The sequence below is a fragment of the Cervus elaphus genome, chromosome 1 (assembly GCF_910594005.1).
Source record: "Cervus elaphus chromosome 1, mCerEla1.1, whole genome shotgun sequence".
Taxonomy (NCBI): Eukaryota; Metazoa; Chordata; class Mammalia; order Artiodactyla; family Cervidae; genus Cervus; species Cervus elaphus.
The window spans coordinates 36,060,386-36,177,216 of NC_057815.1; the positions used below are offsets into that span (position 1 = coordinate 36,060,386).

General features: G+C 40.9%; 1 protein-coding gene and 1 pseudogene across 2 annotated transcripts; both read right to left on the bottom strand.

Annotated features, from left to right (window-relative positions):
* Positions 1 to 3,362: 3,362 nt before the first annotated feature.
* ALG9 (ALG9 alpha-1,2-mannosyltransferase) lies at positions 3,363 to 114,200 on the bottom strand. Of its 2 annotated transcripts, XM_043898992.1 has the most exons (16): positions 113,998 to 114,200; positions 112,787 to 112,925; positions 111,826 to 111,960; positions 103,568 to 103,638; positions 97,635 to 97,723; positions 94,197 to 94,332; positions 87,384 to 87,471; positions 87,103 to 87,208; positions 72,984 to 73,106; positions 70,067 to 70,221; positions 67,695 to 67,824; positions 66,944 to 67,091; positions 65,673 to 65,802; positions 33,420 to 33,550; positions 7,227 to 7,345; positions 3,363 to 6,941 (listed from the first exon to the last, which is right to left on the bottom strand). In XM_043898992.1, the coding sequence occupies exons 1-16, from the start codon at positions 114,126 to 114,128 to the stop codon at positions 6,904 to 6,906; spliced, it is 1,869 nt and encodes a 622-aa protein (XP_043754927.1). In that variant the 5' UTR covers positions 114,129 to 114,200; the 3' UTR covers positions 3,363 to 6,903. The 2 variants fall into 2 exon arrangements, with proteins under 2 accessions (XP_043754927.1, XP_043754937.1); XM_043899002.1 differs by lacking the exon at positions 3,363 to 6,941 and having other exon boundaries at positions 7,109 to 7,345; positions 113,994 to 114,110.
* Positions 11,700 to 11,806, bottom strand: LOC122703752 (annotated as a pseudogene).
* Positions 114,201 to 116,831: the final 2,631 nt, after the last annotated feature.

Sequence of the window (116,831 nt, forward strand, 5' to 3'; positions counted from 1 at the left end):
GTCAAACAAACAGCCAAGTATATAAAATCAGCAAAGCAGGTTCCCCAGTGTGTCCTGAGCAGGGGGGCTCAATACCCACATATTCCTATTCAAGACAACCACAGGTCCTTATCTGAGGAGGCAATAGGGTTTGAAAACCACCGGGCAGTCTTCCTGAAGGTTGGGTCTGCTGGCTCAAACTCTCCCCCCATATAACAAGTAAATTAATCACATGGCATCTGAATGGGTCTAAAATTGCCAAAACTAGTCATTTCTTTTTTCCCCCCCCCCGATTGTTATCATTCAAATGTACTGAGATGAGAGGATGAATGAGAAGGGAAGCACAGTAAATTATTAACATCCATTAATGTACTTCAGTATCACATTAGTTAACTGTTTCCCAGAAAGCAGGGCCAAGAGAGAAGGAGAGATGGGACAGGTAAAGTTTGATAGAAAAAGTATAATAAAGGGTCTGGGGAGGCAAAGAGGCCGGGATGGAGGCCTGGTTAGCAGGGGTTGTCATTGGAAAAGGACACCAAACATTTTGCTGACAATTATCTTTGAGGGCTTCCCCATGGCTCAGTGGTAAAAGACTCTGCCTGCAATGCTGGAGATGCAGAAGGCGCGGGTTCAATCCCTAGGTTGGGAAGATTCCCCAGGAGGAGGAAATAGCAACCCTCTCCAGTATTCTTGCCTGGAGAATCCCATGGACAGAGGAGCCTGGCGGACTACGGTCCAGGGGGTCATAAAGAGTCGGGCGTGACTGAGCACATACTTAATAATCTTTGATCTTTGGTGTAATTGCTTTCCAGTCTCTAGTGTCATCAGCAGTGGGTAATTAGAGGGTCCCCAGGTAATTCTCTTGTGGAGCTTCATTTGAGAATCACTTTTCTATGAATCACATCTCCAGCATTGAGTTTAATGCTACTGAAGCAAACAGACCAGAACCTGTAACTTCCTCACTTGGCAACTTGGAACTCAAGGGTTAAAATGGCAAATTGCAGGCTAGTGGTACCAATTGCCAAATACTGATTCTGCAGGCAAACAAAGGTCACAGAGAACCATCCTAAGGAAGGAAATGGCTGAAATGCAGATCTGCAAAAAAATCCTTGTCAGAAGAAGTTAGTTTTATCTCACACAATCTTTTGGCTGTTAGAACCATCAAGAATCACCTGGTTTATACTTTTATCTCTAGGCATGTCAAGACAGAACAAGCAGCCTAGGAACTAGAAGCAAAAACAAACAAAAAACCCCTACTATTTTAAAGTATTTTATGAAGATATCTTAAGATTTCCTCAAACATTTTAAAGAAATGCTCATACTCAGGTAAAATGCTATTTAACCCAATTAATTCAATCGTGAGCGGTTTATTCTAAGAAGCCACAATAGAAGTTCCCAGTCTGCTCATATCACTACAATTCTGCATTCTTATATCCCTTATCTGAATGGCCCTCACTTCATTTATCAAATCTGTTGGTTGTCATTTGTTTCCGTGCCAGGTCTGTGCTGAACTCAGGGCTGAGGAGAGCCAAAATATCTTTCAGCTGTAAAAAACCACTTACCATTTGATATATTGAATTTGAATATGTCACCACGAAGTCGTCTTACAGTTAGACTTCCTTTTCCTAGCAGGGCTTGTAGCTGGCAGGAACTCCACACTTCCTCACACCTGGAGGAGAGGGCTCTCTGCCCCAATTCATTCAGAAGATCTGGGCTGTCTGACCCTCCAAAATCAAGTCATAATAAAATATTCATTAAGGGTACACAATTTAGGGGCTGTGAGGAAGCTGCCTTTGTGTGAAAGGATGTGTCCTTCAGAATTCCTAAAATATGCATAGCACTGAGCCCCATTCACACCTTTCCAATTGCTCTTTGAGCACAACAGGGCTTCTGACTTGCTCCATTTCCTATGGTCAAAAATTGACCAAACTGAAAGCAACAGCTGTATATCAGTTGCAGGTTTCTTTGTACTTTTTCTTTATTGGCAATAAACACAGTACCCAAATTTGTACCATTTTGGTACAGCACCAAAATATTCAGGGAACTGTGTTGAACGCTGGGAATACACAGAAGTGCGATGCGGTCTTTGCTTCCAAGTGCCAACAATGTTCTTGAGAGACAGGTTTACAAGGGTTACAGGTAAAGGTTCCATGTCATTAGTAAAGCCACTAGATACTCAGGAGGGTGAACGGCATAATCACAGTAGTCTGAAGTCTAGAAAGGCTTCAATTAAAGAGAGGGAGACTCAAGCCAGCCCTACAAGTAATTAAACAAGAAGGATGACCTTCTAGGTAGGGAAAAGAAATTCATTAAGGCTGTGCATTTTCTCCCTCCTGGAATTATATTAATAAAACATCCTTCTCAAAACTTGTGAGAAATAAACCAAGTTTCATGGACATTTTGGGTCCTACAGAAAGAAAACTAGTTAACCAATGGTACTGGTATAAAAGGGCTTCTGTGGTGGCTCAGTGGTAAAAGAATCTGCCTGCAATGCAGGAGATGTGGGTGGAACCCTGGGTTGGGAAGATCCCCTGGAGGAAATGGCAACCCATTCTAGTGCTTTTGCTTGGAGAATTCCATGGACAGAGGAGCCTGGTGGGCATACAGTCCATGGGGTCACGATGTTGGACACGACTGAGTGACAAGGCGCAGCACAGATCGGCCAGAGGCTTCTAGAAGTTACTGGCTCTAAGGTGCAAGATATAGGAATGATATTAGAAATTCACTCACACACACACACACAAAACTGTATTGCGCCTGACAAAGTGGCAAATTACCTGAATGTTAGATATGACTAGATCCCATTTCTATGAAGACTCTCATACTTTAGCCACCTGATGTGAATAGCCGACTCATTGGAAAAGACCCTGATGCAGAGAAAGACTGAAGGCAGAAGGAGAAGAGGGTGACAGAGGATGAGATGGTTGGAAGATATCACTAATTCAGTGGACATGAACTTGGGCAAACTCTGGGAGATGGTGAGGGACAGAGGAGCCTGGAGTGCTGCAGTCCATGGGGTCACAAAGAGTCGGACACCATTTGGCCAGCTGAACAACAAACAATGGCAGATTCTCAAAGTCCAGAGATTCTTAATTCAAAAACGTAACGTGGACTCAGAAACTCTCTTGTAGGCACAATGTTGACACACTGGGTAGTTAGTTCCCACTGTGCTTGGTTTTAAAACTAATCCTCACTGGGTTTCCCAATGGCTTCTCCCCAGTTTTCAGAATAAACACACTAGGTTGGCTGGTCTGCAGAGGGCAAGTCTGTATACTGCAGGGTGAAAGTCGGGGTGATGGAAGGAGCTGAGCTCCTTCAGTTTCCAATCTCCACCAAAGATTTAAAAGCTAAAAGCAAAAGAGAAAATACCACCTTAAGAAAAGGAAAATCAAACTGCCAAGGTTTATTTAACTTTCTTTCACAGAAAATACAAGTACGTAATGTAAACACTGACATGTGAAATAAAGTCCAAGCATCAGGAAGACAAATGACCTGAACAACACACTTGCTTTAACACTGCAGTGCTTCCTGATTTCACTTGCAGCAGGAATCACATGATTATACAGATTACATATTGGAAAAATTAAAGGCAACATCCATCGAGATTTACCAAAACACGAGAGAGCCTCTGAAACTCAACAATGCCATATGGAAGTCAGAGCTCTCTGATGCAAAAAAAAAAAAAAAGAAAGAAAGCTGAGCACATGTCCATTTATCTGTTTACCCAAGGCGTTTAATGTAGGAGCCTAAGAAATTAACACATGAGTTTTATTTGCCGGTGGAGGCAAAGATTAAATGACCCCTCTTTTCCCTCTTCAGAGAAAATGAAATTAACCAAATTTAAAGCAGAGCTGCTCAACACTGGCCAGAAGACGGCACCATCACAGTGAATTATTTCAATAAATCCCACAAAATGCAAAACACAATAAAAGATTTCCATTTGTGCTCTGCCCAAATGGTCAATCCAGATCTAAGGCTGTAGGATCACATGGGGTGTTCCTTCCCCAAAATCCAAACTAGAAAAAGATGACCCAAATAAGTGGTTGGGATCAAGAACCACCTTGATTTAAAACAGATAATCTGTTTCTGAACTTGAATTCAGTAATAAAGGGTGCAGTCTTTACTCTTCTGTTATTATCTCAAGAGATTAAAATGAGTGGTCTTTCTTATCATATGACACCCACCAGTTGACAGGTCCACTTTGATAACAGATGCTACTACACAGGTTGGTTCAGTAAAGGAACTCAGCATTGTAAGATCTGGAGATCAGGGAGCCAGCCCTGGAACTGCCAATATATCTACTTCCTATTCTTGCCCGGAACATCCCATGGAGAGAGGAGCCTGGCAGGCTACAGTCCATGGGGTTGCAAGAGTTGGACACGACTTAGCAACTAAATCAACACCACCTACTTCCTCACTCACCTCCATAATCAAAGATTACCACCAATAATCTGTAGCCCATTATTCCTTGACAGTCAACAAACAACGGAGAAAAAAGGACTTCAGATACTTTATCTTCATGCTGATCACTCAGTCTCTGGAGGAGAAATGCTACTTGCTCCAGCTGTTTTGAGACACTTTCCCAGGCAAAGCTAACCTCCCTGTATTGCTGAGGTGGAGATGTTTTAGTGTGATTATAAGCCATGTGAAAAACACCTTCACAACAAATACCACTCATTTTTATGTAACTTATCCATAGAATTTGGCACAGTGTTCTGCAATTTCTTGTGCTCTCACTAAAGATGTTTGTAGAACAGAGAAAACCAAATAAGGTTTTAAAGAGATAGGAACTGACATTCCCTAGGAATATCAATCATGACATTTTTTTGTGCTATGTTAAGTTCTTGCTCAGCAGGCTTTTTCTTTTTTTCAAACCTGCAAGATGATATAACAGATCAGCATTGTACTACTCTGATTAGAAAAAAGCCGCTCATCGTTGACCTCCATTACTGCACTTTCTCATTTACTTCTGCAGAAAAAGAGAGCTCTAGCCACTGTGAGGGGGCTTCCCTATAGCTCAGATGGTAAAGAATCTGTCTGCAATGCAGAAGACCAGGTTTGATCCCTGGGTCAGGAAGATCCCCTGGAGAAGGGAATGGCAACCCACTCCAGTCCTCTTGCCTGGAAAATCCCATGGACAAAGGAGCCTGGCGGGCTACAGTCCACCGGGTCGCAAAGAGTCGGACACGACTGAGCGACTAACGCTAACAGCCACTGTGAAGGACAGTTTACCATTACTGCCAGTATGGCAAGACATTTCACTAAAAATTCTCTATCCTGTAGTCAGACTATATGTGCCAATATTTACCTCGGAAAACAGGAATCGAGTGTTGAAAATTAAATGCCAGGAATCCTTAAAGCAGTCAGTGGGACCCGAGTTTATGTTCCCTCCCCAAGGAGGGAACTGTTCTACAAGATCTAGACCCATTGCCTCACTAGTGCTCCACCCCACCCCAGATATTCCTTCAGAGTGGACCCCAATGAGGACACTCTTTAAACGTAACTGGCTGTCTCTTTTCTTGTCACTTCTTTTCTCCTTAGGATCAGTTCCTACTGAAAATCTCTTCTCTTTGAAAAATGAAAGATGGAAACTCTGAAAAATTAATGCATCTTATCTGCAGATTCTAAACATAATTACCCTTAGGGAAATAAGGCACTATAATGTGACCCCAGCCTGACCACAGGAATGGAAATGGAACTGATTTTGGACCCTGTGTGGCTGCACAGAAGCTTGACTTCCAAACGTGAGCACTGCTCTCCTGCCACAGGCCAAGCTGCATGCTGGAGCGCTGCTGCGATGGTCAGACCCACAGGCAGGCCGGAGGCTCCAAAGAACTGAGAAACCCAGATAACATTCTTCCTTAAACATAGAAAGTGATGTTATCAATCAGGTCTCTGGCCAACCTCATCATTCTTTCAAGTAATGTTTTCATAGTCAAGTGAAGAGTACGGACAAGCACTAGATGAGAAGTTAGGCAACCCAGGCTGTGGTACGAATGCTACTATTATTGGCTGGGTGGCCTTGGGCAAGTCACCGTACCTTCCTCTGCTCCCTGCCCTCCACTCTTAAATTTCTTCATCTGTAAAATGGAGATAAAACCACTTGCCTTGTCTACCTCACGTCATGACTGTGTGGATTGAATAAGATAATGTGAAAGTGCTTTGTAAACTATGAAATACTGTGTGTGAAGGCAAAGTGAAATATATACTTATATTCTAATTAAGTCCTTATCATTGCCTATTTGACTAGAGGTTTCCCATGCAGGATGTGCTTTGCAATAGAGAGACTCAAAAATAGATGCCATAAATATACACTGGTCTTTTTCACTAGGGTTGTTTGAAAAAAAAAAGGGAGAGTCTTAATTTCCTCAGAAATGGTCTCAGAATAAATTAGTTTAAAATGTGATGTCATTCAAATCCACCAACTGATAGAATTCATCTTCTCCACGTATGTCCTATACAGTTATAGTCTGGTCTGTTGATATCTTTACAGAGGGAAGTCTTGAATTCAAGAAAGCATGCTAAAACTGGAAAAAAAAAAAAAAAAAAAAAACCCACCAAACTCTCATAGTTATAGCTTGTTGTAAAGGATTTAAATGAAAACAAGAGGCATCCTATATTCCTATATAAAGAAATTAAGCCACAGTTCCTCAAATGGTTGCCTTTTTCCTGAGATATCTCCAGGACAAGGATCTATCCTGTGAAGTGCTTTAGAAAAGCTTAGTCTTGCTGGAGGTGAAAGGACATGTAGGTTGGCAACTAGGCGGTGCTCATTTTCGGCACTAGGGTTTGAATGAGAAGGTCTACTAGGAGCTGCCGGGGAGCTTGCGTGGAGCAGCTCACCCGGCCCCAGGGAGGCCAGTTCTTGGACACCAGGCCAGAGTGTGGAGAACAGCTCAACACTGCCATCCCATCCCAGGATTTTCAGTTCTTCCTCAAAGTTGGTTCTGCTCTTCTCCGGTCTAGTAAATAATCGAACAGAAGAAAAACAATGAGATGTGGAGCAGCGTATCTACCCGGACTGCAGGGCCTGTCTCCATCTAGCTGACAAGGTGTACATGCAGAGCAGACACAGGCAAGGAGCGAGCGTGACTGACTCTGACCAGCCCAAAGCACCCAGACTCCAGCATTCGTGTCACACGGCCTTTATTACACACGTTACGAGCGATGGCTTGGAGGGCGTCCTGTCAGTGGAATCCCCAGTGAACAGGATGGGTGTCCTCTGGGACCACAGGCACGGTGCTAACCTCCGCTCTTCTTTCTGGTCTGCTTTGCTTTCCGGGGTTTGAGGATGGTGTAGTTTGCATACACTGTATACTGATCTGACAGGAAGGGAACGTAGAATGCCCGCAACAACTTTGAAGATCTGAAAGACAAGAGAGAAAAAAAGACAGAATCTTATCATTTGAGAGAAGTTACTCATGGTATTGAAAATGATTAAAGGAAATGAATAAAATGCTATGGTAAGGATTATATTTTATATAAGCCGTGCTTAGCTACTAGATCTTGATAAAAGACTTAATCAAAACCAAGTACTGGGACTTCTCTGGTGGTCCAGTGGTAAAGAACACACCTTTTATTGCAGGGGACATGGGTTCGAGCCCTGCTCAGGGAACTAAGGTCCCACATGTCTAGGAGTAGCTAAGCCTATGCGCCACAACGAAGACGCAGAACAGCCTAAAGAAAAAAAGACCAAGTACCTTCTTGCCTGAACTCAAACGACAGTCTTGGTAGTCTCACTAATAAGCCACAGGATATCCTTCAGAAGAGCTCTAGGTCTGCGTTAGAATTTGCCATTGAAAAGTTCTAATTCAATCAAAGAAATGTTATTATGGAAATAAATTCTTCACACCTTAAGAGTTTGTGTACCCCAGAGACTGCAGAGATGCCAAAGGCTCAAATGATCCTGACTCCACCTCTAAGTTTTCCTAGAGAGGTGAAGAAAAAACTATGTCCTTGGCTTCCTGTGCATACTGTTTTGGCGATTCTCAAGTCAAAGACAGAGTTCAGTCTTTTCATACTCTTTATACTTTTCTCTTTATACTGAAATATAGATAGGAACAGCTAAAACCCTGAATGTCTCACTAATTTCTAAAGAATATGAAAAATATCTCACATTTATTGAATACCTAGCATTGAACAAGCCCTGGGGAAAGTGCTTACACTTTCTAAGGTACTATTTAATCCATACAATAAACCTATGAGGAAAGTGATATTACTTCGACTTTATAGATGGGAAAGTGAGACACATAGATTAAGTAGCTTGAGCAGGGTCCCACAGTAAGTGATAAAGCCCTCATTCACATTCAGATTTGATTCCAGACTCTGCACTCTTACCACTCTGGTTTATCCTGCATCCCAGGAAACAGGCTAACACGATTCATCACTTCCTAGAAAAAGTGGCACTGATAGTTTTAAATTCTATATGCAGTATTACTTCTTGACTACGATTTCTGAGTCAAAAAAACCAAAAGTTGGCCCAGAAACTGCCAACTTAAATGAGGTAGCTGAAGGGTGTTCCCCTGCCAGTCCTTTTCCAGACTCTCAGCTTGTAAATGTCATGTCAACGTGGCATTTGTACTGGCAGCCCACTTCTGAGTTTGGCAGACTCCCGCAATGCCTGCACACAATGGTACCCTGCTTGGCATGCACACCTCTTAGAGATCCTTCCCAACTGGGATGCTGGCTGCGCTCTGCGCGCAACAGACACTCACTTCACTTCAACAGCTAGCAGCTCAAGGGCTTTGATAGAGAAAAGAGGCTTAGCAGAGAGACACTCGAGATAAAGCAGGGCCTCTGCAAAGAAACGAACAGGAGGAGGAAGCACCTACCTCAGTCAAAAAGAAGCTAATTTTCCTCCTTTCTGTCCATGCTGCACAGATAAGGGGAAGGTCAGGACAGAAAGCTGTAAGCTGGAGCAAACTCCTGCAGGCTTCAGCATAGTAAAGAAAGGCTACACTGAATTAAGCATCATTTCCATTCCAGGTGACTCCATGCTAAAAGCTTCACTAATACAGTCAGCACCTATTTCCAGTCAACTCATTCCTTGGTATAACATTAGGTCCACTGGGCCCAATTTTACTTTTTTTACTTTCTTTTTGGAATGGTTCCTTACTACTTGGGAGGATCATTATTTTGTAATTTTATTCCTCTTGGAGTCTTTCAAAGAAGAAAGGAAAATTATATTTATTTTCAAAAATAGAATAAAACTCATTCTATCATGTAACTACCATATAGGTCCATTACAATCTTTTATAAAATTTAAACTATATTAAAGAATCTTAGTGGTCTTTTTTCCCTCTACATCTTGCATTATTTACAACGATGCTTAAAAAAAAATGATAAGAAAAAGAATGATGATATTCCCAAAAAGGATTATGCAAAAATGATATAATTACATTATCCTTCCATATTTTCACTGCATTGTTCAAAGTATGCATCATCTTTCAATAAGGTACAAAAGATTTGTGACACTATCTCTGCAGCCTGCATTTAGCTTTAATTGAGCACAGCTGAGAGTTCAGAATTTAAAAATTTCCTGTCCATAATGCCAATGAGAAGAAAATCAACAGAGGAAGACACTTCACAATTAGACAAATCAGAAGATGAATGCAGAGACAGCAGCACTCAAGACTCTAATGACGATAGCATATGTGTGTGTGTGTGTGCACGTGTGTGCGTGCACATGTGTGTGTGTGCTCAGTCATGTCCAACTCTTTGCAACCCCACGGACTGTAGCCTGCCAGTCTCCTCTGTCCATGAAATTTTCCAGGCAAGAATACTGGAGTGGGTTGCCATTCCCTTCTCCAGGGGATCTCCCTGATTCAAGGATTGACCCCAGGTCTCCTGCATTGCAGGCAGATTCTTTACCCTTTTTTCTGAGCCACCAGAGAAGTCTACTTCAGGTATACATATTCAAAAGCAGAAACATATGGAATAAAGATTGGGGTTGCTACATTCAAATTCTTGTAAAGATTTCAAATGATGTTTTTTAAAACTATCCTTTCATTATTACTTTTATGTCATTTATAAAATAATTAAAAAATATGAAAACAAAAGGGGTTATAGGCCCTTTTACAGGCCAAGACAGCACATGGTGAAGACAAGACAGTACGTGGTGAGGACAGGACAGTCCGTGGTGATGACTTTCTATGCTGACTATTTCTATGCCAACTCCTTGGTCATGCCAAGGAGTTCTAAAAGAGAGCATTTCAGAAAACCATACAGGGCGATACATGGGATATGTTATCATAAAAAATACTGACCTCCCTAAAACAGAAGAAGGGTCACTATGTATTACTGCTGAATGCAAAAGGCAAGCTGAAACAAAGGTAAAAGAATAATAGAGACTGGGACAAAATAGTTACCACATACATAACAGAGGAAGGGCATCTAAAATATATAAATTATCTATCTATCTATCTCTCTATCTATATGGGCTGGGCTTCCCTGGTGGCTCAGATGGTGAAGAATCTGCCTGCAATGCAGGAGACCCAGGTTTGATCCCTGGGTCAAGAAGATCCCCTGGAGAAGGGAATGGTAACCCATTCCAGGATTCCTGCCTGGAGAATTCCATGGACAGGGGAGCCGGGTGGGCTACAGTCCATGGGGTCACAGAGTTGGACATGACTGAGCAAGTAACATGTCCTGGGGCTTCCTGGGTGGCGCAATGTTAAAGAATCCACCTGCCAATGCAGGAGACACAAGACACAGGTTCGATCCCTGGGTCAGGAAGATCCCCTGGAGGAGGAAATAGCAACCCACTCCAGTATTCTTGCTTACTGGACTGCAATAGCCATGTGAAATGATGTTCAATTTTACTAGTAATCAGGGAAATGTAAATCTAGATATAATTTTTCAATAATCAGGTTTGCAAAAGCTGAGAAGTCTGACAGTATCAAACACTGGGGAGGAATGAGGAAACTGATACTGCCAGTAAAAGTGGAAACCTGCAAGAACCACTTGGAGAGGCAGTTTTAACAATACCAATAAAACAAAAATTATGCTGTCTCTATGATATAGCACATGATTTTCATTTTGTACTTTGCACCATAATGCTTTTTTTTTTAAACAACCTACTTTGTTTACCATTTGTTACAATAGAAAAATTCAAACATAAGCAAAAGTAGGTGAGATATTTCACTTGTAATAATTTTTAAAGCTATGACAAACCTAGACAGCGTTATTTTTTTTGACACACAAAGGTTTCTTTTTATTCATAACATAGGCAAAGTTATTTAAGTCAATAAATTTTTAAGGATTTTCACACGTCCTGATTCCTTTCCACTGCCAGTCACCATAGTTCCTCCAAAGTTGTCGTCTTCAAGGCAGCCCATACAAAAAGTTCTGCTCAATCCACAGCTGTGATGCCTGTAATCTTTAAGATCCAATTTCCTCAAGCAGTTCACTATAGGATCCTGTTTAGGGTCAGGAGATGGGATGTCCGGTTCTCTAAAAGCTTATAAAGTTCAAATCATATTAATTCCTAAATTATCACACCCTAAAACTTGACAGAGATCACTGGGATATGCCAATACCTTTGGAAAATCCAGACACTGTATTCTGAAGATAAAAGCCTAAAAAAAGGAGCCCATCTTTGTTTTATGTCAACATTAAAACTGAGTACTAGGATCAATACAGCTGGTAATTTAAAAGCGTATTTAACTTTATAGCCCTGGAAGCAATCTTTATGCTCATCAATACACACCCATTTTATGGATCACGTTCCTTCTTATCTGTATCAAAACTCATACTGAACAATGAGTTGTGGGTTGCAAAAGAGGACTTACTTTCGCACTTGTCTTAGACAGCGTATTAAAAAAGAGACATTACTTTGCTGACAAAGGTCCATATAGTCAAAGCTATGGCTTTTCCAGTAGTTATGTATGGATGTGAGAGTTGGACCATAAAGAAGGCTGAGCACCAAAGAATTGATGCTTTCGAACTGTGGTGTTGGAGAAGACTCTTGAGAGTCCCCTGGACTGCAAGGAGATCCAACCAGTCAATCCTAAAGGAAATCAACCCTGAATATTCATTGGAAGCACGGATGCTCAAGCTAAGCTCCAACAATTTGGCCATCTGATACAAAGAGCTGACTCATTAGAAAAGACCATGATGCTGGGGAAGATTGAAGGCAGGAGGAGAAGGGGATGACAGAGGATGACACGGTTGGATGGCATCACCGACTCAACAGACATGATCTTGAGCAACTTCAGGGAGATGGTGAAGCACAGGGAAGCCTGGCATGCTACAGTCCATGGGGGTTACAAAGAGTGGGACATGACTGAGTGACTGAACTGAACTGAACTGAGACAATGTTTTAAATAGAGGAAACCTCAAATCCTTAAAATGAACAAACACAAAAACCGTATGTACTTGCTACGTGTAGAGCTTCGTGTGCTGGCCCTGAAGACACAAAAGCCCCTGTTCTCAAAGAAGCTAATAATCTACAGTTGGAAGAAACAGATTATGAGTGATATATAACTATAACATGTCTCTGTGTTAGTCGATCAGTTGTCCGACTCTTTGCGACCCCGCCAGGCTCCTCTGTCAATGGAATCCTCCAGGCAAGAATACTGGAGTGGGTAGCTATTCTCTTCTCCAGGGATCTTCCTAACCCACGGATTGAACCTGAGTCTCCTGCACTGCAGGCAGATTCTTTAACATCTGAGCCACCAGGGCAGCCCAACTATAATATAGCACACACTAAATGCTAAATAGCTAATACAGAAGTTCAAAGTGATAATACACATATTCAGAAGAGAGGATAAACACTGAGGGTTGCGTAAGTGTGGAAGAGCATTTATTATACATTATTTTATTTGACCCATTCAACATTCAAGGTATACTAAGCAAAAAAAAAAAAAAAAAAACCAAAAAACTTGCCCATCCATAACCAAACCTATAGGCATCTCAGATTAAATTCTCTGTCTACTCAGCAACAATTGGGAAGTGGCTTGAATAAAAATCCAGACTCTGCAGTGATCGACAAAGCTGCAGATCTAGCCCTCACTAACCTGTCTCTCTTCACCTTGTGCCATGTCCTTCCCTGCCCACTACGCTCTCCCCACACCAGCCTCCTTTCAAGTTTCTCAAAGTTACAAGTTCTTTCCTACTCTCAGTGATGATTTCAAAGTCCCATTGAATGTGTGGCTTGGAATAACCATCTTGCTAAGGACAAGCATGTATCTGACTCAGATACATCAAGAGACCCAAGAAGAACTGGGATTCTCCAATGCTTCCTCTGTGTGCAAGCATAAAAAATTTGGCATCATGGAGGCATTTCTAGTTAGGTCTGAAGACAAAGCTATATTAAAAGTGAGAACTAAATATAAGGAAAAGTTAAGAAAAATTTATCATCCCAATTTGGTACTGGAAAAATCCTTGTTAGAAGATGAATCTTCCTTTCTCCTGCAGATTTTGCTTATGATTTTTAATTATGTGTCTTTAACATCTAAAGCCACAAATTTCTTCTAGTGGATGAATGAGTAAACAATCAACACAAACACTTCTGTGCTGGGATGGGAAGAGTCTGTGTTTTTGTTTTTTCTTTTTAACCAAAAGAGTAAGTTGGCTTGAATCCTTCACTTCTAATACTATGGCTGCTCTTCTAGATTGATTTCTTTCTCATCTGTAGCTTTACTAAATCAAGCACAACTGGGGCTGTTCAAATTATTATACGGTTGCTGGAAGAACAAATTGGTTATTTGCCTCTGTGAAAGAAGAAAGCAGTTGAGCATCGGAATAACATGCATACGCACACATTCATACACATGGAAACAAACATCAGACTGAATCACAAGCTAGAACCACACTAACGCGATCAAAACTTATGTAACAATGTCTGTAATAACGTGAAATGCCAAAGTACTGCCCTACAAAGCACAGGCAGCATAATTTAGAGAGGCGCAAAATGGACACTGAAGCACTTTCCCTCCCAGTGAGAAAATCACTCAGGCAATTCAAGGATGAAACAGACGTGGACAAAACAACTGCCTGAATAGCATAATTAGCCAACAGCTCAGAATGTTTTCTAATTCAATTATCAGCCCTATTTATCAGGGCTGAGGGGCACTCTGCTGTGGCGATTTCAATCTGCTCTTGCTGACGTCCGTGGAAGACCGCCTGCCAGTCCCTGACGTCACCAGTTCAACAGGCATGACGCAAATGCTGGGTCAATTTTTAATTTTAAAGAGAAACACCTTGTACTCAGGCTGTCTCATTATTTTTGTCTTGTCTCTCCATCCATTCATCCACCCATCCATCCAAACATCGCTTATTCCTATGACCTGTAGTCTGGGCTCCCTGCCAGTTCTCTTTCTTTTTCAAAGCTAGTTCCTTCTCTTTTCATTTTTGTCTCTGTCTCTTGTTCTCCTGCACTTAGTTCAGTGACAGACTTCCACAACCCTCAGAACAGAGCTGGCCTTTTAGAGAAATCTTCAGTTCTGAAGAGACTCTCACGGTTCCCTCAAGACTTACCCTTAGCCATGGTCAGTCCTGAGTCTCATATCAAGCAGTTTAAGAACTGCTCAGAAGGCTGATAATGCAGCAAAATTGTGGCTGATCTTTAATATTCTTTAATAGAAAATGGGGTGAGAGACATTACCCTCATGAAAAGACAGCAGTAACACTTAAAAAATCCTCTTTTCCAAAGTAGAGAAAAGGAGACAGGAGTTACAGGCTATGTGTTACTGTTCCCTGGGAATGCCGGGCCCTTGAAGACAGAACTTGATCTGACCAACCGCTGTACTGCAGCTTTTCGAACAGGCTCAGGAGGCTTCAGTTCAAGACGGCCGAGGAGAAGGACATGTGCTCATCTCCTGCGGGAGCACCAAAATCACAACTAGCTGTTGAACCACCATTGACAGGAGGATGCTGGAACCCAACAAAAAAAGATATCCCACTTTGAAAGACAAAGAAGAAGCTGCAGAGAGAGACGGTAGGAGGGCCACAGTCACAATAAAACCAAATCCCATACCTGCTGGGTGGGTGACCCACAAACTGAAGAACAAGAAATACCAAAGAAGTTCTCCCAAGCTGTGAAGGTTCTGAATCCCATGTCGGTCTTCCCAGCCTGGGGACCTGACAAGGGGACTGTGAATCCCCAGGGAATCTGAATTTGAAGGCCAGCAGGACTTGATTATAGGACTTCCACAGGGCTGGGGAAAACAGACTCCAGTCTTGCAGAGCACAAACAAAATCTTTCGCGCACCAAGTCCCAGAGGAAAGGAGCACTGACCCCACAGGAGACTGAACAAAACTACCTGCTAGTGTTGGAGGGCATCCTGTGGAGGCATAGATGGGCAGGGTCTCACCACGGGGACAGGGGCACCGGCAGCAGCAGACCTAGAAGGTCCCCCTTGGCGTTAGCCCTCTTGGAGGTTGCCATTAACCCGGCCATAGAGCCTGTAGACCCCAGGGCTGGATCGCCTCAGGCCAAACAACTACCAGGGAGGGAGTGTAACCCCAGCCATCAGCAGATAAATAGATTAGAGCTTTACTGAGCAAGGCCCTGCCCACCAGAGCAAGACCCAGTTTTTCTCATTGCCAGTCCCTCCCATCAGGAAGATAACACAAGCCTCTCAGCCTCAGCCATCAGAGGGTGGACAGAAGAAGCAAGAAGCACAGTCTCACAGCAGCTAAACCAAAAATCCTATTACAGAAAGCTAATCACAATGAAGCTCCAATACTTTGGCCACCTGATGGGAAGAACTGACTCATTAGAAAAGGCTCTGATGCTGGGAAAGATTGAAGGCAGGAGGAGAAGGGGATAATAGAGGATGAGATGGTTGGATGGCATCACTGACTCAATGGACATGAGTTTGAGCAAGCTACGAGAGATGGTGAAGGACAGGGAAGCCTGGCGTGCTGCAGTCCACGGGGTTGCAAAGAGTCAGACATGACTGAGTGCTTGAAGAACAACAATAACCACAGTGAAAAAGCAGAAAGTTATGTCCCAGATGAAGGGACAGGATAAAATCCCAGAAAAACAACTAAATGAAGTGGAGATAGGCAACTTTCCAGAAAAAGAATTCAGAATAATGATACTGAAGATGATCCAGGATCTCGGGAAAAGAACGGAGGCAAAGATTGAGAAGATGCAAGAAATATTTACCAAAGACCTGGAAGAGCTAAAGAACAAACAAACGGAGATGAATAGTACACTAGAAGGAATTGATAGCAGAATAACTGAGGCAGGACGGATAAATGACCTGGAGGACGGAATGGTGGAAATCATTGCCATAGAACAGAATATAGAAAAAAGAATGAAAAGAAATGAAGACAGCCCAAGAGACCTCTGGGACATTAAACACACCCAACATTTGCATTATAGAGGTCCCAGAAGGAGAAGAGAGGGAGAAAGGACCTGAGAAAATATTTGCAGAGATAATAGCTGAACAATTTCCTGAAGATGGGAAAGGAAATAGTCAAGTCCAAGAAGCACAGAGAGTCCCAGGAAGGATAAAGCCAAGGAGGAACACACAGAGACACATAGTAATCAAACCGACAAAAATTAAAGACAGAGATAAAATATTAAAAGCAACAAGGGAAAAATGACAAATAACATACAAGGGAACTCCCATCAGGCTATCAGCTGATTTCTCAATCGAAACTCTACAAGCCATAAGGGAATGACATGATCTATTTAAAGTGATGAAAGGGAAGAAACTACAGCCAAGAATACTCTACCTAGCAGGACTGTCCTTCAGATTTGATGGAGAAATCAAAAGCTTTCCAGCAATTAAAAGTTAACTGAATTCAGCACCACCAAACCAGCTTTACCACAAATGCTAAAGGAACTTCTTTAGGCAGGAAACGAGAAGGAAAAGACCTACAGAAAATAAACCCCAAACAAATAAGAAAGTGATAAAAGGATCATATATATCGATAATTACCTTAAATGTAAATGGATTAAATGCCCCAACCAAAAGACATAGACTGGCTGGGCATTTGAAAACATGTGCATGTATGCACTTCCACTTACCACATCACTCTGCTTGACCCCTTTCCCAAATTGTATGTAATTATTCTATATTGTTAGGTTAATTATGTTCCCATTATGGCTTGCAAATGTAATTCTTTTTTGTCTGGCTATTGATTGTGAAAAAACTGATAAACATCCTTTACTATTATGATTATGTAACTATTTCTCACTTAATACTATTGCATCATGATGGGTCAACAGAAAAATAATAGAATTCTATACTACCAAAACTACCATTTAATAGAAAACTTGTAATCACTTTTCAAAATCTACACATGTATCAGAACTATCTTGGAGTTTTTTGAAAAATACAAATGCCCAGGTATTGCTTTTTTTCTCCAAAGCTCCAGATATGTTTCTAATGAGCAGCCATGCTTAAAAGCAACTGGACTATCTGATGATCTTTTACTTTTATCTAGCTTGTTTCACTTTTTCCATTTCAGTGCTCTCATTTCATTTAGTTTATATTTTCCAATTTCTCCATCTCTTCTTTTCTTTTTCGATGTTCTTTCTCAAGCCTATACCAAGTGTTGTAGAAAAGCTTTTGTATACATGTATATATGTAAATAGAATGTATAATATATATATTTTAGAAAACTTATGAATTTTTGCCTAATTAAAATTATGACATTTTGATTCCACTGGCTTGACTTAGTATGAATAGAATGCAAGATTTCTAATTAAAAAAAAAATAGATATGCAACAAGCAACAAAGGTTAACTACAGCACAGGGAACTACAGTCAATATCTTGTAATAACCTATAATGGAAAATAATTTCAAAAATAATATATGTGTATCTGTATAACTGAATCACCTTGCTACGCACCTGAAACACTGAGTCAGCTATACTTCAATAAAATATATATATCTATTAAGAAAAAAGTAATGTGAAGCTCTTCTTCCTCTTCTCTTCCCAAACAATTCAGTCCTAAAGCCACTGGAGGGGCAGAGCAAAGTGGGAGTCTCTGGAGTGCACGTGGGGAATGCGATGCCGTGGTGGGATGTCAGCACACAAGTGAGATGCGGAGGGCGTCCATATCAACAAAGAGGGCATTCTGTTTTTCCCTAAAAAGTTTTAATCTCTTTTTGGGTGGGAAGGAGGCTTCACATATCCAGGGTTTATAAAACAAAATATGGTATGAACTAGATGAGAAATACCTGTAGGACACAAACTGTACAACACAAGTGGCCTAAATGTCAGTAAAACAGTAGCTGGGGGAGCCGACAGTGACTGGAGGAAGAGGAGAGACAGGACACAAGGCCATGGAGCATGTGGGAGACTCTGACAACGAGGAGCAAAGCGCTCACATCCATTACGATAGGACACTTCATATCATCTTCTGGTTCCTACTTCCCTTATGGCCTCGTTTGTTACCCCCTCCAGCCTCTCATCGTGTACCCCAGAAACACAGAACTACTTGCACCCTGCCATTTCTTACCTAGCAAAGAGAATATTCATGCAAAAGGTCAAGAAACCAATCCAGGTTTCAGTTTACACAAAATTTGCTAAATCGTCATTACCCATGTGACCAGAATGACCCTGTTTTCAGAGGGCATGTCCACAGATCCTGAACATTCAATGAACACATTCACGGTTTTGACTCTTCGGCAGCGACCTCCAAATCCACACCTTGTAACGACTTGGAAGCTTGCTGAGGCACAAACAGGAATCACGTCACTGCGAGACACGTGTACGGGGTGGATCATTTCACTGATGTGTGGCCTTGGCCAACCAGTATAACCTCTGGACAGTATAACCTCTTGACCAGTCACCTTCACCAATATTCAGAATGAAGAGATTGAGAAAGAATTGGTATTAAGCAAGCGGTTATTTTCTGACCTTCAGTCCCGCTACGTTTGCTGGAGAAAAGCTCATGAGTGGCCTTTTCCCATCTGATAGCTCCTGAGATGTTAAGGTACCACGTGCTCCATCACATTCCCGTGGAGAAGACACCGAACGGGGTTCAGGAAGGGGGCCATCCCTACTCTCTGGACCCTCATCTGAGCTACTTCTCTGCGACAAACAGTAAGTGCGCTGGGGGCCACAGCAGGCTGACGGTCCTGGCAAGTTTTACAAAGGGGGAATAATGAGTATGCTCTGAAATAACTCAACAATCTTTTTTTTTTCCCAGCTTGAAAAAAAAAAAAGCCATCTATTATTTCTCTCAAAGCTGTGGCTGACTGATGGGCTTTCTGTTTCACCGGGCTTTGGCTGGCACGCTCATGGCCAGCCGTGGGCTGTGGGCCTCAGGACTCCTGTGGGCTCCTCTCTGCACACAGTCCGTGGATTTTCTTAAGGGGTGGGGCCTGGGTCCTAAGAAGGAGCACTCCAGCACACAAGAAATAGAAGCTACTCAGTGATCTTCATTTTACCAAATAAGGGCATGAGATAGAGAAGGAAATTGGCAACCCACTCCAGTATTGTTGCCTGGAGAATCCCATGGACAGAGGAGCCTGGCAGACTACAGTCCATGGGGTTGCAAGAGTCGGATATGACTGAGCGCCTAAGCAGACAAGCACACACAAGGGCCTGAGAAGCTTCTGAAGAAACTCTTATTTCACCTTTTTCCTTTATGCAACATCAAATAAATTGATAAATATTTTCTAAGACCCTAATATGTGCTAGGAGTTGTGAGAGTCAACAAGAGATGTTCTAACTCTCAAGAAATTGAGAATACATGCCTCTGATGATGCCAGTTGCTTGGTCTAAGCTAGCGGAAAGCAGTGGCGGTTCTAAGACACTGTATATATGCATGCTTCAAGCCTGAGAGGCTCTTATATCATGGGCTTGAAGCTCAGTCTGTTTCCAGAGAACTAACTTCACAACAAGGCAAAGCAGACCCTCTGAGCTTCGGAAAAAAAAAAAAAGAAGGGTTTATATTCCTGCAAACGTCAGCAGACAGTGATTAAGCAATTGAAGAATACAATGGGCAAAACAGTGTGTTCTGAAGCCAAATCTAGCCTGAGGTAGTAGTGCTGCCAGGTGAAGGGTCGAAGGAAACCATCTGGGGAGAAGGAAACGGGGACAGCCCAGACTGGGAAAGAAAGAGAAAGTGTAGGACAACAAGGAGGAGTTAAGGAATTACAAAAGTATAAAAACTCTGACGGCTTTTCCCTTACAGTTTCTCAGTATTCTTGGCCAAGACAAAAGAGCGGAAGGCACCACTGTGACTGACGTTAGGCGAACAGACAAGAGCACTTGAGTCACGGGTTAGGAGGGAGATCCAATTCCACTGAGAGGATCTGAAAGCCATGTGAAGCATGTCCAACCGTTGGCCCGGAGCCAAACTCTGCCAGGGGGTGCAGTTTCCCTTTCCACCTGGGGAACAAGAAGCTGCAGATGGGAACAGCCTGCTGGACTATTTTGGGAGCCATATGTCTCTTCTGCAAGACATCGCCTTCAAAAAAGTTTTTTTTTCCCCCCCAGAATTGTCTAATTTGGATGAAGAACAGCATCAAAAGAGCAGTGATGTTTTAAAAACATGTCCATAAATTCTTTGACACTCTTCCCATCAACAGGGGAAGTCTAATTCCTCTCCCCTTGACCATGGGCTATTAGACTGGCTTGCTTTCAATGAAAAGAATGAGGTGGGAGTGATACTGTGTGAATTCCAAGGCTAGGTCATAAAAGCTACACCGCTCGTGAGATTCTAGCTCCTGGAAGCCAGCCACCATGCTATGAGGAAGCACAGGCCACATGGAGAAGCCACGTTAGGTGTTTTGGCCAAGAGTCCCAGCTGAGAGCTAACCAGTAGCCAGCATCCACTGTTAGAAGTGTGGGAAAGCCCTTGAGGGGCTTCCCAGGTGGTGCTAGTGGTAAAGAACCTGCCTGCCAATGAAGGAGACTTAAGAGACGCAAATTTGATCCCTGGGTTGGGAAGATCCCCTGGAGGAGGGCATGGCAACCCACTCCAGTACTCTTGCCTGGAGAATCCCATGGACAGAGAAGCTTGGCGGGCTGCTGCCCTCAGGGTCACACAGAGTTGGACACGACTGAAGCAGGTGAACAAGCACGCACACATGCAAAGCCTTGAAATGCCCCAGTGCCAACCACCATCTGATGGCCAGAGCATAAGACCCTGAGAAGCTGAGAATGGCCCACTGGGCCCAGTGAGTCCCCAGAACCACGAGATAAAAAATAACAGATTACTGCTGCCCTTGTGGTGTTGCAGTCCCTTGGACTGCAAGGAGATCCAACCAGTCCATCCTGAAGGAGATCAGTCCTGGGTGTTCATTGGAAGGACTGATGCTGAAGCTGAAACTCCAATACTTTGGCCACCTGATGCGAAGAGCTGACTCATTTGAAAAGACCCTGATGCTGGGAGGGATTGGGGGCAGGAGAAGGGGACGACAGAGGATGAGATGGCTGGATGGCATCACCGACTCAATGGGCATGAATTTGAGTAAACTCCGGGAGTTTGTGATGGACAGGGAGGCCTGGCGTGCTGCGATTCACGGGGTCGCAAAGAGTCGGACATAACTGAGCGACTGAACTTAATACCATTAAGTTTGGGACGCAGCAATAACTGGGACAAGAGTTTACAGTTAGTTTTCACTTCACAATGATATTCCAATGGTCTTCTTATCTTTCAGAAACAGCTCTGCTTATGTTGGGGTTAGGGTTGGGACATGATGGCTGCTAATGACGAGACAATGACACAGAACCAAACTGGATTCGGGTACCATGGCCTCATAGCTGCTGGATTCACTTCCTGGATGCTAAAAGGAAAGTAACAGTCTCAGCTGAAAACCTCCATGAGGATCCTGTGCTGGACACCGGAAGAACACAAGCGTCAGGTGCTATCACCGCAACCCCCACCTGGCTCTACAGAAATCCACTGACGAGTAAAGGCCCCTCTCCTGCCACGCCAGCTGAAGACGCTATGTTCTGACTCTTCGCTTGCATCTACCTGTAATTATACGTTGGGCAGGGCTTTGAAATCCTGCCCTAATAAGTGTCCCCAAATAATCTCACATCCCTCGTCAGGCAAGCCTAAAATTCAGTTGGATGAGGCCAACAGGTTCCCAAATGGAGAAAAATAAAATATTACAATCCAAAAATCAGAGGTGAAGGCAAACACAGTGAAACAGAAGGGACCTACAATGAAGGAGGAAGAAGTGGGTGGAAAGGGGCTGCAAAGCAGTGGCCGGGCCTCCCGACTTGTTTCTAAAGCTCCAAACAGGCTCTGCTGCTCAGGAGGCCAACTCCAACACCCTGGAGAGGCATTTCCCACCAGACTCCCTCACCCAAACACTCTCACCACCCTTAGAAAGGAACCCACCATCCAGCTGAATTATTGCAACAGTCTCCCTTCACTCCTCTCTGGGGAATCTCAGAGTAACCATTACATCCACCCACTTGTCCAGCTATTTTATACAAGTAGCTATTAAATCATGCTTCAAAGAAAGAAAGAAAACAAAAAAATCTGCTCATTTTAGAAAGTATGTAATATGAGATGTCCATAGAGTGACAAATGTGTCTGGTTTAAAATTGATACGTCAACGAGTTTCGCCCCTGTATCTTGGAAGTTTGATAAACGCTAATAACATTAGCCAGACACAGACACAGCAAACTCAGGGAGAGGCAGTTGCAGCTCTGGTACCAGTTACGTGCGGGAGGAGACTAGAAAATGGTTATCAAGATCTTGTGCCTGATGGAGGGGACACATGTAGACCTATGACTAATTCATACTGCTATATGGCAAAAACCATCACAATACTGTAAAGTAATTATGCTACAAGTAAAATTAAAAAATTAAATAAAAATCTTATGTCTAGATCTTCTCTCCAACTAATGTGGTCTGGCCTCTCCAGTCCTCTGATAAAGCAAAGAAGGCTAACAGGAAGAGCATGGGTGGGCATCTGGGCGGCCATTCTCCCAGATAGGTTTATGACGTTCAGCCCTCTTTGTGAGTCCTTCTCCAACAGTCCAACAGGAAACTCTGCTTATCTTCCAACAATTTCAACAGCAAATATGCCTCTTTACATATTCATAGATATTTAGAATTCCTAAATTTGCGCCAGTCACAGTACTGTCCTAATAATTTTAGGTTGCTTCCCCTGGGGTTGAGTCTCCCCTGGCACACACTCAAGAGTATGATTTTTCTACGTGCTGGTACCGTCTTCAAACTAGCCTCACCGCTTCCCTTTCAGACAGCTAAGGCCCAACCCAGGCTATGGCACCAAGGAACGTCTGAAAATTAAATCAAATAAGTAACCTACAGGCAAATCCGATAGTAAACACGGACTGACCATAACCACGTGCTCCGCTCTCCAATCCTGCTTTCTGGGATAAGCTCTTGTATTCCAGTCACATTACAACAGGATGACTACCTATCTCAACTCGCCCAGGGCAGGCCCCCTTTTACTTTCAAAAGTGTTCTCATTTGGATAATATATTACAGATCACTCTAACTAAAAGCAAATTTAAATCAAAGAGGTAAATGAAGCTTTCCTCTATGGACCCTCCAGTCCCCTCATTTAACAGGCTTCTTTTACTTTTTCCACTTGCGCTCATGATTTCTTCTCCTTGAATTATAGATATGATTCTGCCCTCTTTACCACGAATACAAATCCTTTTCCTTGTACTCTTCAGCTAAGCACTGCCTCCTCCAGGAGGACTTCCTAGTACACTATAACCTCCACAGAGCTCTCCTTTCTCTGAAGTTTTAGCACACCACCCAGCACCTTCTATGGTCTTAATGTCTTCTCTGGCAGCTCAGATGGTAGAGAATCTGCCTGCAGTGCAGGAGACCCAGGTTTGTCGTGTCCGACTCTTTGCAACCCCATGGACTATAGCCCCCCAGGCTCCTCTGTCCATGGGATTTTCCAGGCAAGAATACTGGAGTGGGTTGCCATTTCCTTCTCCAGGGGAATCTTCCTGATCCAGGGATCGAACTCCAGTCTCCCATATTGCAGGTAGACTCATTTTTTCCACCATCTGAGCCACCAGGGAATCCCTACAAAATATTACAAAAGGAACTACAAAAGTTGTAAATTATTCAAAGGTAAAAATCTATGTCTAATTGCTTCTTTCATAACTCCTAAATAATCTAGTGCTGTGACAAGAACATTATAGCTTTTCAATAAATATTTTCTGATTTCCAAACCTGCTTAACCAGCTGGCTTCATGACATAAAAACAGACTCCAGGGGTGTCTTCCTGCCGACTCCTTCTCTCTGAGCACCCTGTACTTTTCTCTTAAAGTACCTAACAGGGCTGTAATTCTAGACTGATCTAGATGGTTATTTATTTAATGCCAGCCTCCCCATTATACTGTACGGCTCAAGAGGACAGGGAATTTGTGTTCACTGTCATATACACTTAAGATCCATCACAGTTTCTGGCAGTGTTCAAAAATACCTGCTGATTAAATGGATGTCAGATGTCAAAAAGACAGAGATGGATAAAGGAAGGGAAAAAATGATCTCAAAGTGAACTCTAAAGAAAGCAGATTTATATTTCAGGGGCTTGGGCTTCCCTGGTGGCTCAGTGGTAAAGAATCTGCTTGCCAGTGCAGGAGACACGGGTTTGATCCCCGGCCTGGGAAGATCCCACGTGCCACAGAACAGCTAAGTTCCCTGTGTCACCACCACTGAGCCTGTGCTCTAGGGCCCGGGAGCTGCAACTCCTGAGCCCACATGCTGCAACTACCAGAGCCTGTGCTCCGCGAGAGAAGCCACTGCACTGAAAGCCTGCACACGGCAACTGGAGAGCGGCCCCCACTCGCCGCAACTAGAGAAAAGCCCTCACAGCAACAAAGACCCAGCACAGCCAAAAATAAACAAAAATTTTTTTAAATTAAAAACTAAAAAAAAATAAATTCCAGGGACTTAAACATTTGAGAAACTAACCTACTTACATTTCTAAAAAGACCATGTGGTGGTATGTCACAGGCTTATGAAAACCCTTCCTCAGGAAGAGCTAGATAACAGCTAGGCCTGCGGCCCACCTGATCTAGGGTCTAAGACACGGGTGACTATTACACGTGGATGGTGACATTCTCCTCCTTGTTACGTAAATTGCTCAAGTACAAAAACCATTGTTTCATGAAGACAGAGGAAACGTAATAGCCGCATTCGAGAGGCTCAAAGACATGCCTGGGTCGAGTTCTCAAGGGCTTTTCGTGCACCACCTCAGAGAGGTATCTCTGAGGCACACCCCCTCCCACAGTACAGCCCGACTTAACTGGCCCAAAGTCAGCAACATGAGATGTCACAGTGCGGACAGTTACACACTGCTGTGGCAAAGGGCGCGGGAAGATCCTGCTGCTTTTGCAGTTGGGTCAGTACTTACTAGGAATGGCTGAGGAAGAGAAATGTAAAGAAAATCAGCATAACTTTGGAGCTTCAGGCAGCCTGCTAATTAATAAGAAGGCCTGACATTTATATAATGCTTTAGAATTTAAAAACACTTTCCTATTTCAGCTCTCATTTAATCCTTCCAACATTCCCATAAAGTATATAAAAATATTATCTCTGTTTTACTGATACGGAAATGTGGGAACAGAGAGGAACAGCAGCAAGTAACCAGGACTGAATGCACGTCTTCTGACCTCATGTTCTTTTCACTATACTTCGCATACTTTCAAGTAAACTTCCATTATGCTCTGCATATCTTCAAGGAATCTGTAACCAACATATTTCTTTTTTTTTCTCAGCACATGGTCATGAAAAGAATGCCAGTTTAGGGAAATGAGTACAACTTATGGGAAATTAAAAACCTCTGAAGGCATTCTCCAGGGGTCTTCTCCTTTCCTCCACCTCCACTGGAGGTGTTAAATGAAGCGGCACCAGCGACCCACAGGAGAGACAGGACGTACCGTGGGATAAGCTTAGAGGCCCGTCTCTCTGGCAAGCGCTGCTCAATGTGTGAAAGCTTCTGGTCAGGGAGCAGCCCACTTAGAGAAAGCAAGCCATAACAGTGACCAGCACTGCATTTCTAATGGAGCAAAGGAAAACATTAAAGCTTGATAAAGGCCACTGGAGAAAATTGTGAGCTTCTGGGATCCAAACTTTGACCTGATCCTTTTCTGCAAAAATGTGTCTCCTGAGTCCATTCATCCTTCACAGCTGTGTTCACTTCCTCGTCACCTGTCATCTAGTCAAGCAGAACAGCCTCCCAGCTTGTTTGTATGCCTTGCACCTTGCCGCCTTCCAGTCCACCTCCCACAGTAGAGCCAGTGTAATCTTCCGATGTCATGACCTCTTGGGATCTTCCTTGGTTTCTCCCATTCTAGCCTTTAGGAGCTAACCCCACCCTCTCCTGCCCCAAGAGAGGCATTCACCCTCTCTGAGCTACAGTGCATCTCCCCGGGTAAACTATAAACTCCCAAGGCAGTGGTCTTGTCTGCACACAGTCTATAAAGTCTTATATGCAGAAGACGGCCAACAAATGTCTATCAAACTGAGCCTATCAAACAAATGTCTATCAAACTATGCCTTATTTCTGCCCTTAAAATCTAGCTTCTTAGGGAAGCAGATGTTCAGTGGGGAGCAGCAGTAGTTATCTCTGGGAAAGGCTCTCATATTTCATGGACTCCCAGTGTGTCCCCTGCTCCCACTAACTGAGGACAGTGTTAAACAGAGGGCCCTGGAGGAGTGATGCTCGGCCACATCACTGAGTGACAGTGTGGTCACCTCTGTCACTCTGCTTGCCACAAGGCAGGTGAGAAGGTGGCCAACACCTTCTGCTCTTCCCTCAAAAGATTTCCAGTTCTCCGGTGAGCGGTGTACAAGCATCAGGTTTCTTTGCCTTGAACAGACTCTCAGTTTATGTCTACCAGCTGCTGGGCCCATGTGCTACCAAAAGGGGAAATGGGAAGATGAGGAACTTTTCCCACTCCAATCCTTTAAGACCAAAAGGGAAAAAAAAAGTTGCTTCAAAAATACTCCCTTGACCCATTTGCTGTAAACAGAATTGATTCTGTGACCAAGGTACTGCTGGTCAGTATTTGTCACCCACTGTTTCCCTTTGCTAACAGGAAGGCTGTCAGGGATCTACTGACCCTCCTGGGCTGGAGATCTTTTCAGGCCCAGATCTCATGTCGTCATAGTTTTCTCAACTCAAAAATGAAGCCACAATAGTGACCTGCTCTCCAAATACTGTATCAAATAACAAGTCAGGCACCAAAAGAATATGTATGATGCAGAGAAATTCATACCTTCGCTGCTGCTTGAAAGAGAATTTCAAGTTCCCTCCTACTACTGTTCTGATTTTGACAATTTTTTTGAGTATAAGGTCATGATCCTTCCACCTGTCATGGTCTCCCACTCCTTCAATGCCTACCCCCACTCCCTCCTTACTCACTTAAGGACACAATGATTTATCTTTTCTATTGTTTTCTTCATCTCTATTTCATTTATTTTTGCTCTGATCTTTATGATTTCTTTCCTTCTAGTAACTTGGGGTTTTGTTCTTTCTCTAGTTGCTTTAGATGTAAGGTTAGGTTGTTTGAGATTCTTGTTTCCCATGGCAAGACAGTATCGCTATAAACTTCCCTCTGAGAACTGCTTTTGCTGCGTCCCAGAGGTTTTAGGTCATTATGTTTTTGTGGTCATTTGTCTCTAGGTATTTTCTGATTTCCTCTTTGATTTCTCCAGTGATTCATCAGTTGTTTACTAGCATATTGTTTAGCCTTCATGTGCTTATGTTTTTAACAGTTTTTTTCTTGTAATTGATTTCTAATTTCACAGCATTGTGGTTGGAAAAGATGACTGACATGATTTCAATTTTCCTGAATTTACTGAGGCTCGTTTTGTGGCCCAGAATGTGATCAACCCTGGAGAATACTCTGTGTGCACTTGAGAAGAATGTGTATTCAGCTGCTTTGGATGGAATGCTCTATAAATATCAAGTAAGTCCATCTGGTCCATTAATGAAAGTGGAGTGTTAAAAGTCCCCCACTATTATTGTGTTACTGTTGATCTCTCCTTTTATGGTTGCTATTAGGTTGGTACAAACGTAATCATGGTTTTGGATCGTCAATTTTAAATAACTAGGCTCAAACACACACTTATTAATCAAAATAGGAGCCATTACAATCAACACATTTCTGCCAATGAGAAATAAGTTTGCTTATTCCTGTAGCAGAAAAATCTGTTCTTCAGGATTTAACGAACTCTTAGAAAACAGTTGCTGCATCCTGTTGGTTGTAGAAGCATTTTCCCTGCAAAAAGTTGTCAAGATGCTCGAACAAGTGGTAGCCAGTTGGTGAGAGGTCAGGTGAATATGGAGGATGAAGCTAAACTTTGAAGCCCAATTCATTCAATTTTTGAAGCGTTGGTTGTGTGACCTGTGGTCAGGCATTGTCAGGGAGAAGAACTGGCCCTTTCTATTGACAAACGGTGGCAGGAGATGTTGCAGTTTTTGGTGTATCTCATTGATCTGCTGAGCATACTTCTCAGATGTAATGGCTTCGCTGGGATTCAGAAAGCTATAGTGGATCAGACAGAAAGCAGAGCCCCAAACAGTGACCATGACCTTTTTTGGTGCACGTTTGTCTTGGGGATGTGCTCTGGGGCTTCTTCTCAGTCTAGACACTGAGCTGGTCGTCACCAGCTGTCATACAGAATCCACTTTTGTCACACGTCACAATTCGATCGAGAAATGGTTTGCAGTTGTTGCAGAGAATAAAAGAAGATGACACTTCACAAGAACGATTTTGGATTTCCAGTCAGTTCACAAGGCACTCACTTATCAAGCTTTTTCACCCTTTTCAATTTGCTTCAAATGCTGAACGACCATAGAATGGTTGACACTGAGTTCTTCGGCAACTTATCGTGTAGTTGTAAGAGCATTAGCTTCAATAATGGCTCTCAACTGTCATTATCAACTTCTGATTGGTAAAGGCCAGCCACTAAGCTCCTCATCTTCGAGGCTCTCATCTCCTTTGCAAAAGTTCTTGAACCACCACAGCACTGTATGTTCATTAGCAGTTCCTGGGCTAAATGTGTTGCTGACATTGCAAGTTGTCTCTGCTTCTTTACAACCCATTTTGAACACAAGAAAATCACCTGAATTTGCTTTTTGTCTAACGGTATACCCACAGTCTAAAATAAATATAAAATAAACAGCAAGTAATAAGTCATTAGCAAAAAAAAAAAGCAAGAAATGTGCATTAAAATGATGTATAACATAACCATATTTATTTATAATGTATTCCAATATCAAATGGCAGATTTCAACAATGCAAAAATCGCAGTTACTTTTGTACCAACCTAAACAGTATTAATTTTTGCCTTTAAATTGAGGTGTTCCTATGTTGTGCATATATAGTTAAAACTGTTATAGCTGCTGCTTCTTGGATTGATTCTTTGATCACTATGTAGGGTCCTTCTTTGTCTTTTGTACTAGACCTTTATTTTAAAGTCTCTTTTGTCTGATATGATATTGCTACTCCAGCTTTCTTTTTTTTTTTTTTTTTCCAGCTTTCTTTTGATTTCCATGAATTGAACACATTTTTCCATCCCCTCACTTTCAGTTCTGTATGTGTCCCTTGATCTGAAGTGGGTCTCTTGTAGACAGCACATATGTGGTCTTGTTTTTGTCATCCATTCAACCAGTCTATGTCTTTTGGTTGGAGCCTTTAATCTGTTTCAGTTCAGTTCAGTTGCTCAGTCGTGTCTGACTCTTTGCGACTCCATGAACCGCAGCATGCCAGGCCTCCCTGTCCATCACCAACTCCCGGAGTTACCCAAACTCATGTCCATTGAGTCGGTGATGCCATCTAACCATCTCATTCTCTGTCGTTCCCTTCTCCTCACGCCTTCAATCTTTCCCAACATCAGGGTCTTTTCAAATGAGTCAGCTCTTCACATCAGGTGGCCAAAATATTGGAGTTTCAGCATCTCCAGTAGCATACTGGGCACCTACCGACCTGGGGAGTTCACCTTTCAGTGTCCTATCCTTTTGCCTTTTCATACTGTTCATGGGGTTCTCAAGGCAAGAATACTGAGGTGGTTTGCCATTCCCTTCTCCAGTGGACCACATTCTGTCAGACCTCTCCACCATGACCCCTCCATCTTGGGTGGCCCCACAGGGCATGGCTTAGTTTCATTGAGTTAGACAAGCTGTGGTCCGTGTGATCAGATTGGCTAGTTGTCTGTGATTGTGGTTTCAGTCTGCCTTCCCTCTGATGCCCTCTCGCAGCGCCTACCGTCTTGCTTGGGTTTCTCTTACCTTGGACGTGGGGTATCTCTTCACGGCTGCTCCAGCAAAGCGCAGCCGCTGCTCCTTACCTTGGACGTGGGGTAGCTCCTCTTGGCCGCTGCCCCTGACCTTGGGCGTGGGGTAGCTCTTAAGGTAATTATCAATATGTATGTTCTTCCTGCCACTTTGTTAGCTGTTTTGGATTTGGTTTTGTAGGTCTTTTTTCTTCCTTTCTTTTGTTCCCCTCCCTTTGATTTGATGATTGACTTTCAGTGCTGTGTTTTGATTCCTTTGTGTGTGTGTGTGTGTGTGTGTGTGTGTGTGTGTGTGTATCTACTATAGCTTTCCAGTTTGCAGTTACCAGAAGGCTTTGATAGAGCAGTCTATATATAAACACACTGATTTAACTTGCTGGTCTTTGAATACCAAATGCATTTCCAGTATCCTGCATTTGCCTTCTCCTGTGTCACAGTTTGATATCATATTTGTGTGCAGGTGATTTCTTACCTTTACTGTATGTTTGCCTTGACTGGTGAGCTTTTCCATTTGTAATTTTCTTGTTTCTAGTTGCGGCCTTTTTTTATTCCTAGAGAAGTTCCTTTAGAATTTGTTGCAAAGCTGTTTTGGTGGTGCTGAATTCTCTGAGCTTTTGCTTGTCTGTAAAGTCTTTGATTTCACCATCAACTCTGACAGCCTTTCTGGGTAGAGTGTTCTCGGTTGCAGGTTCTTCCTTTTCATCACTTTAAATATACCCTGTCACTCCCTTCTGGTCTGCAGAGTTTCTGCTGAGAAATCAGCTGATAACCTTATGGGAGTTCCCCTGTGCATTATCTGTTACTCTTCCTTTGTTGCTTTTAATACTTTTTGTCTATGATGTTTATTAATTTGATCTCTACGTGTCTTACTGTGTTCTTCCTTGGGTTTATCCTGCCTAGGCCTCTCTGCACTTTCTAGACTTGGATGATTGTTTCCTTTCCCATGTTAGGAAAGTTTTCAGTTATTATATTATCTCTTCAAATATTTTCTCAGATATGTTCTCTTTCTCTTCTTCTGTGATCTCTATAATGCAAATGTTGGTGTATTTAATGTCATCCCAGAGGTCTCTTCAATTGTCATTTCTTTTCATTCTTTTTTCTTTACTCTATTCCACAGCAGTGATTTCCACCATTCTGTCTTCTAGGTCACTGATCTGTTCTTCTGCCTCAATTATTCTGCTACTGGTTCCTTCTAGTGTGTTGTTTATTTAAATTAGTATACTGTTCATCTCTGCTTGTTTTTTAGTTCTTCTAGGTCTTAGTTAAACATTTTTTGTATCTTCTCAATCCTTGGCTCCATTCTTTTCCCAAGATCTTTGATCATCTTTACTATCATTACTCTTAAATTCTTTTTCAGGTAGATTGCCTATCTCCACTTTACTTAGTTGTTTGGGATTTTATCTTGTTCCTTCATCTGGCACATGCTCCTCTACTATCTCACTTTGTCTGACTTTCTGTGATTGTGGTTTCCGTTCCACAGGCTGCAGGGTTGTAGTTCTAGTTTCTGCTGTCTGTCCTCTGGTGGATGAGACTGTCTTAAGAGGCTTGAGCAGGTTTCCTAGTTAGGGAGACTGGTACCCACCTACTGGGGGGTGGAGCTGGGGCTTGTCCCTCTGGTGGGCAGGGCCATATCTGAGGGTGTGTTTATTATCGGGCATCTGTTTATTCAGGATGACTTTAAGCAGACTGTCTGTTGATGGATGGGGCCGTGTTCCCGCCCTGTTGGTTGTTTGGCCTGAGGAGTCCCAGCCCTGGAGCCTACAGGCTGTTGGGTGGGGCCAGGTCTTAGTTAGAGAATGGCAGCCTCCTAGAGAGCTCATGCCAATAAGCACTTGTCAGACCCATGCCACCAGTGTCCCTGTCCCTCCAGTGAGCCACAGCTGTCCCCCGCCTCCACAGGAGACCCTCCAACACCAGCAGGTAAGTCTGGCCCAGTCTCTTATAGGCCCCTGCTCTCTTCCCTGGATCCTGATGTCCGTAACACCCTGTGTATGCCGCTCGAGAGGGGAATTCCCAGTCCCATGGACTTCCTGTGCTCAAATACCACTGGTCTTCAGATTCTCTGGGGGCTCCTCCTCCTGCTGCTAAACCCCTAGACTGAGCAGTCCAGCGTGGGGCTCAGAAGGCTCACGTCTGTGGGAGAACTTCTATGGTATGATTATTTTCCAGCTTGTAGGTCGCCCACGTGGTGTCTATGGGATTTTAGTTTATCGTGACTATGCCCCTCCTGCCATCTCGTTGTGGCTTCTTCTGTTGTCTTTGGTTGGAGGGCATCTTTTTTGGTAGGTTTCAGCGGGTTTTTCGGTCAGTGACTGTTGAGCAGTTAGTTATGACTTTGGTGTTTTCCTAAGAAGGGGTGAGCATACGTCCCCCTACTCCACCATCTTGCCGTGTTTTTCACTGCCATTTCTGCTTCAATCCCTCTAATCTCTCAAATTCTGTGCCCCCACCACTCCAACAAAATTGCTTCTATCAACTGTCAAATCCAATGGACAGTTGTTATTCTTCACCTTACTTATCAGTAGGTTCTGATCATTCTCTCTTCCTGAAAATATTTTCTTCCCCGTTTCTGAGTCCCAAATCTGCCTCTCAAGACCTGGTCCTTCACCCTTTGGTTTTTACTTGACCTCTTGGATCCTGGGCTCTGCCTACAAGATCTGCTTGGACCTCCTTCAGCTTTAATCTCCTTGAACTTCAACTGTCTGTCTACCTGGACCTGGGCCCACAGACAACCTATACCTTCTAATTCTCTCCCATTCATTACTGCTTAACCTGGACGTCCTGACTTCCCTCTTATCTTGAATTCTGAGGCCTTTCTCAAGAGCTAGTCAAGGTCTGGTCTATTTGCTTTCCCTACTTAAGATGTAGTAAGGCCTGGCCTCATCTCTGACTGAGCTTTGAGCCCAAAAATAATTGATATGAATTTCTAGCTCCACAAAGAACATAGTCAATCTTCCAAACAGTATTAGAAAACTCTGGTTAAGAAAGCTGAAGCTGATTGTCAAAAATACTCAATGTCAAACATTTTCTTTGTATTTTCTTCAGTGGATGTATCTGTTTATAGATTCTTTTATTTGGATGATACCAGAATACACTTTGCATTCTGATGCCTAGAAAAGGAGAGCACTCTTTCAGATTTCTCAGGGAACTGGACAACAGACAAAATAAAATGGGTACTAGAGTTAGCCCAGGACTGGAAGTTATTCAATCCCAGATTCCAATTTTCATCCTTATTAATCCTAGTACATTTCTTAGGATTAAAGCCACATACCTAGAAGCATCAAGGAATGGTCTATAGGCCAAGTTGATCCATTCTTCTCTATTGGATGAATATTTTGGCTCCCGGGGTGTTTCTCTCATGGTGTCCAAATCCACTAAATAATGGCATTTACTGATGTCAATCTGCAATGGAGAAAGATGAACTCTTCATCAGGAATTGCAAAGGTCCTTTCAGGGTAAGAAATATAACTTGTAATCCTAAGAATTCACGCAGGGTTTTAGAAGCACAAACATCAAAGTCCTCAGGTGCTATCAGTGCTCTCTTCACGCAGATAAGAGTGCTGCATGTTAGGGTATTATTTAGGCTCCTGGGGGAGGGATGAGACATGAACTCACCCAGCCAAATATACATGTAAGCTTCGGGAGTTTTGACTCTAGTTTGGGCATGAAATCTCTCTAGCCTCACAAACACTTCTGAAGCTAGCAAGAGTCCACAACCTACTCAAAAAAACTTTCTTCTGTGGTTCACTATTGCTCCCTTCCAAACTATCACCTTTTGTTTCAGAGATTGAGAGGCCTGATCAAACAAAAATGTTAATGTGTGAGAAGCCCTGTCTCTGCTGACAGGGAGCCAGTGGGGTCGCCGTATACCTCACAAGTAGTTCAAAGACATCATGCACACTGTTTCCTTCAAACTTCAACAGAACTGACAGAGACACAGGAACTGTCCCTGCAGCAAAAGATCAGTAAAACAGATACAAGAACTGCAAGAGAAGAGATTATGAAATGTATATAGTAACTATTGACAAAACTAGAGTCATCCAGCTACTTACAATATGGATACATCAGAGGATGACTGGTACTCATAAGAAATTATTAATGCATTTAATTTAAAACCATGTTGGTACTGTGCTTCTCACAAAATTGATTAATTCAACCAAACATGCTACAAAATCTCTAGGATACTTTTGCAGTTAAATGGTTCATCTCAAACTATTCTTCCTCTCATCTCAAAGCCATGGGAGAAATTTTTAAGCCTTTTTAATAATAATAATAAAATAAACTGTAGACTTAAAAAAATTCAATACACATGCACCAATGTTCATAGCAACACTATTTAAAATAGCCCAAACATGGAAGCACCTAAGTGTCCATCAACAGATGGAGGGATAAAGAAGATGTGGTATATCACTCAGCCATAAATAAGAATGAAATAGTGCCATTTGCAGCAATATGGATGGACCCAGAAATTATCATAAGTGAAGTAAGTCAGAGAAAGACAAACATTATATGATGTCATTTACACGTGGAATCTAAAAAATACTAATGAACTTATTTACAAAACAGAAATAGGCTCACAGACATAGAAAACAAACTATGGTTTCTAAAGGAAGATGGGTGGAGGAGGGATAAATTAGGAGTATGTGATTAACAGGTACACATTAATATATATAAAATAAACAAGAAGGATTTACTGCATAGCATAGGGAACTATATGCAGTATCTTATAATAACCTATAATGTGAAAGAATCTGAGAAGAATGTGTGTACATGTCTGTGTGTGAATCACTTGCTGTATACCCAAAGTGAAAGTCGTTCATTCATGTCCAGCTCTTTGCGACCCCATGGACTATACAGTCCATAGAATTCTCCAGGCCAGAATACTGGAGTGGGTAGCCAGTCTCTTTTCCAGGGAATCTTCCCAACCCAGGGATCAAACCCAGGTCTCCCTCATTGCAGGCAGATTCTTTACCAGCTGAGTCACCAGGGAAGCCAGTATACCCCAAATTAGCACAATATTGTAATAAACCATAGTTCAAAAAAATATAATACACAAGTTTCTATGATGTTAAATAAAAGCCCCAAAATGGAGAACATCACTGTGATATGATTTATAATAAATATTCTCGGGGGGGTCTTTTTCCAAGGTTTCTGACTGACAGCATCCAAAACCCTTGTAATTTCCCAGGCAATAAGAGCAATGGGAGCATTTTTTGTTAAAATGTTTGCCCTCTTATCCTCAGTTCCTGATATCTCTTCAAAGCAATAATGGTGAGTGGAGTGTCCTGTTATTCATAGCTAGCCCCTATGTACCACAATTGAGCTTAGGTTAATGGGGTGACTTTTGGAAATCCCCTAAAGGTGGCAGGGGATGCTGGTCACCAGATGAACTAACCATGTGAATAGAACACGTTGGTCTTTCCAGTCACCAGGGGAGGGGTGAAGGGCTGGAGACTGCCAGTGATTTAATTAATCATTTCTGTGTCAGGAAGTCTCCATAAAACCCTAAAAGCCCAGGTTTAGAAAACTTCCAGGTTGGTGAACGCCTGGAGATTCGGGAAGGGTGCTGCACGTGGAAAGAGCATGAAGACTGAACTCTTCCTTCATATGTTGCCCTATTCATCTCGTCCATCTGGCTGTTCCTGAATTATATCCTTTTATAATAAACCAGTTCCCTAGTAAAATGTTTCTCTGTATGTGATACTCTAGCAAATAATCAAACCCAAGGAGAGGGTTGTGAGAGACTCTGCTTTACACCCAGTCAATCAGAACTACAAGGAAGAACCTGGACTTAAAACCAGCACCTGAAGTCCAAAAAGGAGGTCACGGCTCCAGTCTGCCACCAGCCAGTCAGTAACAGGTACCAACCTGGGCTTGAGATTGGCATCTGATGTAGACAGGAGAAGGAGGCAGTCTTGTAGGACTGAGCCCTCAATCTCTGGAGTCTGATGCTATCTCTGGGTAGACAGCACAAGATAGTGCCTGAGAATTGTTGTTAATTGGGGAACCTCCCACCCCCAACATTAGAAATCAGTCCCAGAATCCTCTTAATTACTAATGTAGTCAGTTAAAGCAAAGTAAATCTCAAGGGAAGGAAACTACTAATTTTCAGTGTTTTTTTTACATGCAAGTATGCTACACATATCATTTTTTAAATCATTATATAAAGGCCTATTGAGGAATGATTAATTCCTATTTTATAAAAGGGAATCCAAGACTCAGAGACAAATTATACAACTTCATTTTTTTCCAGATCTATATTAAGCCCCTACAATATACTAGGCATTAGTAAGTTAGAGCTAACGATATAGAAATCAATAACAAATAAACAAATAATAAGTTCTATCCCTAAAAAGATGTACAATCCTCACCAAAATCACATGAGCTTATAGTAGAGCCATGTGTGTGTGTTTAGTCATTTCAATTGTGTCTGACTCTTTGTGACCCCATGGGACTGTAGCCCACCAGGCTCCTCTGTCCACAGGATTCTCCAGGCAAGAGTACTAGAGTGGATTGCCATGCTCTCGCCCAGGAGATCTTCCCGACCTAGGGTCAAACCCAGGTCTCCGGCATCGCAGGTGGATTCTTTACTGTCTGAGCCACCAGGAAAGCCCAGAAGAGCCGTATTGGACTCAGGTCAGTGTGACTGCCAGTGTCACACACCAACGGCCAAAACGACCAAATAAGAGGCAGAGCATCCTCAGGAGCTCATCTAAATGTTGCTTAAAAACTAAAACCAAAAAAGAAAGAATGCCAGGTTTCAGCTAAGACAAAGACCATCTGAAAGACAAATAGATCTATAGCAAATCTCATATTTCAACCCTGATGAAGGGTTGAAAGCTTTTCCTTTGGAATCAGGAATAAATCGAGGCTGTTTGTTATCATTACTCTGTTCAACACTGTACTAGAGAGTCTGCTGCTGCTGCTAAGTCGCTTCAGTCTGTTCGACTCTGTGCGACCCCATAGACGGCAGCCCACCAGGCTCCGCCGTCCCTGGGATTCTCCAGGCAAGAACACTGGAGTGGGCTGCCATTTCCTTCTCCGATGCATGAAAGTGAAAAGTGAAAGTGAAGTCACTCAGTCGTGTCCGACTCTTCACAACCCCATGGACTGCAGCCCACCAGGCTCCTCCGTCCATGGGATTTTCCAAGCAAGAGTACTGGAGTGGGTTGCCATTGCCTTCTCCGACTAGAGAGTCTAGTCAGCAGCAAAAGATAAAAGGAAGAAACAAATGGTAGAAGAAATGAAAAGAAACAAAACTCATTTATTCATCACAATGATATGATTGGTATACATAAAATCCAAAAGAGTCAACAGAAAAAATTTTGGAATTAAGAGAGTTTATCAAACTTTAAACTATTTATAGAATGTAAAATCAACATCATATATTCCTATATAATAGCAGTAAACAACATACTAAATTACATTTTAAAAATTACATATTTTCAAATTATATTATGAAAATACCATTTACAAGGATTTGAAAACATGTGCCTTGGAATAAATCTAACAAAATATGGGCAAGGCCTCCATAAAAAATTATAGAATTTTATTGACAAGTGTCTATCAACTGATGAATTTATAATGTGGTATATTCATATAATTAAAATGTGGTCTACACCGGCCCAGGTGGGATGCATGAGACAGGTGCTCAGGCCAGGTGCACTGGGAGGACCCAGGGGAATCGGGTGGGGGGATCGGAATGGGGAATACATGTAACTCCATGGCTGATTCATGTCAATGTATGACAAGACCCACTGCAATGCTGCGAAGTAATTAGCCTCCAACTAATAAAAATAATTGAAAAAAAAAATGTGGTCTAAAATGCAGTGGTATATAACTGTCTTAAAAAGGATACATACTACAACAAAGATGAACCTTGAAAACATTAGGTTAAGTTAAAGAGACACAAAAGACTATTCTTGTGTGACTCCATTTATAAGAAATGTCCAGAAGAGGCAAATACAGTAAGACAGAAAGCAGATTAGTGGTTGCTAAGGATTGGGGGAGTTAATGGGTATGGGTATTTTTTTGGCGGTGGGGGTGGGGGGCAATGAAATGCTGTGAAACCCTATGAACATAATGAAAGTCACTGGAAAAGTTCTGGAGATAGAGAGTGGTAATGACTGCATAACAGTATGGATGTTCTTAATGCAACTGAATTATATACCTAAAAATGATTAAAATGGTAAATTGGATAATAAAAAATAATTGAAATGAATTTTATCTCCAAAAATTTTAATAAATAAAGTAGACCTTTAAGATAAACTTTATTTCTAGGTTAAAGACTATTATAAAGATGTAAATTCTAAATAAATTGATTGAGAGATTAAATGCAATCAATAAAAATACCAATAGACTTTTTTGATGAAATTTGACAAACTGATTCTCAAACATATTTGGGAATGCAAAAGGACAAGGACAGTCCAGGCACTCTTAGGAAAGGAACAAGGTGGGTACTTGTTGTGGTAATTAAGACAACGAGGTATTAGTGCCGGATTAGAACAGACCACTGAGAAAAACAGAGCCTGGAACAGCTACAGACACATATAGACCCTGATCTATGATAAAGGGGACACCTCAGAGCAGTGGGAAGAGTATGGTTTCTTCACTAACACATGCTGGACAACTGAATGTCCCTGGGGGGGAAATGAAACTGGACTTCTGCACACAATGAATAAACAACGAAGACCTACTGTATAGCTTAGACAACTGTATTCAATATTCCATGATAAACCAGCATGGAAAAGAGTATTTTTTAAAAAGAATGTATATGTGTATATATATAACTGAATCACTTTACTGTAGAAATTAACACATTGTAAAATAAACTATACTTCAATGAAAAAATACTGATAAAGTAAAAAAATCTACTTCATATGGATTACAGAACTAAACGTGAAAAGCAAAACTCTTGGAAGATAATATGGGAGACTACTGTCAAGATCTAACACATGGCAAAAGTTCTTTTAGACAAGCACAAAAAGTATTAACTACAAAATGATGGATAAATTTGATTATATTAAAATTCGGACTATCCATTCATCAAAGATACCATTAAGAGCGTGAAGAGATGAACCAAAGAATGGGAGAAGATACATGCAATATATTAACAAGCATTCATGTCTAGAATATATAAAGAACACCTACCAATCAATATGACAAAAATGGACCATCCAATAGAAAAATGGGCAAATGATTTGAATGGGTGCTTCAGAAGAAGAAATCAAAGTGGCCAAAACCAAAAAGTATTCAACTGTACTAGTAACCAAGGAAATGCAAATCAAAATTACATGAAAAATTACAATACCAAGTACTGACCAGAATGTGGAGCAATTCTTATATGTTGCTGGCAGGAGATTAAGATGGTACAAGATTTTCAGAAAAGAATTTGGCAGAATCTGCTAAAATTTAACATATGCATTTCTGATGATCCAAAAATTCTACTCCTAGGTATTAGAATGAACCATATGGAATCATTAATATGTGACTGATCCACAAAAAAATGGTAATTTCACATGGTTCAAGCTAATGTATATCCAACAGGAATGCGTGCACGAAAAGATAAGTTCAAGAATGTTTGAAGCGGCATTATTTATAGCTGACCCAGACGGGAAACAACCAAAAAACTATCAACAGTAAAATAACAGTGATATAGCCATATAATGAAATCTATACTGTAATAAAATAGAACAAACTGCACTACACTCACCAACATGTGATTACAAACAAAATGTTAAGCAAAAGGATCAAGACATATAAAAATGCAGTATGATTCCATGAATATGAAGTTCAAAAACAGGCAAAACTAATTCAAGTTGTTTAGGAATGCTTACAAAAGCAGTAAATCTAAAGAGAAAAGCAAAAACACTTTTATCGTAAGCAAAAGAAGAGGGAATGGGGTAGTGATCAAAGGAATTACTCGGGGAACTTCCGGGTGCTGATAATGTTCTAGTGTTTGATCTGGGTGATGATTACACAGGCATCTGTTCTATTATTGTTGTATTATTACTAATTTAATGCACATTTAAGTTTTGTGCATTTAGGCTTATGGGTTATACACAACTTAAGGGTTGAAAACGTGCACGTAAAAACAACGTGGTCATCTCTGTTCTGCAGCAAACTCTGTTCTTCCCCAGCCTCTAACTCACAGGACTGTTCTCATTCTCTCTCAGCATATTTATATGTAAAAAAGCCTTCAAGTCTCACATCTGTCTCTGCATATGGCTGTTCCTCCAGGGGAGAGAAAGCACACAGAATTGACGTCAGACCCAATTCCATTCCACATAACTCTCTAAAAATGATCCTTTGCATAAACACTCCAGGAAGCAGCCTTTTTGGTCTGAACACCCACTCTGTAGCTCCCAAGGATTTTAAAAACATGAAACAAGTTTTTAAAAGCTTTGCTAGTGCCATGCCTCTGTAATCAAATAGAACCGGCAAGGGGTAAAGATTTCACAGTCTCAAGTCTAGACCTCCTTTGGTGAGGGAGCTCTGAGTTTGACATTTCAGTACTTGAGCTCAGCCTGGCCTTTTCTGGCCAGGCATGCTACAGGTCTGATTATTTAGTTTTGGTGCTGGACACATGGTCTATCAGAGATGTGGATAGTAAGTAGTTAATACCCAACTATACCAGTTAGCTTTAGACTTTACTCATCACACCATCCATAAGCAAATTTCATTTAAAGTAAAGTTTTCAGAAAGACACCAAGGCAAAAATCATATTAATTGAAATACTAATCCATTAAAAAGAGAAATGTAACCTCTTTTCATCTATTCTGGAAAGCAGCTGATGAATATTCTTTTTTTCTAGGAATCAGTTACCAAACAACTGCAATACACAAGGACAAAGGTCTCTGGCAAAAAATGACTAGGTATGATCAAGGGTAGTTTCTCTAGCAGAAAAGAAATAAGGCAGTTAAAAAAGGAGCCCAAAATAAACAGGCAACCTATGGAAAGAGAAAAAACATTTGCAAACCATATATCAGGTATAGGATTAATATCCTCAATGTATGAGGAAGTCGTAGAACTCAACAGCAAAAAGCCAAGTAAATATGATTTAAAATGGACAAAGGACCTGAACAGACACTTTTCCAAAGAAGACACACAAATGGCCAACAGGTGGATGAAAAGGTGCTCAGTATCACCAATCACCAGGGAACTGCAAATCAAAACCACAATGGGATGGCAAACTCATACCTGACAGAATGGCCATCATCAAAAGGACAAGAGACAAAAGGCAAAAATGTGGAGAAAAGAGAAACCCTGCACTGTTAGTAGGAACGGAAACTGGCACAGCCATTATGGAAAACAGTATGGAGTTTCCTCAAAAAAGCAAAAATAAAACTGCCATATGATTCAGCAATCCGACTTTCGGTATGGACCTGAAAGAAATGCAATCACCAAGGTGAAGCGATATCTGCACCCCTGATGCTCACTGCAGCATTAATCACGACTACCAACACATGAAACAAGCGAAGCATCTGTCACAAGATGAAACGTGGTATGGATAGCTAGCCTGCTCTCTCTCACTCTACCTCACACACACGCGTGCATACACACAAAAAGAGGAATATCACTCAGCCATAAAAGAAGGAAATCCTGCTATTTGTGACAACATGGATGAGCCCTGAGGGCATATGCTAAGTGAAATAAGTCAGACACAGAAAGACAAGTACATCCTGTATAGACAAGTATACGACTTCACTCAGCTACAGAATCCAAAAGTCAGACTCCAGAAACAAAGTAGAACGGTGGTTACGAAGGGGCTGGGGGAAATGGAGAGATGTTGGTCAAAGGCACAAATGTCAGTTACAGATGACTAAGTTTTACAGATCTAATGTAGAGCATGGGAACCACAGTTCCCAAATATACAGTGTTGTATACTTGAAATCACCTAAGAGAAGATCTTAAATAGTCTCACCACAAAAAAGTGGTACTACATGAGGTGATGGATGTATTAACTAACTTACTGTTGTAATCATTTCACAATATTTACATACATGAAATCATCACATTTTATACCTTAAACTTGGGCTTCCCATGTGGCTCTAGTGGTAAGAACCCGCCTACCTGCAGGAGACATGAGAGACATGGGTTTGATCCCTGGGTGGGGAAGATCCCCTGGAGGAGGGCATGGAAACCCACTATAGTATTCTTGCCTGGAGCATCCCATGGACAGAGGAGCCTGGTGGGCTACAGTCCATAGGGCTGCAAAGAGTCAGACATGACTGAAGTGACTTAGCACACATACCTTAAACTTACATAATGTCATTTGTCAATTATGTCTCAATAAAGCTGGAAAAAATTATATTTAAAAAATTAGAAGAGGAACTCTATAAGTCAAAAGCCTAGATTCTGGTCTGGGCTCCATAAAAAGTAGCTGGGTGACTCACACTCGTTTAAGTTTTTTACACTTTAATTTCTTCTGTAAAAAATAACGATAATACCATTTGCCTCAAAAGTTGTAATGAGGATTAAACGAGATGATTCATTTAAGTAAAACTTGCTAACTATAAAGCACTACTATGCAAATAGCTATAATACTAGAAGTCTAATTCTGTGAAAAGTGAGAACTTGACTAATATAAAAGAACCTTGGAGCATTAGAGCCCATTAAGATGAATTTTTCCTTTTTCAACCTAGATTGGTATTTATTGTCAAGTCATGTCCAACATGTAGGACACAACAGTTATAATATTAACTATTCACAATCCTTGACTAGCAATGAATTGGCAGCATCCGCTAAATGATATCAAAATGAATCTTCTGAGCTCACAGAAACAGGAAGCAAATTTATGGTTAGCAGAGGGAAGAGGGAGAGGGGAGACACAAATCAGGAGTTTTGGATTAACAGCTATAAACTACTACATATAAAATAGATAAGCAACAAGGATTTACTGTATAGCACAGGGAATTATATCTACTATCTTGTAATAACCTACAATGGACTATAATCTGCCAAGTCCTGAATAACTATGCTGTACAACGGAAACTAATGCAATATTATAAATCAACTATATTTCAATGTTTAAAAAAAACTGGAAAAATCAATCCTCTGGGCATCATCAAAGCCTTTATTAAGTACCTATAGTTAGGTGAATACTAAACTAGGTATATAAAATTCCTCTAAGACAGGTCTCTGTTATTAAACTTGTAATTTAGGTCAGGAAATAATATTGGCACATATGAAATATAGAAAATATTATAAGTAGAGTTCAGAGACAAAGAAATCACAGGGGGCTTCAGTAGTTGAAAAGCTTTTTGGGAGATGGTGGCCAAAGTTAGAACAGAGAATAAAAGGCAGAAAAAAGCAAGGTCTTCAGGGGAAAGAGGTGGAATATCTGCTTGTCCCAGAATGTGTGGAATGAGAAACAGAACTAGAGAGAGGAGGTCCAAGGACTGATAATAGAGGACCCAGGGCAGGGTACTCTGGATTTTGTGCACCAGAAATCTACTCTAGGTCTTTTCAGTGAGTGGCAGTCATTCAGTCGTGTCCAACTCTTTGTGACCCCGTGGACTGTAGCCCGCCAAGCTCCTCTGTGCATAGAATTCTTCAGGCAAGAATACTGGCGTGGGTATCCATTTCATTCTCCAGTCTTTTAACCAAGGAGTAATACAACTGAAAAATGGGTCTCAGAACGAGAGGTCCACATTGGCTATGCCGGGGAGGGCGGGGGAAGGAAGCACTTGCAGAGAAGGCTGGAAGCAAAGACTGCAGTCACCATCACAGTATCTAGTTGGGACGGGACCACACCCTGAAGCTCCATGGCAGGCAGAGGGGTGAAGGGAGCAGAAAGGGTAGATCTTGGGTCTATCTGAAAGGAAATCAGTGACTCCAGGATTTCTAATGCAGTGAGCTGGGGAAAAGGAGGAAATGCAGTGAAGAATCAGCTTAGGCTAAGATTGAGAGAAGAAGATAACTTGTGTTTCAATACCTACTGAGGTGGGAAGAAGCATGGTGTATTCAAGTACTGAAAGCAGCTCCATGTGATTAGAACACTGAGTTAGAGTCTACAGTTCCTACTGCCTAGAATACTCCCTGCTTTTATCTCAGAAATCCCTCCTCATCCTTCAGATTTTAGCTAAAAATGATTTTGGAGGAAGACTTCACTGTCCACTTAAACTAGGACAGGCCCCTAAATTACATGCTCTCATATCAACCAGTACTTCTCCATTAACACACCATATAATTACAATTTATGAATCAATTGGGGAAACAGCAAATTCTGTGGAAGTTGGGACTGTGTCGATCTCATTTCATGCATTCCAAAAATCTAGTATAGTGCAAAGTACACAGCAGGTGCCAAATAAATATGTATTTAATACATGTACACAAGAGTGCATGAACTTAAAAAAAGTGAAAGTAAATTGAGGGAGGAAAAGGTGAAAGGGTAGGAAAAGGAAGAGAAGAAAGGAACAGAGAGAAGCAGAAGACCCCAGATAAAGCTTGGGAGGATGCCTAAAAGTACTGGCAGAAGAAAGTGGAAGAAGTAGGGGCTGAAAAGATCCCTTAGAGAGGTCATTGGAGAAGGATCAAAGAAGCACACAGTTGGGAAACTCGGGGAGAGTGGATTTCAAAAGCCACAGAAAGGCTGCGGAGGAGGTTGAAGATTGAGAAAAAAATAACAATAGGACTGGGTTCAACAGTTGTACCAAACAATAAATTTATCACAGCTTAGAATGTCATGGCGGGACAAGGAAAGAACTAACCTCCTTGCTCAGTGACCTTCCCTGCTGTCTACCCAGTGCCGGAGCCAAGCCCCCACAAGTCCTAAGGCAGGAAGGATGTGAACTTGCATTCACGCATTTATCAGCTGGAAATGACAATGACGCACATAGCTATAAAAATAGAGATCTCTGGCGAGGGCCGACATGAAATTCAGGGAGCATCACAGAGAAACCATCTCCATGTAGAGAACAGATCTTATTTCTCAAATGTCACTGAAAGTTCTCCAGTAAACAAAGGCAGGAAAGAATCCTCTAAGAGTTTAAGGGGAGGGAATTCCCTAGTTCAGTGTTAGGATTCTGCACTTTCACTGCTGAGGGTCCAGGTTCAATCCCCAGTCAGGGACATAAGGATTCCCACACACCATGTGGTACAGTCAAAAAAAAAAAAAATTGTAAGAGTTTAAGGAAATAATGTGAAAGATCAATCAACATCGGCTGTCCTGTAACCTCCAAGAAAAGTGGGACAACTGAAGCTGAAAAAACTGTTTAGACGCTTTGCTCAGCTGTTTATTAACTGTGATAAATCTACTAAAATGTCTCCAGCTATCAAAATGAATTCAAATTCCAGTAAACTGGCTATTAATTTTGAGTAAGGCTAGACAATTCATAACAAGATTTGACTTACTTGTATATTTTATAGAATAAAATAATTAAAGTATGGGAGTTGCCTAGAAAAATTAATTTGAACAATTATTCCGGGATCCCACTGCTATGAACGGAATATGTAACTCCCTTCAGATCTACGAGAGTGCTCCTGCTCTTAGGAAGAGGGTTAGAGAATAAGAAGAACACAGAAAATGAATACAAGAATCACACTTAAGAACAAACCAAAACTCCACACGGATTTTCCTTGCTTATTCTCAATTCATAGAGAAGATGTTAGAGACAATTAAGTCCAGATCTGCAAGCTTGCAGAACCTTCCGCTTGTGAAGAACTTCTCTGAGAAGATATCCTTTGACTCCATTTTAGCCACGACATTTCATTATTAAAAAATACAAATATATAAAGAAATCCTATTGTATGTAATCCTACTATTTTAGACGTGGATTATGTCAGCAAGGAATCATAAAACAGACAAGTGTTTGAGACAGCTAACTCTCTAAAATGATACCAGCAGAAAAGCAGAATACTGCCTTGAACCCCTTGCCCCCAACTACGCGCTATTCTTATTTACATCTATCTAATATTACCAATCTCGTCAAGAGGTGGGACCTCTAAAGACTCTGCTTCTAGCTCCAGCTCTGCGATTTAGGGAAGTTCTTAACCTAGCCTAACCTTTACTATCTCTTCAAAGAGTTTAGACTGCAAACTATTAAAATTCCTCTCAATTCTAACAACTACTGTAGAGAAAAAATTCCATTGCAATTGTAGATATACTCCATATTGCTGACTCTACTCTTCTTCTCAAACTGCTGGTGCTCATCATTAGATGTATTTTCATATTGAAAGACATCCCTGAACTAGAGTAACAAATACACAGGGTCTGCTTTTCGTACTGCCAAGACATGAGCAATCTCACTATTGTCTCACTACTAGCACTGAACATAGCTGAAGATACATATTTGTCAGGAATGGCAAAGGCAAAATAAGATCATTCAGTTCTCTGAATGTGCTGAGGTCAAGGATCTATTTAGGACTTCCCTGGTGCTCCAGTGGTTAAGACTCTACACTTTCACTGCAGGAGATTTGGCCTGGATCCTTGGTCGGGGAACTAAGATCCAGGGATTCAAAGCCAGGATATCACCATTGTTGTTCTGACACTGTTAAAAATGTCAAGGGTTAGGGAAATTTTGTGGGCCTGTGTACTAGAAGAAATTTTAAATTTTTACAGAGCTTCTTTAATTCCAACGGCTTTATCAATAAATATGCAAGTGAATACCCAGAACAGTGCTAATGCCACTCAATGAAGCCCAATCTACATATACCTTAGCTCTCAACAACACATCTCAATATAAACAAACTTACTATTTTATACGAAATGCATCTTTAGAAAATTGAGAAATCATGGGAAATTGTTTAATTCCTTTTGTTTTAAAACAGCAAATTCATGGTTTCTTTTGTAAATCTGGTACATATATATATATATATTTGGCTCTGTCTCATGGCTTTTGGGATCTCAGTTCTCAGATCAGGGAGCAAACCCAGGCCCTCGGCAATGAAATCACTGAGTCCTAACCTCTGGACTGCCAGAGAATTCCTCATAAATTTGATTTCTTAAAATACCAGTTTATATACAACATTTTAAGATTACATCTATAATACAGGATGAAATTAATTAGTTTTTATAACTAAAGTTACTATCATTACCACCTTTAAGAAAAAAATCTATTGATTACGAAATTAGGAAACAAAAGAAAAATCACTCAACTTCCAAAAAACCTCTACTTAAGTTGAGTCATATACACAAAAAGCCATACACACCATTTTTGTCAAGTTTTAATTTTTCCTTTAAAGTTTGTACACTGTCACTATAATTTAAAAGGAGAAGGCAATGGCAACCCACTCCAGTCTCTTGCCAGGAGAATCCCATGGACAGAGGAGCCTGGTAGGCTGCAGTCCATGTGGTCACAAAGAGTCAGACACGACTGAGCGACTTCACTTTAACTTTTCACTTTCATGCACTGGAGAAGGAAATGGCAACCCACTCTAGTGTTCTTGCCTGGAGAATCCCAGGGATGGCGGAGCCTGGTGGGCTGCCGTCTATGGGGTCACACAGAGTCGGACACAACTGAAGTGACTTAGCAGCAGCAGCAGCATAATTTAAAAGACGACCAAAGGAAGACAAATATATAGATAGATACCTGCCCTTTAGGAGTTCACTACCTGAGATGGACAATACCAGGTAAATAAACTTTAAATGGCATTCAGCCAATGGAATAAAACAATTATGCCAAAGTAAAAATAAAAAATAACTGAAAATTAATTTTTAATCATTTGGAACTGGCAAAACATGTTTACATAATTTTCTATTATAATTTTCTCTGCTTTATTAGTTGATTGATATTATTATCAGTTCCTGGTATATATTTTGCATTCCAAGAAGAGGAAATGGCTTTTTAAACTCAAACTTTTCACAGTTGTTTTCATCACCCATTCAAGAGAGTGTAAATTCAATAAATAAAGCTCTGCCTAGGTTAACATTAGCATCAACCTATGAAATTATATAACTTGTTCTGTACATGAATATTGGGAAAAACAAGGTAAGGGGAAACGGACTGGGGAAGGTGATAATTTTCTAATGATTCTTATGCTGGGTTTCAATGGGTAGTTTTTTTTAGTTTATTAGAAATTCTGTGAATTCCCAAAATATTAATAGCAAAATATATTTAAGAGTAGGAGTTATTAATATACTGCTTTTTTCTACTAATGTAGATAATTGAGCAGTGATTATAAGTGGATTTTTTAAAAAAGATTTTTAGATTTTTGTTTTTTAAAGGGAAATAGATGGTGCATAATATGGGATTAGAGTGGGTAAACAGCCATGGGAAAATTGTGTTGCAATAACAAAATAAAAAGAAATATAAGAAGGTCTCCTTTGCTCAGTCTGCAAGAACTCCTGTAGAAAAACAAGATCTGTAGTCGGAAAAGTGGTTTGGCAGACTAGCTGGAGGAAAGGCAGCTGAAAAGAATGGCAGGACAGGAATAGCAAACTACCTTTGTAAGACCAGGTGTAAGTAAGCCAGACAGACAGGCCAGGTGGAAGAGGCCACGTTATGTGAAGCAGCTGTGGTTCCCAGGCTTTGAATCAGAGTCTCTGCAAATGCCACTGACTGTGAAAACAGACCTAACATGGGTAAAAGAAAAGTAGAAAAGTATTCCGTCTTCCTGCAATACATCAAACTTGATAGCGAACCAGCTAAGAAATAAATCGGCCAAACGCTAAGCTCTGCCAACTCACATCAGAAACAAATGACGGAAGAAAGCAAGACTGTCTTAAGAGACTCTGAGGTCACAGATAGGATGCTAAAGGTCTCTGAAGCCAAGAGATGATACTTTCAATTTCTTTCCAAGTTAAAGGTTGGAAGTTTGGAAGAGAAAGATAAGGGAGGTGAACAGAAGAATACAAACAATGGAATCAAATCACAGGACTGTATTTCTGAATTATGACTTATAGACTAGTGCATCTGTGGAGAGGATCAGAATATTAATACATCTCACTAAGAGTGAATGCGCTTAGAAAAACCTCCAACTAGATGAAGAAAATTTAAACAAAAATCTGAAGGAAAAGAACACCCACGGAAAATCATAGACCAGACACTCTAGTCCAAAAAAGGTGGTATTTTTTAAAAAAACACACAGGTGATCTAGGGGTTAAGAATCCACCTGCCAATGCAGGGGAAATGGGTTCAATCCCTGGTCTGGGAACCATCCACATGATGCAGGGCAAGTAAGCCCGAGTGCCACAACTACTGAGCTCATGGGCTACAGCTATTGAAAGCCGCACACCCTAGAGTCTGTGCTCTGCAACAAGAGGAGCCACTGCAGGGGAAAGCCTGTGCACTGCAACTAGACAGCAGTCCGTGCTCACCACCACCAGAGCAAGCAGCAACGCAGACCCAGCACAGCCAAAAATAAAATTAAATTAAAAAACACACATGCACAGAAGGAAGAATTCAAATTTCAGGAGAAAGTAGAGGAGAATTAGAAATAAAAACCTATGGCCTCAAATATCAATGAAGCATTTAATCTAACATGTTAAAAGAAGGTGACAAATAAAAAAAACCAGAGAAGGTACTTTTCCATATTCCTTCTGCTGAGTCCAGCTGAAAACCCTGGACACTACACATGAAACAAATATAAGACAATTCCAAAGAGTAGATGAAAGAAGGCAGACTGGCTAGGAACCTCAGGACTCCAGGAACAATGATCACTTTATTCCAATAGTGATAATTAATTTTATGCACCAACCTATTTGGCCACAATATCTAAATATCAGGCCAGATATGTTGTTACAAAGATATTTTAAGATTAGATTAACATTTAAATCAGTAGACTCTGAGTAAAGCAGATTACCCTTCATAATGTGGGTGGGCCTCACACAATCAGTCGATGACCTTAATAGAAAAACAAGTATTCTCTCACCCCCTCCTCCCCACCAGGAAGAGAGAATTCTGTCTTCAGACCGCCTTTGGACTGGAGCTGCGACATCAATTCTTCCCTAGGTCTTCAGTCTGCCAATCAACCCTGCAGACTTCAGAGCAGCCCCCAGCAATTGTGAGTCAATTTCCTAAATCAATCTCTCTCTGATACATACAAACACTCACACACACATAAACATGTATACACCATATGCACATATTCTATTGATCTGTTTCTTTTGAGAACCCTAATATACCAGCCAACATTCCCTCAAATTCCACCCATACCTCTGACAGTAAATGCCCAGTGGAGAGAACCGAGCTTTCCACCTTCATCAGGCTGTAAGAGCGACGCCTCCGGCCAGCCTGGGTGGTGTCATAGAAGACCAAGTAGGGACCTGGGCAGTAAGAGGCTTCCCTTCTCCCTCACCACATCATGGCAACAGTTGGAAACCATGCAGGGAGCCTGGACTCCCAGCCAACCTGGCAGTGATGAGGCAACCATCCTCTTAAATGCTAGGGTGGTGGTGGAGAGGGCCCAGTGGAGAGTCAGAACTTTCACCACTGTCCAAAAGTAATGAGGCCACCCGCCCCACAAACACACACACTCATGGCATCAGTCGAGGCTACACCGAGAGCAGGGAAAAGGCATGGCTGCCCTCCAACAGCCAAGGTGCTATCAGTAGAGACTAGTAGACAGCCTGAACCCCTGCCGCCATCCAGCAGTAACAGACACCCCTGTCTAGCCCCAGGTATCCGTGGAGGCCAAGTGGGGAATGTGCACTTCTACCCCCAACTGTCAGTAACAAGGCAACACTCCCTTTCTCCCATCACAGTAGGGTCAGAGGAGGCTGGCTAAAACAAAAGCTTTAAATATAAGAATCAGAGTCTCATAATACTCAAAATACCCAGGTTCCAAAGTAAGGAAGATCTCATGACACAACAAATGACAACAAACAAACTCCAACACAGAAATGACAGAGATGTTAATAGTACCTAACAAAGATCTTAAAGCCACTGTGATAAACATGCTTCAGTGAGCAATCACAAAGATGCTTGAAACAAGAACAGAAAGTCGTGGCAAAGAAAAGGTTTCACCAAAGAAACAAAGGAAGAAAAGCCAAACGGAGATTTTAGAAATAAAAAGGACAAGAACTGAAACTAAAAGCTCAGTGCACATGCAGAGGAGTCAGAGGAAAGAATCAGTGAACTGGAAAACCACAAAATAATACAACATTGGAATAACAGAAATAAAAAGAACTGGGGGTTGGAGGAGGAGAAGAGAGCTTCAGGAGCCTGTGAAACTGTAACAGAAGATCTAACACTCATGTCACTGAGCCCCAGAAGGACAGAAGAAAGAGGGCAGGACTGGAAAGGTACTAAAATAATGGCCAAAAGCTCCCCAAATTTGGCAAGAGACTTAAACTTATGGCATCAAGAAGCTGAGTAAACCCCAAACAGACTAAACTCAAAGATATACACTCTAAGACACATCATAATTCAACTTCTGAAAACTGTAAACAAAGAAAAACTCTTGAAAGCAGCCAGAGAAAAATGACCCTCACCTATAGCGGAGAAAGAATTAGGGTGACAGCAGATTTCTCATCAGAAAACATGGATGCCAGAGAATGGGATATATTTTTCAAGGGTTAAATGAAAAAAATTGTCAACCCAGAATTCCATATTAAGGGGAGATCAAAACATTTCCAGATGCACACTGATCAGAATGGCCTCATCAAAAAGTCTACAAATAATAAATGCTGGAGAGGGTGTGGAGAAAAGGGCACCTTCTTACACTGTTGGTGGGGATGTAAATTGATGTATCAACTGTGGAGAACAGTATGGAGGTTCCTTAAAAACCTAAAAATAGAACTGCCATAGGATCCAGCAATCTCACTCCTGAGCATATTATCTGGAAAATATGAAAACTCTAAAATTGAAAAGATATATGCACTCCAATGTTCACTGCAGCACTATTTACAATAGCAAAGACATGAAAGCAACCTAAATGTCCACTGACATATGAATGCATAGAGAGGATGTGTTGTAATTATATATATTCAATAGAACATTACTCAGCTACAAAAAGAATGAAGTAATGCCATCTGTAGCAACATGGATGGACCCAGGGGCTTCCCTCGTGGCTTGGCGGTAAAGAATCCACCTGCCAACGCAGGAGATGTGGGTTCGATCCCGGCCTTGGAAGACCCCTGAGAGAAAGAAATGGCAATCAACTCCACTATTCTTGCCTGGGAAACCCCATGGACAGAGGAGCCTGGTGGGCCACAGTCCATGGGGTCGCATGGAGTTGGACACGACTTAGCGACTTATCACAAGTACCAGCACGAACTGACTTTGAGATTATCATACTACGTGAAGCACATCAGACAAAGACAAATATAATATAATATCACCTATGTGTGGAATCTAAAAAAAAAATGATACAAATGAACTGATTTACAAAGCAGGAACAGACTCACAGACATTAAAAACAAACATAGTTATCAAAGGGGAAAGAGGTGGGGAGGGATAAACTAGATACACACTACTATATATAAAATAAAGAGCCAGGGCCTATTGTACCACACAGGAAGCTATGTTTGATATCTTGTAATAATTTATAATGGAAAAGAATCTGAAATACATATATATATATATAACTGGATCACTCTGTTGTATACCTGAAACTAACACAACATTGTAAATCAACTACACCATAAATTTTTTTAAAAAGTTCCTAGATGAAGGAAAACCAAGAAAATATGTTGCTGGCAGACCTACCCTGAAAGAATGGCTATAGAAATTCATGAAACAGAATGATGATAAGAGAAGAAATCATGTAAGATTAGGAAGAAAGAAAGAACAGAAAGCGTAAGCATACGGATAAAAATAATAGATTTTCCTTCTCTTGCATTTTCTAAATTATGTTTAGAGGTGGAAGCAAAATTACAATTATAACATATTCTAGTGTTGTTCTCAATATATGTAGAGAAAATATTTAAGACAATTATATTATAAACAGGTGAAGGTAAAGAAATGCAAAGGGAGGTAAGATTTCTACACATCACTTGAACTGGTACAGCCAATCTGGAAAACAGCTTGGCAGTTTCTGAAAAGCTAAACATATATTATACCTACCATATGAGCCAGCAATCACATTCCTGGGCATCTATCCCAGAGAAATTAAAATGTATATTCACACAAAAACCTGTACACAAAGATGTATAACAGCTTTATTTGTAAGAGTCAAAAATTGGAAACAATCAAAATGTCTTTCAATAGGTAAATGGTTAAACAAACTATAGTATATTGACAGTACCAAATACTACTCAGATATAAAGACCAAAGTATTGATACAATTTGGATGGATCTTAAGAGCATTATGCTGAGGGGGGAAAGGTAATTTCAAAGGTAACGCACAATGTAATTCCATTTATATAAAATTCTCAAAATAACACAATCATAGAGATAGAGACGAACTAGCAGTTGCCAGGGGTTAGTGATGGTAGAGATGGGCTGTAACTATTAAGAAGCAGTGCAAAGATGATCTTTGTGGTGATGCAACAGCTTGTCTGCAGTGGTGCTACATGAATTTACACAGGTGATAAAATGGTACAGAACTGTAAAAATGTCAATTTCCTGGTTTTGGAATTATGCTATAGGTACACCAGGGGAAACTGCATGAAGGGTACATGTACCTTCTCTGTACTATTAACATTTTTGTGACTTCCTGTGAATCTGTGATGATTTCAAAATAAAAAGCTTTTTAAAAAGAAAATAAATCGGCAAGGAGCCTCAAGATCTGGGGGGATGGTATATGTGACTCAACTGGTAAACTTGTATCTATAAGAGAAGGGTGTACTTTCTCAAAAACAAACCCCAATAATATAAACTGAATGCCAGAAACTCATGAAATCCTCATGAAAATCCTTCAACTTGAGAGTAGAAATGGAGAGGACTAAACATGTTGATGAGACTTGAAAGAGAAATAATAGAAACAATACTAATCACAAGGAAATATCAAAGTTGTTTTCTAAAAAATAAACTGCTAACCAGTCTTACGGTTAATGCTATGATGTTCAGGCAATAAATAATATGAATCTTTTTAGTGGGTTGGAATCTTGGTAGATAATATAAACCTACTTAGCTCTCTTCCTCACTAAAGGCAGGCAGAGACCATTACAGAAATCAGGGTTTTTAGTCATGTTAGGATCTCATTAAAACAAGAGGAAGCAGGAGCATTTCTCTCTTTCAGTCTTGCATCTGTTTAAAAAAGTGAAAAGGTTCATCCAGTCGCTATCTGCCCATGCTGGGCCATTGCGGTGATGCCTTGGTGGAAAGGATGTGATCGCTGCCCTCCAGGGGCTTGCAACCTCGCACGCTAACTGGAGTACACCCAGACCTTGAAGAAGGACACTGCTCAAATCCTAGGTCGTCTAAATTTCTACAATTACCAGGGCCTGGGGAGGCCTCTCTTGAGTTCAAGAAGATTAAATGAAGGGCTATCTTAGCTAATATTTAAACTCTCTGCTATGTATAAGCCCTAAGAGAGGTACTGTGGAGGTGCATGAACTCCTGTCCTTAGATAAGTGTATAATCTACTAGAGAACAGTCACAGACACAATGACAATAAATGAAACAAGAAATAAAACATGCTCTGCCAAATTACTTAAAATATAGAAACTTCAGACCATGTATTTCCCCCTACACACTCAATGCTTTTTCATACTTCAAGGCTTTGCACATGCTGTTCCCTTGGATGGAAAACGTTCCTTTTCCTTCCTCCTCCAGGGAACTAGTAATTCTCCTCTAAGACCCAGCTCCTCTGCCACCTCTCATGTGAAGCTGCCCCCAAACAGAGAAGTTGGAAGAGCCCTTCCCACTTTCTCTGTGCTTCCACAGCCGACTGGGGCACTTATTACACTGCTGAAAAATATTTTAGAACACTCTCTCCTACTGAACTGTGAGGAGATGATTTATGGGTTTCTCTAAATTCATCTTTAGGTCTGTCTGTTAAAATAACGTATGTTCATAGTTCAAAATTTACATGGTACAAGAAGCTTATTAGGAAAAACAGCAGTATATTCTCATTGCCTGGTCCCACTTTCCAGAGGCAACTTACAGCTCTTCCAATTCTTTCTTCTGGTAGCTCTTGATTTTTCAATTATTAAATAATAATATACATTAACTTCTTTTGGTACTTAGTAATTTAGGTATGAATCATTTCTTATTCATTATTTTAGATGCATTTTAGGTACATTTGTGGGCTCTTTCAAACCGAAAAGCAGTATCTTTTAGTTCTTGGGCAATTTCCTCACATTTTTTCTTTGGCAATTTTCTTTTCCCCATTTCACTTGTTCTCCCTCTCTGGACTTCCTATTAGCAAGATGCTGGATTCTCTGATCTTTTTTCCTTTTCCTATTTTCTCTCTCTTCGTTTTTCTGTTCTGTTTTTGTATTGTTACTATACTGAAGATTTCAACTTTGTCCTCTAATCAAGCTATTGTTGATTTTTAAAATCTCTATTATCTTATTTTTAATTTCCAGAAGCTCTTATTTTCTGACTGTCCCCTTTTCAAAATACATGTTTTTGTTTTATGGTCCCTAAACTTTTCCTTTAACCTATCAGGGAATGCTGATTATAGAAGTTAAAAAACTTTTTTTTCTGCTTCTTACATAGTTTTCCAAATTCCTTTTTATCCCCATAAACTTTTCCCTTCCTTTTCTACCTGTTCAGGACTTTTCTTCAATGACAGGAGACTACGTTTTTTGCCACCTTTGAATCTTCAGCACAAAATTTAGAACAAGAAAGAGTTAGATAATGAGTAGATGAATAAAGAAGGAACAAAACGAAAAACATTTAAAAACAGTTAAGAATAAAAAGAAGACAAAAGATCGGAGAGAACTCTTACTGTGCTGCTGAGACTTACACACCCCTGTCTCTTTGAGCCAGTGATCCAGGATGGCCGGGGAGACACCTGTCCACAGACGGTCTCCCAACTGGAGGGACACGGCCTTCTGTGCAAACCTCAGCAATAACCAAATTATCTAATTTTATTTTTGTACAAAAATAAATTATTTAATGCTCCTCCTGTCTGGAAGAACTGAACGTATTACTTCGTAATTTCTTTGCCACGCTGTGTGGGGCCACCCAAGACGGCCGGGTCATGGTGGAGAGGTCTGACAGAAAGTGGTCCACTGGAGAAGGGAATGGCAAAGCACTTCAGTATTCTTTTAGTTTCAGGTTTTTAAAAAAATTTTTTCCTCATAGCTTGCAATAGATAAACCAAATCTATTTCTTTCAAGCAATCTACATCTAGTTTTCAGAAAGAGCAGCAAAAGTAATCTTAGATACAGTGACTGAAATGACTTAAAAGGCCAAAAGCCTACAAGGTAAAAAAAATACTTAACAGAAAATCTATTTTCCAACTCTGAGTGGATGGTTCTTGCACTTAAAGACAAAAACCTAACGTCAGTTGACTACATACTGATTTTTGTTTGTAAAGCCTACCAGAGATCTTGGTAGTTTCAAAGATTTGATATCTATAGCCCTTATTATGGTAATTTTTTAAAATTATGAAAGTAAAATATGATTTATCAAAATATCTTTAAAATGCATTTTAAAAATCACTTATAACACTACCACCCAAAGAAAATCAACATTAACCTATTAGTTTATGTTTCAGAATTTTATCTTTGGAGATAAGGATTTTCTTCATAAAATCTGGATCATACATTTTACTGTGACTATTTACAGTCTGAGATTTCTCAATCTGAACCACTGGTAACACCAAGTGACTTACTGCCCCTTAGGGCTAAGAGAATCAGAAAGAATAGTTTCTTCTCTAGATTTTATCAATATCTCAGCGCACAATCTGAGACCATACTCCATACCACATCATCTACAATTCAAAAATCAAAAGGCTGGAAAAAAAAAAATCAAAAGGCTGGATTTGTAACCAAAGAGCTCATTTTTTTTTTTTTTTTGTTTCTTCAGATTTAATCATTCTTTCTTGCATCAAAAATAACAAAATTGTAGGGTGACATTAACACATGATGGTGAAACAAAAATGTGTTTCATTTCATTAGTCACAGGCTACATATCAACCAGCTGTCGAAGCTAAAAATATGCCTTAGTTTAAAATTTTGTAAAATACAAGCACTTAAGACTCATTTTGAAAGAAATGTGACTTCTTTCCATTTCTAACAACCCACTGGAAGCTTTGAAGAAGAAAAAATCAGCACCTCTAAAGCAAAAGAAAAAGAAAGGTGGTGGGAGGGGAATTCAAACGACTTACTGATAATCAGTATCTCATTGTTTACATCTTACCAGGAAGATGTAAGGATATTACACATTAAGGATGACAATTTAAGGCCACCTCAGAAGTAAACAAAAATACAGACTCTAAAAAGAAAAGGCCTGAGCCAGAGGTCAAGACATCAATAATAAAAGGTGTGCGTTTTGGGGGGAGTAGTGGCAAGGGGACCGGGCAATGATACTCCCACAGCTTTTTCTCACAGGGGTTTTGCCAGAGGTGGAGTGTACAGCCATGTCTTCTCAACTCTCAAACATCACACTCAGCTGCCGTGACACAGAGGCTCATCTCCTTTGGGGCAGAAACAGCAGAAAGACTTCCATGTCTGGTCATTAGGTCACATGGCCCAGAAATCATGTTTCAAGATAACATTTGCTACCATGAAATATCTTGATTAGAAAACAGGTCATGGGAGAAGCTGAAATCTGAACGCTGCAATTGGAAGTCAGGTGTAGCTACAGCAAATTAAGAGATGCAAAGCTAATTCAAGGGTCTCAGAAACCCAAGAAACATATAAGAATAAAACACACTTCACTGAACTCTAGAGAAGAATCCCAGGTTCTCCTGACTCCCAGCCCAGCCAGTGCTCTTGCCACTACATCATTTTGCCAGACATCAGTACGATCCTGTGATTGTCTCTCTCTCTCTTTTTGAAATAGGAACTCTGGGGCCTAGCATGAAACATCTGATAGGGAAAGATTTCAAGTATTTTTCTGGATTTTCATTTCTTTTATATATACTAAAATTAAATTTTAAAAAGTAGTTGTCACCCAGAGTCACAGATTTATAGTTTTATTGCCTCCCGTAAAGCCTTGATAAATGTATGTTTGTTGAATGAATCTTTAAACTCACAAGTAAAAATTTACTTCACTATAAAAAGGTAAACTCACAGGTAAAATGCTGGGATCATTCAATCACTTAAGATCATGAAAACATCACTTCATTTCTAAATGACAACACAATGAATATGAGTGAATTAATTTTAAAGAAGCATTTTGAACATACTTAAATTCAGAGTGGATTCCAATTTTACTCTACTGCGCATAGTACAGCAATTTTAATCTGCTTGCTCTGCTACTCAAGGCTAATAACAATTAGCAAGGATATCTATCAGGTAATTACTTTTCTCCTCAAATAAGGACTTTGAATAAGAGTAGGAAAAATGATTAAAAGAGAGACAAAAAGAAGGAAGAGATTTTAAAAAGGGAGTGGACACCAATCATTTCTTTTGATAAACACAATAATTACATAAAGTATCTGGCATATATGTAACAGAGCTCTAGAAATGAAAAATAACTTCTTAAAAATGTAATGCTCAACCACTTAAGGGTCTATTCAGTCCTTCTACATGAAAAGGACAATTAACCACTGCATGAAAACATATACTCAAGTGATACATTACACATGACTTTGGAAGTAACAGGAGGCATGAAAAGAATAAAAATAATACTGGGGAATCCCGAAACCAAGCTTTTATCCTAGGACTAACCTTTGTCAGGTTACAACCTAAGCCTCAGTTTTTTCACCCATAAAGTGAAAAAGATCTTTAAACTTTATGATACCTATACCTTCCAAAACCATAATTCTTTCCACTGGTTAAATGGTAAAAGGGGGGATAAAGATGAAAAAAAATATACAATCAGTTCTGTTCTAACACTTGTTTTAAAATATGCACACTTGTTCCAATGCAACTGAACAAGGGGAGCATAATTCACTTTCCACGTTTGCTATGTGTCATTTAATACACAAGAAAAACTAGATGAATCCAGAAAACTGCACCCAATTGAACCAACCAGTCCAGATATACACAAAGTGCCCACACTCAAGTATCTCCCAGCTTCTTCAGTTCACTGCATGTAATGAGCCACACCCATCCGTATCATCCATATTTGGTATTACAACTTTCTGTCATATTTCAGATAACCCTTACTTCACAAGCTACAGCCCTCCTAATGCCACTTCAAGAAGCATACCCGAGGTCTCCTTCAAGGTAAACCGCCGTATTATTGTAGCATTTACGTAGTTTTAGTCATTTAACACATATAAAACTATCCTTGTTTTTATTAGGCTGCTATACGAAAAAAGCTAGTGGAGGTGATGGAATTCCAGCTGAGCTATTTCAAATCCTAAAAGATGATTCTGTTAAAGTGCTGCACTCAGTATGTCAGCAAATTTGGAAAACTCAGCAGTGACCATGAGACTGGAAGAGGTCAGTTTTCATTCCAATCCCAAAGAACCACAATGCCAAAGAATGTCCAAACTATCATACAATTGCATTCATTTCACATGCTAGCAAGGTTATGCTCAAAAATACTTCAAGCTGGGCTTCAGCAGTACATAAACTGAGAACTTTCAGATATACAAGCTGGGTTTACAAAAGGCAGAGGAACCAGAGGTCAAATTGGCAACATTTGTTGGCCCATGAAGAAAGCAAGGGAATTCCAGAAAAGCATTGACTTCTGTTTCACTGACTATGCTACACTTTGAGTGGATCACAACAAACTGCAGAAAATCTTAAAGAGATGAGAGTACCAGACCACCTTACCTGTCTCCTGAGAAACCTGTATGTGGGTCAAGAAGGAACAGTTAGAATTGGACACAGAAAAACTGACTGGTTCAAAATTGGGAAAAGAGTATGTTGAGGCTATATATTTTCACCCTACTTATTTAACTTCTATGCAGAGTACATCATGTGAAATGTTGGGCTGGTTAGTCACAAGCTAGAATCAAGATTGCTGGGAGAGATATCAATAACCTCAGATATGCGCATGATACCACTCCAATGGCAGAAAGGGGCTTCCCTGTGTGACTCTGGTAAAGAATCCGCCTGCCAATGTAGGACAGGTGGGTTCGATCCCTGGGTCAGGAAGATCCCCTGGAAAAGGACATGGCAACCCACTCCAGTATTCTTGCATGGGAAACCCATGGACAAAGGAGCCGGCAGGCTATAGTACATGGGGTCCCAAAAGAGTAGGACATGACTTAGCGACTAAACAACAATGGCAGAAAGGGAAGAGGAACTAAAGGGCCTCTTGACAAGGGTGAAAGAGCAGAGTGAGAAAGCTGGCTTGAAACTTAACATTAAAAAAACTAAGATCATGGCAACCAGTCTCATCACTTCATGGCAAATAGAATGGGAAAAAGTGACAGATTTTATTTTCTTGGGCTCCAAAGTCATTGTGGATGGTGACCGCAGCCATGAAATTAGAAGACACTTGTTCCTTGGAAGGAAAGCTATGACAAACCTAGACAGCATATTAAAAAACAGAGACATCACTTTGCCAACAAAGGTCCATACAGTCAAAGCTATGGTTTTCCAGTAGACATGTACAGTTATGAGAGCTGGACCATAAAGAAGGCTGAGTGCCAAAGAATAGATGCTTTCTAATTGTGGTGCTAGAGAAGACTCTTGACAGTCCCCTGGACTGCAAGGGGATCAAATCAATTAATTCTAAAGGAAATCAATCCTGAATATTCACTGGAAGGACTGATGCTAAAACTGAAGCTCCAATACTTTGGCCACCTGATGCGAAGAACTGACTGATTAGAAAAGACCCTGATGCTGGGAAAGACTGAAGGCAAAAGGAGAAAGGGGCACCAGAGGATTAGATGGTTAGATAGCATCACTAACTCAATGCACATGAATTTGAGCAAACTCTGGGAGATAGTGGAGAACAGAGGAGCCTGGAGTGCTACAGTCCATGGGGTCGCAAAGAGTAGGACACCACTTAATGACTGAACAACAATAAATCTCTCCCATATGTCACTGACAAAGTTTGTGAGTATTGTGTCCTTAACTCCATGTTTCCCACAAGACTTGTGGCTTTCCACACCATTATCTTTAGCAACCACACATCATGTTATAGCAGAACAGACTATATTCTTTTTTTTTTTATTTTTTTTTTTTCAGACTATATTCTTATTTGGGGAAAAAATTAATCAATGACCAGTTTTATTTTTTTCAATGGTAACAGATGGACAAGCTTCTTGAAAATCTGCTTAAGCATTAAGCCAAAGTCAGAGAAAAGTCTTTAAGCTCCCTCCTGAAGACATAATTTTTATTCCAAACTCTATCCATTGACTTAGTAGTTCCCAAATCAGATACCAGATTTGGAACCAGAATGTTATCATTCACCTTGAAATAGTGAACAAAAATTTGGATTTGTCAAGAAATAGAGGAGACACTGAATGTATCTTCTAAATTCAGACCTTGATTCTGAAAGAGAATCTTGGTAGCTACCACTGAATAATGCCACCTGTTGAATAATGGGATGTTCAACAGCTACTCAATAACTATCATGAAAGAATACGCAGCAAAAAAAATAACTGCTGCAGTATAATTATAACAATACAGTAGAAGCCACAGAACCTTTGCAAACACTCCTAATTCTTGCTAAACTCAGAGGTGACAGAGCGTAGGGAAAGCAGGAGGTCAGGTACATTTCTTAGTTTCCATTCAGACAAGATACAGGAGGCAGACTGCATCACATAGCATTGAAGCCAAAGGCTGCCTGAAGCCTGTTACTCAGAACCAAAGGGCAAATAAAAATAATGCTGCTATTCTGCAGGCACAGGAAAGATAGAGAACATGATTGTTTTGCCTGTTTGAATGAACCTGTACGTAAAACCAGGACTGATACCAGAAGTAACAAACGCAAATATAGTACAACGTGAACTCTTACAAGTCAGGCAAAGCTGTTTGGTCACTACAGTCTTGATCCTGGCACCAGTTCTTAAAGAACTATATTATTTTTCAAAAAAACTGAGATTTTTGTTTACATACAAATGCACATATGAATGCAAGAGAAAAAAGTGAAGAAAAAGAAACCATCAAAATGGTAACGGTGGTTTAATATTTGGGTAATTAGATTATGAGCTTCCCTAGTGGCTCATGATAAAGAATCCGCCTGCCAATGCAGGTGATGCAGGTTCAATCCCTGGGTCGGGAAGATCCCCTGAAGAAGGAAATGGCAACCCACTCCAGTATTCTTCCCTGGGAAATCCCATGGACAGAGGAGCCTGGAGGGTTACTGTCCATGGGGTTGCAAAGAGTTGGACATGACTTAGTGACTAAACAACAGCAATAACAAATTAGATTACAGCTGATTTCTTTTCTTATTGGTAGCGTTCATTATTTTATGCAATAAGTGTTTACTATTTTTATCATCAAAGGAAAACAAATATCTTTTTAAACTGCTAACTGAAAGAAAGTAATCCCTGATCATAGTTCGTGTAGAATCCACAGTAAACCACCAAGTGTGTCTTCCGCTTTCCAAAGGCTCAAAGGTGAGTGACTGGATTTGAAGGGCACTTCCCCCACCACACAGGAAAATCCAGGGAACTCTGCTAGAAACTCGGTCACAGAAAGGTACACGAGCACAGAGACAGACACTACACATTCAGAGTACATATAGGACCTGTTTGTTCCCGGTTTTACCACTTAGCATTTTGCTGACTCCCATAGCTATTCTGGAAAAGCTTTACCTTTGGGGTAAAGCTAATACAGTCACCGAATAGTATCCTGAAGCAGAGAATATGGAAATACGGTCTAACCAGAGACAACGGATGACCAGAGCATACCAAATGTACAATACGCCACTGTAGTTTTTTTTTAATTGAAGTACAGTAGATTTACAATATTTTATTAGTCTCAGGCGTACAGCATAGTGACTCAGGGGAGTTTTTCTGTTTTTGTAGATTATATTCCATTACAGATTATTATAAGATATTGGATACAATTATAATTCCCTGTGCTATGCAGTAAATCCTTGTTACTTATTCATGTGCAGTAGTTTGTACCTGTTAATTCTATACTCCTAATTTGTCCCCCTCACCCCCACTTTCCTCTCTGGTAATCATAAATTTGCTTTCTATGTCTGTGAGTCTATTTCTGTTTTGTATATAAATTCATTTGTATTAGTTTTTAGTCTCACATATAAATGGTGTCACATAGTATTTGCCTTTGTCTGTCTGACTCACTGCACTAAGCATGACATTCTCCAGGCTCATCCCTGTTGCTGCAAACAGCAATATTTCATTCCTTTTAGTGGCTGAGTATCATCCCAGTGTGTGTGCGTATGTGTGTCTGTTGATACTGCAAATAATGCTGCTATGAACCTCAAGGTACACGTATCTCTCCAAACTAGCATTTTTGTTTTTTCCAGATGTGTACCCAGAAATGGGATTGCTGGATCATATGGTAAGTCTATTTTTAATTTTTTAAGGACCCTCCATACTGTTTCCCACACTAGCTGCATCAATTTACATTCTCACTAACAGGGTAAGAGGGTTCCCTTTTCTCCACACCCTCTCCAGCATTTATTATTTGTAGACTTTTTGATGATGGCCATTCTGACTGGTGTGAGATGATATCTCGCTGTGGTTTTGATATGCATTTCTCTAATAATTAGCAATGTTGAGCATCATTGCATGTGCTTGTAAGGACCTGCAGGTTTTATAGCCAGCTTTCTCTCAACATCATTATCCCAACCATGATGAATATTCATTCCTCAAGCCAGAAAGCATGTATAGATTAATTACTAGATACACAGCACTATTTTAGCCACTATGGTGAATACAAAAGAAACAGGAGCAGTCATTCTCTCCATAGCATTCACCGTATGATAGCCAAAAATATGACATACATCAGAAATATTTAAAAGACATAAGACAAAAGAATTAAATAGCTAAATGAGCTACACAGATCAATTTAAAGGAGTACACTGCTCACTATGGACTTAAATAGCTAGAAAGGCTTCAGGGAGGAAGTTTTGGTAGCATAAGAAGGTAGACAAGGGAAGTCCAGGTACCGTTACCAAGATAAGCAAAGTCACTGGGATAGAAAAACCAACACTGAGTCTGAACAGACTATAATAAAAACCAAGTTGGGGAACAATAAATTTAAGGAAGGAGAGAGAGCTTTGGGCAGATTATAAATCCTCTTAAGGGTTCATTTACCTCTAATCCATCAAATACACCATTATCAGATTAAGAACATTTGTGGGAAAATCTGTGTACAGACACTATGCTATATATGACAGAGAGATATGATATCCACTCTCACATTAATCTTCCAAAAGCAGGTGTCATTATTCCCACTTCACAGACAGAAACTGAAATTAGTTAAACAGAGATGTTAATTAATTTGCTCAAGGTCACCAGGTAGGCAACAGAGTTTAGAACCCAGGCCTACTTGACTCCAAAGTCCATGCTCTTTTTTTTTTTTAGCTATCCTATACTATCTCTTCCCAAAACACAGCTGTGACGATATCACTCTGAATTTACTATCTCTCTCCTCATCACAGCATATTCTCCTATCTTTTTGACTATCAAGTGTCCCCATGATGATCCCATGTGCATCAAAGCCTGCTCTCACGAGAGTATCTGCAGCTAAAATAAAAGTGGCTAATAGCAGTTTATCCCACCCAGGAGTATTTTCACTGTTACAGGAATCAGAGGCTTCAGTTGGAAAGAAACTCCAAGTCACTTAGTGGAATACACTTCTTACCTTCTCAGAGAGCCAAGCCAAGAATGTATTTTATGATGTCCATTTTCATAGCTTATAAAGCTAAAGCTCACACAGTAAGAATCTCACCCATAAACTGAGGATCTCCACGGAAATGTAACCTGCCCCAATCCAGGAGACAAAAGGCCAGCCGTGGCTACAGGTTTGCTCTGAATGGGAATTGAAAGTCCTGATATTTCACACTTTAGGTATATGACATAAGGGAAATGTATTTGACATTTAAATTCTTAAATGTTTTCTAAACAGGTTGCCAAAAAAAAAAATGTGCTTTGTAATATTTCTACAAATGGTCTTTTACCATCTCTGGGAACCAGGAACATTATCTTGAGCACTCTCATCTTTTCCACAGTCAAAGATCCTACAGGTACCAAATGGTAAAAGTGTCATTTCTCAAAGGAACCTACATGGGCTCTCAGGGTGGGTAGAGATGAGCGTGTAGAAGAGCCTGGCCCTGAAACACACTGCTTCACGGACTCAGTGTGAGAACCCTCATTGACTATCCACTTGCTAAAACCGGAATATACTGACTGTTAGCTCAAAGGTCTATGGGTAACTTGGAAGTTCCCCAGGAAGTATTTTAATGAACCAAGGATGATATGAGTTGCAGAATGTTTCAAGATGGCTTGAATTCAACATAAGAAATTTTCCGATCCAGCTTAGAAAATATGTTGAATACTTTACAAAGAAAATAAAGGAGGTCATTTGAAAATAAAAATGACACTGTTCACTCTTTCTCAACAGAAGTTGTTATATCCTTCACCGTAAAGAAATCACTTCCTAAAAAATTCTCATTTCTTCAAAGCTCTATTACGTATGCTAACAGATTTTTAGGGTGGAACTCTTGTCATAGTAGTAAAAGCAGAGTTATGCCCTTACGTATCTGGACGGCTCCTCCAGGTTCTGGTCATTCATGTCAGTAGGAACACTCCGGGTGGCCAGTGGTCCCTCTGCAAAAGGTTTTGGTAATTGGCCTCTGAACTCTGATGGAATGAACTGAAGCTGCCAACTGTCAGAAAACAAATAAGAAGAATGAGAAAAACACAGAGGGCTCAGATTGCTAAATGTACTTGAAATACATAAGCAAAAGAAGGAAATTTCATGTGAAAAATATTTCATTTGGAGACAAAATGTTTCTGAGAAACCTTAGCCAGAGAGCATAGAGGCAGAGGTCACAACTCAATCCAAGATCGTTGAGAAATTTTCAACTTGAGATCTCTCATCCCATTTCACCAACTCTCAGCAGTGAAATCTGCAACAGTGGTTATACCATCAAACAACTAGAGAAACATCAAAGTTCACTGCCAATTATCATGTGATCAGGGGACCTCTCAAAATTTAAGCAAGTTCATCAGGCATAGAGAGGAAAGAGTAAAATGTAGGAACTCACTGTGGGAAAACTACTTTGTTCCTGAGTAATCCTCAAAACTATCTCTAGTTATGAAACTGTTTCAGATGGAAAAGGCAAAGGCTAAAGCAAACACTTTAAAATACAAGCTTTAATTAATCATTAATGACTGATACAGGATCTTTATCAAGGAAAAAGATATTAGCACCAGCTGAGCTGCCGCAGCCAGTCCCCAAATGAAACAACATGACTCATCTTAACCTGACTTCTCTTTTCCCTAAATAGGACTCTTCTCCATCTGAATAAAGCAGATCCAAAGGCACTCGGAGCCCACGCTATCACATCCAACCATAGACAGCACGGAGGAAAGCGGTGCACAGGTCTTAGCCACAGCTTTCCCAGGGTCCACAGGGTGAGAGAGAACGCTCACTGTCGCTGGACAACAACTGTGTCTTCTCTAAAAACACCCTAGACACTGAGAGTCTCTAAACTACTTTCAAAAGTGGGTTAACATGAGTTAGTCATAAAAATTTCAGCACGGATCCTCAGGAAGAGCCACCAGCAGGAGCCCAGGACCCACAGTGTCCTCAGAGGCCCCCAGCCTTCTGAGGCCAGGGCAGCGCTGGGCGCATCACCAAACAGGCCCTGGGCACTCGGCACACTGCCCACGGCTGCCTGAGACGGCCAATCACTCAAACACTCCCGAAAAATCCAAAGCGGAGGAAAAACTAAGACGACACTGCCACAGATCTGCTGTTTCTACCCCTTGATTTAAAACTCTGAGAATTAAAGGGCAACTTACTTCTCAGGCAGAAGGAAGCTGCTGGGAAAACGATGCCACTCTTTTCCGACACAGACGTTGACGGGTCGGCCTTCAGGAACGGTGTGGATGGTGGGGTCTGTGGCAATTCGATAAAATTCTGGATACAAGTCAAGGGGTCCGTGATACCCTGGAATGAGAGAGGTGTGTGAAAGCCGAAGATGAGAGAGGTGAGATTCTGATATTTAATTACAACGTGTATTAGTATCCCACTGTGATCCGTGTGAGAGGCACATAGCAACTCCAGCAGGAAGCCCGCTCAACTGCTATCAAACACCTCTATAGTCAGGAAGATGACTACAGCCAAGGCCCAATCTTTGCCAGAAATCATTTGCTTTCTTGCCCTGCTCTACACCCTCCACCTTTTTAATTTCATATTCTTTGAGCCCATTTCAATATTCTTGATCCAAATGAAGATTATAAGAAAGAATATAATCATGGGACTTGAGCCACAACTCTGCATCCTATGTTGAAGGCATCCTTAATTCATTCTTTAAAAGAAAAAAAAATTAATAAGAATAGAGAAGAAGTGTATAGTTAGTCACACTAAAAGGAATTCTCAATCTTCTCTTCAGTTCTAAGGTACAGATGTCACATCCCATTCTTAATATGAAGTCCACAAGTTCTCCACATAGAAAAGTCCTCCCCCTCGGCTTAAGCTGAATTGTATTAAACACTCACACGTCAACCAAGGTAAAGTGAGTATGGATTAAGTTACTGTCTGTACATCTACCTTTGAACAGTGCCACAGAGCGGGAAAAAGACAGGAGCCCGAACAGGAAGAGGGTTCCTAACGCCAGCCAATTCGACGTCACGGTGTAATGCTCCAGGCGGTATCGCTGAAACACGAAGTGGTAACATTTCTAGAAGGAAACAAAACTGTTCTGAAAAAAAAGATACACCTTGCAGAATACATCATCACAGGACATCACTGTAACTAAGAGGAAGGAAGCAGCAAAAGAGGTTCTACCAAGAGTCTGAGCATTTGCACACAGTGAGGTACCCACTCTACATTCTGAGATTAAAGCAAACTCTGCTAAATTGTCTGTAGATCACACTCCCCAGAGGGCTTGCTAAGAATGACATCTCACTGGCTTCACAGGAAACTTATTTGGATATTTTCCTAGTGACTAAAGTCCAAATAATTTTTTTTTTAAATACTTAAATGAAAATGCTTTTGGTAGTTTTTTTTTTTTTAACATACGAAGTATCTCAATCTATTTTGATGTAACTGGTGATTAACCTTCACTTTCCTTACTGACAAGTTTTCATCAAAGTTTTTAGTAACAACAAAATGTATCACAACCAAACAAGAAGGAAACAGAATTCCCCTCATGGAACATTAGGAAAATGCTGTTAATCATATGCTAAACTACTTCACAAACTAGATGAATATTATTAAGAATATATACACACCTGCATGAGTTCTGCAGCCTTTCGGCACCTTCCCATGAGATTTCCTTCCTTCCTTCTTTCCCTCTCAGACTAGAACTACTTTTGGAAGGCAATTTTGCAATACTTAACAAGGGCCATAAATATGTTTGAACTCCTTTCATACTTTTTGGAATCTTTCCTAAGGAAACAATCCAAATACCTAAACAAAGATATTTATCCTAGCATTATTTATAATACTGAAATAAGTGAGCAACCTAAACTCTAACATAAATTATGTCTAACCATTATATACTACCAATTCAATATATTATGTATTACATAATAATGTTATATTTTATATCCAACTCAGAACACTATATTGCTATTAAAATGATGCATATAGACATGGCAACATAATGATAATATTAAGAGGGATACAGTTACATGAACCTTAAAGTACAATCATAATAGATTCTGTTATATGATAGGCAAAAATGCTAGAAGGAGATTTTGTTAGGGGAGTAGGACTGATTTTAGAAAGAGGTAAAAGAAAAATTATCTGTGATGAAATTAAATTACTTTTATAATTAAAATTATTTTTTAAAACTATTGTCCTAACAAGGATGAGATTTTAAAACATTATGCTAAATGAAAGAAGTCAATCACAAAAGCCCACATATTCTATGATTTCATTTACATGAAATGCCTAGAATAGGCAAAGCTATAGAGATACAAAGTAGATTAGCTGTTGCTTGTGGCTGAGGAGATATTGGGAGGGGGAGCTACAACAGCTAAAGGATACAGGTTTTTGAGATGATGAAAATACTGTAAATTGACTGGAGTAATGCTTACACAGAGCTGTGAATAGCCTAGAAAACACTGTATCATATACTGTAAATGAGTAAATTCTGTGGTTTGTGAATTGTGTGTGCGTGTGTGCTAAGTCGTTTCAGTCCAGTCAGACTCTCTGAGACCCTATGGACTGTAGCCCACCAGACTCTTCTGTCCACGGGATTCTCCAGGCAAGAATACTGGAGAAGGTAGCTGTGCCCGCCTCTAGGGGATCTTCCCCACCCAGGGACTGAACCCTTGTCTCTTTCATCTAAACCTGCATTGGTAGGCAGGTTCTTTACCACTAGCACCACCTGAGAGGCCCTTGTGAATTATATCTTATCATAAACCTGTTAAGGAAAAAAACCTATTACCCAAATTAATCCTTTTTTAATAATTGCAAATGGAGCAGAGGGTTAAAAAAAAAAAAAAAAAAAAAAGAGTCTGACACTTCATTCATGATTAGTTCTGACCTGGACAGGTTTTAAGCCAGGATTACAATGTCCCATACTGCAAACTGCCTGAAGTAACTAACCCCAAACACCTAAGCCAGTTTCATTCAGGTTTCATAACTGAAGAACAGATGTTCCATCAGCTCTGCTGTGCTGTTACCAGTCTGTACTGGGCCCATATAATGACTTAAAAAACTCCTTTCATAGCAATTGGGTTCTTGTTGGCAAGAAAGACAAATTATTACCAACACAAATTAACACTGCAAATATGTGATCAGCAAACAATAGTACAAACAACACCTAAGCAATCAAAGTTTTATGATCTGTATCAGCTTTAATGTACGGATACCATATCTTAGGGGGAAGCATTCTGTAATTTGCCTTTAAGCTTGTTGAATGATTTAATGTGAAACAGAATGAAGCAGACACACATTTCCCTGAAACTCACCTGAAGTGCAGAAAGGGCCACAGCACCACAGAGACATATAAGTGGATACACAGGGAAAAGAAATCTCTCCTCTTTGTGAGGCTGGATGAAGAAAATTATAAACCAAATATACATTGGAGCCAAGGTAAGCCAATATGGGTGGCCTAAATTCTGAACTGTAAAACACAGAAAAAAAATCCACCTTTCACCATATTAGACCAAAACAGCACATTTACTTTCAAAGTTCTCTTGATCTTAAACTTAGGCATATACCCTAGGGCACCCCATAAAACATTTCAACTCTTTTATTCACACTTTCTCTGATATAATTAAGGAATCAAATAGAAAGAGGTATATACTTCTTAGCTCTCCCAAGAGATCCAACATTTAAAGGTAGGTACAATACTGGATTTAGCTGGAACACAAATGAATGTCAGGTGAATGGGTAATACAGCTTAATAATTTCTATACTGGATGAAGAAAAAAAAAAAAGACTTCTCTCTCTAGAGAGAGAGGAGTCCTGCCACTAAGACTGAAGATTCTTGAGATTAACCAAAAGCATGACATAAATTCATTTCTTAGATTTTAATTCTTCTGTTTACTACATTAATTTTCTTACGTATATACCAAATAGCTATAGATGAAAGGAAAGAAACAAAGTTGGATTCTCAAACTTATCACTGGTTTCTGTCAAGCTACATATGACAAAGAACTTGTTTCAAAGAATATATAAAAACATTCTTAAAGGAAGTTTGCTGATTGAGTTTTCTCTGCTGTTTGGTAATACCCATCCACTCTGTACCTCAAAATTAAAGCCAAGAATGTACTTTAAACCATATGAAAGAACTGCAGGAATTTAATGAACACTATGACCCTGAAGAAGGAAATGGCAACCCACTCCAGTATTCTTGCCTGGAAAATCCCATGGACCTAGGAGCCTGGTAGGCTACAGTCCATGGGGTCACAAAGAGTCGGACATGACTGAGGGACTTCACCTTCACCATGACCCAAGCACCTGCTGGAAAGTTCCTGTGGTCATGGTCAGGAACATGGACACGGAGCGATAAGCCTACAACCCAAAGTGAAGGCATCTCAAACTGTGCTCCTGTTAGTGGTAAGTAGTACATGGGAATCACTGACCAAGGGTGGATCGACAGCGCCCCCTGGTGTCCATTATGTCTACAATGAGCAAGTTGAGATGAAAGATCAGGGTTGTCCTCAGAGCCCACCTTAGCATTGCTGAACCTAGTGCTCCTTAGTTACACATGCTTTTGAAAAACCAGGGTTTTTTTTTTTCAGCCTTGAGACATGCAGGATCTTAGTTTCCCAGCCAGGGACCAGGGATCAACCCCGCACCACCTGCAGTGGAAGTGCACAGACTTCTTAACCATCAGGGAAGTTCCTGCAGAAATTCTTTAGGAATAAACACTCTTGAACTGCAGTAACAAATTTATCTTTTTTTCACTTATGAAATTTTAGGCTATAATTTAGGATATTTACCTTTCCAAGAAGTATTTTAGGTTGGAATTTTATTATAAGAAAAAAAGTTTATCTTCTACAAGTAAACAATCTTTTCCTCTTTTACATCTTAGAAGCTAACAAACATATTTTAAAAATATGGCCTAAAATTTTGGAACATCCTCTATAAAACATTTATAGTTTCTGTTAAACTATATTTCTGCTAAACTATGTTAAATGTATTGTTTCTGTTATAAAACAAAATTTTTTAAAAAAATATAAAAAATAATGTTTCTGTATATAAAATATGCAAAATGCATAAAGAAAAAACAGAGTCCTCAATTTCTTACTAGGTGGACATGTGGGTACATGACACAATTTTAAAGCAAAATTGGATTCCTACTTTACAGAACAGCTTAATATACTGTTTTTGTTTTTACTGTTTTTATACTTATATCACAAGCATCTACAAATATTCCACAAGTATAAATTACTTTTATAGTCAGAAAAAGCTACTTTTCAAAAAAAAAAGAAAAGTGATCCTTAATAAACACAAGGAATGGAGGAATGCGTTAATACCTCAAGGGAACAAACAGCTGAATCCAAACGTGGGACACTATGTACGCAAGATGAGTGACATGGTTTCTTTAGAAATCTTCAGAAGGACAAAGGTGAGGGGGGTACCTCTAGAAAAGCTTATGAAACATAACACCAAATTCAGTATATGACTCATTTAGATCCTGCTTTAAAAAAACTATAAGTTTTTTTTCAGACAGTGTAGGAATCAAAATACTACCTGGGCATTAGATGATATTAAGAAAAAACTTAATTTTGTTAGATAATGGCATCATCGTTATGTTACAACAAAAGTTCTAAAATAAAGCAAAAGTGACTCTGAAGGCTGCTCTCATATTCTATGAACACAGCAAACTCTTTATAAACTATTAACTGTAGAAAAGCAGAATGGGGAATGGTATGGAAGGATCACATAGCATCCAAACCAGACCAAAAAGTTGGAAATTAAATCTTCTTCCAAACTCAAATGAATTTCTGCTCAGCTCTGTCTCCCAATCAGAGCAAGCATCAAATGTGGGGGAATCTCTACAAGGCTTAGTTTCCAGATTTTTGGTTGAATTTCCCAGAGATTGTTTGCCTCTATTTTTGATTATCTTAAGCAATTTACCATGCTAACATACACTCCTTTGAATACGCTTATCTCCCAAGGTTTTTTAAATGCTTTTGCCTCCCCAGATGATTCTGTAAATCATACAGACTTCCTCACTTGAAATTATTATCCAGATTATCACATAGGTTAACACAGGTAGAATAAACTATAAACAGAAATGGAAAAATGCAATAAGCCAACCATTTCCATAGGAAGAAAATGGAAAATAAAATAAGTAGATTGTTTTTTACTTCTTGGTATACATTGTTACTTCTCTTCCCTCCCCGCAAATCTATCATTCCTTATTCCACTTACCATGAAATCTCTGCAGTAGGTATTCCATGAGAGAGGTCAGTGGTAAGACCAGGAGGGCTAAAGCAAAGACTACATTAAAATTCAGAAATCCATTAATTAAATAGAAATACCAAGGTTCTGTGCCTGAGGGAAATAAAGAGACAAGAAATCATTAATGGATGCCTCCAATACCTATGACAATGCTTGACTCACAGTGTTGCTTGTCAAGTAAATTCGATGATCCAGCAGCTCATGTAAGTGACGGCCCACAAGCCACTCCCCCCCCCAACCTTAGAAATCAGGTTTCAGATATTTAGCTATCATGACCACTATTGGTTGTTGTTCAGTCGCCAAGCTGTGTCCAACTATTCGAGACACCATGGACTGCAGCATACCAGGCTGCCCTGTCCCTCACCATCTCCCAGAGTTTGTCCAAATTCATGTCCATTTAATGGATGATGCCATCCAACCATCTCATCCTCTGTCGCCCTCTTCTCCTTCTGCCATCAATCTTTCCCAGCATCGGGGTCTTTTCCAGTGAGTCAGCTATTCACATCAGGTGGTCAAAGTACTGGAGCTTCAGCTTCAGCATCAGTCCTTCCAAAGAGTATTCAGAGTTGATACACTTTAAGATTAAGTGGTTTGATCTCCTTGCTTTCCAAGGGACTCTCAAGAGGCTTCTCCAGCACTGTAGTTTGAAAACATCAATTCTTCGGTGTTCTGCCTTCTTTATTGTTCATCTCTCACATCTGTACATGAGTACTGGACCACTATATCCAGCCCAAATGGGACTAATACTTTTCAGAAAACCAAACAATATAAACAGCTTAGCAGCCATCTTGTGATTTATAATAAGTATTTATTTGGTCTTCACTCCCATTCCTAGGAAAGAGCACCTAAAACGACCTACCTAATTCCTAAAGTGGTGAAAAGTGTCTTCTGTTATGCTAATTTGGGGACTTTTGGCAAAGTCCTAGGTAACCTCAGGATGGGGACTAGTTATGAGAGGAACCACCCAGTGATTGGAGGGTTAGAACTTTCAGTCCTGTCTTTCCCTCCTCTGGGAAGGGGAGAGGGTATAGCAATGGGGTTTAAACACCAATGGCCAGTGATTCAAGCAATGGTGCTCAAGTAATGAGACCTCCATAAAAACCCAAAAGGACAGTGTTCAGAGGGCTTCCAGGCAGGTAAACAGTAGGGAAGCACCACGGATCTTCCCGCCCACCCTGCCCTATGCGTCTCTTCCATCTGCCTTGTCTCCCTTCTAATAAACTGGTCAACAGAAGTAAGTGTTTCTGGAGTCCTGGGAGCCGCGCCAGCAAATTAACCGAACCTGAGAAGGGGGCTGCCGGAACTTCTAACGTGGTCAGTCAGAAGCCCAGGTGACAACCTGAACTTTCAAAGGGCACGAAGCAGAGGCCTCCCCACCGAGGGCTGGAGGGTGGCGGGGTGGGTGCAGTCTTACAGGGCTGAGCTGTATATAAGCCCATCCATATATGGGCCTTGCCTATCCGTGTATCCTATCACATTCTAGTATCCTTCCCCCTGATGTGCTCAACCACTTTTCAATAGTGTCTGTTGAAGGGGGACCTTCCACAAAAAGCAACGACTTGTCTTCCTGAGGAAAAGCATGTTCAGAGACCCAGACCCTGCTCAGCTTTTCGGAATCAGAATGAAACGTGACTGAAAACACAAGCCTTGCTCGCACAAGTTCTGATTCTTTAACTCCAAACCCTGAAACTCAGACGCTGAGAGACAGCCCCTGTTGGCACATTCCACCGGTTTTCATCTGCTCTTCCCTCGTGTGATTACTTCAATCAGGCCGTGAATGACACATGCGGGTTTTAATCACTGTGTGTTGTGACACCCGCCTTGCACCACACCAATTTCCTGCAATCAGCATTGCTTAAAAGGGTAATCAGAAGGCAGAGGAATACTCAGAAAAGCCTGACATTCCTGCAGCTTGCACAGCAAAATAAGATTAGAAACCAAACCCAAGAGGCGAGAAACATCTAAGGGAGGAGGAAGATGCAGAGGGGACCCTGGGGAAGGACTCAGGTCCGGCAGCGTGTCACCTTTAGGGAAAGCTCGCTCCTTCCTGTCGAAACACAGGGATAGGGGCTGTCCAGGAAGAGAGACTCTGCCCCAGGCCAAGCTCATTAGAGACATCTGTATCTTGTATTCTTTACAAATAACCTTTCAGGTTACAGAAAACTGCCTGCCTGCAGAGTCGCTCCAGTTGCATCTGACTCTTTGCGACCCCATGGATGGTAGGTAGCCCGCCAGGCTCTTCTTTCTGTCCATAGGATTCTCCAGGCAAGAATACTGGAGTGGGTTGCCATTTCCTTCTCCTACAGAAAACTATTGGATGGTTTTATTTTCAAAATGGAAAATACACGTCTTCTCTGGGTTTTAATTACTATTTAACAGCACGTTTCCTAAACTGAGTCCTTTAGAAGTCCAGTTTCCAGAGAAGTCAGTTTTGGCACAATCATCTCCTGATGGCCAGTGTGGAGGCAATGCTATCAACCCTGACCCCCCTTTTTCTTTACAAAATTCTGGAAATTTGACCCTGAGATGATAAAGCAGAGTGACTAGAAAAAAGGGGGTCACCCTTCATATCATCTATTACAGATAGCTTAAACATCAACAGATAAAAGCCTCTTTCTCTTGATCCTTGCTAATATATGCTTTTTCAAGGAAAGTGCTCTAGTGTTTTTCTCTTTATCACAATTTACTATGCCCTCCTGTTATGGCTGTCTATCTTTTTACCAAGGTATACTGTATGCTGAGATGTGGAGCCAAAAGCATTAAGTTGGTAACCTCAATTATTTTTATGTGTTAGGACCTCATAGATCAAGTTCATAGCTAGGCTGTGAACATTTCGTAATAGACTTACTTCCCTGAAGGACCGGGTAGAAACTGGAGAATAAGTCAAAATTTGGGAAGGTTCAAGTAACAACAGTCTTAAAAACAAGGGCAAAAGGGGACCAAAAAATAGTGAATTCTGTTAACCAGTGTCCTCCCCTACTTGATGAGGCATCTACCTTAAAAGAGTAAAAACTTATGTCTTTTTCCAGAGAGATACTCAACACTGCTCTCAGAAATTATCAAAAAGTGAACTATGTATTATAGAAAAAAATATGTCAGAATGACAAGCTAAGCATTTAACTCGTGCAAAATGTAAGGTGAAAGGAAGCTGAAAGCAGGGTCTTTGCAGAGGGGGACTCACCTATCTCCCTTTTACGGAAAGTGCCTCAATCCCTTTCATTCAAATGAGCTCAAGGGAGCTTTGTCAGAGACTAAAAGAAGGGATGATGTTTACGGTTCCACTGACTGAATGAAGGGGAACTACTTTATAGGCCTACAGTTTTACAGAACTCTAGGAACTAAATTACAATAAATCATCCTCATAAATGTCAAATTTGTGCCACCAAGAGGAAAATCCACCAAGGTTCAACACAAATGATTAACAAAAGAAAGAAGGCTCTAGAACAGGTCATGCTAGCGGGTGACCCTAAGCATGCCTCCAAAGCCTCCTCTGGAGGAATGGAAAGCTGTGGGCCTTCTGACCAAGGGCTCTAGCCTTTACCTTCTGAAATCTCCCATCCTGTGGTCTGACAGATTTGATAAGACAGACAGGCACGGATCATATCCTAAGCTCCAAGTGGCATTCCTGAGCAGACCAGCTGTCGTTTTTGGGGGAAGAGCACTTCTTACACCCATCCACCCACACCTGTCCTCCCACGCTTCTCCTCCCGGGCCTGTGTTCTCATCAGAGAGCACAGCTCTTCACACAAAAATACTCAACCTCAACATCTGAGAACTTGAAATGTTACAAGGGGAAGAGGCCAAATCAGTGCCAAGCCCAGTCACTTTCGTTTTTGCAACACAAAATTTCACCTCTTGATCTTTGACCCCATAGAGACGTTTCACCTACAACTTTGCAACTTCCATGTCTACACTACTCTAAATTTCCCAAGCATCAAGTATTCTTGACCTCATCCAAGTAATAGTTGTGAAAAATTGCCTCTGTTCCCTGGCTTCAAAAGACAAGAGTCAGTCCAGGCCTGGAATGTGTCGTTAATAAATGTTATTTGGCCAAGAAAGTATAGAAAGGTCCCTTTGAAAACCAGGAACAATAGAATAAATATTTACAGATTTTCCTCAATTTATGATGGGGTTAAGTCCTGATAAACCCATCATCAACTAAAAACATCATAAGTCAAAATCACATTTAATACACCTAGCATACCAAACATTATAACTCAGCCTAGCCTACCTCTAACGTGGTCAGAACACTTACATTAGCCTACAGTCGGGCAAAACTCACCTAATACCAAGCCTGCTTTATAAGACAGTGTTGATGGTCTCATGTAATTTACTGGCTACTGTACTGAAAATGAAAAACGGAACGGTTGTCCAGATAGAGAATGGCTGTAAGAGCTTCCACGGTTTACCCTCAGGACGAGTGGCTGACTGGGAAGTGTAGCTCACTGCCACTGCCCAGCATCACGAGACATATCTTATCACTGGAAAAAGATCAAAATTCAAGGTATAGTTTCTATTGAATATGTATTGCTCTCACACCATCATAAAGTCAAAGAAAATCATAAGTTGAAGCACCATAAGTTGGGGTGGGTTCTAAGTAGCTTTAGTCGCGTCCAACTCTTTACGACCCCATGGACTGTAGCCCGCCAGGCTCCTGTGTCCATGGGATTCTCCAGGCAAGAATACTGGAGTGGGTAGCCATGCCCTCCTCCAGGGGATCTTCCCGACCCAGGGATCGAACCCGCGTCTCTTACGTCTCCTGCACTGGCAGGTGGGATCTGTACCACTAGCACCACCTGGGAAGCCCCATAAGTTGGGGACTATCTGCATATTATTACAATCACAATGGAGAGATTGACATTATCTTGCTTACGCCTGTGTAGTTCTTACCTAAAACTGGCTCATGCTGTAAAACTACCTTAAATTTTTAAAAACGAACTCAATATTCAATCTTTTTGTCTCAGCAGTCCGACATTTGACATTCTATTTTTCTGCAATGTACCCACCTAGTGTCTTCCTGGCAAACTCCTACTCTTCCTTCCAGCTCAGCTCAAAGACCACCCCCTCTAAGAAGTCTTTCCTGACACCAACAGATGAACTTGCTCCTTCAAATCCCTGACTATCATTCCACTGCTACACATAACACATTGGACTATAATTACCTATTCATGTGTGTGCAGCCTTATCAGACAGCAAATTCTACGAGGAGCATAATCAATGCTCAAAAGCAACTGATTGAATGTTTCTTTAACTGAAGTCATTTATCCATTCATTCAAGAAGTATTTATAGGCTTATTAGGTTCTTATATGTAAGAAAACACTAAGAGATGTATGCAAGAACTATCAGCATAAAGCACTTAATCTAAAATTTTCAGATTAAAAAACTAGGTGCCATAGCTAACAAAGCACTTGAGGTGGGAGACTCTTTTTTTTTTTTTTTTTTTTTAATTTTTTTATTAGTTGGAGGCTAATTACTTCACAACATTTCAGTGGGTTTTGTCATACATTGATATGAATCAGCCATAGATTTACACTTATTCCCCATCCCGATCCCCCCTCCCACCTCCCTCTCCACCCGATTCCTCTGGGTCTTCCCAGTGCACCAGGCCGGAGCACTTGTCTCATGCATCCCACCTGGGCTGGTGATCTGTGAGGTGGGAGACTCTTAAAAAATAGTTGAAATAATGCCAAACAAGTGAGTTTCCGTGACAAAGACATGCTGTCTGTCTGACAACTGTACAGCAGCAAGGCATCTCTTAAAACATAAGCCTCAGGACTTCCCTGGTGGTCCAGTAGTTACGAATTCCCCTCGCAGTGCAGGGGACGAGGGTTTAATCCGTGGTGGGGGAATCAGGATCTCACACGCCAAGACTGTACTTTCAGGGATCGTTTCTATGCAATCTACAGCTTCAATGTAATCCCTATCAAATTACCAATGGCACTGTTCACAGAACTAGACAAAAAATTGCACAATTCATATGGAAACACAAAGACCCCAAATAGCCAAAGCAGTCTTGGGAAAGAATGGAGCTGGAGGAATCAACCTGCCTGATTTCAGATTAAACTACAAAGCTACAGTCATCAAGACAGTAAGGTACTGGCCCCAAAACAGAAATACAGACCAATGGAACAAGACAGAAAGCCCAGAAATGAACCCTTGTACCTGTGGGTACCTTATTTTTGACAAAGGAGGCAAGAATATACAATGGGGCAAAGACAGCCTCTTCAATAAATGGTGCTGGGAAAACTAGACAGCTACATGTAAAAGAATGAAATTAGAACACTTTCTAACCCCATACACAAAGATAAATTCAAAATGGATAAAAGACCTAAACGTAAGACCAGAAACTATAAAACTCCTAGAAGTAAACACAGGCAGAACACTCGACATAAATCAAAGCAAGATCCTCTATGACCCAACTCCTAGAGTAATGGAAATAAAAACAAAACTAAACAAGTGGGACCTGATTAAACGTAAAAGCTTTTGCACAGCAAAGGAAACTATAAGCACAGTGAAAAGACAAGCTTCAGAATGGGAGAAAATAATAGCAAATGAAACAACTGACAAATGATTAATTTCCAAAATATACAAGCAGTTCATACAACTCAATGCCAGAAAAACAAACAACCCAATCAAAAAGTGGGGAAAAAAAAATCTATACAGACACTTCTCCAAAGAAGACATACAGATGGCTAACAAACACATGAAAAGATGCTCAACATTGCTCATTATTAGAGAAATGCAAATCAAAACTACAAAGAGATATCACCTCACACCGGTCAGAATGGCCATCATCAAAAGTCTACAAACGATAAATGCTGGAAGGGAATGGAGAAATGGAGAAAAGGGAATGCTCTTGCACTGTTTGTAGGAATATGAATTGATACAGTCACTATGCAAAATGGTATGGAGATTCCTTAAAACACTAGGAATAAAACCACCATGTGACCCAGCAATCCCACTCCTAGGCATATACCCTGAGGAAACCAAAACTGAAAAAGACACATGTATCTCACTGTTCATTGCAGCACTATTTACAGCTAGAACATGGAAGCAACCTAGATGTCCATGACAGATGGATGGATAAAGAAGTTGTGGTACATATACACAATGGAATATTACTCAGCCATAAAAAGGAATGCATTTGAGTCAGTTCTGATGAGGTGAATGAACCCAGAACCTATTACACAGACTGTAGTGAGTCAGAAAGAGAAAGATAAATATCATATTCTAACGCAAATATATGGAATCTAAAAAAATGGTACTGAAGAATTTATTTACAGGGCAGCAGAGGAGAAACAGATATAGAGAATAGACTTATGAACATGGGGAGAGGGAAGGAGAGGGTGAGATGTATGGATAGAGTAACACGGAAACTTTCATTACCATATGTAAAATATATAGCCAATGGGAATTTGCTCTATGTCTCAGGAAACTCAAACAGGGGCTCTGTATCAATCCAGAAAGGGGCAGGAGATGGGAGGGAGGTTCAAAAGGGAAGGGATATATGTGTACCTATGTTGAGGTTTGACAGAACACAAAATTCTGTAAAGCAATCATCCCTCAACAAAAAAAATAAAATAAATAAATAAAATTTTTAAAAAAGATCTCACATGCCACAGAACAACTAGGCCTGCATGCCACAAATACTGAGTCTACATGCTCCAGAGCCCACAGGCCACAACTAGAAAGTTCACGTTCTTCACAACTAGAGAGTCTGTGTGCCACAACGAAAAATCCCACATGACACAACTAAGACCCAACACAGCCAAGTAAACAAATACATATTTTTAAAAAGGTTAGTCTCTCATATTTACTGAATGGACTCAACAATTACCATAAAATTAGCTGACAATGGTAAAGTACTACTTTGTCTGGTCAAAGCTATGGTTTTTCCAGTCGTTATGTATGGATATGAGAGTTGGACTGTAAAGAAAGCTGAGCACCGAAGAATTGATGCTGTTGAACTGTGGTGTTGGAGAAGACTCTTGAGAGTCCCTTGGACTGCAGGGAGATCCAACCAGTCCATCTTAAGGGAAATCATTTCTGAATATTCACTGGAAGGATGGATGCTGAAGCTGAGACTTTGGCCTCCTGATGCAAAGAACTAACTCATTGGAAAAGACCCTGATGCTGGGAAAGATTGAAGGCGGGAGGAGAAGGGGACGACAGAGGATGAGATGGTTGGATGGCATCATTGACTCGAAGGACATGAGTTTGAGTAAGCTCAGGCAGGTGGTGATGGACAGGGAAGCCTGATGTGCTGAAGTCCATGGGGTTGCAAAGAATCGGACATAGCTGAGCGACTGAACTGATTCTTTTTTTAAATTAATTATTTTGGTTGCACTGGGTCTTTATTGCTGCACACGGGCTTTCCCTAGTTGCAGAGTGTGGGGGTTACTCTCTAGTAGCTATTCTCTAGGTGCATGGGCTTCTCATTGTGGTGTGCAGAGCACAGGCTCCAGGGCGCGTGCACTCAAGCAGCGGGGGCACACAGGCTCAGCAGTTGCGGCCGGCAGGCTCCAGAGTTCGGGTTCGGGCTCAGTAGTTGCTGCACCTGGTTTTAGTTGCTTCACGGCCTGTGATCAGGACACTTATGTAGATAAGGAGGAGTACTCCAGAATGTGTTCATTCTTTCACTCATGAATGAGAAATCTTTACTAAAGACCGAGAATACAGAAAGACTACCGACTCCTAGATGGAAGAAATATTCTCTGCAAGCCTGCTAAAGCAAAATGGTGTTAACATGGAAATCAGACACTCCTGAAGATTTGTCAAATCCAAAGATGAGAAAAAAGCAAAAAAACTTCTACCAGCAAAGAACACCCCCTAAAGTCTGGTTGACTACACATCAGTCCTGTGGATGCCCAGTAGGACAGTTCTCTAGGGAAGCCCATGGTCAGTGGTAAAGAATCCGCCTGCAGTATAGGAAACGTGGGTCCAATCCCTAGGTCAGGAAGAAGATCCCCTGGAGAAGGAAATGGCAACCTACTTCAGTATTGTTGCCTGGGAAATCCCATGGACAGAGGAAGCTGATGGACTACAGTCTGTTGTTCTTAAGCCATTCATCCAAGTCGGACTCTTTGCAACACCATGAACTGCAGCACGCCAGGTTTCCCAGTCCTTCACTGTCTCCCGGAGCTTGCTCACTCAAGTCCACTGAGTTGGTGATGCCATCCAACCATCTCGTCCTCTGTCCCTTCTCCTGTCCTCAACCTTTCCCAGCATCAAGGTCTTTTCCAATGAGCGAGCTCTCGCATCATGTGGCCAAAGTAATGGAGCTTTAGCCTCAGCATCAGTCCCTCCAATGAATATTCAGGATTAATTTCGTTTAGGATTGACTGCTTAGATAACCTTGCAGTTCAAGGGACTCTCAAAAGTCTTCTCCAACACCACAGTTCAAAAGCATTAATTCCTTGGCTGCTGCTGCTGCTAAGTCACTTCAGTTGTGTCCGACTCTGTGTGACCCCATAGATAGCAGCCCACCAGGCTCCCCCGTCCCTGGGATTCTCCAAGCAAGAACACTGGAGTGGGTTGCCACTTCCTTCTCCAATGCATGAAGGTGAAAAGAGAAAGTGAAGTCGCTCAGTTGTGTCTGACTCTTAGCAACCCCATGGACTGCAGCCTACCAGGCTCCTCCATCCATGGGATTTTCCAGGCAAGAGTACTAGAGTGGGTTGCCATTGCCTTCTCTGAATTCCTTGGCATCCAGCCTTATTTATGGCCCAACTATCACAGCCATACATGACTACTGGAAAAATCATAGCATGATTATATGAAGCTTTGGCAGCAAAGTAATGTCTCTGTTTTTTAATCTGCTGTCTACGTTGGTCATAGTTTTTCTTCCAAGGAGCAAGCATCTTTGAATTTCATGGCTGCAGTCACCATCTGCAGTCATTTTGGAGCCCAAGAAAATAAAGTCTGTCACTGTTTCCCCATCTATTTGCCATGAAGTGATGGGACCGGATGCCATGATCTTAGCTTTCTGAATGTTAAGTTTTAAGCCAGTTTTTTCACTGTCCTCTTTCACTTTTATCAAGAGGCTCTTTAGTTCCTCTTTGCTTTCTGCTGTAAGGGTGGTGTCATCTGCATATCTGAGGTTATTGATATTTCTCCTGGCAATCTTGATTCCAGCTTGAGCTTCCTCCAGCCCAGCGTTTCTCACGATGTACTCTGCATATAAGTTAAATAAGCAGGATGACAGTATACAGCTTTGACGTACACCTTTCCCTATTTGGAACCAGTCTGTTGTTCCATGCCCGGTTCTCACTGTTGCTTCTTGACCGGCATACAGATTTCTCAAGAGGCAGGTCAGGTGGTCTGGTATTCCCATCTCTTTCAGAATTTTCCACAGTTTGTTGTAATCCACACAGTCAAAGGCATTAGCATACTCAACAAAGCAGAAGCAGATGTTTTTCCCTTGCTTTTTCTAGGATCCAACAGATGTTGGCAATTTGATCTCTGGTTCCTCTACCTTTTCGAAATCCAGCTTGAACATATGCAAGTTCTCGGTTCATGTACTGTTGAAGTCTAACTTGGAGGATTTTGAACATGACCTTGCTGCCATGTGAAATGAGTGAGATTATGGAGCAGTTTGAACATTCTTTGGTATTGCCCATTGTTGGTACTGGAATGAAAACTGATCTTTTCCAATCCTGTGGCTACTGCTGAGATTTCCAAATTTGCTGTCATTTTGAGTTCAGCACTGTCACAACATCATCTTTTAGGATTTGAAATAGTTCAGCTGGAATTCCATCACCTCCACTAGCTTTGCTCCTAGTGAGGCTTCCTAAGGCCCACTTGATCTCGCACTTCAGGATGTCTGGCTCTAGGTGAGTGATCACACCATCATGGTAATCAGGGTCATTAGACATTTTTTGTACAGTTCCTCAGTGTATTCTCGCCACCTCTTCTTAGCATCTTCTGCTTCTGTTAGGTCCCTACCACTTCTGTCCCTTATTGTGCCCATCTTTGCATGAAATGTTCCCTTGGTATCTCTCATTTTCTTGAAGAGATCTCTAGTCTTTCCCATTCTATTATTTTCCTCTATTTCTTTGCATTGATCACTTAGCAAGGCCTTCTTATTGTTGCTAATATTTGGAACTCTGCATTCAGATGAGTATATCCTTCCTTTTCTCCTTTGCCTTTCACTTCTCTTCTCAGCTATTTGTAAAGCCTCCTCAGACGACCATTTTGCTTTTCTGCATTTTTTTCTTCTTGGGGAAGATTTTCATAGCTGCCTCCTATACAATGCATGAACCTTGGTCCACAGTTCTACAGACACTCTGTCTATCAGATGTAATCCCTTGAATCTATTTGTCACTTTCACTGTATAATCGTAAGGGATTTGACTTAGGTCATACCTGAATGGCCTAGTGGTTTTCCCTACTTTCTTCAATTTCAGTCTGAATTTGGCAATAAGGAGTTCATGATCTGAGCCACAGTCAGCTCCCAGTCTTATTTTTGCTGACTATATAGAGCTTCTCCATCCTCGGCTGCAAAGAATATAATCAATCTGATTTCAGTGTTGACCATTTGGTGACGTCCATGTGTAGAGTCATCTTTTGTGTTGTTGGAAGACAGTGTCTGCTATGACCAGTGCGTTGTCTTGTAAAACTCTGTTAGCCTTTGCCCTGTTACATTTTGTACTTCAAGGCCAAACTTGCCTGTTACTCCAGGTATCCCGTGACTTCCTACTTTTGCATTCCAGTCCTCTATGATGAAAAGGACATCTTTTTTTGGTATAACTGGCAAGTAACTTCTGCCATCTTGGAGGTAACTCGCTGGCTACAGTCCATGGGGTCACAAAAGAGTCAGACACAACTTAGTGAGTGAACAACAACAATAATGTGAGAATAATTCCCTCTGTCCCAGTAAAGCTTCTCCTATCACTAGGACAGTGATCACTTCCTGGACATTCAAAGTGGCAAAATCTGAACTGAAGCTAACTCAGGTTCACTAAAGCAGGTGAAACAGAACCCCAAGGACTCTTCCCCATAAAACACTGGCTGAAACAAACAGCAGATGCCAACATCCAGGCAGGCTGGCCACTGCTCTCCTGATCCCAAAACCTACCCACTGTTAAACTAGAAATATAAACTTAGGTCAGAATTTATTCTTTTTTTACTACTCTGTCTACCAATGTACTTATTTTTAGATGTAAAAACTTCACCAGTCTAGAGGAATATACAAACTACAAAACGTTCATAGACTCTCACACAAAGTTTTACAAATAAGCAGTCAGAAAACCAATATGTAATAACCCATTTAAAAGGTAGAGAAGTCAATTTTTCAAAATTAAACTCAAATTCACACAATTTATTCACCCATATATAATGCACATTATGCTTCTAATAGGCTCCCCATAAATCAAGTTCTAATATGCAATCCAGATCCAGAAGTAGAGTCCCCCTTCTACTGTCTTGTGGAATCAAATAAAATTTTACAAGTAAACTAAAACAATGGGCAAATGAAAACATGCAGCTCTCCTGAGATAAAGGGAGACCTCTAGAGGCAAAAGCTGAAAATTGGGACTTTTTCCCATATCCTTAGGGATCTTAGAGCCACATAAAGAAGTCTTAAAATTCCTTCACTTAGCAATAATTCTCTACGCAGTTTGTAAATTCATTTTATTTTTAACCTACTACTTGTCATCTAAAATGACAATGTTCCCCAAATCCCAGGTGGTGGTTGTTCCATCGCTAAGTTGCATCTGACTCTTTGTGACCCCATGGACTCTTGCCCAACTAAATTTCATTCACACACTTACTTTAAATCTTATTCAATCTGTTGGTTCTGTTGCAAAGTGGTAAAGAAAAAAGGGCATGGGTTAAACTGATTAGAGAGACAGAGATAACATTAATGTGCTTCACACCAGAGTCTAAGATAATCACATACACAAAAAGATCTAAGATCTTCAAAAGGTTAAGGCAGAACAAACTATACTTATTTAATGAGAAGTTGTCTTATAAAATGTTTACTGACTTGACTGATCAGATCAAAAAGATCTCCAGCTTATCCCTCTCTAGTGGTCACTAACTCAAATGCCCTCAGGCGCGCCCCCCCCCCCCAAAAAAAACCCCAAAAAACAGGCTCCAGGGCTGGTTGGAAAAGGGAAAAAAATAAAAGACTATCTGAGAGAAAACCATCAGGCAAGGGGTAGAGATGGTGAGAGACTGGAGAACCAACCCCAGATTGTCCCACCACAGGTGGCTTAGACGGTAAAGAACTCACCTACAATGCAGGAGACCTGGGCTCAATCCCTGGGTTGGGAAGATCCCCTGGAGCAGGAAATGGCAACCCACTCCAGTATCCTTGCCTGGAGAATTCCATGGACAGAGGAGCCTGGTAGGCTATAGTCCATGGGGTCACAAAGAGTCAGACACAACTTAGCAACTAAACCACCACCAGACTAAAGGCATTCTGTTTTTTCCCCTCTTAGTGCTAAACTGGCCAAACTATCCACCCTCTCAAGCTGACCTCACTGTCATTTGCTACACTTTGTCTACAGATTTTGTGAACTTTCTCCCTTAATGCAAAATACTAAAGTAACACAAATTATTAGGTTGGCCAAAAGGTTCATTCAGGTTTTGGCCAACCCAATAAAAAAAATGAAAAAGGAAAACCAAATGTGTACTTGTATAGAGAATGCCTGGAGGAATATTTTCCAAGGTGTTAACAATAGCTATCTGGCCATGATGGGATTATGAATGTCTTAATTTTCTTATTTTTGTTACTATATTGATTTTCTAATGAGAAGAGAAGAAAGTAACTTAATTTTGAATGAGTAGCCTCAAAAGCCAATGCATGCCCGACAGAGTCCTTACCACTCTGTAACTGAGAATAAGAGGCTGAGAGACTAACAGGAAGCCAGAACTGAGTATCACATTAATCAAGGAAAAATATTTAGTTGCCACATACCATCACTGTGCTGTGTTCAAGCATCATTTATTTTTAAATAAGAAAAGATTACCTTTTGTTTAAATAACAAAAGGCTATCTTTGATAAATGAGGCAACTGAATTGAAATGTCAAAGTTGAGGCCAATTAAACTATCCTCCAACTCTCCCCTAACTTCATACAGCCTTACCATAAAGATCAGGTCCATGAGGAGTAAAGACATTATACAAAACGATGTTGAGTGGTGCAACCACCAGCTTCCCATAATAGTAGCTGTCAATGACCACCACAGGCACCTAAAACAGAGCAGAAAACAAAGCAATTGTAGAGTTTTGCTCTGGAAGTATCCTCACAATGCTATAGATTTCAGAATGAAAAACAGAATCAACTCCTAATGTTCTCTTTTCCATCCACACCACAGGTTGCTTTCATTACAACGTTAGAACAAAATAAGATGAAAAGACAACTCACCAGAAACAGCATTAGAGCAACCAATGACCAATGAAAGAAACTCTTCCACCTGTGTTTCATGATCAGCAGATCAAAGGCAATAGGTAAACTATTTAACAGAAAAACAGAAAGTGGGGAGTTAAATACTCAGAGAACACAGACTCAAACAGGACAGATTCACATATAACTCATGCTGAATTGAGAATCAAATGTCGCCAGCAATTATTGTGAGGGAAGAAAACTGGTACATGAAAGGATGTCTTCTCAAAAATAAAAATGTGATCTCTTCACAGGACTCATCAGAGGATGATGCATTCCACAGTGCACAAGAAATACAAATACTCAGCTTCGGAGTGAGCTCCATTTTATATGTATTTATGTGCAGTGGGGATTTACAATATATTAATCATAACTAAACTACCCTATTGTCCTACTCCCACCCTGCCAAATACTTATTTCTCCTTTCCATGATTTATTAACACTTTAGTAATAAAATAATATCACACACTTTCACTTCAATTCTGATATATCCCTTTCCAATATGTAATATTGTTCCAATATGCAATATTTGCCCTTCTTCCTTTCACTTGACTTTCTCAAGCAAGTAGCATGTGTGTGTTGCCTTCACTATTTCTTCCTTAAGGCCTAACATCAAGTTATTAAGACTGATCTGAGGTCACCAGGAATTTCCTCTCTGCCAGACCCAGTGTCTTTCCACAACCGCATCTCCCTTTGTCTTTCTGTTGCACTTGACACAAAGCATCTGTTCCTTCCTCTTCAGACTCCCTGGCTCTGATGTTCTTTTCTGGGCTCTTCCTAGTCCTCCTTGCAGGCTTTTTTCCCTGTCCCATGGTGTGCTTTACCATGGTCCTGGCTCCCAAAGGCAAGGTTCTACTTTTCTCTCTCTACACTCATCTTCTCAGCAGATGCTTCAACTCCTGTTCCATGAACAATCACCTTCATATTCATGACTTCGTAATCTAGGACACTAGTCAGAGCCTTTACCATGCTCCAATCACAATGAATTCCCTCCCACACCAATCTATTTACTTACACCGAATCTACCCAGTGTTAACTACAGGCTTTGCTCCTGCCTCCTCCACGAGATCTCTGCATTTACATGGCACTGTCATAGCTATCATCTATTTGGCCACGTCATGTGGACATCTCTCTATGATTTGAAATTCCACCTTCTATTAACTAAATATTGCATTAACATTCCATTTTTTTAGATTTTTTTTTCCTCCCCAACTAGTTACATTTCCATGAAAATGTTAGCTGCTCAGTTGTGTCTGACTCTGCAACACCATGAACTGTTGTCCCCCAGGCTCCTTCTGGCCACGGAATTCTCCAGGCGAGAATACTAAAGTAGGTTGCCATTCCCTTCTCCAGGGGATCCTCCCAATCCACGAATCGAACCCAGTCTCCTGCATTGCAGGTACATTCTCTACCATCTGAACCACCAGCTACATTTCCATAGCAGCTGCATTTCTCCTTTGATAAGTCAATAAATGAGAGCACAGTGCTGAGTGATTAACTGTGATCCCGAAATCACTTATCAAAAGACAGACTATGGAGAAGGAAATGGCAACCCACTCCAATATTTTTGCCTGGAGAATCCCATGGATAGAGGAGCTAGCAAGCTACAGTCCATGGGGTCACAAAAAAAAAAACAAACAAAACAAACAAAAAAAAAAAAACAAAAGACAGACTAATCAAAACACCCAAACTCAGAGGTATTTGAGGAACTCACGAAGTTGAATGTAGATCCAGTAAAGAGGAAAAGGAATGGAGAAACTGAGAAGAGGAGGATGGAGATGTAAAAATGAGGAAACCATGAGGCCTTGTGAGTCACATTAAAGTCTGGACACCATCACTAGAAAGGAATGAAGTACTGATACATGTCATAGCGTGGATGACTCTTGGAAACATGTTAAGTAAAAGAAGCCAGACACAGAAGACCATACAGTATGATTCTATTTATATAAAATCTCCAGAACAGGCACATGAAGTAGATTTTTGTGTTCAGAGACACAAAGTAGATTAACGGATGTCAACCTAGACAGCATATTAAAAGGCAGAGACATTACTTTGCCAACAAAGGTCCGTCTAGTCAAAGCTATGGTTTTTCCAGCAGTCATGTATGGATGTGAGAGTTGGACTATAAAGAAAGCTGAGCACTGAAGAATTGATGCTTTTGAACTGTGGTGTTGGAGAAGACTCTTGAGAGTCCCTCAGACAGCAAGGAGATCCAACCAGTCCATCCTAAAGGAAATCAGTCCTGAATATTCATTGAAAGGACTGATACTGAAGCTGAAACTCCAATACTTTGGCTACCTGATGCAAAGAACTGACTCATTTGAAAAGTCCCTGATGCTGGGAAAAATTGAAGGCAAGAGGAGAGGGGGATGACAGAGGATGAGATGGTTGGATAGCATCACTGATTCCATGGACAAGAGTTTGAATAAACTCCCAAGAGTTGGTGATGGACAGGGAGGCCTGGCGTGCTGCAGTCCACGGGGTTGCAAAGAGTTGGACATGACTGAGAAACTGAACTGAAGACTGGTGGGTTTGGGGACAAGAGGAAGTTACTGCTGAAGGGTACAGGTTTCTTTTAGGGATGATCAATGTTCTAAAACTGACTCTGAAAATAAATAAATAAATAAAACTGACTCTGGTGATGGCTGTAAAACTGTATAAAAACCATTGAACTACATATGTTAAGTGAGTGAATTATATGGTATATTACATATAAGGTATATTACTGAATTACATCTCAGTAAAGCCGTTTAAAAAAATGTTTGGATACCACAGAGCAGGGGTTGGCCAACTTTTTATTTAAGGGACCTGATAGAGTTAAATAAGCAGGGTGACGATATACAGGCTTAATGTACTCCTTTTCCTATTTGGAACCAGTCTGTTGTTCCATGTCCAGTTCTAATTGTTGCTTCTTGACCTGCATAGAGATTTCTCAAGAGGCAGGTCAGGTGGTCTGCTATTGTGATCTCTTTCAGAATTTTGCACAGTTTATTGTATCCACACAGTCAAAGGCTTTGGCATAGTCAGTAAAGCAGAAATAGATGTTTTTCTGGAACTCTCTTGCTTTTTTGATGATCCAGAGAATGTTGGCAATTTGATCTCTGGTTCCTCTGTCTTTTCTAAATCTAGCTTGAACATCTGGAAGTTCACGGTTCATGTATGTTGAAGCCCGGCTTGGAGAATGTTGAGCATTACTTTATTAGCGTGTGAGATGAGTGCAATTGTGTGATAGTTTGAGCATTCTTTGGGATTAGAATGAAAACTGACCTTTTCCAGTCCTGTGGCCACTGCTGAGTTTTCCCAATTTGCTGGCATATTGAGTGCAGCACTTTCACAGCATCATCTTTTAGGATTTGAAATAGCTCACCTGGAATTCCATCACCTCCACTAGCCTTGTTCATAGTGATACTTGTCACCCTGCTTATTTAATTTATATGCAGAGTACATCATGAGAAACGCTGGGCTGGATGAAGCACAAGCTGGAATCAAGACAGCTGGGAGAAATATCAATAACCTCAGATATGCAGATGACACCACCCTCATGGCAGAAAGTGAAGAGGAACTAAAGAGCCTTTTGATGAAAGTGAAAGAGGAGAGTGAAAAAGTTGGCTTAAAGCTCAACATTCAGAAAACTAACATCATGGCATCTGGTCCCATCACTTCATGGCAAATAGATGGGGAAACAGCGAAAACAGTGGCTGACTTTATTTTGGGGGGCTCCAAAATCACTGCAGATGGTGATTGCAGCCATGAAATTAAAAGATGCTTACTCCGTGGAAGGAAAGTTATGACCAACCTAGACAGCAGAGACATTAAAAAGCAGAGACATTACTTTGTCAACAAAGGTCTGTCTAGTCAAGGCTATGGTTTTTCCAGTAGTCATGTATGGATGTGAGAGTTGGACTATAAAGAAAGCTGAGCACCGAAGAATTGATGCTTTTGAACTGTGGTGTTGGAGAAGACTCTTGAGAGTCCCTCAGACAGCAAGGAGATCCAACCAGTCCATCCAAAAGGAAATCAGTCCTGGGTGTTCATTGGTAGGACTGATGTTGAAGCTGAAACTCCAATATTTTGGCCACCTGATGTGAAGAGCTGACTCACTTGAAAAGACCCTGATGTTGGGAAAGATTGAAGGAAGGAGGAGAAGGGGACAACAGAGGATGAGACGGTTGGATGGCATCACTGACTCAATGGACGTGAGTTTGGGTAAACTCTGGGAGTTGGTGATGGATAGGGAGGCCTGGCGTGCTGTGGTTCATGGGGTCGCAAACAGTTGGACATGACTGAGTGACTGAACTCAACTGAACTGATTCTCTGACTTCATAACTCCCTTTAAAAAATTTATTCTATAGATAAATTTCCGTAAGACATGTACAAGAATGTTCACTAAATTATTGTGTATAACAGCAATAAAGAAACTGAAAACCAAATCCCTACCAACAAAGCAATGGTTAAATAAATTATGGACAGCCATACAATAATGGAATGCTATTGCCAAATTCAGACTTAAATTGAAGAAAGTAGGGAAAACCACTAGACCATTCAGGTATGACCTAAATCAAATCCCTTACAATTATAAGTGGAAGTGACAAATAGATTCAAGGGATTAGATCTGATAGAGTGCCTGAAGAACTATGGACAGAGGTTTGTGACACTGTACAGGAGGCAGGGATCAAGACCATCCCCAAGGAAAAGAAATGCAAAAAGGCAAAATCATTGTCTGAGGAGGCTTTACAAATAGCTGTGAATAGAAGAGAAGTGAAAGGCAAAGGAGAAAAGGAAAGATATACCATTTGAATGTAGAATTCCAAAGAATAGGAAGGAGAGATAAGAAAGCCTTCCTCAGTGATCAATGCAAAGAAATAGAAGAAAAGAATAGAATGGGAAAGTTTAGAGGTCTCTTCAAGAAAATTAGAGATACCAAGGGAACATTTCATGCAAAGATAGGCTCAATAAAAGACAGAAATGGCAGGGACCTAACAGAAGCAGAAGATATTAAGAAGAGGTGGCAAGAATACACAGAAGAACTGTACAAAAAAGTACTTCATGACCCAGATAATCATGATGGTGTGATCACCAATCTAGAGCCAGACATCCTGGAATGTGAAGTCAAGTGGGCCTTATGAAGTATCACTATGAACAAAGCTAGCGGAGGTGATGGAATTCCAGGTGAGTTATTTCAAATCCTAAAAGATGATGCCGTCAAAGTGCTGCACTCATTATGCCAGCAAATTTGGAAAACTCAGCAGTGGCCACAGGACTGGAAAAGGTCAGTTTTCATTCCAATCCCAAAGAAAGGCAATCCCAAAGAATGCTCAAACTACCGCACAACTGCACTCTCTTCACACACTAGTAAAGTAATGCTCAAAATTCTCCAAGCCAGGCTTCAACAGTGTGTGAATGGTTAACTTCCAGATGTTCAAGCTAGATTTAGCAAAGGCAGAGGAGTCAGAGATCAAATTGCCAACATCCGCTGGATCATCGAAAAAGCAAGAGAATTCCAGAAAATATCTACTTCTGCTTTATTGACTATGCCAAAGCCTTTGACTGTGTGGATCACAACAAACTGAAAAATTCTGAAAGAGATGGGAATACCAGACCACCTGACTTGCCTCTTGAGAAAGCTGTATGCAGGTCAGGAAGCAACAGAACTGAACATGGAAAAAGACTGGTTCCAAATAGGGAAAAGAGTACGTCAAGGCTGTGTACTGTCACCCTGCTTATTTAACTTATATGCAGAGTGCATCATGAGAAATGCTAGGCTGGATGAAGCAGAAACTGGAGTCAAGATTTCTGAGAGGAATATCAATAACCTCAGATATGCAGATGACATCACCCTTATGGCAGAAAGTGGAGAAGATCTAAAGACCCTCTTGATGAAAGTGAAAGAGGAGAGTGAAAAAGTTGGCTTAGAACTCAACGTCCAGAAAACGAAGATCATGGCATCTGGTCCCATCACTTCATGGCAAATAGATGGGGAAACAGTGGAAACAGTGACAGACTTTATTTTTTTGGGCTCCAAAATCACTGCAGATGGTGACTGCAGCCATAAAATTAAAAGACACCTGCTCTTTGGAAGAAAAGCTATGATGAATCTAGACAGCATATTAAAAAGTAGAGACATTACTTTGCCGACAAAGGTCCATCTAGTCAAAGCTATGGTTTTTCCAGTAGTCATGTATGGATGTGAGAGCTGGATTATAAAGAAAACTGAGCACTGAAGAATGATGCTTTTGAATTGTGATGTTGGAGAAGACTCTTGAGGGTCCCATGGACTGCAAGGAGATCCAACCAGTCCATCCTAAAGGAAATCAGTCCTGAATATTTGTTGGAAGGACTGATACTGAAGTTGAAACTCCAGTACTTTGGCTACCTGATGCAAAGAACTGACTCATTGGAAAAGACCCTGATGCTCGGAAAGACTGAAGGCAGGAGGAGAAGGGGACGACAGAGGATGAGATGGTTGGATGGCATCACTGACTCTATGGACATGAGTTTGAGTAGGCTCCAGGAGTTGGGTGATAGATAGGAAGGCCTGGCGTGCTGCAGTCCATGGGGTCGCAGAGAGCTGGACACGACTGAGCGACGGAACTGAACTGAGCAGACAGCAGATGCTTAATAGTCACTGCTCTTATTAGAATTAAACATGAGAGAAATATTCTTCCACTTCCCAGAGTCTTTATATAATTAATTCCCATAACTTCAGCCCCAGCTAGAGACTATGGAGACAACCTAACATTCAGATGGACTCTATGCCCAGCAACACATGGAAGATGAATCCCACTAGTTTCTTACCCGAGGGCAGCACTGAATGGCCAGCCTAAGATGGCCCCAGCGGCTACTCCAAGCACAGCAAAGGAGGTTTTGTCCATATACCAGCCAGTCATGGCTATCAAGGTAGTGTACATACAGAAGCTGCTAGGAAGGAATGCTGCAAGACAAAAAAAATGAAAAAAGGAGGGAAAGAGACAAGGGATTGAGATATACTAGGTATCAATTATTAAAAATGAACCTGCATTGCAAAATGTCAATAACCAAGAACATACTTTGAGCAATGCTATATTAGAAATGAGGAATAAAGTGATTCTCCTTAAAAAAAAAAAAGTTCAACAATTTTCTTATTTTCTCACTCCTGTTTTTTTTATGTACCAGCATGTCCCCCAATTATACAATGTCAACCATGCCATTTATCTCCTGGCCTGTATTCCAATTCTAAAACTTACAAGATTCCAGGTTCCCGAGGAATACCCTCAGGTTTTATTTCCAGGCAGGAAATATGCTTCGAGAAATTTAGAGCCATTGGGACTTCCTTAGTGGCTCAGTGGTAAAGAATTCGCCTGCCAATGCAGGGAACGTGGGTTCGAGCCGTAGTCAGGAAGATCCCACATGCTGCAGAGCAACTAAGCCTGTGTGCCACAATTACTGAGCCTGTGCCCTGGAGCCCGGGACCTGCAACTACTGAAGCCCTCATGCCCTAGGGCCTGTGTTCCACAAGAAGATAAGCCCGCACAATGAGAAGCCCGCGTCCCAACTAGAGAGGAGCCCCTGCTCGTCGCAAGTAGAGAAAAGCCTGTGCAGCAAGAAAGACCCAGCACAGCCGAAATAAATAAAATAAATTTAGAGCCATTGTTAACAATCTGTTTCGGAGGAAGTTAATCCTCTGATAGTCTTCTGAGACTGTCCAAGCAGCAGCCTGTTCCCCAGCGGAGCTCTCAGAAGCCTCCTGAAGAGCCACATCTGTTAGACGGCCGCACTGCTCTGCATCCTGCGTCCACTGCCATAGGCAGTTTGGCCTTTAGACATCCTCCTGGTTATTTCATCACATAGCTTTCTTGTGGCACACAGCAGAGGACTGACCACCTTCAGCGTCTCTGCGACAGTAACATTTCATCCAAGCATTTCTATTAATGCTGCATGAACATGCAGACCTGCTTCTCCCTGCTGTTAGGGCCTCACCGAGCAGGTAAGACAACTCAGCACCAGCTCCAACAAGAACCACAGTGGACAGGCGGTATGGTTTAAGAAACTCAGCAAAGGCACACCTATGGCTGATTCATACTGATGTATGGCACCACAATATTGTACAGTAATTATCCTCCAATTAAAATAAATGAATTAATTAAAAAAAAACTCAGCAAAGGGTTCAGATGGTCTATATCAAAAGATGCCTTTAAGTTATCGATACCTTAACATCCTCAACTGAAATTATAAAACTAAAGATACTCCTAGGTATCTCCCTCATATAAGAATCCATTTTAGGACTAGCAAAATAACTAAAAACATATGTGAAGTACAACCTTCCCAGACAAATGCTAAACAACACTGACATCATCCCAAGCAGCTGATTCCAGCGCCAAGGGGAGCAGAGGAACCTGAGGTCTCTGCCTGTTCAGAGGTCAGAACATAATCTCATTTAGGCTCTCAAAGCTATTCAGGTATGAGGCCTGAGGTCTCTGCAGAACATGGATTAAGATACAGTCATTGGGGAGAAGGTGAGGGTGGGATGTTTCAAAAGAACAACATGTATACTATCTATGGTGAAACAGATCACCAGCCCAGGTGGGATGCATGAGACAAGTGCTCCGGCCTGGTGCACTGGGAAGACCCAGAGGAATCGGGTGGAGAGGGAGATGGGAGGGGGGATCGGGATGGGGAATAAGTGTAAATCTATGGCTGATTCATGTCAATGTATGACAAAACCCACTGAAATGTTGTGAAGTAATTAGCCTCCAACTAATAAAAAAATTAAAAAAAAAAAAAAAAGATACAGTCATTGAAGGAAAAGTAAGTATATATCAATACTTTTACACTAGATACTATTTTTGTGTATATTTACTGTGTGTACTAGATTTTGGTACACACAAGTCAAAATTAAAGTTCAGATAATTACATCTAGTAACTAAAGTTTTCTGGGTAATTGCGAACGGGCTACCTTTTAGGAACAGGTCACTCTGGCGCAGGTCAAAAAACACAAAGGTTCAATGGCAGCACAGTTGGAAAGTCACCACTCTACATTAAGGATTTTATTCTAAATTTCCAGAAGCTTACTGTAAAAAAAATCCAACAGAAGATGTGTACTTTTATGGCATCTATGCCAAGTAACTGGTATAAAATAGAACCATCAAGACCAGGGTCTTTTAAACCATGCTAAGTCGTTTCAGTCGTGTTTGACTCTTTGTGATCCTATGGACTGTAGCCCGCCAGGCTCCTATGTCCATGGGATTCTCCAGGCAAGAACACTGGAGTGGGTTGCCATTTCCTTCTCCAGGGCATCTTCCCAACCCAAGGATCAAACCTGTGTCTCTTATGTCTCCTGCACTGGCAGGTGGGTTCTTTACCACTAGCGCCATCTGGGAAGTCCTTGAGCAAAATAAAATATTTTTTCCTTCTGCTAAACAGCAAAGAAAGGCAGTAGATGATTATGTTTCACAGCCTTGCAGTGATAAAAAATATACAATAATGTAAAAGAAAGCAACTTGATGAAAATAACAGCTCTGCTACTGCTAAGTCACTTCAGTTGTGTCCGACTCTGTGCGACCCCATCCCTGGGATTCTCCAGGCAACCACACTGGAGTGGGTTGCCATTTCCTTCTCCAATGCATAAAAGTGAAAAGTTAAAATGAAGTCGCTCAGTCATGTTTGTCTCCGAGACCCCAGGGACTGCAGCCTACCAGGCTCCTCCGTCCATGGGATTTTCCAGGCAAGAGTACTGGAGTGGGGTGCCATTGCCTTCTCCAAATAACAGCTTTACCACTTATGAATTCTTTGACTTTTGGCAAGTCATTTCACCTTTCTAAGTTTCAGTGTGCTTACTTGCAAAAATGAGAAAACATTTATCTGGCTTTTATCATAGGATTGTTATAAAGGTCAATCAAGGTCATGAAGATAATCCCCCGTGTGCATGCTCTAGTTGTGTCCGACTCTCTGCAACCTTATGGGATGTAGCCCCCCAGGCTCCTCTGTCCATGGGATTTCTCAGGCAAGAATACTGGAGTGGGTTGCCATTTCCTCCTCCAGAAGATCTTCCCGACCCAAGGATCTAACCCACGTCTCTTGTGTCTCCTGCACCGGCAGGCGGGTTCTTTACCACTGAGCCACCTGGGCAGATCATAGGACTCTGGAAATTACTGACGTGTTATACAAATATAACCTACATCTGGACAAGTTCTTCTGTTTGATGCAACTGCAAAATGTCAGTGAACCTTTTATGCCCTCACCTGCTCTTTTACTTACCTGATGACGAACAAAACATGCCAGTGCTGAGAACCAAGAAGGCTAGCATCATTCGACTCACGTGCAGCCCAAACTTCTTACACACAGCCCTGGGGGGAAGGCAAAGACTATCAACATGGCAGACCTTCGGGAAATTTCAACTTCAGAGACAGGCCTGCATCACAGAGGACGCTGAAGATCTGAAGTCAAAGACAGGACTGTCTCAACAGGTCTGTTAGCAATTTCATGTGCATAAACATTCTTATTCCTTATGCAGGAGAGAAGCTCTGTACCTAAGAGGAAACGTATACTTTCTATAGATTACGTCTACAGAATAGTCTATGCTAGATTATGTCTAACATCAATAGGAAAACAGCCTGATGTAATGGAAAAATAACAGACCTCACATGGACACAGGTTACAATCTTGGCCCTTCCACTCACTAGCAGAGGCACCCTAGTCTAGTAACATCTCTGTAACACTCCTCATCTGTTAAATGAGGATACTGATAATACTTACTGCATAAGGTTTCTGTGAGGACAATGTATGGCAAAGGACTCAGAAGAGTGCCAGGTACAGAGCTGCTCAACAGAGGACAGTTTACCAGAAAAGAAGACTAGGAGGCACACCAAAGTTTTAATAAATGGTTATCTAAGTCAACGTTCCTCAAGAAATTATATACTTCCTTTAACTTCTGTCTTATAGGTCTTTTCAACCCGATAAATAACACATCAGCAGAGGTAATTATTGCTTCATTTAGTCAATATTTGTTCAGACATAACCATGTGTTAACTCTCCTTGCTCAGGTTCTTAACTGCATCATAGAGCTTTTTTCTGAAATAATTTTGTTTCTCCCTTAATATATCCTTTAGAAGGTTCTTTGTAGTAAGGACCTGTTCGTGGTAAATTCTGGGTTTTGATATTTTTTTCATTTTGTCAGAAAAGCCTTTATTTAGCTCTTGGTCTTAAAAGGTGATTTAGCTGAATCACTTTAGGATGACAGTCATTTTCTCACAGAACTTTGAACTTATTTTTTGTCTTCTGGCTCTTAAGAAGGCTTTTGTTGGTCTAACTGCCTGACATTTCTTTGTAGGATTTATATTAGTCCTGTCGACCTGTAAGGTCATCTTTGCTCTTGGTTTCACACAGTATCCCGAATTACTCTTTGTTTATCCAGCTCAGGACATTAGGCTTCCTGAATTGTGGATCAGTGTCCTTTCTCCTTTGATTCTGGAAAATTCTTAGCTATTACTTCTCTGAATACTGCCTCTCCCTATTCTGTAAGCTTCTAGATCTAATAAGATATAAATCAGATCTTTCAACTCTACCACATGCAGTTTTTATCCTCTCACCCTTTTTTTTTTTTCTTCTGTCACTCTGTACTGCATTCTTAGTAATTTCTTCAGATTAATCTTCTAGTTTATTTATTAGAAGTGTCTAATCAAGAGAGCAGACCTGTGGACACAGTGCAGGGTTGGTGGGTAAGGAGAGGGTGGGATGAATAGAGAGAGTAGCATGGAAACATAAGCACTATCATGTGCAAAATAGGTAACAGTGGGAATCTGCTATATGACTTAGGGAGCTCAACCTGGTGCTCCATGACAAACTAGAGCGATGGGATGGGGTGGGAGGTGGGAGGGAGGTTCTAGAGGGAGGCGATGTATGTATACCTATGGCTAACTCATGTTGATGTATGGCAGAAACCAACACAATATTTTAAAGCAACCATCCTTCAATTAAAAATAAATATTAAAAAAAATTTTTTTTTAAAAAAGAAATGTCTCATCAGTTGTATACCCTGATGCTAGAAAGACTGAGGGCTGGAGGAGAAGCAGGCGCCAGAGGATGAGATAGCTGGATGACATCACCAACTCAATGGGCATGAAATTGAACAAACTCTGGGAGATGGTGAAGGACAGGGAAGCCTGGTATGCTGGTTGCAAGGAGTCGGACACGACTTAGTGACTGAACAAGTCAGTTGTTTCAACTATCCACTGAATTTTATATACCAATGATTATATTTTTAATTCTAGAAGTTCTGTGTGGTTCTTTTTCAAATCTGCCTGGTCATTTTTATAGTCTCATTCATTCCTTTATCTTTTTTATTTCACTGTGGTAAGAACACCTAAGATGAGATCTACCCTCTTAACAGATATTTAAATGTAAAACACAGCGCTGTATCAATAGGCAGAATGTTGTACAGCAGATCAGCAGATCTCTCAAGCTAATTCCTATCACGTAAGTGAAATCTTATACCCACTTGATTAGCAACTTCCTGTTTCCATCAGCCCCCAATCTTGGCAGCCACAAGTCTATCCCTTCCTTTGCTTCCATGAGTTCAACCATTTTAGATACCTCGTGAAAGGGGAACTGTGCAATATTTGCTCCTCTGTGGCAAGTTATTTCACTCAGCACAGTATCCTCAAGGCTCACCTACGTTGTCATATCTTTAGGATTTCCCTCTTTTTTTTTTTTAATTTTTTTTCAATTAATCAATTTATTCATTATTTTATATTTGGCTGTGCTAGATCTTCGTTGGTGTGTGGACTTTCTCTCATTGCAGCAAGCAGGGGCTACTCTAGAGTTGAGGTGTGAGGGCTTCTCATTGCAGTGGCTTCTCTTGTTGCAGAGCAGGGCACCTGAGCTTCAGTAGTATCCACTCACGTGTTCTAGCTCACAGGCTCAGTAGTTGTGGCACATGGGCTCAGCTGACCACAGCACACGGGATCTTCTCAGAGCAGGGATCAAACCCGTGTTCCCTGTGTTGGCAGGCAGATTCCTAACCACTGGGGTACCAGGGAAGTCCTTCTTTTTGAAGACTCAATAATATTCCTTGGTATGTATATGCTACATCTCCCCCACCCCATTCACCTGTCAATAGATATTTAGGGTGTTTCCAATGTTGGCTACTGTGAATAACACTGCAATGAATACTGGAATGGTAGCTCTATTTTTAGGGCTTTAAGGAACCTCCGTACTGTTCTCTGGGGCTTCCCTGGTGGCTCAGCTGGTAAATAACCTGCCTGCCAGTGCAGGAAACAAGAGACGTGTGTTTGATCCCCGGGTTGGGAAGATCCCCTGTTGAATGAAACAGCAATCCACTTCAGTATTCTTGCTTGGAAAATTCCATGGACAGAGAAGTCTGGCAGGCTACAGTCCAGGGGGGGTCACAGAGAGTCAGATACAACTGAATGCAGGCATGCATGCATACACACACACGGACACACACACCGTTCTCCATAGTAGCTACACCAATTTACATTCCCACCAACAGTGTAGGAAGGTTCCCTCTCCCCTACACCCTCTCCAGCATTTATAATTTGTAGACTTTTTGATGATGGCCATTTTGACCAGTGTGAAGCGATACCTCATTGTACTTTTGATTTGCCTTTCTCTAATGATTAGCAATGCGGAGCATCTTTTCACATGCTTATCAGCCATCTGTATGTCTTCTTTGGAGAAATGTCTATTTAGGTCTTCTGCCCACTTTTTGACTGGGTTGCTTTTTTTGACTGGGTTGAGTTGTAGGAGCTGATTGTATATTTTGGAGATTAAGCCCTAGTTAGTCATATCATTTGCAAATATTTTCCCCCAGTCCGTAGTCTGTCTTTTCATTTTGCTTATGGTTTTCTCTGCTGTGCAAAAGTTTATGTCTGTACAACACTGTAAATCAACTCTATTTCAATTTAAAACATAATAAAAAATTTTTTTGAAAACAGTTATAAGTTTAAGGCCCCAACTGTTTATCTTTGCTTTTATTGCTATTGCCTTGGGAGAATGACCTAAGGAAACATTGGTACTATATGTGTCAGAGAATGTTTTACCTATGTTCTCTTCGAGGAGTTTTATAGTGTTATACTTAAGTCTTTAAGTCATTTTGCATTTATTTTTTAGTATGGTGTGTGAGAGTGTTCGAACTTCATTGAGCTGTTAATATATGTGGCTGCCAGGTTTTCCAACACCCCTTGTTGAAGAGACTGTCTTTTCTCCATTATATAATCTTGCCTCCCTAGACAAAAGCCATTCTAACAGATATGAAATGATCTCCCTGTGGTTTTGATTTTTGTTTTCCTTATGACTAGTGATATTGCCATCTTTTCACATCCCTGTTGGCCATTTTATTAGGTTTCTTTAAACCAGTTAGAAGAGCTCCTTATACATTTTGGAAATGAACTTATCATATATGTGATCTGCAAATATTTTCTCCCATTCTGTAAGCTCCTTTTCACTCCATTGATTGTTTAATCCCTTACTAGTCTCTTGTTTTGTATGTTTTCAAGTCCCTATTTTATTTCTTTAAAAATATTAAATATAATTATTTTCTATTCCTATTTTAGTAATTCGTAATAAATGAAGTTTTGTAGGTCGGCTCTCTATTGATTATCTCTGCTGGCTCTTACTTATAATGACCTGTCCCCTTCTGTGCTTTGTCATTTATTTTTATTATAATCTGGTTCACTAGAGCTTTATCTATGGTAATTCTTTGACAATTGGATTAAGAATCCACTTCTCTAGAGAAATTTTACTTTTTCACTTTGCAAGATGTCTGGAAAGGAAAGGAAAGTCAAGTCACTCAGTTGTGTCTGACTCTTGGTGACCTCATGGACTGTTGCCTACCAGGCTCCTCCATCCATGGGATTTTCCAGGCAAGAGTACTGGAGTGAGTTGCCATTTCCTTCTCCAAAGGTGTCTGGGGACACTATTGTTGTTTAGTCACTAAGTCATGTCCACTCTTTGCGACCCATGGACTGCAGCAGGCCAGGCTTCCCTATCCTTCACCATCTCCCGAAGTTTGTTCAAACTCATGTCCATTGAGTTGGTGATGTCATCCAACCATCTCATTCTCTGTCACCCTCTTCTTCTCCTGCCCCCAATCTTTCCCAGCATCAGGGTCTTTTCCAATGAGTCGACTCTGCACCAGGTGGCTAGAGTATTGGAGCTTCAGCTTCAGTCCTTTCAGTGAATATTCAGGGTTGATTTCCTTTAGGATTGACTGGTTTCATCTCCTTGTAATCCAAGAAACTCTCAAGAGTCTTCTCCAGCAGCACAATTCAAAAGCATCAATTCTTTGGTGCTCAGCCGTCTTTATGGCCCAACTCTCGCATCCAGAAAAAACTACGAACCTTTGTCAGCAGAGTGATGTCTCTGCTTTTTAATACACTGTGTAGGTTTGTCATAGCTTTTCTTTCAAGGAATAAGCCCTGAAGAATTTACAATAAATTCTAAATTTGGGGCTTAGGAGACCATGCGGGTAATTTGAATTCACTACTGAATTCATATAAAGACCAACTTAAAGTTACAATCCTGAAAGGTAGCACTGGATTTCTTTTTTTTACTTCATTCTACCCAGAGTCAAGACCAAAGAACTTTTTAATCTGACATTGTTGGCTGTTTTGCAATGGGAACACTTTAAGTAATGGTTATTAAGTACAAATACCTTTTAAAGCATTCTTAAAATAAGCTGTTAGGTTTCATGTTAAAAAAAAAAGTAGCTATTTTTATTACTGGGATACTTAAATGCCTAATATTTTCACTAATATTCATTCAACCAACAGTTACTTGGTGAAAGACAATAATACTGAGTACATAGTGAGTCTCACACTGGAAATAATTTCCTATCAGCTAAGCTCAAAAGGGGAAGAGAGACATCATGATTTATCTCTTAGGATCAAAAATAGGCTCTACAAAATCCTACCAAATAAAGTACTACTCAAATATACACTTACGGAATTGAAATTATAATATGAAGATACAGCATTTATCACCTCAGGATATTCGAAGTATCTCCTCCCAATGGTTGGCTTTAAACAAAAAATTGCATTTTAAGATACACTATCAGAAGCTAGAAGAAAAATGCCTTCTATTTCTAAACACTGTTTCTACTATCGGAGAAATAACCTATGCTCAATTTGGCTTCCTTATAGCACTTTTAGAAGCAAAGTTTTTATACTCACTTGTAAAAGTAAAGTTCACATATACAGCTCACAAAAGCCAGCAGACATCGTAAAAAATAAAAGACAAGAATCTGAAAGAAACCCAGAACAAGAAAAAAGAAGTCATATATACAAGTTAGAAAAACTCTTAAAAGATGAAACCACTCTCATTTATCAGTAATAACTATAAACTGGTATAATCCTTTTGAAAAGCAATATGTGTCAAGAATCATGGACATTTTTGTACCTCCAAATTCAAGTATGGAAGTATATTTATTGACTACCTCTATGACTTCAGCCCACAAAAGTAACTCAAAATATAGGAGGGGAGTTCGAGTCATAAAGATGTTAACTGCAGCTCTACTAATTTAGTAAAAACTATTTTAAAAGCTACAAAATGTTTAATCACAGGAAAATGGCTAAATTATGTTACATCTATTTCATGTTATATCTAATCATGACACAGATACCAAAGTTCATGGTTACAAAGACAGTGGAAAAATTCTTATCATATAAATCTCATTCACATGACAAGCATCTCTCAGACAATTATAATAACTGATTGCAATTATTATAAAATTATAACAAAATACTAAATGAAAACATATATGATTTATACATTACAGTTATAGCTATAGAAATCAGAAGTACATAAAAAAATAGAAAGAAATATAATAAAATGGTAAAAGTGGTGATCTCAGTCTAGTGAGACTTACATGCATATTCTTCCTCTTATCTTCCAAATGTCTGTAATGTGGTTTTATTAATTTTATGAATTAATACAAATTTTAAACATAAAAATAACAAAACAAAACCATATCAAATAGCTTTTCTACTACATACATATAACTAGTATGTTTAAGAAAAATGAATACCTCTGAATATAAGCGCTACTTCAATATATTATATGATTAATATTACTACATATAACTTAAAAGTACTGTTTTATCATTATAACCAAAAAACAAAATTCCAAAAAGAATCCAATCAAGTGATCAGCAAATGTCCAAATTCATTCATTAATTCAGCAACATACTGAAAACCTGCTATGCACTGATCACTCTTCTAGATGCTACTAGGAATACACATAATTTTCGTACAAAGTATCCACATTGAAGGACTACTCATCTGTTTGGTGAGAGAACAAAAACATATTTGGAAAGTCAAAAACTAACACAAGATAATCAAAGAATTGTACTCTGGAACAGGACAATGATGCCCCCGTAGTTACTAATATTCAGCACAGTAACATGATGTCAGATCAGTGCAAAAAGACACAAAAAAGAAATGAAGTAAGTATAAGAATGGAACAGTCTAAACTAAATTCAATATGAACAGATGAAAGAGAATCCAAGAGATTCACTGGACAAACTGTTGACACTGATAAGGAAATTCAGTGAAATTGAGGTCAAAAAGCAAAAATCAACTGTCTTCCTCTATACCTGCAATGAAAGTGAAAGTAAGTCAGAGTTGCTCAGTCGTGTCTGACTCTTTGCGACCCCATGGACTATACAGTCCATGGAATTCTCCAGGCCAGAATACTGGAGTGGGTAGCCTTTCCCTTCTCCAGGGGATCTTCCCAACCCATGATTGCAGGTGGATTCTTTACCAGCTGAGCCACAAGGGAAGCCCAAGAATACTGGAATGGGTAGCCTACCCTTCTCCCTCCCCAGGAATCAAACCGGGGTCTCCTGCATTGCAGGCGATTCTTTATCAACTGAGCTATGAGGAAAGCCCAACACCTGCAGTGAGTTCCTAAAAATATTACAGAAAACAAGATAACATCCATACTAGTAACAAAAAGTATAGAGAATCTAGGCATAATCCTAATCAAAGAATGGGTAAGCTTGACATGGATAAATTTTCTTTTTGATACATTTTTTAAATTTTATTAAAAGACAACAGAAAAATGAGGTCCAGTGGTTAAGAATCCACCTTCCAATGCAGCACATTCGGACTCAATCCCTGGTAGAGGAACTAAGATCCACATGCCATGGGGCAACTAACCCAAGCACTGCAACTGCCCACGAGCTCTGGAACCCACTTGTCACAACTACAGAGAAGCCTGTGCATAGCAATGAACGCATGCCACAACTAACACCCAAGGTAGCCAAATAAATAAATCAATTAAATAATAAAGACACATCAAACCTGACTAAATGCTAAGTACATCACTTATATATAACAGGGATGGAATCACCTAACACTGTAAAAATATTCTCATGCGTGCACGCTTAGTCATTCAGGCACGTCCAACTCTTTGTGACTTCATGGACTCTAACTCGCCAGGCTCCTCTTTCCATGGAATTCTCCAAACAAGAATACTAGAGGGGGAAAAAAAAAAAAAAAGAATACTAGAGGGGGCTGCCATTCCTTTCTCCAGGGATCTTCCCCACCCAGGGATTGAACCCGGGTCTCCTGCATTGCAGATGGATTCTTTACTGTCCAAGCCATCAGGAAAACCCATTGATCCTCATATTAACATGTAAATTCAATGCACCTCTAAGGAAAACCTGCCAGAATTTGGGAGGGGGAAAACTGATTCTAAAATTATTTTTACAGTAAAATTTTAAAATGGATAAAGTGAAAAATTCATCAGCCACACTACAAAGTCACAATAATAAAAACAATATGGTATTCTCTGACACACTAACCAGAGATATAGAACAAAAGGCCAGAGACATATATGCGAGTAAGATGTACAACAGAGATGGTAATAATGTTACAAACCAGAAGGAAGAGGAAGAATCAGCAGATGGTGCTGGAAAATCCAGTTCACCTTATAGCAAAAAATGAAGCTGAATCTTTCAACAATTTATACATTAAAAAAACCGGAATGGAGTGAAGCCTTATACGTGAGGGTTTCCCTGATGGCTAAGATGATAAAGACTAGGCCAGCAGTGCAGGAGACCCAAGTTCAATCCTCGGGTCAGGAAGATCCCCTGGAGAAGGAACGGCTGCCCTCTCCAGTATTCTTGCCTGGAGAACCCCATAGACAGAGGAGCCTGGCGGGCTGCAGTCCACAGGGTCGCAAAGAGTCAGACACGACTGAGCGACTAAACGTGCACGCTTATATGTGAAAGACAAAATTACACAGTTACTGTGAAGAAATATATAAGAATACCTTTATGATCTGTGGTGAAGAATTTCTTTCAGAAAGGTCCCAAATCCACCAACCCTAAGTCAAAAACTAATTGGTTTGACTCTATCAGAACTAAAGAAAGGACTACAAAGTTAGTAAACAGGTGACAGTGTAGGAGAAAGGATTTCCAGCACCTAAAACCTACAAGGGGTTACTACTGAGAACTTCTACAAACCACAAGAGAAAATCAGAAAACTCCACTGAAAAACAGGCAAAGGGGCTTCCCTGGTGGCTCAGTGGTAAAGGATCCACCTGCCGAAGGAGGAGACGCGGGTTCAATTCCTGATCCAGGAGGATTCCACATGCCACGGAGCAGCTCAGCCTCTGTGCCACAACTACCAAGCCTGGGCTGTAGAGCCCAGGAGCTGCAATTACTGAGGCCCGAGTGCCCTAGAGCCCTGCTCGGCAACAAGAGAAGCCACTGCATTGAGAAGCCTGCGCATTGCCGTTCAGAGTGGCCCCCGCTCTCCGCAACTACAAGAAAGCCCACACAGCAGTGAAGACCCGCCCACCACAGCTGAAAATAAGTAAGTAAAAAGGTAATTCACAGGAAAACCAATCTGAATGACTGGTAAATATACAAAGAAATTCTCCATCTTACTGTTTGTCAGAAAAATGCAATTAAAATGAGGAGCATCTCTCTATGGGTACCAAGCGGGGAGGGGATGGGGGTCCGATGAGTTGGGAGAATAGGATTGACACATATATACTATTATCTATAAAATAGGTAACTAATGAGAATCTACTATATAGCACAAGGAAGTCAGTGCTCTGTAGTGAGCTAAACGGGAAGGAAATCTTAAAAAGAGGGGATATATGTATACATATAGGTGATTCAGGGCTTTCCAGGTGGAGAGAGTGGTAAAGAATCTACCTGCCAATGCAGGAGGCGTAAGAGAAGCCAGTTTGATCCGTGGGTCAGGAAGATCCCCTGGAGCAGCACATGGCAATTCACTACGGTATTCATGCCTGGAGAATCCCCATGAACAGAAGAACCTGGAGGGCTACAGTCTATAGGGTCACAACAAACTGGACACAACTAAAGCAACTTAGCATGCACACACGCAAAGCTGATTCACTTTGTGGTCTACAGAAACTAATAACACTGTAAAGCAACTATAGTTCAATAAAAATTAATTTTAAAAAATGAGAAATATCTTACACACTTAAGAGAGTCAGCAATATCAAGTGCTCAGGAGACGTTAGGAACCTGAAACTCCAAACACTGTTGCAGGGACTATAAAGCTGACTATCCATTCTGGAGAGCAATATGGCAGTGCTCCATGAAATTATGTAGCCCATGGATATATGCATGGGATTCCATTCCTGAGTGTACGGTTCAGAGAAATTCATACTCAAACCCATAAGGAGACAAAACAAAGCTGTCCCTTTTTAGAGTGGTAAGAAATTGTAAAGGCAACTGTCACTAGGGGTACCAATTATTACCATGCTGTCTTGTGGATCACAACGAACTGTGGAAAATTCTTAAAGAGATGAGAATACCAGACCACCTGACCTGCCTCCTGAGAAATCTGTATGCAGGTTAAGAACCAACAGTTAGAACTGGACATGGAACAACAGACTGGTTCCAAATCGGAAAAGGAGTACATCAAGGCTGTATATTGTCACCCTGCTTATTTAACTTATATGCAGAGTACATCATGAGAAATGCTTGGTTGGATGAAGCACAAGCTGGAATCAGGACTGCTGGCAGAAATATCAATAACCTCAGATATGCAGATGACACCACCCTTATGGCAGAAAGGGCAGAAGAACTAAGGAGCCTCTTGATGAAAGTGAAAGAAAAAGCTGGCTTAAAACTCAACATTCAGAAAACTAAGATCATGGCATCTGGTCCCATCACTTCATGGCAAATAGATGGGGAAACAGTGGAAAGAAACAGTGACAAACTTTATTTTTTTGGGCTCCAAAATCACTGCAGATGGTGATTGCAGCCGTAACATTAAAAGATGCTTGTTCCTTGGAAGAAAAATTATGACCAAACTAGACAGCTTATTAAAAAGCAGAGACATTACTTTGTCAACAAAGGTCCATCTAGTCAAAGCTATGGTTTTTCCAGTAGTCATGTATGGATGTGAGAGTTGGACTATAAAGAAAGCTGAGCTCCGAAGAATTGATGCTTTTGAACTGTGGTGTTGGAGAAGACTCTCGAGAGTCCCTTGGACTGCAAGGAGATCCAACCGGTCCATCCTAAAGGAAATCAGTCCTGAATATTCATTGGAAGGACTAATGCTAAAGCTGAAACTCCAATACTTTGGCCACCTGATGCGAAGAACTGACTCATTTGAAAAGACCCTTATGCTGGAAAAGACTGAAGGAGAAGGGGATGACAGAGGATGAGATGGTTGGATGGCATCACTGACTCGATGGACATGAGTTTGGGTGAACTCTGGGAGTTGGTGATGGACAGGGAGGCCTGGTGTACTGCAGTCTATGGGGTTGCAAAGAGTTGGACATGACAGCGACTGAACTGAACTACACTGTCTTTCAGCAACAATCTACCCTTTTCTACTCTGAATTATGATGCTCTAGTTGGGACTCTAGAAGCTACAATTTGAAGTGATAGTGGAAATCCAAGTGGAAATGGAATTTTTAAGCTCTGCATATTATTATTTCTCTCTGGAGCTTCCCAGGTGGCTCAGTGGGTAAAGAATCTGCCTGCAATGCAGGAGAGCGAGAGACCTGGGTTCGATCCCCTGGCTGTGAAGATGCCCTGGAGGAGCGCATGGTAACCCAGTCCAGTATTCTTGCCTGAAGAAACCCATAGATAGAGGAGCTTGGTGGACTACAGTCCATAGGGTTACAAAGAATCAGACACAACTGAAGTGACTGAGGATGCAGGGCACACATGCATTGTTATTTTGCTACTAAGTCTCTCTTCCTGTATATCTTTCCTTTGACAAATAAGTTCAAAAAAATCAGAAATTTGATACTAGTTAAGGCGATGGTGACCCACTCCAGTACTCTTGCCTGGAAAATCCCATGGACAGAGGAGCCTGGTAGGCTGCAGTCCATGGGGTCACAAAGAGGCGGACACAACTGAGCGACTTCACTTTTACTTTTCACTTTCATGCATTGGAGAAGGAAATGGCAACCTACTCCAGTGCTCTTGCCCTAAGAATCCTAGGGACGGAGGAGCCTGGCGGGCTGCCGTCTATAGGGTCGCACAGAGTCGGACACGATTGAAGTGACTTAGCAGCAGCAGGGACAGACAGATAGAGTTCTACCACTCTCTACAGGTGCTACCTTTCTGATTTTTCTAAAAAGGAAATGCAATCATGCCTCTCCTCTGTCAAAAATTTTTGATGGTTTCATAATACAGTTGGAAAAAAAAGAAAGTCTAACTGCCTAAAGCCTAGCAGGTGTTGTGTAAATCTGGCCTCTTCCTATCTCTCAGTCTCATCTAATCCACTCTACCACTCATGCTCTCCTCTAAGCATCAAACCTATTGGCTAGGGACTTTAGGACCTGAGGAACAACATGGTGGTAAGTTCCCTGGGTTTTCTTCTGGTCTTCTATGTTCCAGACTTGGAACTAAAGAAGTTGGAAACTAGAAATGCCAATGTACACAGACATAAAAAAAAAAACAAACAAAAAAAACCAAGGCCTACTCTATCTAACCATAAGACCAAGAAAGGGGTAGCCTAGCAAGAAAGAAAACTTTTAGACAATAACCACTCTAATCCAGCCAAGCACCCCAGAAAAAAATGTAGCGTCACTTCCACTCACACCATCAAAGGTCAGGTGGGAGATAAGGACTCCTTGTAAGGGTAAGGAGCTTCCTCTCCCACCACAGTGTCAGTGGAGACCACTTGGAGATCCTGGACTCTGCTTCCCCCAAACCTAGCAGTAATGAGGCATATCTACCCTGACCACTAGGGTGGTATCCGTGGAGGACTACTGGGGAACTTGAACCTCAAGGCCCAACTGGCAGTAACAAGGTGGAGAACCCTCTCCTTTTTCTTGCTGTAGTGGTATCAAAAGAAGCCAGCTAAAAGAGGGGCTTAAATAAGAAAAGCAGAATAGTGCAGAGGAAGTTTGCTGGGCCCATGAATAAGATCCAGAGTCTCATACTATAATACCCAAAATGTCCAAGTTTGAACTGAATATTGTTTGTCAAACAGGAAAATCTCAACCTGAAGGGAGAAAGTCAATTGATAGATACCTAAAACAAGATGAGATATTAGAATCATCTGACAAAGTTTTAGAGGAGCCATTGTAAAAATACTTCAACAAGCAATTAAAAACACGCTAGGAACAAATGAAAAATAGAGTCTCAGCAAATAAGCAGAAGATAAAAAGAAAAATCAAATGGAAATTTTAGAACTGATAAAATACAATAATCAAAATAAAAGCTCAATGGATAGACTCAATAGCAGAACAGAGGGGACAGAAGAAAGTGTTGGTGAACTGGAAAACCTAAGATAGAAATCATTCAATCTGAACAGAGAGAAAACAGATTGGGGAAAAAAAAAAAAAAATGGAGAGAGCTTCGGGGACCCATGAGACTATAATAAAAGATCTAACATCCACATCATTGGAGTCTCAGGAGAGGAGAAACATGGCAAGATTGAAAAACTACTAAAAAAAAAAGAAATAGTAACAGTTAAAATCTTCCCACATTTGCAAAACACATAAGCCTAAAAATGGAGGAAGTTGAATAAACTCCAAACAGGATAAACCCAAAGAAATCCACACTAAAGACATATTACAGTCAAATTTCTGAAAGGTAATCAGGTTAGGTCTCGGTTAACTCCTAATTATTCTTCAGTATTTTATTTACATTAAGCTCTCCTAACATGCTAACCTATCGCACATTGTACTTTTCCTCCAAGTCCCACTGCATTTATAATTACTTGTTCCATGTTCGTCTTCCTCACTGGATTTCATGAGGGAGGGGTTTGATCACTGTTACACTCACTGCACTTAACAAAGTATCTGCCAAATGCAAGTTGCTCCATTAATAGTTGTTGAATAACGAATAAATAAACGATTCTTCTTCCAAAAAAAGTCCTGTCTTGACAACCAATACGTTTTGTCTTTTTCACAGAACTGTCCCAGAGACTCGCCCACCTCTTCATCGGTTGTGACTGCTTCCAAGTCGGCCTGTTCTTACCTTATTCGTCTGCAAAATTCTCGCATGAAATGCAGCTGGCCAGGCATGAAGCAACAGGTAAGCATACGAGCGAATGGCATAAGCTGGGGAATATTCCCAAGTCTGAAACCCCTTCCCATAGATGAGGTAGTGTGTCTGAAAGTACAAAATGAATGGATTCAGGGTCATATTGGCCAAAAATTCTTGTTAAGAGGATGCAGGTAAAGTTTCTAAGCAAAAATATTAACTAGACAAAGGTACACAAAAATGCTGAAATTGTCAACAAGATTTGCAACTAATGGATGGATAAGAATCAAAATGACCCAATACTGAAATATTAAGATATTATCAATCTTGTAAGACTATCGTTTGGCCAACATTGAAAGCTCAGATTTTATCCTCTACTTGTTTTTTTTTAAATACTCTTTAGACAAAACAGGAAAGCTTTACGTCTTATATTTTCCTAAAACTACCTACACTAAGCATTTATTTTTTATGCAAAATGTGATCAGAAAATTTCACCTCTGAATTTCCTATAAAAGAGTGTCCAACAGACTTATAAATGTATAAATCAAGAAACAGCAACATAAGCATAGTATGCAGTAACATTATTTTAGTACACATCAGTAGAAAAAAAGCCAAAAAATTTAAAGAAAGTGGTTGCCTCTGGGGGCAGGTGTTGTACAAAGATGTGGAAAACAGAGTTACTGCTTTTTCTTTGCACTTAATATTTTTAAACTACCTCAAAGTATTATTTTGATTTTTAAAATGTTTTAAGAAAATTACAAATTATACTGTTTTGTGTAACTGCCAAATTCCTATACCCTTCAATAGTAGGTAAATCATCAGCTTAGAATACAGAAGTGAAAATAAAGTTATTTTACTAGTAGTCACACTTGTATATCATTTGTATCTTGATTAATAACAAGGACCCAGGCAGTGAAATTGAGAACAAAAAGAGAAAACTAAAGAAATCACCTACTGGCTCCCAGTAGTTGAATGTTTCATCACAGTCGGAGATGTTGCTCAAGAGGGCAGCACATAACCTTGCTGAGAGCAAACACTTGAAAGCCGTGGACCCTTCAGGTGCCCAGACTTGTCCGGCTTTGTTCCCAGATAACCTGCTCAGAAACAAGTATGTGATAGGAAGGACATGCTAACTAGAAGGACTAAAACCAGACAAAAACGACAACACGCAAGAGACACCAAAGCACTTGAGTTAGTCAACTAAAGGGGTTACCGTTAATTGTTCTGCAAAGAGTAAGTGAAGAACGAATTAAGACCTTAATCAACGTTAGTCATTACGTCCACTTCTTGTCTGGCATCTGTGACACTCTGCTTATCCCAAACCAACAAATCGCTCACTTGATGGCCACAAGCTTGCGTTCGTTCTTTCTCTTTTCCTGCTGCTGCTGCTAAGTCGCTTCAGTCGTGTCCGACTCTGTGCGACCCCACAGACGGCAGCCCACCAGGCTCCTCTGTCCCTGGGATTCTCCAGGCAAGAATACTGGAGTGGGTTGCCATTTCTTCTCCAATGCATGCATTCATGCTAAGTCGTTTCAGTCGTGTCCGATTCTGTGCGACCCTATGGCCAGCAGCCCACCAGGATCCCCTGTCCTCGGGATCCTCCAGGCAAGAATACAGGAGTGGGTTGCCATTTCCTTCTCCCCTTTCTTTTCCTAACAAGGTCATTACTTTACATGGCTTTTATTCATTCCCCGATCTGTTCAAATGCCCAGAGACTACTGTGTGCAAAGGACATCACCGTGTCCTCCAATTCCATTCGCTGACAGCTCCCCGGCGCAGTCTTAACCTGTAGCCCCCCAGTTTGGAGAGAGAGGGGGCTACTGGTGTGGAGGGTGGTGGGCCCCACACAGAAGACAAAGGGCCGAGACTCTGGGGGGACTGAAGCTGTAAGAGACAGCAAGACATACAAGGTGCTCTTTGCTCTCGCAACTAATCCTGGGCCTGGGGCGGAAGCCGCACAGACCTGCACTCCAGGTTTCTTCACTAGCAGCACGGGCCCGAACTGGGGGGGGGGGGGGGGGGTCTGATCTAAGCCCCAGCGTGCACCCGGCCCGCAGAAGGCGCGCGGTGAAGCGGCTGCCGGCCCTCCCGCACCGCGCCGGCAGGACCCTGCCCGCGGCAGCCCCGCGCCGCCCGGCCACGCCCCCGCCGCGCCCGCACACCTACTCGGGCCGCGGCTCCGCGCTGCCCGCCTCCCGGCTGCACAGCAGCTCCCGCAGTTTGTCCGCGGCCGAGGCCGTGTCCCCGCCGCTGCCCCCGCTTCCCTTCAGGCGCTGCCGGGCCCCTCGGCTCGCCATGGCAAGCGTGGGAAAAAAGGTAGAACTCCGCACTCTACGAAAGCGACGAGCGCGGAGACAGTGCCGGGTCTGGCAACGGTGTCCGCCGAGGGACAAAAGACCTCGACATGCGCAGAAACGACTAAACTAGAGCGCTCCTGGGCCAACTGGGGCGAATCCGAGTAGAAAAGAGATGCGATCGTTATCCCTTCCAAGTAACTTGTAACTCTGGGCATGCCCCCCTTTCCCTAATTCTCTCTTCCTTCACTTCTTAGCATTCTTCACTCTCCTACAAACACTGTCCTTCAGCATCCGTTAAAAGAAAGCACAAATAGAAAGTAATTAAAACAACTCCACGTAGAATACATAGGTACTCAGTGAAAAATCATAACACAGCCGTCTATCAAAGAGAAAGTTCTTTTAAGATCACTGACACCTTGTCCTCTGTATTTTGGCAAATAATAGGGACAGCCTGTAGCGAATTAACTGCTTCAGAGAGACAAAGTCCTAATAGCAGAATACAGAATTAGAAGAAAAATGAAAGGCTAAAGAAATTCTGCGCAGCAAATTCAACAAGATGTCAGTCATTGCTATTGCTACTACAACATTATGGTAAGCATTTACTATATTTCATCCTTTTAAAATTTAATACAACCACCTTATCTTACCAAAAAGGAAACTGAGGCCCAAGGTTGCATAGCTAAACAAGTGGTGGAGCCATATTCCAACCCAGGTCTTACTACAAAGCCTGTGTTCTTCCAACCAGGAGATCAGGAAAAAGCTCTTGATTTCATACATTTCTCCACAGGCACCTTGATGATACCACGCTGCTGACTCGGGTCATTCATCTGTTTCTGACACTCTGCCGGTCCCAGTCACAGAACTCTATCTGCCCTGTGGAGCTCTATACCAGTAACTAAAACAAGATCATAGAGGGAAGAAGAAACTTGACAGGCTCCCAAGTTATGACTTCATACTAAAAATTTCCACGTATTAATGGAGACTGATCCTATTGCTCGATTCCCACATGAAATTACTAGTTACCAAATTCAGACATCCTAATCTATTTCATACAGCCACCTCTTTTTCATTTCACTCTAGTCAGGCCCCTCCCTGGCTCTACCCAAGACCACTACAATAGCATCCTTACAGGGATCTCCCATCTCAAATTGATCCTGTGCAACACTGTCCAATTAACTTTCTAAAATACTTCTGTGTCCCTTCCTTAATCAAAGATTACCAGATTTTCCCTATTGCCTACAAAATAAAGCACACACTTCTTATTCCAGCATTTGTGGGCTTTCATGAACTAACTCCAGCTGCAACCTACTTTTCTAATCTCATCTCCCACTACTTTCCTATACACACTTCATGTTTCAACTAACTAGCCTGTGAAGGACCCAGGATACTTCCTTATCTATACCTCTGCTCATGTCCTGGAACACATGCCCTCCTTGCCTAACAATCATCCCACCACATCCCTGCCCTTGTTTTAAGATCCAGCTCAAATGATTCCTCATCCAAGTGATGCCAAACCAAACGTGGGTCTGCCCACCTGCATGCAGAAAAAATGTACCAACACTGGGCTTTGGTGAAGCAAAGTACAGTGTTTACTGCAAGGAGAATGGGCAGCTAATGCTCAAAAGACCTAAACTCCCCCAAGCCTTTCAGGGGAGGTATTTTAAAGGCAAGGTGAAAAAAAATAAAAAAATAAAGGCAAGGTGAGAGAAACAGTTGAGATGTTCATGAGCAGCTCATGGACGTCCTTGATTGGTTGGTTATGACGTTAACAGGTGGTATTTCAGGAGTCAGCCTCAACAACCTCCTGGGGTCTATGTCCCGGTGATCAACATGCAATTAACTTCTTCCATCTGGTGGGTGTTTAGAATCAATAAAACACACAAGGATATGACTCAAAATATTATCTATAGCCCTTGAGGAGGAACTAGAGGTACTTTTTTGGGGGGAAAGCTAAACTATTATTGTCTCACATGACTGATTTGTTTCTGCATATTCTCATTTCTTATTCCATTGAATCTGCTCTTTGGTGGACTTCCCTGGTGGTCCAGTGGTGAAGACTCTGCACTTCAACTGCAAGGGGTGTGGGTTCTACCCTTGGAATTAAGAACCGACCTGCTGTGCAGCCAAAACAAACAAAAGAATAAACCTTTGGAACTCAGGGAAGGCCTAGGAGGCTAAAGCTTTTCTACAAACAAGAGGCGGCAGGCATGAAAGAGGTGGAGGGGTCTCCCAGGAAGGCTCTGCAGGGTACTAAGCATTATTGGGGTTGGAAGAAAACTATGAAGTCACATTGTCTTTCTATGCATGCTCAGTTGCTAAGTCATATCCGACTCTTTGTGACCCCATAAACTGTAGTCCACCAGGCTCCTGTCCTTGGGATTTCCCAGGCAAGAGTACTGGAGTGGGTTGCCACTTATTTCTCCAGGCTATCTTCCCAACCCAGGGATCAAACCCAGGTCTCTGTCATCTCCTGCATTGGCAGATGGATTCTTTACCATCGAGCCACTCTGCCCTCAAGTAGTTTAGTCTATGAGGAGAGCCAAGCAATACATGTGTCCTTAAGAGATCCCTTGATTCACTACCTAAACTTACTCCCATGCCAGTTTTCCTACTCCAATTAAAGATACTTCTATTCTCCTAGTTGCTTGGATCAAAAAACTAGGGATTCTGTTTGATTCCTCTATTTCTCTAACTCCAGAATAT

Excerpts from the sequence above, each read along its gene's own strand:
- ALG9 (XM_043898992.1), bottom strand. The coding sequence starts at position 114,128 with ATGGCGAGCCGAGGGGCCCGGCAGCGCCTGAAGGGAAGCGGGGGCAGC. Across the intron at positions 111,961-112,786 it reads CATTCAACTACTGGGAGCCA|ACACACTACCTCATCTATGG; the intron begins GTAGGTGATTTC and ends TTGTACTTTCAG. Across the intron at positions 103,639-111,825 it reads GAATTTTGCAGACGAATAAG|ATTCTTGTCTTTTATTTTTT; the intron begins GTAAGAACAGGC and ends GGTTTCTTTCAG.